Source organism: Phyllobates terribilis, unplaced genomic scaffold (genome assembly GCF_046119375.1).
Source record: "Phyllobates terribilis strain yellow unplaced genomic scaffold, ASM4611937v1 Scaffold_3__8_contigs__length_932513732, whole genome shotgun sequence".
Lineage (NCBI taxonomy): Eukaryota > Metazoa > Chordata > Amphibia > Anura > Dendrobatidae > Phyllobates > Phyllobates terribilis.
The window spans coordinates 842,334,771-842,478,949 of record NW_027362763.1 but is presented as its reverse complement, the minus strand read 5'-3'; the positions used below and the strand labels follow the sequence as shown (position 1 = coordinate 842,478,949).

Genomic DNA, 144,179 nt, shown 5'->3' with positions numbered 1-144,179 from the left:
ATTTTTGTTTCATTCTCTTTTGTGTTTTTTCCTTGCAAGCAAATTAAATGAAGATAATAATACCAAAGAATTTGTGATTGCAATCATTTTCAGGAAGAAACTGAGTATTATCTGACAGAATTGCAGGGGTGCCAATACTTTTGGCCACCACTGTAAGGGAAGTTAATGTGAAGGCACCATATCTTGTGGGTAGTATGTAGAAGAGGAAAAGTGTGGTTCTAGTTTTGCATTTATCTACCAACGGTGGTTCTGGCACTGTACTCATTAACAAATAGTGGTTCTGGGGCTGCATTCATGTACTGATGGTGGTTCTGTGTATATGGGAGCTGTGGGCCCACCATACTGTGTATTGGGAAGCTGTATGGCATTATATTGTATATAGGAGAGCTATGGGCCCATCATACTGTATGCAGGGGAGCTGTGGGGACAACATACTCTGTATTAGGGAGCTATGGGTCCACTATACTGTATATAAAGGAGCTGTATATTTGGGAACCCAGTAGACATTATTAAATGTCAAGTGGGCACTTAACAAGCATTATTGTTATAGGGACATTCAGAGTATTGTAACCATCATAGCAAAATGTGGAACTTCCACTTCCCTAGTGGTTAATTTAATACAATGTTAAAAGTAATTGATATTGCTATATCTGTAATGACCTAATACAAAAATATCATGGTGAAAAAAAAATTGAATAAAACAGTGCCAGAACTCTGTTTTCTGTTCATCCACCATAATAGTAAAAGAAGCAATTTAAAAAAATGTGTACGCCAAAATCATGCGAATGAGAATGTCAGCTCATCCAACTAAAAAAAAGCTCCCACACAGTTCCAGCGATAGAATAATGAATACTTTATGGGTCTAAGAAAATGGCGACTAAAAAAGCAACTTTTTTTATTTTTAAATACATTTTATTGTGCAAACAAAGTAAAACGGAACAAAATATACATTTGGTAATTATTAAGACCCAAAGAAAAAAGTTAACATGACACTTCTAGCCAGGGCTGATTAAGGTTAGGTAAGGCCCCAGGCAGTTTGTATTCACCATCCTTGGCATTTTTCATGTTTTGTTACCACAGAACCTGGAATTTCACTTGTTTTTTTGAAGGTTTTCATCAGTTCTTGTAAAGAACATTCCTACAACCGTGAACATTTGGTTTTCTTTTTATTGTGAAGCAAATAACAAATAGGACAAAATAACTGAAAACTTTAGTCTGCATAACTAAAGTTAGTACTTTGTAGAGCCTCCTTATGCGGTAATTACAGCTGCAAGTCGCTTTTGATGAGTTTCTATGAGCTTTCCACATCTTGCCACTGGGAGTTTTGGCCAATCCTCAAGGCAAAACTGCTCCAGTTCCTTCAAGCTAGATGGTTTCCACTGGTGAACAACAATCTTCAAGTTTAACCACAGATTCTTAATTGGATTAAGGTCTGGGCTTTGACTAGGCCAACTCAAAACATTTACACTTTCCTCCTTAAACCACTCGAGTGTTGCTTTAGCAGTATGCTTTGGGTCCCAGTCTCAAATCACTGACAGACAAACAGGTTTTGCTCAAGAAAATCCCTGTATTTTGCACCATCCATCTTCCCCTTGATTTGGACCATTATCCCCTGTCCCTGCTGCCAAAAAACATCCCTACAGTATGATGCTGCCCACCACCATGTTTCACTGTGAGGATGGTGTTCTTGGGGTGTTGGCCTGTGTTGGTTGGGCTCCAGACATAGTGTTTACCTTGGTGACCAAAAAGTTCAATTTTGGTCTCATCTGACCACTGCACTTTGTCTTTCTTTTTTGGAGATCTCCTTGATCTTCATGGTGTTGTTTAGTTGGTGGTATTTCTTGCTTAATGGTGTTGCAGCCTCTGTGGCCTTTTAGAAAATATGTGAATATACTGACAGACCGTGTGACACTTAGATTGCACATGGGTGGACTTCCTTTCACTAAGAATGTGACTTATGAAGGTAATGTCAGATTCAGACATTAAACGCTCAGCATAAAAAACACATTGGCAGAGCGAAAAGCAAGGTTGGCATATCATATCATAACATATATTATTATTACGTCCAACATTGATAATCTTCTGCTGATAAAACACTGATTATATTAAAATTACAGCAAGCTCAGCAGGAAGGAATTTACTACAAATCATATTTGTACCTTGTGAAATATTGTGTTTGCATTGCCCAGGTATATTTTTTGTGTTAACCGCTAAAAAAAAAAAGCCCTGTCCAAATATCTATTAGTCATAAAAGTGGCTCAAGGATCCATCCAGAAGAGGGAGGTAATTTTCTAAAATATATTCTTTTTTTTATACAGGTGGCTCTGGATAATGTATTTATTAAGAGATAGGATGAATGTTTCCAATCCATAGAAAGCACTGAATGGATAAACATAAATTGTATGTACAGTATGAACACTTGCCTTGTATTGCCCCTAACACATGTGGACCATTTTCAGTAGGCTTTCCTGCAATTGCATGGCATAACTTGTGACCTCATAGTACATTTAGTCTAATCACATATTCAGCCCTGCTACATCTACATGTGAGAAAACTGAGACTGTGACTCGGGATGATGTTGTGTACTGTAGTGTAGTGCTCATCTGTAGTGAGCTACTCTAAATTATTGCTTTCTCCCCATACGTCAGCCGTACAGCCCCGAGAGCTGGCTAATCTATCCGCTGCCAGCTTCTAATATTACACCTGTTGCTGGTGTTACGCTTCGGCTTCCAACTGTTTCACAACTGAATTATTCATACACATTGAAACCACTTGTTCATTTAATTGCACAGAACTGTAGAATACAAGCTTCATCGCTAGACATCCAGACAGTTTTTGCTTAGTTTTCTTTTATTAATATTGTGGCAATATTTAATATAATTAAATATTTTCACAGTCAAATCAATGTTCTTTTGTAAACACTGTCTAGTCTGGTTATCAATAAAGAAAGTAACAGTGATGTTCTCAATTCACGACTAACAAATGTGTGTAAAGTGGTCATACACATTAGATTATGGACAGCTATAGCTGCTGACCCCCAACTTCCCAATATACATGAACCACTACTGAGCGTGTACATAAAGTGCAGCACAGAATCATCTCAACTAAAAGCCGAGATCCTTAGATCAGGAACAGAACAGACATTATAGGACATTTCATAACTTTCCCAAATTCTTATGAAAACATTTACAGCACATACTGTATTGTATATTTTAGGAGTCGATCCAATTAATACCGACTCCACCACTCCCACTCCAGAGCACTGCCGTTAACTTAGCTTGGCATGCATACTGTATGTTCTCAATAGGGACACGTTTGGCAGCTTATCTTCCTTGGAAAGAAAGGATAGGGCATGCTAAAATCAGCCATGCCCAATCCTTCTTTCTCAGATAAAAGTTGGCACTCTTGATGTTTATCTGAGTGTATGGCCACCTTCTGAGTTTATATTACAGATTCATACTAAAGCAACTAAGCTTTGCGTGGACATAAAAAGTGCACCCTTAGGCTATGTGCCCACGATGCAGAAATGAAGCAGAAAATTTCTGCAGCATTTCTGCATCTCCCTGGCAGAAAAAACGCATGCAGATTGTACATGCAGATTGTGCATGCGTTTTTCCTGCAGAATACATGCGGAATACATGCGGATTCACATGCGTTAACGCATGTGTTTCCGCATGCGGACTGACAAGCACTTTCCAGGCGATAGCATCACTTGGAAAGTGCTTGACAACTAGGTCACACTATATAAATCCATGCAAAAGGCATGGATTTATATAGTGTGACCGTAAAAATAAAAAAATAAAGCTATACTTACCCCCAATCCCCCGCCGCGTGTGCTGTCGCGCTCGTCCTGGCTTCTTCCTGGTTGCCGGCATCTCGCGAGAGAGCCTGCGGTCACATGACCGCGACGTCATCTCAGGTCCTGGAAGGAGAAGCACTGCAGGGGCCGCCGGACAGGTGAATATAACTTTATTATTTTATTCTTTTTTTTACAGGTACAATGGTACCCAGGTCTGGATGAGAGTCTTCTCTCCTCCAGAACTGGGTACCATCCGCACATACAGACGCATAAAATCCGCTTGTACAAATGTACAGACACGGATTCTATGCGTCTCAATGCAAGTCAATGGCGGCGCTTCCGCAAAATTAATGAACATGCTGCGGATTTATTTGCGCTGCATAAACGCTGCGGAAAAATCCGCAGCATGTGCATTGACATTGTGGAATGCCATTGGGGACCATGGGGTGCGGATTACCATGCATTTTTGATGCGTTTCCGCTGCAGAAATTCCGCAGCATAAACGCATGAAAAACGCATCATGTGCACGCAGCCTTAGGCTATTTTCACACTGTGTGTTTTTTCACCGTTCTACAGCAAAACCTGACCTATTGGCAGTAAAGTTTCTGCCTCCAAAAAGCAGGTTTTGCTTGTTTTTTTTGCTGCATTTTTTTCACTGTCCATTTGTCTCAATGCATGCTGATAAAGTTCAGTGACAAAAAAAAATGACCTATTCAACTTCATCAGGTTTTGGCACAAAAAAAAACTGAGAAAAACCTGATACCTGCATTTTTGCAACGTTTTTCCAGGGTTTTGGTCACTGCCCATTACTTTTAATGGGTGAAAAACGCTGAAAGAAGTGACATACTCTATTGTGCAAAAAAACATGCAAAGCACAAAATACTGATGACACAAAAACCAATGTGTGTGCATGAGATTTCTGAAATCTCATAGACTTTGCTGGTACTGTACAACGCAGCAGAAAGTTTGCAGAAAAAAACTGAAAAACACCTTGTGTGAACATAGCCTTACAACCAGGGCCACACTAGGACTGAAATTCATCCCTGGCATTTGAAAGTACACAGGCTCCATGCAACCCCCCGCCCCCTCAATCAAATCCCCATATGGGGCCATATGTAATACCACCATATAGTGACAATTAATTCCATCGTCCTGATCATTAAAAGGGTGGTCCTCACCATAATTTTTCAGTAGCTTGCTAAATCTTAACAGTGTGTGATATACACTTCATTAGTAGTGATGGGCAAGCACTAAAATACTCGGGTGCTCGATGTTCGGGTCAAGCAAATTGGAATACTCGGGGGCTCGACCCGAGCAACGAGTCCAATGTAAGTCTATGCCCAAATCGATGGGAACAGTGCTCAAATGACATGGGAACAGCATGGGGAAGACCTTTAGAAGCATTTCTGACTCCCAGGTCACTGCTGTCAACAACGTTGTCAGAAGTATTACGCCACTTTTAGGGACTCACAATAAAACATACAAACACTAAACCAAAATGGATTTTCCTGGGAAATATGTTAAGGAACATCCTTTCCAGGGTAATGACTTGAATATAAGGCAAAATAAATAAACAAAAACAAAAATGCTTCTCCACATCTCGGGCTATGTTCACACGTAGCTTTTTTGATGCATTTTTGCACTTTTGCATTACTTTCAACCAAGACAAAATGCATTCACTGGTAAATGTCATTTTAACATTTTACAACCTTATCTGGCCATGTGGTGTGTGACACATCATCTGACACATCCTGTTTCATTTATGATGGAGGGACTCTGAAAGTCACAAAGACTATTTTTATAGGGCCATCAGACAGCCCTTACTATTCTTAAAGGGCCAGCAGTCGGCCCTCGCTATTGTTAGAGAGCCATCAGCCAGCTATGCTTTGTTGTTCCCATTATTAACGAGTGGGTCTCCTATACTGTTATTGCGTATGTAGTGACTGCAAGGGCTGCCAAAAATTTGTAGGCTCTCCAATGCCCCTTGGAAGAGACGTAGAGGTCGGAGAGCCTCCTAAAAACAATGTTCCCATTGTTAGGAAGTGGGTCTTCCATAGTGTTTGCCTATGCAGTGAATACAAAAGCTGCCAAAAATTTGGAGGCACTCCAATGCCCCTTGCAAGACACGTAGAGGAGGTGATATGGTAGATATGGTGGTGAATGATATGGTGATGGAGGATGAGTAGAAGGACAGGGGCAAATAGACAAAATCAGGAAGCATATACCCATGTGTAGGTGTGAAGAGGTGCATGGGAATAAACCTCCCAAAAATAGACAATGCATTTGAGTTTGTTACGCTGCTATCATTCGGTGGTGTTGAGAAGTCTGGCCCAATCCAGCCCTAGTTAATTTTTATAAGAGTCAGCCTGTCAGCATTTTCAGTTGACAAGCGGATGCGCCTTTCGGTTATAATTCCACCGGCGGCACTAAAAACCAGCTTTGATAAAATGCTAGCGGCAGGGCAGGCCAGGACCTCCAAGGCATAGAGAGCCAGTTCATTCCACGTGTCCAGCTTGGATACCCAGTAATTATAAGGCACAGAGGAATCACGGAGGATGTTGGTACGGTCAGCAAGGTACTCCCTCACCATCTTCCCAAACTTTGCACTCCTTGTGAGAGTACTCCGCGCCTCAGGGCCTGTAAGATGGGACGGTCTGTGAAAACTGTCCCACAACTTTGACAGTGTTCTCTAGCCTCTGCTGGATTGGAGTTATGTCTCTCTCGCCTGTACTCTTTGGTTGTCCAACGGACTGTGACCTCTGCCGCCAGCGTTTTCAGATGGGAATTTTTTTAATAATTCCGCAACAAGGGCCTTCTGGTACTACCCCATTTTAGTAGACCTGTCCGCCTCGAGAATAAGAGATAGAAAGTTCTCCTTGTAACGTGGGTCTAGAAGTGTCACCAACCAGTAATGACTGTCACCCAAAATTTTGAGAACGCGAGGGTCATGGGGAAGGCAGCATAACAAACTCAGCTATGCGTGCCAGACTGCTAACAGGCAAGACTTCCGTGTTCTCACCAAGAGGACGACTGACCATGCTCTCCTCCTCCTCCTCTCTGTCCTCAGGCCATCCACGCTGAACAGACGGTATCACAGTTGTGCAGGTAGTACCGTCTATATGGCATGAAACTAGCTCCTCCTCCTCTTCCACATTGTCACCCAATCCATGTTGGGATGAGATGAGGCTGGGCTGTGTGTAATCACCCTGTATAGTTACTTGCTCCATCTCATCGTGCTCCGCCTGCAATGCATCCTCTTTGATTGTGAGCAGAGAGCGTTTCAGAAGACAGAGAAGCGGGATGGTGACGCTAATTGTGGCGTCATCGCTGCTCACCATCTTGGTGGAGTCCTCAAAGTTTTGGAGGATGGTACATACAGTACAGACCAAAAGTTTGGACACACCTTCTCATTTAAAGATTTTTCTGTATTTTCATGACTATGAAAATTGTACATTCACACTGAAGGCATCAAAACTATGAATCAACACATGTAGAATTATATACTTAACAAAAAAGTGTGAAACAACTGAAAATATGTCTTATATTCTAGGTTCTTCAAAGTAGCCAAAGTAGTATATAATTCCACATGTGTTAATTGATAGTTTTGATGCCTTCAGTGTGAATGTACAATTTTCATAGTCATGAAAATACAGAAAAATCTTTAAATGAGAAGGTGTGTCCAAACTTTTGGTCTGTACTGTATGTCTGACATCCATGTCCACTCCTGAGGTCTTATGTGTGGAGTCTGAACTGAATACCGACGGCCTTGTTGATGCTGGTAGTCAACAACTGCCCTCTTCTGCTCGCAAATGCTTCCCAACATTTGCAATGTAGAGATCCAACACATGGGGACATTACACACCAGTCAGTGAGCCGGAAGCTGCAAATGCTGCTGAAACACGGCTAGGTTGGTGGAAGCTGTATGCCACTTTCTAAAATGGGCACTCAGGCGGTGTACTTTGACAAGCAGATCCAGCAGATCCGGGTAGGTTTTGAGAAACCGCTGAACCACGAGGTTAAGCACATGGGCCAGGCATGGTATGTGTGTGAGCTCACCTCTCCTCAGAGCCGCCACCAGGTTCCGGCCATTGTCACACATGACCATGCCTGGCTGTTGGTTCAGCGGTATCAGCCACAGATCTGCCTGCTCTTTTAGAGCTGTCCACAACTATTCAGCGTTGTGTGGTTTTGTCACCTAAGCATATTAGCTTCAGCGCAGCCTGTTGCTGCTTGCCCGAGGCAGTGCTGCAGTGCTTCCAGCTTGCGACTGATGTAGTCATTTCGGAGATGGATGCTGAAGAGGAGGAGGTGCTGGAGCTGTAGAATGTGAGGGCAACCCTGATTGACCCAGGGCCCGCAGTCCTCAGCATCGGGAGGACGTGTTCTGTCCCAAAGTCCGACTGGGTCCCGGCTTCCACTATATTAACCCAGTGTGCCGTCGCGAGATGTATCGTCCCTGCCCACAAGCACTTGTCCACGTGTCCGTGATTAGGTGAACTTTCCCAGTAACTGCGCTGTTGAGGGCACGGCTAATATTGTGGGACACGTGCTCGTGTAATGCGGGGATGGCACACCAGGAGAAATAGTGGCAGCTGGGGACTGAGTACTGAGGGACGGTTGCTGCCATAAGGATGCGGAAAGCTTCCATCTCCTCGAGCCTAAAAGGCAATATTTCAAGTGCAGGCAGTTACGACACGTGTGAATTTAGTAGTGAGGCCTGTGGGGTGTTGGCTGCGTATTTGTGCTTGCGTTCCAAGGACTGAGGTAGGGACAACTGAACGCTGCGCTGGGACAAGGATATGGACATGCTTGCTGATGGTGCTAGTTGAGAGTGTGCAATAAAACGTGCAGGGCAGGAGGCATCTTCGCATGCGCCATGGACAGGGGATTGGCTTGCACACACACAACAGCGGAAGAAGCAGTGGTGCGACCCGCAGACACTGTTCCTGGACCCTTGGTTTCGGCCCACTTAGTCGGGTGCTTTACTGCCATGTACCTGATCATGCTAATGGTGGTCAGGCAGGTAGTTTTGCTACCCCTGCTGATGCTGGCATGGCAGGTGGTGCAAATGGCCTTTTGCGGGTTATCGACAGAGTCTTTAAAAACAACCAGACTCGGGAAGACCTAACAGTTGTACTGGCAACTTCCGTCATGTTGATGTTACGGGGAACAGTTGCCCGCTTTCTGTCTGCGGCCACCACACTGCTTCTTCCTGCCTGTTGTGGTGCTACGCCTCCCTCCCCCTGTGTGCTGCTGTCCTTGCTCTGTATGTCCCCCTGCAAGGTTGGGTCAGTTACTATATCATCCACCACCTCCTCTTCCACTTCCGCATCCTGGTCCTCCTCCTGACTTTCTGGCAATTGTGTCTCATCATCGTCCACCTCTTGTGACACTTTCTCACCATTGCCTTCGTGTGACCGTAGCTGCTCAAATATTTGGGCATCGCTACATGTGATCTCCTCTTGCCCCGCTTCAAGTGGACCGGGCGAGAAGCCCAAATCTATAAATGGAAAAGTGAACAGCTCTTCGGAGTGTCCAAGTGTGGGATCAGTTGTCTCCAGGCACTCGGCATGGTGGGAGGAAGGAGGATCAGGGTGAGGAATATGCGATCCAGACTCACAGCTACTGAGACTTGACCGTGTGGAAGACAAGGTGGTGGTTGTGGCGGCTAAGTGACTGGAAGCATTATCTGCTATCCAACCAATAACCTTTTCACACTGCTCTGTGTTCAATAGTGGTGTTCTGCGGTCCCCTTTAAATTGGGACAGGAAGGTCGAGCGAGAAGATGTGGGTGTTTGTTGTGGCACAATTTCAGCTAGCCCACGGCCTCGGCCTCTGCATACACCATCATCACCATCACGTCCACTTCCCCATCCCTTGCCACACGCCTTGCCCATTTTAAATGGAGGACAATATTTTCCACGTTCAGTACAAATGGCTGGATTTGAACAGCAGTGATATGTGATCCGTGTGACGGAAAAACCACAGTTTTAAATATCTGGCCTGTAGGTAACTATTTTTAACAGCGACCTCGTGTCAATAACTTCGCTGACACACTGCAACAAAATTTCAATAGAGACCAGAAATAGTAGAATTATATGTGATTCGTGTGACAGACAAACCACAGTTTTAAATAGATGGATTTTTAGCACTGTAATATGGAAAGGATCTGGCTGTATTCTGCAGTGCCAACATGCAAATGGAGCAGAAAAACGGTGTTCTCTGGATTGCTTTTTAAGCAAATAATCAGGATTAAGATCCAAAAAAAATTATTCCTGGCCCCTGATACCTGGGGCTATTTCTAGAAATATCTGTAAAAGCACCAGCAGACAGAACTGGAATGGACCCTCTTGCTATATGTACTGCAGTCTGCCACATACACTGCTTGCCTGCCTAGCACTGATATCTATGCAGCTGGATTAGTCCTCAGAAGGACTGTTAGTTGAGATGGATATGTGAATAATTTATGCTGGTATACCTACACTAACTAAGAAACAAGCAAATCTCTCCCTAGCTCAGCAGCACCTCTCCCTACACTGCCTGATTCTGGAGTAGTCTGTGACGAGCACGGCGGCGCCAGATCTGATATAGACTTGATGACGCTGTGTGGCCAGCCAATCACTGTAATGCCACAACCAACATGGCTGCGGCATTACAGTGTGTGGCAGACAATCCCTGCATGTTCATTGGCGCCAAACATGCAGGGAGGGGACCCGAGCTCCCACCGAGCAACCCCGGAAATACTCGGCTGAGTGAGATGCTTGGGCGAGCACCGAGCAGTAGCGAGCATGCTCACTCATCACTAATCATTAGGTTTAGTTTCTGCTTGTTGGTTCCAGCAGGCCTCATGTGACTGGACTTTTTCGATATGCAGACTTGCAGTCACGCGCCTACTAGATAAACACTAAACCTACATAGAAGGAAATATCAAAATATCAACAAAGGTTGTAAAGCCTATGAATATACCAAATATAAACCATATTCAAAAATTAGGCAAAAAAATGCAATTTAATAAAAAAATATATATTGCTGTATTGTACAGTACAAACAATACAGCACACAATGCATATACAGGAGATGATTTGATATTCCAAGATGGAAAATAATGTACTGGTCAGTGTAAAAATATGTAAATATTGTGAAAAGAAGTGCTTAGTGTGGAGAATGTGCTCTTTTTCCCCCTTTGGGATATCTATACGAAGCACTTGCTGAATTTATTTGTTTATATAATCATGCAAAAACTGAATGCATTCTCCACACTAAGGTTAAGTGCATACTGTGCGTTTTTGCAGCGTTTTTTCGCAGCGGAAATGTATCAAAAATGCTATGTAATCCATCTGCCAGCTAATGCAATGACAATCCCGATGTGCTGTGCACATGATGCAGAATTTTCCGCTCAGAATTGTCATTGCGTTTAAATACGCAGCAGGTCCATTTTATGTAGCGTTTCCCGCCCATTGACTTTAATTGAACCGCAGCAAACCCGCAGGTATAAATATATTTGCGGATTTGCTGCGGTTGTTTGCTGCATATTTGACTAGTCAATGGGTCAAATACGCTGCAAAAACGCACGTAGAGTGGTACTCGGGACGGCTGGGGAGACTACTTCTCCCATCATCCGACCGCCGCTCCCGCTGATAACATCGAGAGTGGCGCGGCTGATGGGAGCAGTAGTAAAAAATTAAAAAAACACCTATGCACACCTGTCTGGCGTCCTCCCGATGTCCTCGTGATGTCCCAAGACGTCCTGATCCATTGGCGGCCGGCGGTACACTGACGCTCGCTCCCGGCAGTGTACATCGCTGTGGTCACACGAGTTTACAGCTGGAGATCAGCTGAGAGCTCCGGGACCTCACTTACGGCACCGGTGCTGCGTGGGAACATTTGTGAGAATGTTCCCACGTACCACTGATGCGGAGGTCACCGGGGCTGATCAGCTGATCTTCAGCTGATGAACCCAAGTGACCTCACTCCTGCAGCACAGCCATATACACTGACAGGAGTGATTACACTATTGTCAGAGTACAGTGCTGTCTTCTAGAGCAGTCACATCAGTGATTGATGTGACTGCTGTAGAAGTGACCCGGATCGCCAAGGGACAATCTAGATTATGTTATGACTACGGACAGGTGAGGGATATGGTCGTTTGTTTTTTTTAACAGAAGATCGAGGGCTTCGGGAATTGGCAGTATAATAAATAATTAAAACTGTGTGTCATTTTATTTCAATAAAATACTTTATTCTGGCAGTGTCTTTTATTGAAAAAGCGTTGCAAACCTTACTACAGGGCTAATAATGGGGGCGTCTTATAGACGCCTCTCCATTACTAACCCGGGCTTCATGTCAGCTGCCAATACAAGGCTGACATGAACCCGAACTCCATTACCCCACTTGCCACCGCTACAGGGCAGTTGGAAAAGCGGAGGCTAATCGCCAGATTTGGCGCATCTTATGGATGTGCCATTTCTGGGACTACTGAGGGGTGATATTAGCCGCGGAGGGGGCTAGTATCCATGGCCCCTACCCTGGCTATTAATATCAGCCTGCAGCTGTCTGTTTAGCCTTTGCTGGTTAGATTTTATAGGGGGGGACCTACGTCAATTTTTTCTGGGGTCTCCCTGTAATCTAGCCAGTAAAGGCTAAGCAAACAGCTGTGGGCTGTTAATACCCAGGGAACATTTTTGGCTAATGGACCCCTCCCCGGCTACTAATATCAGCTCCCAGCAGTCGGCTTTCCATCTGCTGGTTATGAAAATGACGCGGGAGTCCACGCCATTTTTATTTATTTATTTTTTTTAATTTTAGGCTCTGTGCCCACGATTCAGACTTAGCAGCGCTTTGGATGCACTATATTTTTGCTGCGTCCAAAATGTTGCATTGTATTGAATGCAGGTTCACTGAACCATCCAGATTTAACGCATTCAATACATTCTAGTGGACAAATTTCTGTTGCGGAGACTAACGACTCCACAAGAGAATTTGACATGCTGCAGTCCTGAAAGACGTGCCGCATTTCAGTGTCTGCGGGTGATCCGCATCCTTAGATGCACGTATAGTGGACAAGGGATTTCTAGAAATACCATCCACTTTGCTAACGTCTGGACTCTGCGGGTTCAACGCTGTATAAACATGCAGCATTTCCTGATCATGGCCACTTACCCAAACTCACCCGCAGCATGTCAATTTCTGTAGCGGACACGCTAGTCTCCGCTGCAGATTTTGACCGATTGAAATGTTATTACATGCTGTAGATTCACATTTACCGACAACAAAAGTGCGGCATTAGAACACAGCGTTTTGGACCCAGCAATACACTGCATCTAAAGCACTGCTTGTGGCTGATCAGGGAGGGGGTACGTAGCAGCTAATGAAACTGCTGTGAGCTGTTATTAGCCAGTGAACATGTTTGCCTAATGGCACCTTCCTAGGCTAAAAATAGCAGCTCTCAGCTGCCCCAGAAATGACTTGAATGGAAATCCTAATGAGAGTGGGATTAGCTGACACCTAGCCATTTTCTGTGGTGATGACAAGGTGTCAATCAGACCCTTTCATTACAAATCCTAATTAAACTAAAGTAAAGAGTTAAATAAACACACAGAGCAAACACTTTATTTGAAATACAACAAACACATTATTTAATCATTTAAATTAACCAATATACTCACCCCAGTTCTGACGGTAATCCAAGGGTTAAAGCAATGTCCCACGTTTCTTTTTTCAAATAACTTTACTTTATTTAGCTCCAAAAATGCACTAAAAAAATGCATTAAAAAACGTTTCAAATTGCGGAAAAACGCACTTTTTTTTCTGCAGCCTTTTTCCTGCCGAGAGATGCAGAAATGCTGGAGAAATTTTTGCAATCAAATCCTGAATGTGCGTACATAGCACTTTTTTTTCACAATATTTACATGATCTAGCTGGTATGTGATTTTTACTGGGAGTAAATATATGATTTTTTTTCTAATTCTTAGAACTTTGAAGAAATAAACAATATGATGAAAAAATAGGAATTATTCCTACCGTTAATTACGTTTCCAGGAGTCCATCATAACGGCACGACAGGAGTTAAGTCCTCTGTTCCTCTAGGGACAGGAAACACATGAGAGGTTAAAAGTCCCCCCCCCCATCACACCCTCAGTGTTTGTACTAATCACCAAACCAGGATGGATGCAACTCTATTTTATTATATACATATACCAATGTTACATTCACATTAGTGTCAAGAGCAAACGTAATTAACGGTAGGAATAATTCCTATTTTACCAGTACGTCCATCATAACGGCACGACAGGAGACATACCAAATCAAAAGAAGTGGAACATTTAGGGCGGGACTACTGCCTGAAGGACTTTACGGCCATAGGCTAATTGTTGACTGGACAATACATCCAATTTATAATGTTTACTAAATGTGGATATATTGGACCAGGTTGCCGTCTGGCAAATTTGGCCCACTGATGCTCCAGCTTTCTCCGCCCAAGAAGCGGAGATTGCCCGAGTAGAATGAGCTTTAAGGGAAATTGGTGGATCCTTCCCCTCAGATTCATACGCGAGGGCGATAGTCCTTGTCAACCACCTTGCTAGAGTCGGCTTAGAAGCTTTTTTGCCCTTATTCACACCCGAGAATTGCAGAAAAAGGTTTGAGTCTCTCCTCCAGGGGGCTGTGATTTCTATATACTGAATAATTGCCCTCCTGACGTCCAAGGTATGGAAGGATTTTTCCTTTTCATTTTTGGGAGACTGGCAGAAAGACGGCAGTATTATCTCTTGATTCAGGTTCGAACTGGACACCACCTTAGGGTGAAAGGAGGGATCCAGTTTAAGAACCAATCTGTCCTCCAGAATCTTAAGGTATGGGTCCAGAACTGAGAGAGCCTGGATCTCACCTACCCGCTTCGCTGTAGTAACTGCCACAAGAAAGGCTGATTTCATAGAGAGCAGGTCTACTGATGTTTCTTCTAGGGGTTCAAAGGGAGACTTACATAAAGCCCTCAACACCAGGTTCAGATCCCACGGCGGTACTAGACTCCTTATCGTGGGTTTTAAACGAGAAGTTGCTTTTATGAACCTTGATATCCATGGGTGGTCTATTAAGGAGAAGTCCAAAAAAGCACTTAGGACCGAGATATGAACTTTTAACGTATTTGGCCTCAGACCCTTATCAAACCCCTCTTGGAGGAAATCCAGTATCGTTGGAATATTGGGGCGAGACAAATTTCCCACAGACTAACCTGCAAAGCTACAGTACTGTTTCCAAATCCTAGAATAGATGGCTGACGTTACTGGTTTCCTACAGGCTTGTAGATTTGTAATTACTCGATGGGAAAGGCCCTTAGAGGCTAGGATCCGCCTCTTAGGTTCCATGCTGTCAATTGGAGGAATTGGATGTTCGGATGTAACAAGGGACCCTGCAATAGAAGATCTCTCCTGGCTGGGAGTCTGAATGGGAGATCCACCAACATCCGGTGTAGCAGAGGGAACCAGCTCTTTTTGGGCCAGTAGGGCACTATCAGAATAAGAGCTCCCCTCTCCTGTTGGATTTTCCTTAGTACTCTTGAGATGAGAGGGACTGGAGGAAAGGCGTACACCAGTTTTGTTCCCCATGATTGAGAAAGGGCATCTATTCCTTCTGGGCTGTCGGCTGGGTCCAAGGAAAAAAAGCGCTGCAGCTTCCTGTTTTTTCTTGTTGCGAACAGGTCTATGAACGGGGTGCCCCATCGTTGAATGATTTGATGAAACACATCCGGATTCAGCTCCCAATCTGAGGGACCAACTCTTGCTCTGCTGAGAAAGTCTGCTACCACATTTTCGGACCCCCTTAGATGAATAGCCGATATTGAAAGAACATTTCTCTCCGCCCAGTAGAAAATTCTTGCCGCCAAGGATTGTAACCATTTCCCTCTAGGACCTCCTTGCCGACGAAGAAAAGCGATGGTGGTGCTGTTGTCTGATAAAATTTTTACGTGATTTCCTCTGAGCAAATGCTGACATCTTTGAAGAGTTTCCCAGACCGCCTTTAGCTCCCTGAAATTTGACGACCTGTGTTGTATCTCTTTGGGCCACATCCCTTGTAGATATCTGTTTCCTATGCTTGCTCCCCAGCCTTTTTGGCTGGCATCCGTATGGATCTGAATTGAAGGAAGAAGGATCCAGTCTACTGCATTTTCTAAGTTTGAAGGGTCTGTCCACCAGGAAAGGGAGTTTTTTATCTCTCTTGACAGTCTCATTTTCTTGTCGAATCCCGATGGTCGTCTGTTCCAAACTGACAGGATCGATTTCTGTAACGGCCTTGAACGGGCCTGTGCCCATTTCACGCTCGGAATGCATGAGGTCATCAGTCCTAAGATCCGCATGGCGTATCTGATTGAGGTGGTCTTCCGTTTCTCGAAGTTGTAAATTTCCAGTTTTATTTTTTCTCTTTTCTCCTGGGGCAAGGAGGACTTTTGAAGACTGGAATCTAAGAGTACCCCTAGAAATACTTTTGTAGTACTTGGATGGAGGCTTGATTTTTCCCAATTGATGTTCCACCCCAAATATTCCAGGGTTTTGATCGTATGATCTTGTTGACTGAGAAGAAGAGACTCCGACTCTGCCACCAACAATATATCGTCCAGGTAAGGGATGATTATAATCCCCTGTGTTCTTAAGAAGGCCGCTACTTCTGTCATAACCTATGTGAATATTCGGGGGGCCGAGGACAGACCGAAGGGTAGGCAAGTGTATTGAAAGTGGTGTACTGTGTCCTCCTGCTCTAGAGCGAACCTTAGGTATTGCTGGTGACTTGGGTGAATTGGAACATGGTAATATGCATCCTTGAGGTCTAGGGTGCATATTACCGATCCCTTTTCTATCAATGGAATGCTGGTTTTTATAGTTTCCATTTTGAACCTTTTGTATTCCACCCACTGGTTTAGGGGCTTGAGGTTTATAACTGTACGGCGTTTGCCTGAGGGTTTTAACACCGAGAAGAGGGAGGAATAATGGCCTAAACCCTGCTCTGAAGGGGGGACCTGTTTTACCATGTGTAGGGATTCAAGGACTAATATATCCTGCCATAGACTTTTGAGATCTAAGGGGGAGCGAGGACGAGTGATTTGGAAACGACGAGGGGGATCATGGGAGAAGTCTATTTTGTAACCTTCCCCTAAGGAACGTAGGATCCATTGATTTTTTGTAATGGACGCCCACTTGTCCTGAAAGAAAAGAAGCCTGCCCCCTACTCCAACGGCGTCATAGTCTAGCTGGAGCTCCAGAGGCGACCTGATCTGCTCTGTCCTTTCCTCCCTTCCTGTAAGACCATCTCCCTGTCTTACCCTTACCCCTGTAATCACGTTTAGGGGATCGACGGAGTCCACGAAAGGGCCGGTATCTTTTAACCCTATCCTCGGGAAATCCTTTTTTCTTGTCGGATGCTCTTTCTAGGATCTCGTCCAACACTGGACCAAAGACCCGAGTACCCGAAAAGGGAATTGAACACAGTTTATTCTTTGAGTGGCTATCCCCCGACCACGTTTTTAGCCATATTGCCCGTCTAGCGGTATTAGATAATACACTACATCTAGCTGCGAATCTGACTGATTCGGCCGAGGCATCAGCCATGAATTGTGTTGCCAGCTTTAACATGGGAAGAGAGTCTGATAGCATTTCTACAGGGGAGTCCGACCTAATTTGATCTGACAGCTCGTCCAACCAAAGGCACATGGATCTTGCCACTGAAGTGGCAGCGATATTTGATTTAATTATGGCTGCTGAGGCTTCCCAACTCCTCTTGAGCATGCTCTCTGCCTTCCTATCCATTACGTCCTTGAGGCAAGACGAATCCTCAAAGGGGATGGATGTTTTCTTAGCCACTTTCGCTATTGGGACATCTACTTTAGGGATTTCCTCCCAAAGTTTGATGTCCTCCGGATTGAAAGGAAGACGGGATTTAAAGTCTCTTGGCACAATGAGTCTTTTCTCCACTTCTTCCCATTCCTCCATAATCATTGATTTTAAATGCTCATTTACAGGGAACACTCTATTTCTCTGAGTTCTTAGACCTGCGAACATTTCATCTTGTCTGGAATGGGAGACCTGAGTGTCCTCCAAGTTCATAGTATGCCTAACGGACTTTAATAGTTCATCCGTATGTTCTGTAGAGAAGATATATTTCTTTCTCTCTTGTGAGGGTAACTGAGAGAAGCAATCCTCATCCTCTTCTAGACTGTGCTCTGATGCGGAGTCTGAATATTCTCCTTCCTCAGACACCTCTTCCATCTCCCACCTAGGTCTTTTCTGGCGAGGAGAGGGTTGAACTATTTGGGGTGACGGCTGTGTGCGGGAAGGCATGAGGCTTGAGACTGTACTCTGGACCTCCTCACGGATCATAGATCTTATATCCGTCAAAAAGGAAGTTTTTTCTTCCTTTAAGGCCTCGGCTATACATTTTTTACACAGCCGCTTTCTATATGAGTCCTGAAGCTTCGTGCTACAGTCTACACATCGTTTTGATTTTTTGGAAGAAGATCCAGACCTCTGGGTTCCCCTCTCACTGCCCAGGGACTCTGAAGGGGCTTCTGACCGTGAAGGATTAGCTTCCATGGTGTCAGTGTGTGTGTGGCTGAGGTGTACCCTTTTATAGGGTCTTACCTGATCCAGGTGGTAGCCACGCCCCCAACGATAACCGCCATTCTTAATGCCCTGGAGGCTCACCACCGCCTCCGGGCACCTGTGCGTTCTGGGCGCCGGAAGTCCCTCTTCCCAGTGCCGGAAGGAGAAGCCCATGTGGCGTGCGCTCCACTCTGGAACACACGCCGGCCAAAGCGGATGTCCGTTCTCCTGACTCCGCCTCCCGGCCGGAAGTCTCGCACAGCGCTCGGCGTGCGCTCCACCCTGGAACGCACGCCGGCCCCAAAGTGGATGTTCGCACTGATGACTCTGCCTCCCGACCGGAAGCCATACACAGCGCTCCTCCGTGGAGCGCACGCCGGCCTTTCAGAGCAACGCCGGTGGGACAGTGCAGCGCTCAGGGCCCCCTGTCCGGGGGATACAGCGGCAAGCGGCGGTTTTCTGGCTGAGGGACCCCGCAGAGGGGCATCAGCATGGAGCCTCTGGACCAAAGGAAGGGGAGAGTTCTCAGACCCCCCCAATCCCCCTGGCTCTCAGGTAACTTCTGTTCTTCAGAGAACCTCTCCATAACGTCCTGTCCTGCTAGGGACAGGAAAAAACACTGAGGGTGTAATGGGGGAGGGCTTTTAACCTCTCATGTGTTTCCTGTCCCTAGAGGAACAGAGGACTTAACTCCTGTCATGCCGTTATGATGGACGTACTGGTAATTACATTTATTCATGTACATGAAATATATACCTTTACACTGATGAGTACATTATTTTCCATCTTGGCATATCAAATCATCTCCTGTATATACATTGTTTTGGTGCACGTTCATCCCCCTTCCAGTCCTTTTTAATGAATTTTAATTCATTCCATTCCCCTCTCTAGTCTAAACTCTAGTCTGCATGTCACCTCAAGTCTTAAAATCATATACTTGCAGTCACATGGGGATCACTGGAACTGGCAAGCAAAGCCAAATCCTAACTGCATGAATATTACAAAAACCTAAAGAGATGAAATGGAATATACGTTGGTATGCATGCAACGTGTAGGCGCATATTCACACTGGCCACTAAACGGACGAAACCCAAAATAAATACAAAATGAGCAAACACCCTGCAGTAAATAAATAGCAATAGTGCATGAAAATAATATAGGGTGCTTAGTTAACATAATTTTGATCATAAAAAACCTAAAAGCCATCCCACCACGTCAAGGTGACCCTAACCTCTAGTATTAAGACTACCATATGTCAAATGACTTAAATGTGAATAAGGGCTGAGAAGATCTGAGACCTTGACTAATTGCCACCCAGCTTGGGGAGCTATATAAATGTAATGTCCAGCTTAAAGAAAAGGCAGCCACACCCTTATTTGCACAGAGTACATAAAACTGAAACAAAAATCTAAAGAGATGAACTGGAATCTAAACTGGTGTGCATGCAACGTGTAGGCGCATGTTCCCACTGGCCACTAAACAAACAATTTCAAATTACAAACTATATATCATGTAGAACTACACATTACATATTATGCCACATGCTCCTGGAATTTGATATATGTAGGTCTCATCTCACAGGAATTACATGTACGTAGAAGGGAGCATGTTAGGGATATATTGGCAGCATGCAAAATTTATGAATTTTCAATACTAAAAACGATCCATATACATTTTGTTACGCTAGTCACTAAATTACGGAGCGACTGTGAGGTAGATAGTCAGACGTTTCAGGGTCAATACCAAGAGAGCACGTAGATACCAAGGGAAAAGGCAGAGGCGTTAGTCAGGTCACAGTCCAGAGTCAATATCAAGAGTGCCCGTAGATACCAAGGGAAAAGACATAGGCATAAGTCAGGTCACAGTCCAGGGTCAATACCAAGAGAAAGCGGAACAGAGCCAAAGGACAAGACAAGGGGGTAGTCAGAACACGGTCCAAAGGGTCAGGCAGCAGTAGATCAGAACACAACCCTCAAACCAGCTGAATATACGTCTGGCAGAGGTCTGGGAGATCAGCTCAGTTAAGTAGCCTGGCAATCACCTGGAACCATGAACACCTGGAAATAGCCAGCGCCTCCCAATTGGACAGCCGAGCTGTCAATCAACACGCTGACAGCTTCAGCACGCCCCTGTACCAGATTGGACGGCTGAGCTGTCAGTAACTGCATCCCAGACACAGTGAGGGGTGGAACTGTGATACATTTTAAGTCCTTTCATGGCAGCGATTCTTCTACTGTCAAAGTGCGGGCATTGACAGACTTCGATGTGGCATCCGAGGGGATGACTTTAAACATCTTTTGGCCCAATTAGAATGCCGTTGGATAGTGACCATGGGCACAATGACACTACATGGGCTCCAAGAAAAACTTAGTTTCGCTTCATTTATTTAAGCTCCTCTTATTCATTGTTCTCCATTTTTAGTTCTTTTAATCGCTTTAGTGTTGTCTTTCCCTTTTTGCAGTTTTAATTGTTTTCTTGTTGATATTGGATCCTCATCCCCGCCAGTCAAGACTTCCATGTCATTCAAGATACCAGCAGCATCACAGTTCTTTGTCCACTGGATTGCTTTGTTTTTTTTTTGCTTCCTTGTTTTTTTGTTCTCTTTTATTTTTCATTCTAGTGTATTGTCAACACAGTTAGGTGTATGTATGTGTGTATGTATGCATATATACAGTATATACAAGTGCTTCTCACTAAATTAGAATATCATCAAAAAGTTAATTTATTTCAGTTCTTCAATACAAAAAGTGAAACATTATATAGAGTCATTACAGCGTGATCTATTTCAAGTGTTTATTTCTGTTCATGTTGATGATTCTGGCTTACAGCCAATGAAAACACAAAAGTCATTATCTCAGTAAATTAGAGTAATTAACAAAAAACACCTTCAAAGGATTCCTACATGTTTAAAAAGGTCCCTTAGTCTGTTTCAGTAGGCTCCACAGTCATGGGGAAGACTGCTGACTTGACAGATGTCCAGAAAGCAGTCATTGACACACTCCACAAGGAGGGTAAGCCACACAAGGTCATTGCTAAAGAAGCTGGCTGCTCACAGAGTGCTGTATCCAAGCATATTAGTGGAAAGTTGAGTGGAAGGAAAAAATGTGGTAGAAAAAGGTGCACAAGCAACCGGGATAACCGCAGCCTTGAAAGGATTGTCAAGAAAAGGCCATTCAAAAATTTGGGGGAGATTCACAAGGAGTGGACTGCTGCTGGAGTCATTGCTTCAAGAGCCACCACACACAGACGTATCCAGGACATGGGCTACAAGTGTCGCATTCCTTGTGTCAAGCCACTCATGACCAATAAACAACGCCAGAAGTGTCTTACCTGGGCCAAGGAGAAAAAGATTTGGACTGTTGCTCAGTGGTCCAAAGGTGTTGTTTTCAGATGAAAGTAAATTTTGCATTTCATTTGGAAATCAAGGTCCCAGAGTCTGGAGGAAGAGTGGAGAGGCCACAATCCAAGCTGCTGGAGGTATAGTGTAAAGTTTCCACAATCAGTGATGGTTTGGAGAGCTATGTCATCTGCTGGTGTAGGTCCACTGTGTTTTATCAAGACCAAAGTCAGAGCAGCCGTCTACCAGGAAATGTTAGAGCACTTCATGCTTCCCTCTGCCGACAAGCTTTTTGGAGATGGAAATTTCATTCTCCAGCAGGAATTGGCACCTGTCCACACTGCCAAAAGTACCAATACCTGGTTTAAAACCAACAATATCACTGTGCTTGATTGGCAGCAAACTCGCCTGACCTTAACCCCATAGAGAATCAAGAGGAAGATGAGAGACACCAGACCCAACAATGCAGATGAGCTGAAGGCTGCTATCAAAGCAACCTGGGCTTCCATAACACCTCAGCAGTGCCACAGGCTGATCGCCTCCATGCCACGCCACATTGATGCAGTAATTGATGCAAAAGGAGCCCCGACCAAGTATTGAGTGCATTTACTGAACATACATTTCAGTAGGCCAACATTTCGGATTTTAAAAACCTTTTTCAAGCTGTTGTCATAAAGTATTCTAATTTACTGAGATAATGACTTTTGTGTTTTCATTGGCTGTAAGCCATAATCATCAACATTAACAGAAATAAACGCTTGAAATAGATCACTCTGTTTGTAATGACTCTATATAATGAGTTTCACTTTTTGTATTGAAGAACTGAAATAAATTACATTTTTGAGGATATTCTAATTTTGTAAGAAGCACTTGTATATACTAGCAGCCCAAGTTCTGAAACAAATACGTTTCGGAAGCTAGAAAAGTGTTCTCTACATAATAAAAACTAACTCAAAATTACCCATGTCTATTTACTTTCAGCCTTTTTACACGATAAACAACAAAGTTGTCATAATTAATGAATTAGTAAATGGCATTACGGAAAACTAAAATAAAATTTATAAGATTACAGAGACATTCGCCAATTCAAAAAGTGAATTGCCCAGGGCAGATCGTGTGGAAATCTCTCTGTATGAAAAAAAATTGTATGTGTGTTTTATGCTAAAGAATTAATTCGGCCGTAGGGATTTCTAGCACATGCATTGTTGTACGATGGAAATCCCTTAATAAAACTTCATATTTCTGGAACCACTTGCAATTTAAAAAAAAAAACGAATTACATTTCTGGACTCCCCGTATATAAATACGTATTTCATAAGCAGGTTGATTCTGTGTTGTAGCATTAAGTTTCTAGTTAATCAGAAAAGAACAGATCAGTAGAAGCTGTGTTGGTAATGGCAGAGCCAGAGTAAATCAGACTTACCTCAACATTAAGCTCTTCATGCATTAAGATACTTTTTCACCTTTTATATCCATGTACCCCATTTGTCTCCCCTTCATTTGAGCTCTACCTGTGAACCTCATCTATTATTAACAATTGTGTGGACTTTTTCCTGTATTCATTATGCCATTTGCCAGCTAGCATGGCATTTTTATAGTGTTTCGTTGGTGTCATGTTGGGAGCAGTTGCAAATAAAAAGTTAACGTTGAAGTCATAGGGCAAGTGTCTACCACGCTCTTGACAACCATCAATAAATTTCTGGACAGTCCGTAACATAAGGAACTCTTTTACTTTTTTTTTTTTTTTTATAAAAACATTTTTGGGAGGAATTTGAATTTTTTGAAGCTGAAGAAACTTATACAGATTATTTTGACTATAATCATCATTAGGATTCCTTCATATAGGAATCATGGGCTGTAGATATGGATCACTTATAATTAATGATTTACTATGGTTTTCCAATGTTTTGGTAAAAAAATATTGCTTTTGTTGTTCTGTCCAGAAAAAAAATAAAAATAAAAAGTAAAGCTGGCAACTCTGCTATAGACCTCTATGCCAGGTAATGGTGAAGACCATCGTCAAGCCCCTCATGTCCGACTACTGACTATAATTTTATTTTCTAACAGTAAATATAAATGCAGTGTGCAGTTATGTAAGGTTTAACAATTTTTTAATTTTTCGCTTTCCTGGCAAGCTTAAGAATAGGGGGATAAGCTACTTTTTGAAGCTTCTCTGGAGTTCTTGAAGGACAGCTGAGGAACAAAGCAAAACAGAGATTCCCAAGCTTATATGAAAGCCTGGTCCGAAGAGTTTTCTGCACCAACTGTGAACAATCTAATGGCATAAATGGCATAGAGGGTAATTAGTACAATAAATTTACCACTGGATTTATAAAAAAAAACAAAAAAGGCTAAAGGTTTTTTTTGATCTTCCAGTTATTGATAGGATAAGTCATCAATATTAGATCAGACGTTCAGCAGCCTAAGTTTGAAAAGGTTGTGCTGCTTGTTCAAGTGCTGCAGTCTCTTATATTTATCATGTGTCATCAACCTACTTGTCGTCTACATTTTATTAATTCCGACTTATACAGCACCATTAATTCCACAGCTCTATATAGACATCAGCATTGCTCACAATCTAAATTCTTTGGAGAGCGGGAGGAAACACGCAAACACCTTGCAGATATTTTCCTAGGTGGAATATGAACCCAGGACCCCAGTGCTGCAAAGCAACATTGCTAAGCACTGAGCCTCCATGCTGCCCATCGTTTTTAGGGAGAGGTGCAGTATAATTTGTAGTGCAGTGTTTTCTTCTGGAAACGAATGAGACCATGCTGCAATAATCTGTGCTGCAGCTGCAAAGGCAGATCCCACTGGTCTAACATTGACGGTATATGCCAACGACAGGTTACCAATATTCTGAATCTGGAAACTGGTTTAACATATTTAAAAGGCAGTCCTTTTTTTCTACCCAAGAAACGTTTAAACTTCAAACAAAGCAGATGAAGGTCCAGTCAAAAATGTTGTGTGTCAAGCATGAAGAAAGAGGACCCGTCGTGAAGATTCTGAGTTACATATGCCAGGAACGTGGCTTATTTTTATTGGAGAATAAAACAGCTGCAGGAAAGGGCGAAACAGACTGCAGATAATGCAGTGTGAATTACTGTTAATTATAAACTGTATGACCCCTGTGATATGTTTGGTTTGGATTACTTCTCTCACTGTAAGGCCACGACCCCACTATCAGTATTTTTTCTCAGAAGTGGGATCCAAAACCATCAGTGGGTGATACATGTGCACCAATTCTGCATTTTTCCATTATACCTTTTCTCTGATTGTTCCTCACCTGGTTCACCCTGAGAAAAAATATTGATCAAATACTGACCAAATACTGATAGTGGGGCTGTGGCCTAATTCTCCTTACTGTGATTATAAAGATAATGGTTGTTGTATGTATCAAGTAAACAGTTTTTTTAGCCATGATATCAATGCTGATTATTCATGCTGCAATAACTTTGTGCCAATAAACTATTTCATGTGCACGCTAAATCTGTCACCCTCTACTTACCCCTCATTTCTACAACGCGGTCTGGCCCTCTCCACCTGCCCTCCATGTGTAGTGCGGGGCCTGGCCCTCTCCACCTGCCCTCCATGTGTAGTGCGGTGCCTGGCCCGCTCCAGCTGCCCTCCATGTGTAGTGCGGTGCCTGGCCCGCTCCAGCTGCCCTCCATGTGTAGTACGGGGCCTGGCCCTCTCCACCTGCCCTCCATGTGTAGTGCGGGGCCTGGCCCGCTCCAGCTGCCCTCCATGTGTAGTGCGGGGCCTGGCCCGCTCCAGCTGCCCTCCATGTGTAGTGCGGGGCCTGGCCCGCTCCAGCTGCCCTCCATGTGTAGTGCGGGGCCTGGCCCGCTCCAGCTGCCCTCCATGTGTAGTGCGGGGCCTGGCCCGCTCCAGCTGCCCTCCATGTGTAGTGCGGGGCCTGGCCCGCTCCAGCTGCCCTCCATGTGTAGTGCGGGGCCTGGCCCGCTCCAGCTGCCCTCCATGTGTAGTGCGGGGCCTGGCCCTCTGCACCTGCCCTCCATGTGTAGTGCGGGGCCTGGCCCTCTGCACCTGCCCTCCATGTGTAGTGCGGGGCCTGGCCCTCTCCACCTGTCCTCCATGTGTAGTGCGGGGCCTGGCCCTCTCCACCTGCCCTCCATGTGTAGTGCGGGGCCTGGCCCTCTCCACCTGCCCTCCATGTGTAGTGCGGGGCCTGGCCCTCTCCACCTGCCCTCCATGTGTAGTGCGGGGCCTGGCCCTCTCCACCTGCCCTCCATGTGTAGTGCGGGGCCTGGCCCTCTCCACCTGCCCTCCATGTGTAGTGCGGGGCCTGGCCCGCTCCAGCTGCCCTCCATGTGTAGTGCGGGGCCTGGCCCGCTCCAGCTGCTCTCCATGTGTAGTGCGGGGCCTGGCCCTCTCCTCCTGTCCTCCACGTGTAGTGTGGGGTCTGGTCCTCTCCATGTGTAGTGTGGGGTCTGGTCCTCTCCATGTGTAGTGTGGGGTCTGGTCCTCTCCATGTGTAGTGTGGGGTCTGGCCCTCCACATGTGTAGTGTGGGGTCTGGCCCTCCACATGTGTAGTGTGGGGTCTGGCCCTCCACATGTGTAGTGTGGGGTCTGGCCCTCCACATGTGTAGTGTGGGGTCTGGCCCTCCACATGTGTAGTGTGGGGTCTGGCCCTCCACATGTGTAGTGTGGGGTCTGGCCCTCCACATGTGTAGTGTGGGGTCTGGCCCTCCACATGTGTAGTGTGGAGTCTGGCCCTCTCTACCTGCCCACCATGTGTAGTGCGGGGCCTGGCACGCTCCAGCTGCCCTCCATGTGTAGTGCGGGGCCTGGCACGCTCCAGCTGCCCTCCATGTGTAGTGTGGGGTTTGGCCCTCTCTACCTGCCCACCATGTGTAGTGCGGGGCCTGGCACGCTCCAGCTGCCCACCATGTGTAGTGCGGGGCCTGGCACGCTCCAGCTGCCCTCCATGTGTAGTGCGGGGCCTGGCACGCTCCAGCTGACCTCCATGTGTAGTGCGGGGCCTGGCACGCTCCAGCTGACCTCCATGTGTAGTGCGGGGCCTGGCACTCACCACCTGTCCTCCATGTGTAGTGCGGGGCCTGGCACTCACCACCTGTCCTCCATGTGTAGTGTGGGGTCTGGCCCTCTCTACCTGCCCACCATGTGTAGTGCAGGGTCTGGCAGTCCCTACCCATCTCACATATGATCTGTACTGAGGACACAGTCATTCTTTACCTGCCCTCCATTTAGAGTGCGGGGGAAGGGGGGACATAGACTCCCGACTCCACATCCTTATATCACCAACTCCACATCCTTATATCACCAATCTGTACAAAAAAGTAGATTTAACCCTTTTGTTGCCTACCTGCAGCCGACTTCCAGAATGGTTTTAGCTAAACTGTAAAGGCACAAGATTTAACCTTTTCACCAACAGGACATTTGTAAGATGTGGGGAGGTCAGTGCTGTTCCATCTGTCATACATAGAAAATCATGGCCATGCGAATAACCCCATCCACTATTGTGAAAAACACATCACTTGTGCACAAAAAATAGACACCTGAATGAAACCTCATGAACAAGGAGTCCTAGAAGTGATGATTTGGCCCTCGCAGAGCTCTGGACTCAACATAGAGCCTGTCTAGGAATACACAAAGACAGAAGGATTTGTAGAAGCCTCCAAAATGTTTGAAACAAACCTCATTGCAGAGTTCTTTCAAAAAAAGTGTGTACGTGGACCTAGAAGAATTGGGCTAAGTTTTCCCAACTTCATAAAACTTTTGCACAGTACAAATAAAAATATATGTATATAAATTTGTTTACGTACACATATACAAAAGGTTTGCACAGCTTAACATTAGGCCTAATTTAATATTATAGGTCCATAGGAACATGGGCATCAAGATGTCAGTGTTGTACTAAGCCCCAGTCATCCAGCATGGTACCATTTTTTTGGGGGGGTATGCAGAATTATTTGGATTTCCAGATCAGGTGACAAGTTTCACAGTAACAGCATAATCTCATTAAAAGTCCCCCTAAAAAATATAAATGTATTTGTTAATATAGAGCTAAAAGGATTATTGTCCCAGGTCTCATCAAATTACCCTAGTTCCATATAGCCAAGCAGAACTGTTTGACAGAACGGAGGTTTGTGAAGTCTGGTATACGGTGGTTTTTCTATCCATAGATTAACTATTAGGGGATGTGCACACAACATCTTAAATGCCAGCATACATGCTCAGTTTTGCCAGTTTTTTCTTGAAGTGTCGTCTTTGGGGGTCTTTCTGGTTATTTTCTTGGCTGCTTTACGCCATTTCTTAGACAGGTCACTTTACAGCTTTTGAAGCCTGACCAAGTTAAAAGAAGCTCGAAATGCCTGAACATTTGAGCAGCAAGTCGTTTTGACATTACAATACATATGGTTATTCTTTTTAGCGCTTTTTCAGTCGGGTTCCTGAGAAGACCCACCTAAAAAAAAAAAAAAAAAAAAAAAAAGAAGGTGCTGCTTGCACAAACACTAAATCTGGATTTTTTGATTTGCTAGTAAATAAAATTTGATAAGGAAAAAAAAAAAAAAAAAAAAAAAGAAGAAGAGGCAGATCAAATGTTTTCATGGCCACATCAATATTTTAATGTGATTTCAGCAACCATAAAGTCACATGATTTTATACTGGAGACCAGTTACAATATGGCATTTTCATCTTATTTACTGCCCTTTTCGTCCATAAATTGTTCAATAAACAATAAAGAAATTGCACTGATTCGTATACAGAGTACACAGTCTGTCCCTTTTCATAGGCCAAAAAAAAAACTGTTTAGTCCATTTGTCTGGAAGGTAGATGTGAAGATATGGCATACTGACACAGTCAGTGGTTTCATCATGGAAGGTTTCCCCGTCAGATTAACACGACGTGGATATTATGGTAACTAAAACATTTGGAAGTATTTTGGCTCGCTAAAATATTTCAATCTCAAAAAAAAAAAATTAAAAAAAAAAAAGGAATGTTTAAGGCTTTTTTGGTAATAAAAGAAAAAAAAATTAAAATAAAAATAAAATGGGATCAAACGGATGTTCCACTAGAGATGATGGAATCTTGGTCCTAAAAGAAAGAAAAAAATAAATAACATTAAGACCCAAAAGAAAAAAAAAAAAAAAAAAAGTTACATAAGCCATTCTTCATAGAATATTTCTGGTTGAACCACATGGGTTAAATGACCAGAAAACATTGTGCTGTCCCATAATTATAGAATATCATAGTAAATGGGAATAGGGATCAATTAGCTGCAGTGTGGAGCAGAACCTCTCTGGAGGACCCAGAAACAATGCACTGATGGGCAACCTGTAATACTCTATCTCCCCTGTGGTGGTGCTGTAAGGAAACAGAACACTCCTCTAGGATCCTCCACAGATTACAGCTGATGGCTGTTGTAACTGTTCTTCATTTTAAGTGCAATTGTAATCTTCTAAAGGTTTTTATATATTACAAGGGCTACAACGTTGGTGCGACATAAATTACACAGGCTGTGGATGAAATTTGTAAAACTCATTTCCTTCCTGCTGTGGCAATTCACTGCAGATTATACCTGTGCAAATCCACAACCAATTCATCCTCTGTGGATTTACCCTCATTACCCATTTATTCTGGTGATCGATTCTTGCTCGAATTACTCTCTTTTGTATGAAGCTGCATTTTACAGGGTATGGCACCTTAGAATGGGACCTCCTGTTTTCAGGAGATTTCAGAATGTGAATTAAAAAAAGGGAATAAGTCATCGGAAAATGACCTATTGTTTAAAATCAGGTTTTTCGGCTAAATGTATTTTTTTTTTTTTTCTATATCAAAAATTTTTTAATTAAATTCTTACCAAAACAGGGATAAAAATCACGTTTATAAATTAGCTGAATTTGGCTATGTTCACACTTTGCATTTTTTCAGCAGCAAAACCTGATCTCTTGGCAGGAGGTTTGTTCAGGTTTTTTTTTTTGCTTGGTATTGTGTGAAGGTTCTTTGTTATCCACTACATTGAAACGAGTAGTGGCTAGTAAAGAACCTTCAAAGAATACCGCATTCCCCAGCCACGGGGCAGCGGAGGCTGGCTATCTAAACCTTTATAGTGGTTGTGTCTTCATCCAAGGTGAGCAAAACTATAGTTTATACTATCTCCTATATTAGGATTGTACCCCATTGTGTGCTTCTCCCTTCACAGTCTCTGTTTTCTCAAAATTAAAATCTTGCAATTTTCACACAGGCCACTCGGGCTTTTGTTTAGACCCCAACTTCATGTAGTTTTAGGAGACCTACATGTACAATAACCCCAATGAACAGTCTCTGAACCCATGTTAGGTACTGAGGCATCTAATATGTGTGTGGGCACTAAGGCCATTGTGAAGGGGAGGGGAGCAGGTCAGCTGTGACACCACCCATTGTGATATCCACAGTTATCAGCTGTGTATAGAGGTGTTACCTGTCATTGTAATCCTGCCTCTGATAAGGAAACTGCTGTAAACTCTTCCTGAAAAGACAAAGTATAAAAAAGCCCTGGTGTTCACTATGAAAACTGCAAGATTATTACTTTTGTATTTTTTTTTTTTTTTTATTAAAATTATGTAAAAAACAAAAACACACATTGCTCAAAATATTTAAAATTCATGGGACACAAAAACCTGATTTAAACAGTAAGTAATTTACTGATGACAATTCTATTGTTAAAGAGGATCTTTCATCAAACTTTTCATGTTGAACTGGACATGATATAATAGTGGCTACAAAGCGGTATAAAACTTTTTTTATCTTAATTTCTCCTCTGTTATGAAGATATTAGCAATGATATTTGACACCTAATGAGTTAACTTTAGTTAAGTCCAATTGGGTGTTTAGATCGTTTTCACTGGGGGAGTTTACTTCTGCGTCCTGTAGGATGCTGACCAATTATAAGCAGGCAGCAATGTAGAAGTGCAGAAGGACATGTGATGATGTTATCAGGGTCACCTGACCACAGTCCACAGGTCCTGCCAGCCAGAGTGTGTAGCCTAAATGAGCACTGAAGATCTATTAGCACAGAATCGTGGAACCATTAACTTCATGTTGGACTGGACGCACACAGAAGTATGACAAGATCAACTGAAGTATTTAGTAAAAAGGTCCTCTTTAGCAGTGGTGGCATTGTATTTATCTACATTTGGGGGAACAGCATTGAGCTCTATGGAGTTTCTCCAAAAGTTATCCCTGGACTAACAGTTAACACATTGATGTTACAAAGCTGTTGAAGAATGGACATATGCAGGAGAGTTACAGATAGAAGATATAGATAGATACCAATAGAAGTAGAATAAAGCGAAGGGTTTGCTCGACTGTTCAATATCGGGTGTTCTGAAGTAGCAGAAAACGTCAAAATATAGATAAAACTTCGGCACACCAAAATGTAATGCAACGTGAATTTATTTATATCCCATATGGCAAAGCAGATGAATTTAACAAACGTTTAGGTCCCAAAGGGTATTTTTCAAGGTATATTGAGACAAGGTAATCTTCCATCTGGACTGATGAAGGCTCTTATAGTGAAAAAAAAAAAATTCTGGGCATATAATTTTGCTCAATAGGAAATTCTAATGGGTGATCGGCTCGCCCTGCCCTTGTGCTGCCATGGCATTACATTTTGGTGTGCCAAAGTTTTGTAGATACTGATAGAAGTTAGTGACTTTGGTCAGTTTAAGGATTAAACAGATGAAAGGGTGATAAGAGTTAGTACCGGTGACTGTAGTCTGTTTTGCAGCAGTTTATTTTGTTCTTTCTCCTTATTTAGTTGTTCCTGAGAAGCCTTCAAGAGCTGTAACAATTTGTTAGCTGCTTGACCTAAATCCCGTGTTAGTTTTTTTTCCTTGTCAAGTCTCTCCTACAATATTTCCAGTAGAAGGACAATGTTAGTTATATCAGACACAGAGGACATCTGAGCTCTTTGCAGGGCAGTAACTTTGCAAACATCTTGTTTTATACATATTGTTCCAACGAGGAGTTTATGTCCATTTCTGAATCCATATCTCGCAACAAACCAGTGTTCTTGCATCAGCCAAGTGTGCAAATAACAGATGCCGCCATCCCCCCATGCGAATTTTGTGGTTTGTGTCCCCCAACTATTTTCTAATTAGCTTGACATGCTATACATAGTTAATATTAGGCTGGCATGTCACATGTGTTTCAGCAGAGCGGCACTATACCAGTATTCATTTTAAAAGGAAAATTAGCAGGATTAGAAAAAATATTTAGAATAACTAAAAAACAATCAGTAAAACAAAATAATTGCAAAGATGCGCACCTTTTAATTGCGGATTTAAGGTGTTAGAGCAGAATCAAACTTTAGAAAGTTTCTAAAGTTTTCATGAAAAGAGAGGAAAGAGAAATTTGAAGTCCCCATGAAGCAATTCATTCTTTTCAACGTTGGTATTGCAACTTAGCTCTATTGAATGGGTTATGTGGCAATAACAGAACCAAGTGTAGATGGGGTCATAGAATAAAAAAAAAGATTTCACAAAATTGGCAAGGGACCCAGGACTCAGAGCGGAGGAGTAGAGCTAATCCAGAAGGCAAGTATATATTATATATATAATTTTACACATCAGTCTGGATCCATTAATAGGAGAATATCCAGTAGTGGACAACCTCTGTAAAGGGCTTGGCACTGACTTGGAGGGTAGTTATTTTCTAAAAGTGGCACATCTATCTACAAGTATATTGATCTATTTTCATGAAGAAAAAAAAAATCTGAAAAGCAGGAGCCATTTTTACTACAAGGAACTCATCTGCCTTAGCATTGATACGATTTTGGTAATGCCAGTGGTTCCCAGCAAAGGGCATAACTGGGTTCCTCTGCTGTGGCTACATGACACGCTCGGTTCACTGTATATTAGTGGTATATAGGAATGTATTCACGATAGTACACATCAATAAAACCATGGAACAATATGATCCATCCTGACCTTTAGCTGCTGGGCTTCCTCTGTGCCAGTTGACGCCTCTTCCGCAGTTTTCAGTTTCTCCAACTCTTGTTGCAAACTGTACACCGATCTCTGTTCAACGGGAAATTGTTATTAGATTTTTACAGTTAAAGACAACCATGCAGCTGGTTTTTATAATCATAACCCAAACACATGTATGTTAAGTCACTGGAATTCAGATTAAATGTATACCTTCCTTTTTGTAATTCTTGCTTCTGTTCCAAAGCAATGATTGGCCCTGAACTTACAGCTCTCCGTCCTCTTTCGATTTTTCTCAAATCACCATGATTGACAGATCACTTTTCTCAGAGTGACCAGTCTCTCCTATCCAAAATCTCGCCCAGGTGCAGTCATTCCCAGCGGCGCATGAGCTTTTAAGTCCTGTTGACACGTGAGATCATAACTATGCATCTGCGCATGCACCACCCCGCAGAGAGGACATCTGGGTGGGGTTTGTCTGTCTGCACAATATTTTGGATGGGGGAGGCAAGTAACCTGTCAGTCAGGGAGATTCAGATGCCGGAGTACGGGGGAAAGATGCAAAGAGTACGGAGAGTTGAAAGTGCAACACCAAACCCCCTGCGCTTGTGCCTCACTGCATAAAAATTGGATAAGAGATTACAAACACAAAGGTATAGATTTAATCTGAATTACAGTGACCCAGCAGATGTTATAGTTTCTTTACAAAACACACACACACACACACACACACACACACACACAATGGTTAGATATATTCACCTCTTCCAGTCCTTCTGATATATTCTGCTCTTCATTCTGTTCATCACGACTTGACTGTGGAGCTTTCAGCTAGGAGACAAGTAATGAAGAACATTGTTAGAAATATTTCTGACATTGTAACACAATATTGCCAACTTCTTTTCTAAAAAAAAAAAAAAAAAAAAAAAAAAAAAAAAGCTTTCCCAGAGATCAGTCGATCCCCATGGTCGGGCTCCAGGACCCAAAAAGGATTGCCTGTTATTGCAGGGGGACATAATGCTACACATGGCGCGGCCACATCCACCAGAATGAGAGATGCTCTAACTTAGTCCTCTGACTCACAATGGCAGAGGACCTCACTATAGGATGTCAATTTACCCAACCTCTAACACTTCTGGAATATTCACAATTTATGTCAGATGTGTAATTGAAGCAGGTAACTTCTGCACCTAAATAAATCCCCAAAGGCACCATATTTTGTTACCTATGCCATACTTAAAAGATTAGCTCTAATTGATTCTGATCCATGAAATGCTGGAGGGAAGAACAATGCCAGGCAAAATGTAATGTGGAGATAAGAGCAGCTCTGTGCGTTCCTAACCATGCGGCTGCCAATGTAGAAGTAAAAAAAAATATATAGTTCTTATGGTTTACGAACCTGGTGACCATCTGAGCCATGAGAGTCTTGGACATGATTTTGCATTTCACTTAGCTGCTGCCTGAGCTGTAAGAAAAATAGAGATCCAGTGTAAGGATGCGTGTGAAACAACGGGTCATCACGCTATAATGACACACCATGCAAGATCGGAAAGCTCACAGGGTAGAAGGACCACAACAGCCATGGGAATACAGTATAGATATAGACTGTCCTTGCTGTAAATCTCATTAAATGTTGTTGTAACATTACCAGAGAAAGCTCTTTGCTCTGTTTTCTGGCTTCTGTTTTCGTAGATTCCAGCGCTTCTTGTGACTCTGACAAAAGCTGCTGCAACTATAGTGGTGGACATACAAAAAAAAAAAATGTATGAGATCCATCAAAAACATCGTATACCATAGACTAATTGTACATTAATTCTGTTTATATATTGGATATATTAGAAAAACTGAAGCAAGTTCAGAGAAGAGCTATCAGGATGGTGAGAGGACTGCAAACTATGTCCTACGAGGAATGGTTAAAGGATCTGGGAATGTTTAGCTTGTAATAAAAAAGGCTAAGAGAAGACTTAATATCTGAAGGGATGTCACATTGTAGAGGGATCATCCTTATTCTCATTTGTACATGGAAACACAAGAAGCAATAGAATGAAACTGAAAGGGAAAAGATACAGATTAGATATTAGAAAACTTTTTGACAGTGAGGGTGATCAATGAGTGGAACAGGTTGCCACGCGAGGTGGTGAGTTCTACTTCAATGGAAGTCTTGAAACAGAGGCTGGACAGACATCTGTCTGAGATGGGTTTAGTGAATCCTGCATTGAGCAGGGGGTAGGACACGATGACCCTGGAGGTCCCTTCCAACTCTACCATTCTAAGACTAGGACATAGGATATGCAATCTTGGATGGAAGTTAATGATTTAGGATAGAATAACCTTTAGAAAGAAATACAACGTAGCCATAAGTGCATTCTTTATAAGTGGGATACATACACTCTCCACCTCTTTAGAGTACGTCTGACACTCTGTGCTGGATGTATTCATCTGGGTTTCCAGCTGGGCCTCCATAAGAGCAATGCATTCCTTCAACTAAAAGACAAAAACTGTATGTTACCTGGAGCAATGTAAAAATAATCCAAAAATGTGTATATAGTGAAGTTAAGCCACAATACACATTAGATTGATTGAAGTCTGATGGTCGGGGATTTCAGGGACAGTAATGTAGTTTTTCCCATATGCGGTGGATTACAGAGATTGGATTGTGCTGACATGATGCAACTCGAGGAGATTAAAGGGGTCGAGGGCGTAATTAATAATGTGCTGCAGCTGGATGCACAGTGTGTGGATCTGTGCTAACAGAAGCTGAACTGCAGGACCCGAGAGCGGGCACTACACCGTATACGAGATGGAGCTGTGCTGTTCTGGTTCTGTAAACGGAGAACCTTAGACTGCAGTGGGAACTGCTGATCGGTGGGGGTGCTGGGTGCCCGACTCCCACGTGTCATCTATACTGAGCCTGTACAGATGGACACAGTAACAATAGGATTTCTATACACTACAACACCCAGATGACACGTGTATAGCACATATACAAGTTAAAAACAACAATATTCACATAATATGCAAAAATGTATGTTTGATGGTGTGACAACTTCAGGGCTTAGTGTCCCATATTTGCACCATTTACCAGTCATACCTGGTCTGTACTCTGCACTTCTGATTTCAATCTTTCCAAAGAGTCTTCTAAAGATTTTACTTGAATTTGTGACTGTTAAAGAAAAAAAAAGCAAGTATGGAACATATCGGTAATACCAGTGACATTTCTAAGGTTGAACAATCAATTTTGTTAAATCCATTCACTAAATAATACATCACAGCAACAATCAGAAAATAAAAACAGGAGTTAGCAGACAAGTCACTATTACTTTATTTACACATGACAGCCATTGTGTTTGAACAAGAAAAGATCAATGTGGAGGCCACATAACAGACCACAGATGAGAAGCAGTAGATATAGAAAGTAGGCAGTGTCTTTGAATAGGGTTATGGTAAAGCCAAAAGAAACAGCGGGGTTGAGGCCATTAGACGCTGCAGTTTTGTGATTGTTTAACAAGCCATCACTTGATTTTGAAGGGAAACCAGTGTTTCATTCTTAAAACTGCAAATTGTCTCTTCAGAGAGGAAGAGGATGTGAACTCTAGCGCCACCTATTGGAAGTAGCAATCCTAAAAGTCAATATCAACCCTTTAATGAGCCTTATCACATGACTTGGGATAGAAGGCAAACCAGAAACTCAGTTTGCAGACACGTGTTTCAGGGTGTTGCCCCTCGTCAGTGTAAAGCATGAGATCTGGTTTGGCTGTATGTGGGGCCTCTGACTGAGGTCTAAGGGGCAATGTTTCTCCTTGTGGACAGGCATGTCACTTGAACTTGACAGTCAATTTTGAGGGTGTAACTGATGTTCCCCAGCAAAATCAAGTAAGTGATTAATGTGCAATCTGGAAACCAGCCTTGATTTAGCCGCTCTGTTTTGCCCTTCACTTAAATGGTTACTGTTGTTTCAACAAGCTTTGCATAAACTAATATTTCAAGAGTATATGAAAAAAAAGCAAAAAAAGTTTGTAATGGATCTAATCAGAGAAATAGGTGTCTCCACTTATGAGCCACTTCTTTCCCTATTGAACTCATCATTTACTCTAACAAACAACTGAAATTCATCATAATCATTGCCAGATGTATCAGGTGCTGGCTCACAGAAGTATCAAGTGTACAGCTCCTATTAAATTCTATAGACAGGGAAGAGCAGGAATGAGGAGAATTCAGCACTATGACCAATGCATTGTGATCTGCCTGGTCTTTCAGTTTATTTATTTCACTTCAGTGCTTGATTCACACCCACACAGCTCAGCATCTCTGTATAATGTTCGCCATACTACTGCTGCTTGTGTCTATGTGCTAGAGAAAAAAAAAGAACAGGAATCCATAATGCCTGTGTGTACGGTGGAAGAGAGAAAGAAAAAAGAGAAAGAAAAAAGAGAAAGAAAAAAGAGAAAGAAAAAAGAGAAAGAAAAAAGAGAAAGAAAAAAGAGAAAGAAAAAAGAGAAAGAAAAAAGAGAAAGAAAAAAGAGAAAGAAAAAAGAGAAAGAAAAAAGAGAAAGAAAAAAGAGAAAGAAAAAAGAGAAAGAAAAAAGAGAAAGAAAAAAGAGAAAGAAAAAAGAGAAAGAAAAAAAGAGAAAGAAAAAAGAGAAAGAAAAAAGAGAAAGAAAAAAGAGAAAGAAAAAAGAGAAAGAAAAAAGAGAAAGAAAGAGAAAGAAAGAGAAAGAAAGAAAGAAAAAAGAGAAAGAAAAAAGAGAAAGAAAGAGAAAGAAAGAGAAAGAAAGAAAGAAAAAAGAGAAAAAGAAAAAAGAGAGAGAAAGAAAAAAGAGAAAGAAAGAAAAAAGAGAAAGAAAGAAAAAAGAGAAAGAAAGAAAAAAGAGAAAGAAAGAAAAAAGAGAAAGAAAGAAAAAGGAGAAAGAAAAAGAGAAAGAAAAAGAGAAAGAAAGGGAGAGAAAGAGCTTGCAGAGGGGGAAGCTGGCGAAGTATGGGGGATACAAGTCATATAATGCCCAGAAATAGTATTCTCTCTAATATTTATACAAGACAGCCTTTTCTGAAGTTACAACCAGTATGCACTTACCTTCTCGAGCTCTTCCTCAGATGCTTCTAGTTTGACTTTCCACACCTGTTCTTCCTCTTCAACGCTCTTTTGTAGATCTTTCAGCATTCCTTCCTGCCATTATTAAAGCCCAATAGTCATTATAACAATAGCATATATAGTATCCTATTAGTTACATACAGTATCTAAGGCCGGGCGCCTCAAGGTGCAAGACGCAGGTTCACATCTGTACCAGGAATTGGCAGCTCAATAAGAGCATTAAAACGAATGCATAAGGAGAGGTCCGCAAACTCTTGTGCTTCTTCATCCACAACTGCAGGGGCTGCCGAGCGTCTAAATGACAACAGCCAGATGCACATTAAAGACCTCTCACTGGGTGATAAGTGGACAGATTTTGCTCCTATTTTATTCCCGTTCCCCAGAGTAATCTGTAATAAATCCACACTGTTGCAAAGATCTGGGCCTTTTGTATTCAGTGCCAATCTTCATGGTCTTTCCCAAAGTAGCGAGGCTCACAGGGTAAAAATGAAGAGGAGCTTCAAGACACTCACCAGAGGATCCTGTGAGCCATGACCCTTGTAGAGACCAGAAAAATTAGCACCAAATAATCCCTGGAACCATATGGTGGATTTAAAAAAAAACAAAAAAAAAACTGGCCGCCTAACCTAGTGACAGGCGATCTGTCACCAGGAAACCTCGAAATCCTGAAGTGTTGGGGGCCTTGAGGACTGGAGTTTGGGAATCGCTGATCTAGATGAAGCATACTAAAGCATCTCTGTGCTAGCGGCTCAATATGAGCCAGAAAAAAAGCAGGAAAGTATGGAAATAGTAAGTAGACTGGCTGGCATTAATGGGAGCATGTTTGGCACCTCTTCTAATTAGTAGGACCCACATCGTCAGGACATGCATCGTGCCACTACATCATGGGGCCTACAAATCAGAGGCACAGAGAATGCAGCCAGGTAGAAGGAAATTTGCAGTGTTTTGGTCCGGCTGCTCGTCTGTATTGACTGCACCATTTGTACCATCATGAATACTGATTGTATAGATAAAAGCAATAAAAACGCAGCTCACCGTTTCACCAAGAATCGTCCTATATTGTTCACATTCTGCCTGCAATGAGACCTGGGCTTCTTCTGCTTCTTTTAATTTCAGTATTGAATCCTGAACAGGAAAGTAAAAAAAGTAAAAATTTGGGTTATAAAATTATTTCAATACATAATCTTTACCCATAATAAATTCTGGGCATATGGCGCCACCTGCTGTCTGAAAAGTAGATGATTTTTAAAGGCGGGAGGGAACCCTTTAAAGAGGAGAGCTAATGTGCTGATCACTGGGACCCTGAGCGATCCTGAGAACAGGATTTCATAGCCTCATCTTGAATCGAGTAGAGGCTTGTCACTCGTTGACCTTAGTCTAGGATTAAGCTCACAGGTCCTTGGGAAAAAAAATAAAAATGAAGCTGGACAGCACTAGGAATCGGTCTGGTTTTCCTCTTTGTTTGATGATAGGAGAAGCTTGAGAATCCTTTTCGTACACAAAAAATCCTGACGAAAAGGTGAGCTTTTGCATACGAGAAAAATCACTGACGTGTGAATGGGCCTTTACAAGTTTGGCAAGAAATATGAGCCGGGATAGATGGCAAAGCAACTGTAAGTCAGGCTGCACAGGGTTTGTTCATAGTCTTACTTTGGAGACACATGCTCAGGACCTTCCTATAGAACTATTGGGTATGTAACAATCTGAATTTCGATCACCCAAAACCTCTTGCAAGGGATCATATTCTGCATTGTGGCTTCCAGCAGGATCCACATCTACAGTACTTAGTAAATGACTTACTGCAGAATCGGTCTGGTCTGGCTGCAGGCTCAGCTGCTTGAGTATATCGGAGGATTTCTCTCGGAACTCCTGAAGCCATTCACTGTATAACTGGAAAGGAAGAAGTGACGTCACATGAATCAGCCATTACAGATATGCATCATTTCAGTGCTTTTCTCCTATCATGCATCTATCTATTACCAGGACATGTGCAATGCTAATAAAACAGATTTCGTTGCTCAGAATCGTTACTTTTGGTGTTAGATCTCATGTATTCTAATAGTGGTAAATTTTCGGTGTTTGGGATCTCAAACACAAGCAAAAAAAAATTATCCTAAACTTAGATTTTTTTGCCTGGTACATTTTTAAATTTATGAATGGCTTATGCCATTTCTAACATTTTAATACATGCACCAGAAGTCAAAAATGACAGGAGAAGGGGGCATGGTTAACCCTTTAGTGCAAAGCACAACAGAATTATTTACATTTCTAAAAAAAAAAAAAATAATAATTTCTAATCATTAAATGTGACATTTGATAAATAAGGGGTGGCGGAGTTTAAAGGAGTACACTAAAGATTTGAAGCATATGACATCCTTCTTGATATAATGTTGGCCACAACATCTGAACACACAGAAGAATCTTGCTGTGTACCTGGTGAGACTCTACGGACACCTGCGGGAAAAGGGTCATCAGTGCTTCTTTGGCTTCAGTCTGAATACCACTGAGCTGTTGTTCCAGATCATCCTGTAACGTAGCAAAGAATAAGACATGAAATTATAAGAAAAAAAAATTACAGAGGCCACTACTGTACGCTGCAAAGTTATTAAAGGGAATCTGTCAGCACGTTTTTGCTATGTGATCTGAGGACATCATGAGGTAGGGGTTAAAACACTGTACTCAATGTGTCACATGTCCAGCTGTGTTTACTTAGAATGAAAGTTTCATCACCTGGTGTTCATCACTGACTGAACTACAGACACTACAGCAGCGCATACATGCTAGTCCGGCTCCGCCCTTTCCTGTGATAAGCAGCTCACTGTCTATAGACTATGTACATACAGAGCCTGGTGTGGGTGGGGTTTGCTTGCTCGGCTCTGCTACATTGCTAAATCTAAAAACTCTGTCAGCATTGCTATGTGATACATCGTTGGAATCAGGGTCTCTGCCTACTTCATGCTGCTCTCAGATAAAGTAGCAAAAACCTGCAGACAGATTCCCTTTAAAAGGGACATGACAATTTTAACAAATACAATTACAGTCACTTCATTGTTTGTTTCTACCAGCTTAAAATCTGCACACACAGACGGCAGAATTGCAGTTTTTTTGGTCACCGCACTATTCCTCCAAAAATGCAAAGAGCTAAGAAAATGTCTTATGTACCCCAAAATTGGATCAACAAAAACTACTGCTCGCCAAGCAAAATCCAAGCACCTATAGAGGTCCAAAAAAAAGCCATCTCCTTTTGCCAGTTTTTCAGTAGATCCTAGAGTAAAAATGAATGGCGTAATTCAATACTAACTTGTCCTGCAATTTAAAAAAAATAATAATAATCACCTTCTCATACGGCTATGTCAACAGAAAAACGTTATGGCTCAAAAGAAGGGATGAAAAGAGTGCAAAAACAAAAATTGCCCCGTTGGGAATGGGTTAATAATAGAGTCCACCTGTTTTAGGTGTATTTTTACAAGCACATTTTAGTTCATAGTGGGGATTTACGAGATTTGTGGGCGATACCTTTGCTTTCCTTGCTGAGGTCAATTTCTCTTCACAAGTTTTTTCGGCTTTGCCCAAGGCGTCCATAGCCTGCCAGTTTTTCTCTCGAAGTTCCTGCAGGAAACAATCCACAGTGACTGATCGTTATGGTTTTAGTGCTGGATAGATTAGACTACGCGTCCTCATTTTTACTAATCCATGGAGAAATGTCACTACAGACAGTACATTTACATTAAGTTTCCTTACATGTAGGAACGATTATTACAGAAACCATGCACATGAAACTATTAAACAAGGCCTCGGGGCTGGTTTAAGAAGGATAAATCTTATATGTACACCTCCCCGACATTCCTCATAAAATAAATGTTTCCGTTCCCTCAAAATCACCCCTAGTGGAGTTCTGGTGGCAGCTCTGCTCCTGCGACTAAAGACTTCTAGTCTCTCAAAAAGACAGTGCCCTCTAATTCCAACTAGTACTGGCGAGTCCTAGACTTAAACGCCTTCATAGGGTGCTCAGCGTGGGAAACAATAAAGTCCATTTGGTACCTGCAAAGGTGTTTGATCCAGCGTCGCCTGTTACTGACCCAGGAGAATTTGACTACTTCTGTCTGCCGCCTGTCCTGACCGCTGCCCATCTACTGCTTATGACTGAACTCTGCTATATCCATATATGATTCCAGCCCGCTTGATTTGGTTCCATAACTTGGCATCTTCAGTTCATCTACGTACCAGCCATTGCTAACAGACTACTCCAGAGATAGCGACCTGGGGAGTCCAACCCCCCTCTATTAAAGGAGAATGACTCACAATCTAGAGGTCCTCAAGCACAATAGGCAGAAGTTGGCTAAAGGCTTATTTGGATGACCAATATCCCTCCCGCCTCTCTTATACAGATGCATGCTTGACTAGGATGAGTATGCATGTATTTTTAATGGGGACTGTAGTTGGCCACAGCCAGACATCTTGTTGCAACGAAAAGGATCAAGCATTACTGTCTTTCCCGCCCAACATCACCTGATGGGGAAGGCAGCCCCCATATGAATCGGATCGTTGGTCAGTCCACAACATTAAACTAATGTACATAGATGGCCTTTAGACTCCCTGTTTTAACCCTATATCAAATCCGGTAACGACCCAGTGGGTTTACATCTCCTTTTGTGCCCATACATAATCATTTATCTGCTCGGTATTTTAAGTTGTCATCTAGCAGACAATCAATATGGCTGCCACAGAACCCACAGTAGTATTCCCCAACTTATATGGCTCTTGAAGAGACAATCTGCCATTTAGTGCAATAAACCCGCTCAGTTCCTCATCACTAAGAATACCCTGAATTTCAGAACCCTAAATGGCTGAACAGAAAAAAAAATGGCTTACATTATTTTTATTTTTCTGTTGTTCAATTGCATCCTTTAACTCGACCGCCTCTTTCTCTAGTAGAGAAATCTGTCCTTCTTTTTCTTTAAGTCTGAGAAAAAAATAAATAAGTATCAAGACCTTCACATAAGTAGCCGCTCTTTATGGGACTTCTGTCTACTCTCAGTGAAATGTACTTGAATATAGAATTACGTTAATGCAATTCATCAGCCCTATTAACAAAGAACACAGAAGTGCAGCACCGGAAGCAGAGAATGGAGTCATTAAATCATGTAAAGGAAGTACTACGAAATATTTGGCAAAAAAAATTCAGGTTATTAGTTGTAAATGCTCGTTTCATAATTGCTTTCCTTAAAGGTCGTCCCCCCACTAACAAAGTTAATTTTAATCAACATTTTAAAATGAACAAATCTTGGAATAATAATATCTTCCACAATTGGATGTGTTTCAATAAAATGTTCCTGTGCTGAGATAATCTTATAAATGTGCCCCTGCTGTGTACTGTGTAATGGCTGTGTCTGACCATACAGGAACATGGTCTGATCATACCACAGCTCCTGGGCAGGGAAGGATGCTAAAGAGTATACAGACAGGACAGCGCAAGATCACAGATTATTTTTTCTTTCAGGTAAAACATTGCTTAAAGACAGACAGGGAAATGTTTTGCGTCACAACAAAGAATCAGCTGTGATCCCCTACTATCCTGTCTGTATACTCTTTTGCTTCCCCCTCTGCCCAGTAGATGTGGTATGAGCAGACCATGTTCCTGTATGGTCAGACACAGCCATTACACAGTACACAGCAGGGGCACATGTATAAGATTATCTCAGCACAGGAACATTATTTATTTACACATTTAATTGTGGAATTTATTATTATTCAAATATCTTAGTTAAAATGTACTTTGTTCATGGGAATTGGAAAACCTCTTTCAAGTTACTTACATGAGGTTTTATATTAACTATCAGAAGGGGGAGTATTTCCACATTATTGTAACTTATGCCCAGTGTACATTGACTGTTTTGGTCTTGGTATGTACAAAGCAAGTACATACACTAGGCTATATGGGGGCCGCTGATTCCATGCTGGGAAAAAAAAACAAAAAAAAAACGAAATAATGTCATGACTAAAGCACTCCAAAACACCACTCAGATATACATAGGACATGGACGAGAGAGACCGACTTAGCCATCTTTGTTTCCTTACCTGGCATGTAACTGTGTAACTTCTACTTCTTTACTTTCCTGGAAAATAAGAGAAGATTATGTCAACACTGGTTTGCCTAAATCTACTATTACTAAAGGGGTTGTTGGGGATATGGAGATTTGCTTCTTGCCCCTTGGCAAGAGAATGAAGCTGACATTTATGTCTACTAGGATCAAACTGTGCCACTGTTAGGAACAATGCATGTTAAGTAAATTATTTGTGGGACAATCCTTATCAATTAGTTCCCACAAAATGTAACACGCTTTCACCATGGAGTGATATCCGCCAGGCCCCACCACTGTCCTTATTTTCTTAGAACATCCAACCAGTTTGTTCAATGCTTGAGGGCAGCAGAAGCAGCTTCTCCTTAACCAGCGCTGGACACTTTGGGTGGACCTTCTGAGAAGGACTCAACAGAACAGCAGGGGGCACTATAACAATATGTAACAGCAATATCTACACAAAGGAGAACCTGTCGGGTTCAGCATGTTTCACCAGGCTGAACCATCTCAGCCATCATCTCACCAACCTGCTGCTGTTTCCCTTTCTCGGCATCGCTGCCCTGTCCTGCCTCCAGCAGAACTTCAATGGATTTTATCCTTTCTAACAGTTGTACGTTTTCTCCGGTGACCTCCTGTAGTTTATGGTTTAGTTTGTCCAATTCTTCAGATTTCTGTTTGCCTTCAGCTTCATAGGACATCAGTTTTGTCTGAAGATCTTGGGGAACATTAAAAAGACAAATGCTGTTAGACACATAATTGGGCAGACATTTGGTTGCTGGTTATTGTTATTTTACTTCCTATGCATCACAGTTTTTTCCATAATGTACTCCCTACATGGCAGAATAAAAGGCAGTACCTTGGATCTGGATCCAATTCTGTAACTACACTAACAAATATTTCCTTATAATGAAATCTTACCAGTGGCGTACCACTAGTAGCAGCAGACCACACAAACACTATGGGGCCTGTGAGTCGGCGGGGAAAGAGAGCAGTGCCGGAACCCTCATCCATCATGGATGCAGATACAGTTGAAAGCAATGATGGAACTGGGAGCAGTCAGCTCCCTCCTACATTATTCTCCCTGTGTGTCTGATGTCTCAGCGCAGCGGGTGCAATGACGTCATTACATTGAGCTTGTTGTGCAGAGCTTCACACCACACGCTGCAGAGATCGGAGCAGCAGGGGAGCGAGGAAGTGTGACTTTTTTTTTTAATCAAATGTATACTTTGTGGAGGCCATCATACTATTTGGAGGGCTACGTGGGGGGCCATCATACTATTGGGAGGACTATAGGGCCATTATACTGTTTGAAGGGCAGAGTGGTGGCAATTCCACCGTGTGGAGGGCTAGTAGGGGCCATTATAGTGTGTGAGCCACCATACTGTGTGGAGGATTGTGGGGGCCATTATACTGTATGGCGTGCTACTATTCTTTAGAGCAGACCTGGGCGGCCTGTGAGCCACATCTCGCACCCTTGCTGTTTCAGTCCATCGCACGGACCGAGACAGCCGAGGGCCTAAAAACAATGGCCCACGGGCCGCATGATGCCCTCCTTGCCCGCTGTCACCATCCTCAGGATGCAGATAGCATGTGAAACAGCTGACGCAATGACGTCATTTCATCAAGTCACTGTGGAGAGTCAGAGCACCAGAACAATGGGAGCGAGGAGAGTATGTGGTGGCCTTTTTTATTTTTTTTTCATGTGTATGAGATGTTTGGCTGGACATGGGGAGGCTATGGGGGTCTCATGCTGGACATGGGGAGGCTATGTGGTGGCTCATACGATATATAGAAGGGGCTGTATGCGGGCTCAATTAGTATATAGGGGATGTCAGTATACTTAATTCTGCTCAATATTAAGTGATATTAATTGTAATGTTAATATTAAATATTGAGCAGAATTAATTTCAGCAAATTGGTTTGGCCCTCCACAACAGTCACTGTCTCTCATGTGGCCCCTTGGGAAAATTAATTACCCACCCCTGTTTTACAGGGTACTGTGGGGGTATCTTACAGTGTTTGGGGGGTGCATTTGATGGCATCACACTTTCAGCGGACCATGAAAGGGGTATCTTAGTGCGTGGGAACACTAATGGGCTTTAATAGGAGCATAATTACTTTGGAAGGGCTGCAAAGTTGTGAGATATGCTCTTCTGTGACCCCACTGAATATTATTTTTTTGTGTTGGGCCCAAACAGAACTTCTGCTATGGGGCCCCGTGAGGTCTATGTACGTTTCTGAATATTTCCCACATTGTTGCTTAGTCTAAATGAATACCAAGAACCAAGGCTCTTAAATAACACACCCACATTAATGTACTATTATCTATGTAAATATTTGACTAACAACATGTAGATCAAAAGTCTGATCTATATATCAGTCATGTAATACATAGGTGTGGTTACTTAATGCAAATCCATATTTCTCCACCTCAGCTAGTGTAATATACTTAATTCAGCTTATATATAGACTAATAGTAATATATGCACACTGTGACACCGTCTGCATCATTATAGTCAAAGGCCCCATTGGCACATATGCCCAAATCCCTTTTTGGGGGGTTCAGACGTAAGCCCCGACGTAGCCACTGAATATAGGAGAAAACGCTGTGTCAACCCCGCCTAAAAGGAAAATCAGATCGAGAAATTTTGGGGGTGGAGGAATACCCAACACCTAGAGCCAAGTTTTACATTTGTCCTGGAGGAGCGTCTCCTAAATCGATGGGAACTAATGTAATTCAGAGAAAAAAAAAAAGAAGGTTAAGAAAGTCTTCATTTCAATGTATTGTCTGGATCCTTTATCCCCAGGACTTTACTGTGAACAAAAGGCAGAAATTCAATAATGTACGTAAAAAAGAAGGGAGCATATGGGAAGAACAATAAATGCAATATCCATGTAAGAGGTTTATACACCTTAGCCATTACCTGCTACGCTCAGCTGTTCTCCTTTGGCCTTTTCGGAGTCTGCGAGTAGTGTTTTGTACGTATTGTGAGATTTGCGCAGTTCTTCGCTGACTTCATCCAGTCTTTTCTGTAGTGATGCTTCACTCTCCTGCTGTAGAGTCTAAAAAAAAAAAAAGATATAATAAACATAGTACGCAACGCTATTCCATTGTTCCAAGACCAAAAATGTAAAATTAGATGAAGGAATGGACATGGCAAGTGTTAAAATCTGCACAGCATGTCAATTTCCAGGATTCATTTTCTGCAGCGTGTGGAGTAGATATGTGGAAATCTAATCCACTTGGCTTCTAACGTATTAGTCTGCAGATTTTTTTTGTACAGAAAATCCACAACAAATATGTAACGTGTGAACAACCCCAATTCAGATGTTTACCATAGCGGCTACTCCAACCTTTCTTCTCCTTCTGACTCAAGAGTATTGTACCCAGAAAGTGAGGCGAGCCAGGAATACAACCCCTGGCAAAAATTATGGAATCACCGGGCTCGGAGGATGTACTTTCAGTTGTTTAATGTTGTTGAAAAAAAGAAGATCACAGACATGGCACAAAACTAAAGTCATTTCAAATGGCAACTTTAGGGCTTTAAGAAACACTAAAAGAAATCAAGAAAAAATGTGGTACTCAGTAAGGGTAATTTTTTGCAGACCAGGCAGAGGGAAAAATTATGGAATCATCAATTCTGAGGAAAAAATTATGGAATCATGAAAAACTAACACACAAAAGAACACTCCAATACATCACTAGTATTTTGTTGCACCACCTCTGGCTTTAATAACAGCTTGCAGTCTCTGAGGCATGGACTTAATGAGTGACAAACAGTACTCTTCATCAATCTGGCTCCAACTTTCTCTGATTGCTGTTACCAGATCAGCTTTGCAGGTTGGTGCCTTGTCATGGACCATTTTCTTCAACTTCCACCAAAGATTTTCAATTGGATTGAGATCCGGACTATTTGCAGGCCATGACATTGACCTTATGTGTCTTCTTTCAAGGAATGTTTTCACAGTTTGTGCTCTATGGCAGGATGCATCATCATCTTGAAAAATTATGTCATCATCCCCAAACATCCTTTCAAATGATGGGATAAGAAAACTGTCCAAAATATCAATGTAAACTTGGGCATTTATTGAAAAGGAAATGCAGCCATCTCCCCAGTGCCTTTACCTGACATGCAGCTCCATATCATCAATGAATGTGGAAATATGCATGTTATCTTCATGCAGTCATCTTTCTAAATCTCATTGGAACGGCACCAAACAAAAGTTCCAGCATCATCACTTGCCCAATGCAGATTCGCGATTCATCACTGAATATGACTTTCATCCAGTCATCCACAGTCCACGATTGCTTTTCCTTAGCCCATTGTAACCTTGTTTTTTTCTGTTTAGGTGTTAATGATGGCTTATGTTTAGCTTTTCTGTATGTAAATCCCATTTCCTTTAGGCGGTTTCTTACAGTTCGGTCACAGACATTGACTCCAGTTTCCTCCCATTCATTCCTCATTTGTTTTGTTGTGCATTTCCTGTTTTGGAGACATATTGCTTTAAGTTTCCGGGCTTGACGCTTTGATGTCTTCCTTGGTCTACCAGTATGTTTGCCTTTAACAACCTTCCCATGTTGTTTGTATTGGTCCAGATTTTAGACACAGCTGACTAAACAACCAACATCTTTTGTAACACTGCGGGATGATTTACCTTCTTTTAAGAGTTTGATAATCCTCTCCATTGTTTCAATTGACATCTCTCCTGTTGGAGCCATGATTCATGTCAGTCCACTTGGTGCAACAGCTCTCCAAGGCGTGATCACTCCTTTTTAGATGCAGACTAACGAGCAGATCTAATTTGATGCAGGTGTTAGTTTTGGAAATGAAAATTTACAGGGTGATTCCATAATTTTTTCCTCAGAATTGAATGATTCCATAGTTTTTTCCCTCTGCTTGGACTGAAAAAAATTACCTTTACGGAGTACCACATTTTTAATCTTGATTTATTTTAGTGTTTCTTAAAGCCCTAAAGTTGCCATTTGAAATTACTTTAGTTTTGTGCCATGTCTGTGATCTGCTTTTTTTCAACAACATTAGACAACTGAATGAACATCCTCCGAGCCCGGTGATTCCATAATTTTTGCCAGGGGTTGTACACTTAATAACCAAGATCTGTGTGACCCTTGGGCTAATAATATTGCTTCTGAGAACATCACAGGCTAGCAACATAACAGCTAAGAAGAAGCCATGGTGGCTTTAAAATGCAGCTTCCTTTTAGATTTGAGGTCCATTCAATTTCTAGAATACAGCCTGTGGCTGAGCTTCATGGGAAGACAACGATGGCAGTTATGGGGGCCTTCAGCAGGTCTCTGGCTGCAGTGGTAACCCAATGGTCACACCTTGGGGGGGGGGGGGGGGGCTAATGGGAGCAATGATGTCATTTAAATGCCACTGTCAGAAATCTAAGTTGTTAAACTGCAGCGATCACAGTGTACTTTGGACGCTGCAGCTACAGGCACATGTCAGCTATGTAACACAGCCGACATCTGTCTGGTATGAAGCAGGCTCAGCTGCTGAGCCAGCTTCATACTTTCCTTTGCGACCGATGATAAATGTACGGCAAAAGTTATTAAGTGGTTAAACATAATCTTGCTTAAGATGTCATCATGCATAAAACCAAGGATGCGCAATCTGCATGGTGCTCAGTGGTTAGCACTGCAGCGATGGGGTCCTGGGCTCAAATCCCACAAAGGACAACATCTGCAAGGAGTTTGTATGTTCTCCCGATGCTTGCGTGGGTTTCCTCCCACATTCCAAAGACATCCTGATAGGGAATATACATTGTGAGCCCTAATGGGGACAGCGATGATTATGTATATAAAGCGCTGCAGAATATGTTAGCACTTTATAAAAATAAATATTATTATTAATCTGCAGCCCAAGAAAGCATCCTTTGCTGACCCCCCAACCAATTGGTCATCGATACATATTATCCATGTCAGGTCTAGTGCAGGGAGAGGGATAAATATTATTGGTGCGGTCTTTTCTACAATCCACATATATTGTCAAAAGAGGTGGGGGGTATCCTGGCCCCAGTGTGTCACTTGAAAAAGTTGTAGAATTGTCGGCCATATATGTGTGCCGGGATTTTTATTGTAGTATTATGGGAATAGCGAAACATTCATAAAAGACAAGACAATGGAGAGAGAAGCACATAGAATCTCTTTTCTCAAAGCCATGTAGAAGGGACTTCATTCTCCAGGAACACATGGCATGCACTGTACTTTAGATAAGCTACAAAATCTCAAACGATAATAGATCTTTAAAAAAAAAAAAGGAACTGTACTTTCAACAAACGTCGTATGAAATCAATAGTATAGGCGATTGTAAGAATATTTGTAATGTATCCTAACAGAGAAATCGGCTTCCTTCCCTACTTATCCGACACTTCTTCCCCTTCTTCCTGAACTCATCATCCACTGGGAAAAAGCAGCTCAGTAGATGGATAGCAGGTTTCATGTGACAGCCCATTATCCTCTATAATGAGGAGAGGGAGGAGGAGTCAGGACCAGGGAGGGAAATGAACAGAAAAACATTGTGCAGAGCTCTGTAACAAGGGTTTTACTTCACATCAGAGGTTATTTTAGATCAAGACAGCTCAACTCTGCTGTATAACGTCGCCATGTTGCTGCAGCTCATCTCTGTGAACTAAAAAGTGAATCAAGAGCAGGCATTCCCCCTCTGTGCTGTGCAGTCTATGTTAAAAATCACAGCAGCTCTTCTCCTACTCCTCCAGTAACCAGTGGATTACAAGTTACAGATAGAGAATGGAGAGGGGGAAACTGGGGAGAATGCAGGATAAGTCACCTAAAAGGTCAAAAATGGTTTCATTCCTAAGGTTATTACTCACACAGGACACCTTATTCTGAGTAGTTACTTGAAAGCAGAGGTACCCTTTAAGCTTCATTGCAACCCTCGGGATGGGTTCAATCTGCCAATGTGGCCTATAGACCAGAAAAGATTGTGTACCCCTGACATAAATCATATTAGTAATATATAGCATGATAAGTGGTGTTCAGTTGTAATGTTGTGTTTTCTTAGAGGTAAATGGACTCTCTTGTACCTCTAATTGGGACACTTGTTTTTCGTAGGCAGAGATTTTCCCATCCACACTCTTCCTCTTCTGCTCCTCCTGCTGCAGCGCCTCTGACTTTTCAGACAGTTCTTTGGACAGTTTACTGCATTCTTGACGAAGCTTAGCCAGTTCTGCATTCTGCCTAAAATAGTAATATATTAATACTATTGTAGTATTTCACAGCATGAAGCTTTTAGACAAAGATAATATGAATTTAAAAATCTAAATAAATAAAAGTGTTTGTAGGACAGATTCTAGGTGGATTGACTACGAGAACAAAAAAAGCATAAAAAAGGCAGATGTCACTGTGGCAAGCGACCAGATCTTTCAGTCTTAAAAGACCAGTCACTTTTTACTGATTTTGTGCATGTGATGGTTTATAGCCTCAAACAACATAAGTGGACAAACAAAGTTAATGTGGCTTTTTTTCCCATACACAAAGGGCTGCCTCTGCTTTTAGTAGAACTTAAAGGGAATCTGTCAGTAGCATCAACCATCCTAAGCAGTCTAAATGGGTATGTAGGCCATAGCAAATTTAATAAAATGACACCTTGATATCTGCGATCTAATGTCTTATTCCACAGAAATTCATGTTTTTCTTAATATGTAACTGATCTATGGGCCGGACACAGATCTCCCGGAGAAGGCCACTGTGAGACATGTAGATCAGGAGAGCAGACTGTTAGTCATTACATGTTTCACACGGATAATGCCCCTTTTCATTTAAAATAATCTCTGAAGGCAGAATCTCCGGGACATCTGTGAATGGCCCATAGTTCTTAACAGCTCATTTACATATTAAGAAACATGTGGATTTCCCGGAATAAGACATCGGATCGCAGACATCTAGGTATCATTATTTTCAACTTTCTATGACCCATCTTCCCATATAGACGGCTTAGGAGGGTTGATCCTACTGACAGATTCCCTGTCAGCAGAATTGTCCTCTGTAAACTACATAAACTGTCAGGTGGGCGACATTACATCGATTAAAATGATACCTGGGTTGATGAAATCCGTCCTGTGGTTCTTGTGTAATCTTTACTTCAGTTTGGAGATAATGATATGCTCGGGCTTCAGGGCGGCCTATGGGGGCGTTCTATCTGGTGCTCTGCTTACATATTCATCTGCATGCTCTTATATCAGCTCACTGTGCCATCACTGACCTGCCTCCTATTTTACATAAAGCATCTAGTAGTGCGGTGCTAGGTAAAATAGGAGACAGGTCAGTGAGGCTGAGTGACATGTCATAAGAGCATACAGATGAATATGAAAGCATAGCACCAGATAGAGTGCCCCCACAGGCCGCCCCAAAGCACGAGCATATCATTATCTCCAAACTGAAAGTAAAGATTACACAAGAACCACAGGACAGATTTCATCAACCAAGGTATCATTTTAATCAGTGTAATGTCGCTCACCTGACAGTGTATGTACGAGTTTACCGAGTCCAATCCTACTGACAGGTGCGCTTTAAATGAAAAACTTTAAAGGACATAAAAAGGATTTTAAAAATGTTTACATTTTATATTTGCTATTTCTTTAAATTTGCAAAGAGACACAAATAATGTATTAAAATGGTTTCACTATTTTGTCACAGTAATTTTGATATGGAACATTTATAATCTCAGATAAGCGGGTGGCACAATTTGGTTTGCCGGCAAAGTGTTTTTTTTCTGTGTGTCGTATTGCCAGGAGAAAACAGAACTCTGCCAGATTATTCACTGGCAGCAAAGCTGAGCTAGGTCTACAAAAGCAGCTCCGCAACGCTCGAGGCACCAAGTAACCAGCGACATGGCCACTCCCGCTCCTCACTACCTAGCGCTCATTAAGCACTTGGAAAAGAGAAGAAAGCGCCATCTAATAATGGCCTACTTTTAAGTGACTGTGCTTTGTCTGATGCTAGATGGGTCCCAAAGTGGGGGAAATTCGGGAACACCATATCATATATACTATGCCTAGCACTGACATAGTGGATTATCACCTATAATACAAAGATAGCTTCTATATATTGTATTCATAGATCGCTAAACTTACTTGCTCTCAGTTTGGCTTGTTGCTTGGTTTAGTGCGTCTCTGAGAATAGAGTTTTCCTGCTGTAAACGAGCAAGTTGTGCTTTGGGGCCATTTTCAAGTTCATCTTGCAGAGCCCGAATCTACAAGAACAGCAATAAAAAGGAATATAAAATTACAAAAAAAAAAAAAAAAAAAAAAACTAAAAAACAAAATACACAATTATATAGCAACTAGATGGTGGCCCGATTCTAACGCATCGGGTATTCTAGAATATGTATGCGGCCGACCAGGCGCGACTAATCAGCGAAGCAGTGTTTAAATGGGTTGTGCACTACTTTAAATTAACCCCCCAATGTATCCCCCCAGGGCCCCTAATGAATTTTGTAATTACATCATGTTGTCAATACTGCTTGTGACAACATCGCTGACCACGCGGCAAGTGTGAAGGGAGGACCGGTGAGCGAGGCCGCCAGTCGGGGTACTTCTGCTGCGAGCAGCCGGGAGATGACCGGCTAGCACCGGTCATCTCCCGGCTGTGTTGCCGCTGATCTCCCGACGGTGGCCTGCGTGTTTCAAATCCGGCGCCAATTCGTGGCCGGGCTGTGCCAGTCGCTGATTGGTCGCGGCTAGCCGCGACCAATCAGGACAACGGTGTTTTAAATTTCGCGCCAATATCGCTGATTGGTCGCGGCCGCCACCAATCAGCGAACTGTGTTAGTGAGGACCGGGGAGCGGCGCTGCCTATGCGGGTACTTCCGCTGCAAGCAGCCGGGAAATGACCAGCTAGCGCCAGTCATCTCCCGGCTGCATCGCCGCTGACCTCCATTGCAGCTACCGTCGGGAGATCAGCGGCTAGGGCCGCTGATCTCCCGACGGCAAGTGTGAAGGGAGGACCGGGGAGCGGCGCCGGTCATCTCCCAGCTAGCGCCGGTCATCTCCCAGCTGCATTGCCGCTGACCTCCGTGAGGCAGATGATCCGCTAACGGCCGCCATCTTGTTCTGAAATCCCGCGTCGCTTATTGGCCGCGGCCGGACCAATCAGCGACGCAGGATTTCCTGGACGGACAGACAGACGGGATAAGCCGATTATATAGTAGATAACAATTAGTTGAATTAAAACATAACCTTTAATAGGTAAAATATAAAAAAAATATATAAGAAATCCTGGCCAAAGACTCCAAATCAGAACACAAACTAGCATCGAACATACAATGAGTAATAAAAACACTCCCTGTTCTGCAGCACCCAAAAGTCATAAGGCCCCAATTGGTGCATTAATCAATGCTAACCCAAAACAGGGAAGATGTAAACTTGAAGAGGATAACAAATAAATATATTATTGAGTATAGATGAGGAACAATCTCACCAGGGAACGAAGATACAGCCCGAGTTGTTCTATGGGCTCCCTCATAGGGAAAGGGGCAAATACCCTATGGGGAGGCTTTTTCATGAGCCAACACAGTACTAGCTTGGAACCAGACAGTACCACATTTTCTTTCTCCCCTGAGGAATCTTAAATGAGGAAACGCGTCGGATGATGACAATTGAGCTGCTCACTAGGGATCCCTCATATGCACAGAGAAAGGGGCAAGTCCAAACCCCCTCCTCCCTATAGAGAAGCTTTTTCATGAGCCAGCACTGCACTAGCCTAGGACCATATTTTGTGTCTCCCCTGATGAATCTTAAACAAGGAAACGAGTCAGGAGAGGACAATGAAACCCTTGGATATTAGTGAAGTTTGGGTTTGGACTTGCCCCTTACCCTATACTCTGTTGAGATTGTTCCTCATCTATACTCCATAATATATATGATATTTATCTTCTTCCAGTTTACACCTTCCTTGTTTTGCATAAGCATTGATTAATACACCAATTGGCGCTGCAGAACGGGGTGTGTGTTTTTATTACACATTATATGTTGGATGTTCGTTTGTGTTGCAATTTGGAGTCTTTGGCCAGGATTTACTATATATTTTTTAGGTTTTACCTATTAAAAGGTTAGGTCATAATCCAACGGATTGCTACTGCTATATGGCTTTGATCAGTATGTCGCACTGCATCATCGGAATATTATATTTTCTGTTTACGAAAAAATCTTTATTAGATTCATTTAAAAAAAATAATAAAATATAAGAAATGTATATTAAAAATATATAGCTAAACCTATATTACACTTTTGCAATACTTTCAACTACGATGATGCAATTGAATTCCTGTGCTGAGATAATCTTATACATGTGCCCCTGCTGTGTAATGTGTAATGGCTGTGTCTGACCATACAGGAACATGGTCTGATCATACCACAGCTCCTGGGCGGGGAGGAAGCAAAAGACTATACATACAGGACAGCACGGGAACACAAATTATTCTTTGAGGTAAAACATTGCTTAAAAACAGGCAGTGAAATATTTTAACTCACAAAAAGAATCAGCTACGATCCCATGCTGTCCTGTCTGTATACTCTTTTGTGTCCACCCCTGCCCAGGAGTAGAGATGAGCAAACTTGAACTGTAAAACTGATGTCCAAGAATTCGGGAGTGAGAGACAGGTTTTTCCAGCTCCAAAGTTCGGTTCTCCATTGATTTCTATGGGGTTCGGGTTCAAGTTCGGGTACAGGTCTGGTACCCAAACCGAAGTTTGGACTTAAGTTCGGCCGAACCCGAACTTCAGCGGGTCTGCTTAATCCTGCCCAGGAGCTGTGGTATGATCAGACCATGTCCCTGTACGGTCAGACACAGACATTACACTGTACACAGCAGGGGCACATTTATAAGATTATCTCAGCACAGGAACATTTTATTAAACACATCCAATTGTGAAAGTTATTACTATTCCAAGATCTATTAATTAAAATGTACTTTGCTCCTGGGAAAACCCCTTTAAGCTTAGTAAGGTGACAGTTTGGATGCTGTTGCACGCTTCTTAGCACCCATACAGCAACTGGTTACACCTGTCTGCAAGTATATTGATTATTCTTCATATTTCATCACGGACCCCGGGTGTGGCTTACATGCTTTAGGATGACTCACTGCTTAAATATCCCACGTAGGTAACCTTGCGTCGGTTGCATTTCCTTGACATGCACCTGTCTTCACCTCACAGATTTGCATAAATGCCCGGACTTTCAACCCCACCCAGACTGGAAAGCTGTGCAGAGAAGAAGTGAAACTTACAGCAACGTACCTGCTGTACTACATGGAGTGCGGCCCCTGGTAACACAACTGGGTGGGCTTGGTGACAACGCATCCTCCATACTTTCCATTACAACTAATACATAGATGTATTTGGTACAATTTAATTAGACACAGATTAGAGCTGATCTTCACCATTCCTATAATTGGGTAGAACTAGCAGTCGTGTCTTTAATAGGGGGATTCTCTTTTATAATTGTGCCACAGTCCAGAACATTTGATAGTATAGTCGGAGTACAGAAGATGGTGCAGTATGGCGATGGGGCACCAAGCACAATACTTTACCTTTCCTTGTTGCTGCTGGATCTCTACCAAGTGATCTTTGTAACTGGCTTGCATTCGGGCTTGCAGAGCATTGATCTCCTGGTCCCGAGATAAGATCTGCTCTTTGAATTTGGCTTCAACACTAGTAACTTTGGTTTTCTCTGTTGCCAATTCCTGAAGAAAAATACAAAATGAAAATTATAAATAAAAGATGATAACGCATTAAGGGATATAAAATATAAAAAAAAAATTATATACTCATATTATTTCACTCTGCATTTTGCAGTGCGCGCTGTATGTCACTATATCTATATAGTTGAGAAATTGAGCTGTATAGGGAAGAGAGAGCACAGAACATGGGGTAAAACCCTAATGGAGGAGGAAAAAGACAATCGATGGTGCTCACCTGGCGGGGTTGTGCGAGATAACTACAGATGAGTATAGAGCGCCAGCCGATGCCGCCCCGTTGTTGGGGGAGGATATCCACCAGGAAAAAAAAATTGAACAAGGTGGAAGAAAAGTGTGAAAATAGGCTGCGCTGCTGGAATAAAATTCTCTTGGTTTTTATTAGCACTACGCATTTCGATGCCGAACTGGCGTCTCTTTAAAGTGAAAAAAAAAACAACATACCATATTTCACTTGCAAAAGACACAGATTCGGTGTCGAAACGCGTAGTGCTAATGAAAACCTTCTATTCGGTCACGCCAAGAGAATTTTAATCCAGCAGCTCAGCCTATTATTACATGTATCTGCTACCTTGGTCAACTAAGTATATAATAAGCATACTATACTAGGGTCTCAATGTTGCAGCAGAGCATGCTGAAGAAAAAAATTGTAACCCCTAATAGAAGTCAAAAGGATACTCTTTAGGCCTCTGGAGGGTAAATGTGAGCCTATAGGTTTATTTGACGCAAGTCAAGAGCTTTCCTCGTGCATATGATAAGCAGTCTCTGCTGTAATTCTTCAGGGGGACTGCATCCATACAACCACTAGATGTCACTGTTCTACTATTTCCAATTACAAAAAAAAAACCATCAGCTGGAAAAATTATTTCATACCAAAGCGTCTAAACACAAATCAAGAATTATTAGATGTGATATTTCCTTGTAGACAGGGAAGCGAGGGACAGGCAGTTGTTTGGCGAATCCCCACCTTCTTATGGAATCCTTGAAGTCCAGAAACCCCATTACATGTGACAAGAACTTTTCTATAGCTCAAAAATTAGGGGTGTCGATGCCGTGCATGCAGCTCACCTTATTAAGCTCACGCAGCTTATTTTTAGCAGCGGCTGCATTTTCCTGTTCTGATGATAGCAATTTATCCTTCTCCTCCAACTGCTTTTTCAGAGCTGCAACTGGATCTCCCTTTTGAGAGGCCTAAAAATCAGAGCAAAATACGTTAGTCTGCTTAGCTGCATCCTTGGCCATAAACTTTCTGAGAGTTGGAGGATATTAAACGAGCTGCGGAAAAGTTAATGGAAGCTGATGCACAAGGTGAACCATCAGGGTTCAATCTGCAGCAAAAAACAGAGGGTCAACCTTGGGATTCTAATGCATATTCCAATGCAAATGGCAAATGTAGCCTTAAAGAGTAGTGATGAGCAAGTATGTTTCATTAACACTTTTGGCGAGCACACTCGGGTGCTCGCCAAGTATTTTGGCGTGCTCGGGTTTTTTTTTTTTTTTTTTTTTAATATCACCGCGACTGCAAGTGTCACGGATGTTAAACAGCTGTGACACATGGAGAGATCGCCTGTCTAACAGCCATGACACTTGTGACGCGCCCCTGGGCCTGTGTCGCGCTGCGTTGCGCACGCGGGAGCTTACCCGGAGCCGGATCTCTTGAGGGTTGTAGTCTCGTGGCGGTGACCCGGTCCGTGCCCAGGGAGTCAAACTGAGCGGCGATGTAACAGCGGTAGATGTAGGACGACTACGCCACCCGTTGAATGCAGCTATGGAGCTGCCGCTGCAGGACAGTCCGCTGAGGCCGGTGGATGGATGGTGCAGCGTAGATGGTATAACCCCCAACGGGAGGGGTATGGCCTCAGGGCAGCAGATGTGGATGATGGGGGTAGCAGGAACCACTCAGAGACGGTGCGGTGTAATTCAGGGTCTTTACTGGTAACAACGATAGACCCTCCCGGAGTACTTGCTAGTGAACGGGGCCTGATCAGTCCTTGAGCAGATGGGATCTCCCCTGGCCAGGCGGAGTTGTAGGCCTCCCAAACTGACTGTACTCTTCTGGCTACCTTGCTAGAAGCGGATATAAGTAGCCCACGTCCCTGAGTGTACCGTGTGGTGCTCACCCGTATGGCCGGTGACTCAGGGCCTTCTAATGGCTTCCGCTCCACGATGGCGGTGCTGGTCCCACGCGTGTGACCGTGCCTTCGGGTTTCTGGGCCTGAGGACCTGAAATCCCCTGCCGGTCGGCTTCTGCTGCTGGGTAAGAGTTAGTCCCCACAGCCTCGGACGCCGGGTCCGGTAAGAAAGCTTCTCAGTCAGGGCGAGCTCTGCAGCTGCCAGCCCCTGACTCGTAGTAGTATTGCTTCTGCTGTTTCTTGTCTCTACTCTTCTTGACTGCTAACCCTGCTTCAGCCCCGGGTTTATATAGGGGAAGTTCTTCCCCTCCCAAGACTGGGCAGGAGGTGTGGCATGCACAGGATCCCTGACCAAAGGACCTCCCACCTGCTCTCAGACATAACATTACATTACTGTGGAAACCAGACCCCTGGGGTGCCACACTTGCAGCCGAAGTGACATTAAAAGAAATGCAGAGCACGCCAAAATACTCGGCGAGCACCAGCGCGTGCTCGCCGAAAGGGTTAATGAAACATGCTCGCTCATCACTATTAAAGAGGCCTTGTCACCAGATAAAAACTGGCCAGTTTTTGCCCTTATTTTATTCCTCCTGCTCCCATGAGTATTCTGCTTTTCTTCTTTTTTTAAATCTGCGAGGTTCCAGAGATATGAGGTTTTTTAATGTAGTATCAAGGAGGCGTGGCTCATAAGGAGGCGTGGCTCATAAGGAGGCGTGGCTCATAAGGAGGCGTGGCTCACAGAGCAATAATTCAAAGCAGCCTGAAGACACACCCCCAGAGAATCCTGTGAGCCACTCCCCTTTGTAAAGGCAAGAAACATTGGCAGTGAATACAAAAGGCGCATCTCTCAAACTGTATGGCAGATATTCTTTATTTTTTTAACTAGAATATTCAGGATAACAACAGGAATAAACCAAGAGAAAAAAAAATGGTGACATTTTCTTTAAAGGAATGACTTAAGACAACTTTGTATTATTTCCTCTGGGGTGAAGAGGAAGATTATAAGGGTATGTGCACAGAGTATTTGGAATGGGGCCACTTAAAAAAAAAAAAATACCCGAAGAGTGGCCTTAAAGAATGCTTGAAAGACTCATCCTATTCATTCCTCTTGCACAACCACTTCGCTGATCACACGTTTGGCGATTTTTAGTGTTTTTCTTTCACTTCAGGTTTTGAAAAACGCCTTGTGGGGAAAAAAAGTCCACGTCACGTGTCTGGAACGGCTCCTCATGGAGTCTGCTCCAAACTAGGCACGGTCCAATCAGAAGGCTGCAAGAACGCTTGCGGGAAAACAAATACCTCTCACAAAAAAGTTTCAGAAAATAAGGATTTCCTCCAAATACTAAACGTTTCCAACAAAAAAACTACTCGTTTTACCTCCCCCAGAAAGAAAAAAGACAAAAAACTCCCACCCGGCATAGTAGATTACTAGTAAATGGGGGAGGGGGCATGGACAAATTTTTACATTATGACACTAATAATGCCTCATGGGCAAATTTTGCAGAAGACAGACTTAAAAACTTTGCTGTAAGAGCACATTTACACTGGCCAATAACCAGCAGAATACTAGTTGTGTGGGTGAAATTATTTTTGAGTTTGCTTAAAAGTAATGAAATTATAATCTAGATTTTTGTTTGTAGCACATAGTCCTGTGTAAACAGGTGATGTGCTGCCGAGAACAATAATATTCTATGCGCACAGAACAATCGTCTTAACGATTGTCCCGTGCGCATGAAAGTGTGGTCTGACTGTCTAAACAGGCTAATATACGACCGGCGATCAGCTGGCATGTAGCCGATCAGCAGTCATTTATATGACAAATGCAGCCAAAGATAATGTAATATAACATTATTCAAGTTACAGATGGAGAAAAAAATTCTCCATTTAGTCTGTCCATGAAAATCGAATGACATCTGAATGCGGTCCAATGTTTTCCATGGACCCACAGGCTTGAATGGTCAAGTACCATCCGATATCAAAGGCAAATTGTGTATGGTGCGATTTTCTCTTTCCTCGGAAAGAAAATAAGTCGGCCATGTGTGCTGCTTCATTGAATAACACTTGGTCTGAGTGCGATCCAATGTACTGACAGATCGCACTCGGACCGAAACGACAGCGATCTGCACGAGCCCTTACCATGTGCCAGGTATCCTGCTTGATGCCGTTTCTCTCGGTCAGGATTTCAATGAGCTTCTGCGCTTCTCCTTCACTGAGAACCATACTGCTGACGGTGGAAACAAGGGTCTTGTACGGGAGGTAGAGAGCACCATCCAATTCATTGGAAACTGCGAGACAATGAGGAGAAGAGTCAGATCCAGGCATATCACAACACACAACTTCTATCTAGTTTAATTAAAGATGTTATCCGGTTCTTTAAAACTAATGGCCTGTCCTTCTGATGGGCCATAGATACTAGATCAGTCTGACTCTTAGAACCCCCCCCCCCACTGATGAGTTATATGATGGGCGACTACCCTAATACAGTTTAGTCCCATTCATTTCAATAGGATGTAGTTGTAATAACCAGGCAGAAAGGCTACTACACTATGGAGCTGTATCCCGCAAGCAGCTGATCAACAGGGCCGAGCGTCAGGCCTCCACCGATCGAATACAGCCTTTTGTAAAAACTACAGTACTGTAATTGTGCTCCCAACTGGAGTTCTCTAGATCCACATGTGTTGGTCCACAGCAACAGCTGTAATATAGGGGTAAAGCCACACATAAGGTTATTGGAGAAAATTTCTGCACGAAATTTGCCATGTGTGAATATACAGTGAAGATCACACACCAGTTCTATATAGACCCCTGGGCCAAAATATACAGCTGGGTGGAAAAAATAAAAACTCAGAAACTTTAAAACCTTACACCAGACTTCTAAGAGAGGAGTGGAGGTAGTGGGACCCCAGAAGAGGCAAAATGGCCAGTGGTTCCCATAGAATATAAAGCTTAGGAATCAATAGCCTTTACAGTAGGCCAACCTTAGGTTAGATGGCACCCCATGGAGGATGTGTTTAGTGCTCCTTTCTTCCCCGGCAAACAGATTTCATGTCAGTATAAATCAACCATCCTAAGTCTTAGGATGGGCATATAGGTCACAGAAAGCTGAATAAAGTGATACCTTGTTTCATTTATATATGTAAATGAGCTGTTAAGATCTATGGGCCAGATGCTGATCTCCCTGAGTATCTGCCTCCAGATTATTGTAAATAAAAGGGGGCGTTACCAGTGTGAGACATGTAATGACTGACAGTCTGCTCTCCTGATCTACATGTCTCACACTGGTAACTCCTCCTTTTATTTACAATACGCTCTGGTGGTTGATTATCAGGCAGATCACTGTCCGGCCCATAGATCTTGACAGGTCATTTACATATAAGAAATACATGGATTTCTCTGGAATAAGACATCGGATCATAGATATCAAGGTATCATTTTATTCAACTTTCTAGGACCTACATGCTCATATGGCCTAGAAGAGGTGATCCTATCGACAGATTCTCTTTAACAAGAAGGTTTAGACTCAAGGTCGCCATACTGAGGGTCACCATAAATATGAGTAATCAGTGTACATCATGATTGCGATTTACAGGACCTAATGGACACTAAACTTTCTTCACCAGTGTGCAAAAAAAAAAATAAATAAAAACGCACAAGGATGTGGTCTATCACAAACCTAGTCCACGTGGAGAAGGGCCCCCAATAAATTTTACCCCAACCCATTAGGTCAGAAGTCCACAGCTTATGCAGAATCTCCTCCCCAAAACTTGGTGAGAGCCCATCTTGCTCCCAGTTTCTATCTGGTTTGCCACTCCAGTTTCCGCTAAGAACCTTAAACCCCATAAATTTTAGATAGCAGTCAGTATAACAATGGTTTGGAGGGCAGTCATCTCACCCAACTCTCTCATACGCAAGAGCTCTTAAGGTACTGTCTCATATAACGACGCACCAGCGATCCCGACAACGATGTGACCTGGCCGATATCGCTGGTGCGTCGCTAAGTGATCGCTGGTGAGCTGTCAAACAGGCAGGCTCACCAGCGATCAGGGGAGCAGCAACATCATGGAAAGAATCTTTCCACGATGTTCTGCTCCTGGTTACCAGCCTGCTGAAGCAGGAACAGGCTGGTAACCATGATAAACAGCGGATTACTAGGGGCACACGCGCACTTAGTAACCCGCTGTTTATCATGGTTACCACTCTGCTACGGTGAGCGGGAGGTTACCGCTCACCGTAGCACAGTGGTAACCATGATAAACAGTGGGTTACTAAGTGCGCGTGTGCCCCTAGTAACCCGCTGTTTATCATGGTTACCAGCCTGATCACTGGTCCCGCTGGTCACACACAGCGATGTGTGCTGACCAGCGGGAGGGCAAGGACCAAAAAATAGTCCAGGACACTTTGCAGCGATCAGCGACCTCACAGCAGGGGCCTGATCGCTGCAAAGTGTCACACATAACGACATCGCTGGTGAGGTCGCTGTTGCATCACCAAAACCGTGACTCAGCAGCGATCTCGCTAGCGATCTCGCTATGTGAGACGGGGGCTTTACTCTTCTGACTGCTCCTCTGCTTCCTATGGGACAGATGCTGCCAGACTCCCCCTATCTCAGAGAACAAAGATCAGCAGTACAAAATTGGACATGTCTGATCCGCATCTCTCCAGTCAATCATCTGTCGGGGGCTCTCAGCAGAACCAGTTCATATTATCTGGTAAGGCCAATGTTAGTCTAATGTGTATGGAGGGCTAGAGATGAGGTCTGTCCAGTTAATCCCAACATCTGGCGAGAGGGAGAAACCAAATGGCCTAATAAAATGAATATGTTCAATGTAGGCTTTCAGTTACTCCAAGTATAATTGTCATTTTACATTTTCATTTCATAAAATCAGAAATACACATGAAAATAAGCAACAAATATATTTTATCAAACAAATTTGATTTTCAACCCCTGGACTGATCTTTCCCTCAATTCATTGGTAAAATCAGTATTCAGTGGTGCTGCGCTATTAAAGAGAGGGGGAGCTGGAGGCAGGCACACACATTCTGCTGCAAGTTCTCCTGAAATGAGAGTTGAGGTTCTCCATAGAACTTTGAGCACCAACTGCCATCTCCTATCTCAGTAATAGGAAAGTCTGTACTCCCTGTACACAGATTTTAACCATGAATTGAGAATGAAAATCTAAGTCCTGGCAAAGAAAAAAAAAAGAAAAAAAACGAAAATTTGTATGATAAGATATATGTTACAAAGATTTCACATGTACTATTGATGTATGGAGAAACAAAAAAAAATTAAAACAACAGTTAATTTTTAAAAATTTTGCAACTGGAAAATTAATTTACGTGTCTCGGAAAAGAATGCAAGACAACTTGATTTGAAAAACGTCTTGTGTGGTGAAATCTAAGACTTGCAGCAGATCTTTGCCTTCTGTCTGGTTACTCCGCGCAATGTTTTGACTACTTGGGAGTCGCTAGTTTAGCTGATCAGGTAGTAAATAAAAGGATCGCAGCGCACGCACGGTGCTGCAGGAACAGTACAACGTGACACTGAAAATAGCTGGACGCCAATTACAACGTCAGAAATATTACACTCCGCATCTTGCTTGGGCTTTTTCGGTAATGAAAGGCTTCTATGTTTTGGCAAAACCATGAATTATTGTCTAGGTAACACGTGAAATCTTATATGCTGCTCGACACAAGACATCCAGGAAACGTGGGGGTGGGTGAGCATTCTCTACAATGTAGGAACACAAAGACTCATTTTGCACTGAGATTTAGGAAAGAAATAATTTTCAGAAGTTGTCTACATGCGTTTCTTGCCCTTTACTAGATTCCACCTATAAGTTCAGGGCAATAATATATATTTAATTCCTAATTATAATATAGTATATTACTTTTAGTCTTCCTATTCCCTCCAATGTCATAAAGGTCGCTGCCTGAGCACTTTTCCTTCACAAAGTCTTATGGGACAATTGCAATGAAATCTAATTAGCACAAATGCAGAGTAAAATGAGTGTGTGGTTGTATTCTGTACCTAAATAGCTTTCATTTATGTTAGGAAAGAACATTGTGGGCCGAGGCTTTCATAAAGCTACTGTTCTGCTGACCGGTCATTACCGGCCCTGAAAGGAAGTTCCCACTAGTCCAAGACCACATTTATTCCCGATAAAATGGACAAGAGAAACTGATGAAAAATATTAAACGATTTTTGGAGGAGTGCGACAATGGGCAAAACAGTGCAAAACTTAAAAAAGGTAATCAAAGCAGACAGTATAAACTAAGCATAGCGCCCTGTCGGAGGTGTAGGCCCTTTAAAAATTGCAACGTTAGATTTCTAAATGGCTGCCTCGGTTTTGCAGAAAGGAAAGAAATATGCCAAGTAGGGTGCTCACAGCATCTAGGGCGTGGTCACTGCACAACCACACCCACTAATTTCACATGGCCCCGCCTCCAAAAATGGTGATTGGCAGAGCCAGCGTACCTGGGCTTTTTCTGTAGACAGTTTGCTACAAGCAAGCCAGTACTGTCAACTACCAGTGATGAGGTGGGGCATGCAAAAGAGTGGGCGGAGCAGTGCAGATACTCTTGGCTACACCCAGAGTACACCAAGCAGCCTAATCAGCACAATAGATTTCACTTTAGTTTCGGCAGAATGGAGGCAGCTATTAGAAAAATAAAAGGTGCGATTTTATACAGGCTATATCCCCCACATGTCTGTGTGTTTGTTTTATACTGTCAGTTTGGACTGACAGACTCCCTTAAGTATCAGAAGCCAGTTGACATCAACACTAAGGAGTAAATCATACGTCCATTCCAGACGTGTGCTGGGACCAGTAAGCTCAGGATTGGTATACATTCTTTTTTGATAAAAGGGAAGAGGTCCAGGTAAAAAGAACAGGCACTCTATAATAAATCCCCATCCAATTCTTTAAGGCACGTTCACACAGCTGATTCTTCCTGTCAAAACGGAAAGAAATTTTACGCTGAATCTTGGATTTCTGTTGCGGATTTGCGCTGGAACACAGCCATGGATCAGCATGCTGTTCAATCCTATTCAATGGGGCTAATCCAGGGAGGTCCAACTCAAACACACAGGGATCAAAATGAAAAACTTGGACAAAGTCGGGGGCCAACCAGTACAATGGGCCCCACACAGTCCTCCGTACAGGACAATGGGCCCCACACAGTCCTCCGTAGAGGACAATGGGCCCCACATAGAAGTGGTGGTAATAGTGTCGAGGCCAAATAAAACCACTCTGCGGGTCAGATTTGGCCCATGAGCTGGAGTTTGACATGTGTGGGCTAATCTGCATGTGGCTACCCATCGCAGATTCTGGAGTAGAAAAAGGTCTCAAAAATTATCAGGTCTATTCTTTTTTTTCCCCTCTATAAAGTGGATTACAAACTCACATAAAAACAACTTCATTGTATCAACTACAGAGCAATTTCCTATTAAAAATAAGGAGTCAGAATTCAAGTTTACTCAAGTAAATTTTGTAACGGAAAACAGTCATCAGTTACTAACCCTCCCCAGGTCCAGAGCCGCTCCTCTGGTGATATTGTATGGGCTGCAGCTGGTCACATCAACTGTGCTGCAGTCAATCACTGTGCTCAGTAATATACAACACAAGCTGCAGCACTATTGACGCTACCACCTACAATCCGAACATAGGGGGAGGGTGGCTGATTTTTTTTTTTTTTTTTTTTTTTTTAACTCAAGCTCGATAAATTTTAGTAAAGAAAGTTCAAAAGGAGAAAGAGAATAGTAAATAAAAAAAAAAATCAGTTTTAGGGCCTGTGAACACATTGCAGATTTGTCGCGTTTTTTCCGCACAGTTTTGTCACAAAACCTGACAAATAATCTGCAGCATGTCAATTTGCTGTGCTTTTTTGGCAAAAACGCAACTTTTTTTGAGGCTGCGTTATCCCACCAAGAGAAGCAGAAATGGTACGGAAATTTCTGTAATCAGATACTGAACGTGTGCACATACCCTTAAAATCACCAAAATTAGACCTATTCATCTGTTAATCAGCGCACTCTATTGTACTCAGACACCATAACATCCAAATTAAAATTTCAGAAAAACATTAGAACACTCTTCATTAATTAATCAGATGAACAATCTGTTGTAATGTCAGCAATACTATTGAACTCCATCTGTACTAGAAAGCAAAAAAGGTACAATTTCAAAAATGTCAATAATATTAATGTGTCTCAGACTTCGTCTGTTAGCAGCCTGAAAAGTGATATTAAGAGTACTCCGTGTATAAAAGGACTATACACACACACACACACACACACACACACACACACACACACACACACACATATATCAAATCAAAAACTTACGGCTAGACAGGGACAAAGTAAGACAAAAGAACAATAAAAAAAAACAAGCACATTTTGTTTACACCATCCTCAGCAGGGTTAAAAATCCCCCGAAATGCCTGGATAGTCTGTAAAATATAGGGCACTTTTTTTCTTTTTTAAATGGACAAGGGGAAAAAAGTTTTTTTGTTTGTTTGTTTTTTTAAACGTTAAATGTGTGTATGTGTAGTGTGTTTAGTGTGAGTGTATAAATATGTTCAACTACCGCCGCTTTCTCAGGGATCTAGAGATGTTCTGCTCCTCTTCTCAGTGACGTCACCGCTGAGTGTGACCCGGAAGTGGCTTCTCCAGGGTAAATCAATGGAGCGTCAGAACGAAGGTCCATAGACTTTCATTATAAGACTTCTGGCTCACATACAGAGAGTGCAGTGACCCCGAGAGTCTGAATTGTGATGATGTCACCGAGAAGAGGAGCAGAACAGCTCTGGAGTCCGGAGAAAGCGGTAGTAGGCAAGAGTATACCAATACATTCACACCATACACATTTAATGAAAAAAATATTCTTGGGAGTGCTTCTTTAAAGCTGGGAAAACCTGTACAGGATCATATTGTTTAAGAAGCTATCCCATAGGTCTTTACTATATCTGTGCATATGTGTATGTAGTGTACAGTAAGTGTATTAATATACTCACCTATTGCCACCTTCTCCGGGGTCCAGTGCCGTTCTGCTCCTCTTCTCAGACTCACTCTGATGTCAGATGTCTCTTTTACAATTTAAGGCTATAAAGCCTCATTCTGATGCTTCATAGACTTACATTGTAATAGCCACTTCTGGGTCACACAGAGCGCAGTTTGACCCAGAGTATCTGAAGAAAGATGACATCACTGAGAAGTGGAGCAGAACCGCACTGGACACCAGAAGAGGAGGCTGTAAGCAAGAATATTAACTCATACACAATTCACTACATATTACACAGATTTAGTGTGTGTGTGTGGGGGGGGGGGGGATCATGCATCAGCCTCTTTAATTAGTTTACAGTTACGAGTGAATGCAGGTACTCTCTTCATGTCAGAATTGCTGGCTGTAGTCAGGTATCGCCTATAATCAATGACTTGTTGGGATCTTCCAACACGTCAAAAAAAAAGTTGGCAACCCTGATCCTCAGTGTTTACCCAACACATCCAATCAAGAGGGCCCTACAGCACTTCAAGAGAGCTGTACCTGTGTACAGTGAGAAGTAGCAAATGGATAAGCAACATCCACAGAAAAATTTACCAAAAGATACAACCACTCACCGGGCTCAGATTTCTTCTTTGGCACACTCTTCTTCTTTGGAGCCACATCTTGCTTCTGATCTTCATTGCTCACAATAGATTCATCTTTTTTAGGAGGTTGATTCTGAGTATTAGTGACTGAGGCGTTTTGCTTTGTGCTAGGTTTAGCACCAGCTGTAGGAGCCTGCTTGTTGTTCGGCTTTGCTTCAACCGTAGGAGCCTGCTTGTTGTTCGGCTTTGCTTCAACCGTAGGAGCCTGCTTGTTGACTGCCTTTGCTTCAACCGTAGGAGCCTGCTTGTTGACTGCCTTTGCTTCAGCCTGGGGAGACTTATTGCCCCCCTTGGCTTCAGCCTGAGCAGCCTGCTTGTTACCCCCCTTAGCTTCAGCCTGAGGAGCCTGCTTGTTGCCCCCCTTAGCTTCAGCCTGAGGAGCCTGCTTGTTGCCCCCCTTAGCGTCAGCCTGAGGAGCCTGCTTGTTGCCCCCCTTAGCGTCAGCCTGAGGAGCCTGCTTGTTGCCTCCCTTAGCGTCAGCCTGAGGAGCCTGCTTGTTGCCTCCCTTAGCGTCAGCCTGAGGAGCCTGCTTGTTGCCTCCCTTAGCGTCAGCCTGAGGAGCCTGCTTGTTGCCTCCCTTAGCGTCAGCCTGAGGAGCCTGCTTGTTGCCTCCCTTAGCGTCAGCCTGAGGAGCCTGCTTGTTGCCTCCCTTAGCGTCAGCCTGAGGAGCCTGCTTGTTGCCTCCCTTAGCTTCAGCCTGAGGAGACTGCTTGTTTCCAGCCTTTGCTTCAGCCTGTGGAGACTGCTTGTTTCCAGCCTTTCCTTCAGCCTGAGCAGCCTGCTTATTGCTCGGCTTAGCTTCAGCCTGCGGAGACTGCTTGTTGCCCCCCTTAGCTTCAGCATGAGCAGCCTGCTTGTTGACCGGCTTAGAGTCAGCCTGCGTAGGCTGCTTATTGCCCGGCTTAGCATCAGCCTGTGGAGCCAGCTTGTTGCCCGGTTTTGCTCCCACTAAAGGAGCAAGTTTTGTGCTTTGTTTTGTTCCAACTGGAGGAACAGCAACTACTGGCAGTTCTTTGGTGGGAGCTTCCAAAACTGGAGATTTTGAAAAGGCCTTAGTCACAGCCACAACTGGAGCCTGAGATGGTTCAACTTTCTGGAGCTTTTTCTTTCTGTCTTTTGGAGAAGGCACAACCTTTTCAGGAGCTGGAGTCACAATTGGTGTTACAGCACTCACAGTTTCCCGAGGTTCCATTTCAACTTTTTTTTGCTTGTTAGTTTCCACAGTCGGTTGATACTCTGGTAAATTTCCATTGGGTTTGTCCTCCTTTTTCTTTGGCTTTGCTTTCTTTTCTGTGAGTTTATCTTTCTTCTTTTTATCCACTTTGGGTTGGCCCTTCTCCTGCTCTTTACGTTGCTTAGCCAAAGCGTCTTCATAAGAGGTTTCCTTCATGGAAAAGCTAGACACCAGAACAATGCCGATGGCTGATATAACCATGAAACCACCAAACACCATCACTCCTAACGTCTGAGGATCATATATATCCATTTTGGTTTTCTTTTAAGATACCTGAAAAAGAAAGGGTGTTCATTTAGTAAAACAAAATGAAAAGTCAGGACATACTAATATGAGATTTTAGTCTGAACTCTCATTTTTAAAACATTCCAAGACCCAGAACAAACTGTATGTCAGGAAATTAAACTGATCTATGAAAGGTCGTGTACAGGTTGGCATTTTATTAGTATTTACTAGTGTTGAGCGAGTATGTTCTATTAACCCTTTCGGCGAGTATGCTCGGGCCGAGCACCGAGTATTTACAGCTGCTCGGTGATCTGGTTGAATCGCTCCCGTGCATGATTTGCGACTGTTTGACAGTTTTATTACATGTGAGGAATGTCTATTTCTTACACATTCCTCACATGTAATAAAGCTGTCAAACAGTTGCAAATCATGCACACGGGAGCAATTCAACCACATCACCGAGCAGCTGTAACTACTCGGTGCTCGCCCGAGCATACTCGCTCAACCCTAGTATTTACCCTACCCAGGAGAAAGTATTCAGCTCAAGATTCCTCCTATTATAAATAACTCAACATCTAGTAACTATGTAAATTGGTGAGTTTTCAATGTTTAATTTGAAATAAAATGTAACCAGGATTTTTAACTGAGGTTTTTGGTGTTCTTTTTGGTTTTTAAAGTTTGAAGAGGAAATCCTAAGCCCTTGCCATACATTACTGAGAGCACTTTCCTATTTCATTGTAAGATATGTTCATATGTTAGGAGAAAAATAATTAAACTATCGTAGGAGATGAACAACAATATTCACGGAAATGCAATGCCAGATCGGTCACATAAGGACCAACATCACCCAACAGACCCGATTGACTATATTGGGGTCTATGATTCTACCTGACAAAACAGGGGAGCATGCTGTGCTATTTTGCTCACCATGTCTTACAGAATATATGACAGCTACTAATGCAGCTTCCAGAGCAGATGTGAATGAAAACGAGGTGGTTATAAAAAGGAATATTTTTAGTGCATAATGACAAAAGTAAGAGTACAATAAGTATTAAATGGGTTCTCCAGTTTCAGTGAACAATGCCTATAATAGAATGAAAAGTTCTATATTTTTCAATACACTTTCTGTATCAATGCCTTGTTGCTTTCAAGATCACTTGCTGGTATTTATTAGGGCCCCCATACAAATTAGACTAGCATAGGCCGTACCCACCAGCCGACTGTCTAATGTGTACGGAAGCCTCCCAATAGCATCTTTCGGAGAGTTGGGAGGTCTCTGTACACCTTTAGATTGTCGGGAGTTAAGCTGCCACCATAGGAGTGTGGCAGTGGGTCTCTTAAGAGAACACTGGAGCTGGTCTGAGCATGTATGGAGGAGTCAGGAGAGATAGCTATTGGATGCATTGCTTCTTAAAAGGGAAAGGGGGGGGGGGGTTCTCTCATGTTATTGAACTGCTTTAGTTTGTTAAACAGCATGGAAATAAGCAAGTTTGCAATTTAATTTTTTTTTCCTATCTGCTGTCATTCTCTTGCTGGAAGAGCTTTTATTTTACATAGTGTACAGCTTGATTCCGGGGAGCTCAGCCATCAGATCCTGGCCTAGTTACATTCCAGACTGAGGAGTTAACTCCTGATATTCCAGCTACCTAACTTCAGTATATGGATTTCTATACAACAGTTAGCTGCTTACCTCACACCCTCCTCCCTGTCAGCAGCAGATCTTTTATCAGTCCTGCAAAATCACCAGCCCCACCATTGCATTTTCAGAGCAGTTCTTCTAATCACTGCTCTCGCAGTTTGCTTGTTCAAAGGCACTGCCATCTCTAAACGTATATAATAATTAAGTACACTTCAGAATAAGCAATGACAGACCTGAGTGTTTTACAGTAGCAGGATAAGTAGAGTAGAAAGAGGACACTACTGGACCATAACTGTCACTCAAAGAGGAGTGCCCACACCATAGCACCAATGAGGTGAAAGTGTGCTGCTAAACACCAAAAGATACAAATAACCCTTTAAGGAGTAGGTAAATTTACTGTAACTTTATAGTGTGACAGTTCCCCAATAATACAGCAACCAAAGATCGTACTACAGAAGTAATATTTAAAATTTGCAAAACTTTTCAGTATAGGAAGAGATAACCTCTATTTGCCCCTTCTAATAGTGTTTGGCAATTAGACTGTAGTTAAAGTACTTGTGACAATGGTGGATGTGGATCCACTGCGCTACAGGCTGGGCTTACCCTAGAGGGGCATGACTAAGTGACTACCTGGTTTTCACTAGAGTCTCTGGCAGTGAGGATAGGCTTGGGCCACAGGTAGTCACCAGGTGCCACTCCAGGGCAATCACCGGACCTGCAGCAGCTGACCCACGGGTCAAGGCAGGAATGCGGAGCACAGAAGGGCGAAAACAGTACCATAGTCATACAGTCTAAGGTCAGGGCAAGCAGCACGGGTTCACAGTACAAAACCGGGGTCAGGAGCAGAGAAGTCAGACAGAACGGGTAAAGGAGCTGGGTCAGTAACAGGAGAGATAAGGCAAAATAACACAGGACTGATTGCCGAGACTGACAGGAGCCCAAGTTCAGGCAGGGAGCAGGAGGAGGAACCGCCAAATATATTGCCTGCTAGCAGGGGATAGGCTGGGGAAACTAAACCCTGCAGGACACAGCAGGGTTAAATTCCTGCAGGATCTGGCTGCAGCCCTCTATAGCCAAGTGGAGACAGCAGTAATATGCAACAGAGTTGGAAGTCCTGTATGGAGTACTGAGCGCGGCGGCCTGACATGGGAAGAAGCAGAGCAGCGCAAGCAGTAAGTAGCACCGCGCTGAAAACGTGTGCAAGTTACCGTCGTGACTGTACTTCTACAGAAAAATACAAACGTTTGTCTGATACTTTTAGAACAACCTGGCTGCAAACCCAATGGTTCAATGAAAGGGCCATTAATGCCGGGAAGCAAATGTTGTGGTTAGTTTTACACCTATAAATCACATCCCTACCAACATCACTTCAGCTTTAACTTTCTAGCCATAAATACGGCAGTGTGCATCGGCACACATGTTCTTCCAGCTGAAGTGGTAATGCTGCGGAAACCTCACATTTGCATGAAGATACTAATGACTCGTATTGCTGTATAAGCCGAGGTCTAGAGTATAATGACCAGACAACTGCAAAGTCATTTAAATAGGCAAACATGTAAATGTCATGTGCAAAAGTGGATGTAAAAATAACCATTTAATATCAACCCAGTATATTGGTCTAGTGCTAGATATGGGCCAATTGGTTATGTGAACGGCACGGACGCTTGACATGACGATGAAACATCAACAGACTCATCAGTAGAAGCAAAAGAAATATTGTTTTCAGGGAGTCTGAGTGTGCGAGTCAAGACGGGGGACATTTTAATATGCTATATTACTTCCCTAAACAAAAAGGAGGGTGATTTGCGAATTCAAAAAGTATGACATTTTCTTTATGTATAAATATATTTTTTTTTATTCACAGTGAATCCCTGTAATTAAGGTGTGAACATAAATTATTACCTACCCACAGAATAGATGAGAGCTTACATACCTGTGGGCAAGGGGCGTGAAGACCGCAGTCGCAGAGGTCGAGATAGCGACCGGGCCAGTGAGGGTGGGGTCTGATAGCAGCAGAAAATTCAACTGGATGTGTATCTGAGGACGCACATAGAGTTGAAGTGTATTGCGACGCACAGACCCATCGGGTCCGTGCACTGCAATACACGCTGCCGGCTAATCAGCTGACGTCGGCGTGCACGTGACTGGGACGCATTGCAGTGATGTCATGCGCTCCCAACGTTTGCATGCAAATTCAGCTGCTGGCTTGAGAAGAGGACGCCGCGTGGCGGGGGAGCGGAAGGAAGGCAAGTATAAGGGTTTATTTTTTTTCTAGACATTAAAGAACAGCGGCCCAGGAAAAGAGAATAGAGACCAGGATCGGGTCCAGGATAAAATATTATATATTTATTACACATGCATACATACCAGAATGGGGGACGATCCAAATCTTGCACTGGGGCCCATTGGACTCTCGTTAGGCCACTGCCTTTGGGGGTCAAACAATTAGAACCTGTACCAATTGGCAGAGTGCGGCACTCCAGAATAGAGCAGTGCACACGCCTGGCTACCACTATTAGTTCTCTTTGGGCCACCGGAAAAAGCAGAGTACTCAGCAGTCCACAGGAAAAGAATGGACGCAGCAGTCGGGCATGCTCCCATGCGCAAGGTCCCAGAGGTCAGACCCCCCCATCAATCTAAGATATTATCCAATGAAATGGATAGGTGATAAAAGTGGGGTTCTCCAGTGACAATAAGCTAAGAACAAAGTGTATATTAAAAATATTTATCTCGCTACACTTCTAGCTTTAGGATCAATTCATTAAGCTAGTGGACTTAAGGGAAAAATTGTCAAAAAGTAACAGAACCACCTGAGCTTCAGTAACTAATAAGTCTGATCAAGAGCAAAGACGGTGGAAATATTTGTTTTGTAAGAATATAATCTATTCGGTCCTTTTGAGCTTTATGAAATAAGGTGGGTGTCATCACGGAGATGTGCAGTGTGCGAACCCTAAATAAATATGAACTCCTTTTCACAGTCTCGTCGCCAAACTATTAAAGCAGCAATTCATAGTAAACTGCAATTAAAGCCACTAGGGCAAATATATGCACAGACCCCAGACTAAACTTTCTATGTCAGTGACCTGGAGTTGCTTGTAGACATCTGATATTTTTAGGCTGGGCGCTACATTAGTCTCTCCACTTTGAAGACTTTTTCTTTCCTGGACAGGGCAGCGTTGACCTATACGGGAAAACCCAGGACATTTTCCTGAAATTGGAAACACTAGCTGCACTGTGCCTTGTCTGGAGGCAGACACTTTCAGTAGACATTTCTGCCAACACTCGGGCTGTTTTAGCATGCAGCCAAAACGGACACGTGCTATTTTACATAGACCTCTATCCACCACTCAAATTTTTAGAGATTTCATGGCAAGAAAAGAAAAATGTATTTTGCAGACTTGGAATGAAATACGAAGTGCGGCCTCCGCATTAATTTTTATCTGTTAAGTCTTAGATTCTCATGTTAAAGAGATTATAGATATTCTACATATTTTCCTCTTTTAGCAGCGGTTACCTTCCACCTGGGTGGCCGAATAAGAACAAATACTTGGAAGAAAAGTTGTTTTTTTTAATAAGCCTGATTTATAAAGCTCACGGCGGACTGCACTGCAAGGAAGTCATAGGTTCTGACTTTACAAGGTCCTGTGAGCACTCAAGCATATCGTATAATGCTTCACTATGAAAGATAGACCTGTTAGCCACCTAGATGGGAAAGGAGAGAAGAAAAAAATATTTAAAAAAAAAAAATCCATGTTATAGGATGTTGGAACATCAGTGATCAGATTCAGAGTGTGGACCGTGACGTATGGATTGGATGCAGTTCTCCAGACCGGAACTTAACTACTACTAGGCATGTAGGACACTGTCAAGTTCGGCTCAGTAGACCTGCTGCCAGTTCATGCATCATGGTCCATACTCCGAATGTGGTCACAGATTGTGGGGGAACTTAGCAGCAAGTGTCCAATTCTCCTGAAGAATCAACACAGGAGAACTAAAACATTGCACTGTTGCCAATATATGGTTCTTAGAAGATAAGTTCAGTCCCAGCTAATTGATCATGGTCCTAGTAATTCTTGTAGGTACACCTATAGAGTTTTTTTGCAGGGAGGTTTGGTCCAGACATCTTGGAGCACTAACCACAGATCTTCTGTGGATGTAGGCTTGTGTAATAGTGATGGATCGGTCACAAATGACCCAAGACAAAGAGCTGGCTCCCTGCTATGAACAATGGGAGCCGGCACCACAGTAAGAGACTAAATTCTCTGAATGGTCTTCGCTGGGTGTAAAATGAGGGTGTTCCGTGGCAAAAAATCCACCCACCCATCTATTTTATTGGATGGCTGCAAGTACATGGAGTTTCAGCTGTGCTAATTTCATCTTAAATGTGTGTTCACCTATGGTGAAAAATGTAATAGGGATCGATTGAGGAGCCGACTCTTTCTGGTGACCAGAGTCAAGTGGTCCAGATCACCAAAAAGAGCTGGACTGTCCATCACTATTGTGTAAATCCTCCAATCTCTTCCTGTAATCCCTCCCAGACTCAATGATGCCGAGATCAAGGGCTCTGTGGGGCCGTATCATCACTTGTTCTTCTGTACATTGAAGATTGATCATTGGAAAACCCCCTTTAACAACCAAGTACATTTTAAACAATAGATCGCTAATAAGTTGCACAAATGGGAAAAAAAAAATAAGTTCCTGTGCTGGCGTCACATCAGCCCAATTATAGAGCTACCACTGACTGACTACATACTGACACGTCACATCAGAAGAGCAGAGCAGTAGAGGAAGAGCTGCTCGGTTGACGAGAGGTGAATTTCCGGCTGAGGGGGCAGAGATTGCCTCTGTACAGAACAGACAGGTAGTTTGCAACGACCGGCCTGTTAGTTCTTAGCCACATACAAGAAGAAAAAAAAAAAAATGCATAGAAAGTCCTGAATAACCCCTTCAAGGCCTCAATTCATCAAAATGTTTACGCAAAAAAACTAGCGCAACACTTTTAAAAGTTGCAAGATTTTTGAAAGTTTTGGCATTTTCACAAAGGGCATGGATAGTGCGGCATTTTTTCTGCCAGAAAGCTTACTCCAGTACCTTACTGGAGCAACATTTCTGGTGAGGATCACCGAGGCACACACCACTGCTAAGTTACGCCAAATCCATTAAGTGATGTGCGCCCATTAATGAATTTGGCACATATCCCTGTGCGCCCCTCATTAAAACACCAGTATTAGAGAAGAGAATCGGGGAATAAGTGTTTTAGACACTATTTGAGCCTGGCTCGACAAGTCGGAGAAAGGGTGTAGCTAAAGACGTGCCACTTTTGTGTCAAAATTTTCATATAAAGAGACTAGCTTAAAGTAATTAAAACAAAAGGTAGTATAAAGTAGACAATTTAGGATGGTATTAATGAATCTACCACAATATTTTACATGTTTCAACTTCAATAAAATATGTAAAACCCATCATGTATTACAGGCACATGGTACTACGATTTGCAGTCCTACACGTGGCCCCCATAATCACCAATTGTGAAGGGCTCCACAGAGTCCAGTAACAATAATGATGTGCGAGTATAAAGTACCGCTCGCTTTCCTTTTTATGATCTGGAGCGGCGATGCATGTGCACGGCTAGTAATTAAAGAGCCCCCGGTGATGTAGTCCGCTTTATATTCAATTACCCACCTAGCTTTAGAAGCATTTCAGAGCTCCTCTGATCATAGGAGAAAGCTCTAACTTCACAGAAAGGACATCCGCCCAATTATAGAGTCACCACTGACCAAATAATATTGGACAACTCTACAATGACGCAATGCAGCATACAGCAGATCAATATTAGTCATTTATGCTATAGTCACATATCCATGATACACGGACCGGCTGCCTGGATATTAAGTGATAATTTTTATGGTAGTTACTAAGGGGTGTGAATCACAGGATCCTCTGGGGTGGTGTCTTTAGGTTGCTTTGCATTATTACTCTCAGCCAACTACACCCCCTTGGTAAAGACCATAAAAAAAGAATGTAGCACTCAGGGGAGAAACTGGAATAAAATAAATTCAAGAGCTGTTGTCAGGTGGTCTTCAATTAAATATAATATAATATAATATAATATAATATAATATATATATATATATATATATATATATACACACATACACTGCTCAAAAAAATAAAGGGAGCACTCAACACATCCTAGATCTGAATGAATGAAATATTCTCATGGAATACTTTCTGTACAAAGTTGAATGTGCTGACAACAAAATCACACAAAAATCATCAATGGAAATCTAATTTATTAACCAATGGAGGCCTGGATTTGGAGTCACCCCCAAAATTAAAGTGGAAAAAAACACTACAGGCTGATCCAACTTTGATGTAATGTCCTTAAAACAAGTCAAAATGAGGCTCCGTATTGTGTGTGGCCTCCACGTGCCTGTATGACCTCCCTACAACGCCTGAGCATGCTCCTGATGAGGGTGCGGATGGTCTCCTGTGGGATCTCCTCCCAGACCTGGACTAAAGCATCCGCCAACTCCTGGGCAGTCTGTGGTGCAACGTGACGTTGGTGGATGGAGCGAGACATGATGTCCCAGATGTGCTCAATCGGATTCAGCTCTGGGGAACGGGCGGGCCAGTCCATAGCTTCAATGCCTTCATCTTGCAGGAACTGCTGACACACTCCAGCCACATGAGGTCTGGCATTGTCCTGCATTAGGAGGAACCCAGGGCCAACCGCACCAGCATATGGTCTCACAAGGTGTCTGAGGAGTTCATCTCGGTACCTAATGGCAGTCAGGCTACCTCTGGCGAGCACATGGAGGGCTGTGCGACCCTCCAAAGAAATGCCACCTCACACCATTACTGACCCACTGCCAAATTTGTCATGCTGAAGGATGTTGCAGGCAGCAGATGGCTCTCCACGGCGTCTCCAGACTCTGTCACGTCTGTCACGTGCTCAGTGTGAACCTGCTTTCATCTGTGAAGAGCACAGGGAGCTAGTGGTGACTTTGCCAATCCTGGTGTTTTGTGGCAAATGCCAAGTGTCCTGCACGGTGTGGGGCTGTGAGCACATCCCCCATCTGTGGACGTCGGGCCTTCATAACTGTGGACGTCGGTTTCTGTTTGTGCAGACACATGCACATTTGTGGCCTGCTGGAGGTCATTTTGCAGGGCTCTGGCAGTGCTCATCCTGTTCCTCCTTGCACAAAGGCGGAGGTAGCAGTCCTGCCGCTGGGTTGTTGCCCACTTACGGCCCCCTCCACGTCTCCTGGTGTACTGGCCTGTCTCTTGGTAGCACCTCCAGCCTCTGGACACTATGCTGACAAACACAGCAAACCTTCTTGCCACAGCTCGCATTGATGTGCCATCCTGGATGAGCTGCACTACCTGAGCAACTTCTGTGGGTTGTAGAGTCCGTCTCATGCTACCATGAGTGTGAAAGCACAACCAACATTCAAAAACGACCAAAACATCAGCCAGAAAGCAATGGTACTGAGATGTGGTCTGTGGTCCTCACCTGAAGAACCACTCCTTTATTGAGTGTGTCTTGATAATTGCCAATAATTTCCATCTATTGTCTATTCCATTTGCACAACAGCATGTGAAATTGATTGTCAATCAGTGTTGCTTCCTAAGTGGACAGTTTGATTTCACAGAAGTTTGATTTACTTGGAATTATATTCTGTTGTTTAAGTGTTCCCTTTATTTTTTTGAGCAGTGTATATATTTAATTTATTTTTTATTTTATTTTATTTTTTTATTCTTTACAGATCACCTTAGGCAACAAAGTAATGTGTAGTAAAAAAGTTAAATGAATGACAGTAATCTAGAAAAAAAAAAACTGTCTGGATTCAAGCACAGGAACTTTCTGATTTCCCTCTGAGACCAAAGTTCAGTTCAGGAGGTTCAAAGCAGTGGGATATCTCTGATTGTGAACGTCTTACGCCTACTGGCTCAGGTTTACTGGTGCAGATTAGCTTCAGAATGCTCCTCAAGGAACATTAGTTATGTGACAAGGGATCATTCATTCCTATGCAATAGGATCACATTTATGCAAACCAGTCTCAAGGCATTCACACCAAGGAGCTAAACTGGGATTTTAACACTGTCATATGATCACACACACACACACACACACACACACACACACACACACACACACACACACACACACACACACACACACACACACACACACACACACACACACACACTGCCCAAGTGGCATTTTCCACACAACCCAATAATGATCCTACCAGAGATCGGGGGCAGATCATGCAGACAGCGCACGGAGAATGTACGAAATGGGACATATACAGAGGTACAGTCACTAACTGAATGAAGGCCCCCAAACACACAAGATAGAAGTTTGCCAAACTCACCGATTTCAGCAGGATCTGCCAACCTTCTAATGTGTATGGGGATCTCCGACTCCCCTAAAAGATGTCAGGTAAGAGAAGAGTCGACCTGTTGAATATCAATGGCTGATCTTTTTGATTGGCAGGGAAATGAGCTACTGCCAGAGGAGTCGACACCGGCTTTCTCAGAGAGCACAGAGAACTTAGCTGATCCAGAGAGATTGGCCGCCAGCCACACTATTGATGCACGGCTGTCTAATGTGTATGGCCAGCTAAGGCCACGGCCCCACTATTAGTATTTGGTCAGTATTTTCTCTCAGGAGTGGGAGCCAAAACCAGGTGAGGAACAATCAGAGGAAACGTATAATAGAAACAAGTCACCAATTCTGCATTTATCACCCACTCCTGGTTTTGGCTCCCACTCCTGAGAAAAATACTGACCAAATACTGATAGTGGGGCCGTGGCCTAAAGCTTCAGCTCTCAACAGAAGCGGTCAGAGACACCCCTGCTAATCAGAATTCCCAAGCAGCCGTGTACTCCTTTTGCTTCAGTCTATTAGCAGACGACAATTCTAAACATTATATAGGGTTACTGGGAACCGGCCGTTTACGTACCTTACTGCAAACAAAGAGCTCACCGCAGAAATTACCAGAAACGGCTACATGGAGGAAAGCAGAATAATATGTATGAAGAACTGCAGCTCTGCAAATAATTCCCAGGTTTTCATCATGACCCTTCCTCTGCACTAGACACTTTTCTTATTATAGGTTATAGACGTCATGCGTGAGATGTGGTGACAGATTCCCTTTAATGATCATTTTGGTTCAATCTCTGGGACCACCATCGATCTTGAAAACGGAGGGGATCCAGTTCCGATGCAGCACCTTAACCCCATGACAGTTCATCGTTGCAAAGAATGTTCCCAACCAATCTCTGGGCCAAACTTTTACATTGGCTCATTTTCCTTTTTGTAATTTTTAAAAAGGAAACAAAATGGCAATATATGTATTTTTTTTCCTAAAATACAAAGTAAGTGTGTCATCTTTAACATTAGGTTTTTTTAGAGATCATTTCATCAACTGGCTATACTGTTCACAATAACAGCAATTTTGACCAGGGCTGCCCAAACTTTTACATGCCACTGTACACCCTATCTCACTGGAATCTGCAAGTTCAGACGATCTATCAATATGTGTAGGAACTTTTAGTCTGACCACTCACGATCCCCAGAGTTCATCAGAATAAGGGCACAGTCAGTAGGCCATATAAAACGGAACGAGATCTGACAGCTCTCCTGACCTGAGCATGACAGAGGCATAGAAATATCTGAAGATATCACGATCTGATCAGGAGAGCTGCCAGACAGTCCGTGCACTGCATTCCGGAAGCTTTCCGATTTATACGGCAGTCAGACTGTGCCCTAAAGTTATAAAGAAACTGTGCAGAGTGATTTACAGGAGAGTAAACAGTTTCCATATTCCTGGAGTCAGAGGTGTATCTGGTGGTGCAGGGGGGTGCAGCCAGGGCACAGTCGAGCCGCCTAATGCAGCGGTCCGAAGTCTCTCCCTCGGTGTTCTGAGCGGGCTGTCAACTTGACAGCCGGTTCCCAGAAGCTGCAGCATGCCGGTTCCCGGAGTCCAGTGATCAATTGTACTCTTGTCTTTCAGATACGAGTACAATTGAAGCTCTGACCGCGACGTCAGCAGTGTGATCAGGTCACGTGATCATGCTGCTGACGTCACTCGCCGGCGCCAGAGGTGCACGAAGAACATTGGTGGAAAGTGCTCTGTGCTCCAGAACTTAAGTCACCGAAGATTAAATGTAACGTGGGGCTGAGGGATAAATACACTGAGGGGAAATATTTACAGAGTGTGGGAGATTTAGTGCAATGGGGGGGGGTCGGGATGATTTGAGGACAAAAGTTTGGGGAGCAAGGAAGGGACTGGTGCATACACAATATGGAGTGCAAGTGAAATTTGAAGACACAATATAGGAGCAAGGGGTGAGATGGGGGGGATGGGTGCGTGAGGAGGAAGTACGGAAAGTGGGAGGGGGAAACGTGTCAGGAGACTATTGAGGAGTATAGTGCGAGGAGACCGTATGGGGAGAGAAAAGTGTGAGTGGGCATAGAATAGAGACTGAGTAGTGTGGGGGAAGGAAGCATGGGGGAGACCGTTTAAGGGCACAGCCAGGAAAGGACAGTAAGCCAAGAAGGGGAGGATGGAGCACAGTATAGAAACTGGGCCCCATAGATGGGGGACACAGTGTGAGAGGACAGTGTGAAGAGGAAGCCCAGTATTGAGGGCATGTACCATAAGAGGGACAGTGTGGGGGGCATATTTTGTACAGGAATATAGTGATGGGCAATTATTTATTCAGGAGCATTATAATAACAGTGCTATCTTTAAGGACACCGTGTGGGGATGTGCTGCAGAAAACCGGAGAAGATGAATGTCTGCAGAGATGAGCTGTGGATAAGAAAACTGATCATGGTGTCTGGACAAGATTAAGAAGAAAAGAAAGAGAACGACTCCTGAGACAGTGTCATCTATAAAAGGTACCTGGATGTAAATGTTTTTTGTAATACTGACTAATTCTCATATTTTTATTTAAGTTAGGAGCATTAAAAGGGGTTGTCCAAGTTTGTGATGAGTCTGCAGTCATTCTATGTGACTGAATTCTCACAGTGCGAACTGCACACTTTCAGGATTCTCTCGTTCCAATGATTTGAATACATGCGGTCACATGCCGACTAGACACATTTGGCTCCACTCAATGAAAATTAATCGAGCAAGGCCAGACACGTCTAGTCAGAATGTGGCCAGAAGTATACAAAATCTCATACTTGGGCAAGAGAGAATCCTAGAAGTGTGCAATGCATGCCCTGTGAGAATATAGACACCTGCAGTCACAGAGTGACTGTAGACTTTAATTTCAAACCTGGACAAGCCCTTTAATTATAAAATGAAGCCCTGCAGCATGCCGATCCTAACATCGTGTAATATGCTCACTGTCAGGATTCTGCTCTGCTTGCAGGTTCCATCAGTCATCACATGGCCACTTCACTCATATGCGATTTTCATACTTACGGTCACATGACAACGAGCTTCTCTTCCTGCTTCTCTCAGTTTTTCACTGAACATTGAGAGAAATAAGCTCGTTGGCACGTGACTAAGTATGGAAATCGTATATGTGCTAGACGGGGGGGGGGGGGCACCAAACTGAATTCTTGTCCTGGGTGCCAGAAAACCTAGATACACCTCTACCTGGAGTACTCGTTTAAGGCATGTAACATGGTTGATTGTCATTTTAGATGTCAACTTTTCATAGTATGGCAGGAGTAGCACATCATTACTACAAAGTCTGAACCTACAAGACGACCCAATCTGTGTATGGGTCCAGATAGAGAGAAAACCTGGAATATCACACTGTACCTAGGACTGGCTCCACCCAGACTTGTGCCAAATATTTCATACTGTCACACACTTAAGGGGTTTCGGTAACATCAGCGATGACATCACATTGACAGTGTGAGCTAATCGGCGTTCAATTAATTGCCAGTTTGGACAGGTCGACCACACTTATGCATGTAGTTAGATCGTTAATAAGAACATTCTACATCACTGGTCTTGGCAGCACATTTACTGTATACACAAGACAATATGCTGCCGAGAACATTGTTTTTTTTTTGTTGTTGTTTTTTTAAATCAAGCTTAAAAATCATTGCACCTAATGAACGAAAGTTTTGCTCGTCCATCAGGTAAGTAGCAGCCTGTTAAACAGTCCAATACTCGGGAACGCTCGTTTATCGACCAATGTGAATGCGCCCAAACGTTGGGTTGTTAACAGTCTCTCACAAGGTTATTGTGGAAGTTTAAATTGTACCCTCATCCCAAAAAAGTCAAAAGCAAAAAAACGTCTGGTAGAATGTCATATTCATGAAACCCCTGATATAACGCATCTGCAACTCATTTTTTAACATGGTGTAGCAGAAAGACTGGTGAAAGTTTCAATAGTGTCTGACAGATTGAATTGTGCATTAAAGGGTTTGTCCGACTGTATAAAAAAAAAAAAAAACTAAAAATAATTGTTTTAGATTGATTGCAATTAATAAATGGAGGCATACTCTGCTTCAAGTGTCCCCACAGATCGGGGTACACCAGGGGTCTGTGCGGGTTCCAGAAGTGGTGTCTGCCCCATTCAGAAGTCACTGCGATGGGAACACGTTTCTCTGACTATGCGCTCTTCTAGTTGCCTGACCACTGCGGTCAACTAAAGGCTGCATCCGTGCGGGGACTTCCAGATGGGGCAGGCACAGTTTCTGGACCTGGTACAGACCTCCAGAGCGGCCTGTGCCTTATCTGCGGGGGAGCATGCCGCCATTATTTTTAATCAATGCATTAAAAAAATATTTTTCTGTCAGACAACCCATTTAAAGGGATTTCTTATTTCAGTAGTGCCCAACTCTACTAACCTCCTATACCTCAAATTGCCATTTCCACATGAATATATTACTCCTAAGCAGCAGGCTCACTGTCTGGGGTAATATTGACTCAGACCTTTCCTTCACTCCCCATGTCCGATCATTCGCTCGTTTAGGTTACCTGAACCTCAAAGACGTCAGATTACTATATTTTTCAGACTATAAGAGGCACTTTTCCCCGCAAAAGTCCGTTGCCCGCACAGTCTTGCACTGCCGAACACCCCCTGTCTCCCACTCCTACCGCAGCCAGCTTCCTGCACTTGTGACCCTGCCTCCTGGGACCCCGCTCCAGCGCAGCCGCCCCTGTCCGGTAAGCTACCGTAGAAGCGGACTATAAGACGCATATTCAGGTTATTAAAAAAAAAAAGTGGGGCTGTGGCCTTAAAGTGCAAGTCAGTCCCAGTATGTTAATCCATACGATATGATAATCCCCTTATAGGAAGGTAAAGATACTGTAGATACTAGTCAGATTAGTGATCTACTAATATGGATATCACAATATAGTTCTAAAGATTAGAATACACTAAGATGTGGTTGAGAGGGAACACATACCTGAACCTGTTGCCTGAGACTGTGTGAACAGCAGAATCCATGATATGTTCCCACCCCGACGCGCGTTTCGGCATACCTTCGTCAGAGGGTGAATAAGTTGACATTGCATGTGCAATCCCTGACAAAGGAGAGCGAGCTTCTCATAAACGCGGATTATTTTGTGTATGCTACGTACTGTAGTTGTGAAGTCACACAGGAACCTACAGCTCCATTTTTGAAAGGATGATATTTGTAGAAAGCGCCTTCGGCCGGGGCACCATCTACGTATATTCCGTGGACTTCTAGAGCGGATTACAAACTTTGGACACTGACTAAACAGGTTGGCTAATCTGTGGTTTTATGGGTTTATTAACTTTATGCGCATAACATTCTATTAGTCTGTATTGCCATTTGGTGAACAGTCTTTGAACTATATTATATAAAAAAAAAATAAAAAAAAAAAAACGTTTTTAGTATCGCCACATCCAAAAATGTCCGGTCAGAAAAATAAGAGAAATACAAAACATTTTTTTTTTTCTTTTTTCGCTTCAAAAAAACTTTCAAGTTTTTTTTGGGGGGGGTAGGGGTCATTATACTGACCTAGAGAATATCCTTTACAACAGGCACCATTTCAATTTTCACCAGTTTGCAGGAAGACCAGAATTGGCCATGCCAGCGGGCCTTGGTGACACTGTTCGCATGTCATTATCACATAGTCACCAACAAAATGATGATCCTAAACTTTATCCTCCTTTTGCCAATACCCAGAAGGAGAGGAGTGACATCACACACATTGAAGCAGATCCCGCCCACATTTACTGCAGTCGCCATGCGAGCTAGCAGTATACTAGGTTTTCGTGACAAATGTCAGCAGCTGCTCCCCCTAGTGTTTAAAAAGTTGAAAATAAAAGTTTAAATAATTCTTTATATTTCAGAATATTAAAAAAATAATTACATTTAACAACTTTGCATGTTTTCAGTTGTTGAATTATTTTTTTATGATGACACATTAAATTTAGGTCACACAATCATATAAAAATTGTTCAGAGTTTCAGCCGCAAAAGCAGGACAATTTCTCACCTGTCATCCGTGTGCAATCTGTTTTTTTCAGCAGCAGCTATTAATAATTTACAGGACCATTTATAGTTTCCTATGTTACAGAACTGCAATGTGTTCATAAAAATCTGATGCCATACCGCGTCTCCATTTGACATCAGATTTTTTTCACGCACTCATATAGACTCGAATGGGCGAGTCTTAGAGTCAGCACTAAGGCCGAAAATACAGTCGTGTGAACAAGCCCTTAGGACACGTTTAGTATTTGGTCAGTATTTTACCTCAGTATTTGTAAGTCAAAACCAGGAGTCGGTGATAAATGCAGAAGTGGTGACGCGTTTCTATTAGGGTACGCACACATCCGCGTATAAAAAGTAGCGGAGATTCTCAGCCAGAAAAGTTGGAGAGTGTTATGCGTTTTTTCCTCACCTAGCATGACATGTGTATGTAATGCATTTTTAACATGAGCTTTTACATGCGGTAATTCTCTGTCATTTCAAGCTAGTTTTTTAACTAATAAAGCAATCTTATATACTGATATAGATAGCTAGATGACAGTAGGAAAGGTCAGTGAAATATATAAATTAGTGCAGTGCGTGTGCATGTATTTAGCTAATAATTAAAGAAAAAAAAAATGGTGTGTTTCCCCACATTTTTCTTAACCAGCTGAGGGAAAGCCGACAGTTGGGGGCTGATGTTTATAGTCTGGAAAGGAGGTAACAAACATGGAGCTTCCCAGGCCATTATTATCAGCGCACAACTGTATACTTAGCATTTACTGGTTATTAACAAGGGGTGACCACCCCAAACAAATTGCATGGGGTACCCCTATTTTTAATAACCAGCAAAGGCTAGGCAGATAGCAGTGGGCTGATATTAATAGCCTATGAAGGGGCCATGGATATCAGCAATCAGCCGCCCCAGAAACGGAGCATACATTAGCGGTGTGCTGTGCTATTTTTCTCTCACACCCATTGACTGCAAATTTTTCCTCACCCCAATTCCAGGTGAGGAAAAATTCGCAGATGAGCACTGACTTACATTGTAGCGAGTCCAATGTGAGGTTCTCACATTGCACTCAGCGAGTTTAAACGCAGATGTGAGCGAACCCTTAGTTTTCGGCTGCATGCCCACTATGCGTTTTTGCCACAGAATTTTCGCAGGGAATACGCTTAGAAAGCACTTAGTAATATGTGCCCCATGGTCCCCAATGATAATCCGCATGTGCTGTGCACATACTGCGGAAATTTCCGCTGCGGATTATCATTGCGGAAAAATACGCAGCATGTTCATTAATTTTGCGGACATGCAGCGTAATTGCCGTCATTGACTTGCATTGAATCGCATAATATCCGTATGAGCACATTTGCACAAGCGGATATCATACGGTTCTATGTGCGGATGGTACCCGGGTCAGGAGAAGAAGAGACTCTCCTCCGGACCCGGGTACCAAAGAACCTGTTAAAAAAAGAATTTAAAATAAAAAATAAAGATTATACTTACCTTCCGATGGCCCCCGGTCTCCTCAGCGATGCGTCCGGTCTGTTGTATGGGTCGCGGTGGTGTGAAAGGACCTGCCATGACATCATTTAGTCATGTGACAGGTCACGCGACTGCTGACGTCGGCGGTCGCGTGACCTGTCACATGACTAAATGACGTCATGGCAGGTCGTTTCACACCACCGCGAGCAGTGCAAGAGACCGGACGCAAGGGAGAAAAGAACGGGGGCCATCGGAAGGTAAGTATAATCTTTATTTTTTACCATTCTTATTCTTTTTTTTTTAACCATTACTTGGTCACACTTTATAAATCCATGCTGGTTGCATGGATTTATATAGTGTGACCAAGTTGTCAAGCACTTTTCCAAGTGATGCTAAAATCGCTTGGAAAAGTGCTTGATAACTCGCATGCGGAAATGCAAGTGAAGAACGCTTGACAAATGCTTCTACCTGGCGGGAAAAACGCATGTAAAATCTGCATGCGTTTTTCCTGCCAGGAAGAAGCGGAAAAAATATGCAGCATTTCTGCATCGTGGGCACTTAGCCTTCCTCTGATTGTAAGCCAAAATCAGGAGCGGAATAAACACTGAAGTAAAATACTGAATGTGTGAACGTGGCCTTAAAGATTTGTTTGCCACTACTGAATAAAAATATGCCCGGTTTCTTTATGCTATTCATACAGACCTAGTCTGTACAGGTTGAGAATTGGCCACGACAACTGTCGAGCGACCAAAGTTTGCTCGGTGTAGAGGCTAAATAGCATCAGAATACAAGAGAATGGCAACCCCAAGGGGATTGCAATGAACAAGTCACACAAAACAAAAAAAAAAAACAACATGACTGGTCTTCTAGTCATGTTTGCAGTACCCACGGAGGTTGCAAGGTGACCCCATTCACTTGTATTGTGCTGGGATGTAGCATATACACCTAACGAACTTTGGTCGCAAGACAAATGTCATGGCCAAAATCACTGTGTAGCCGCAAGCCTTAAAAAGGGATATTCCCATCTCCAAGATTCTATCCCCATATGTAGTAGGTTTAATAATATTATTATTATTAGCAAATACCTCTAATGAGAAGTGTAGTATAGTTTTTCTGATTCGCTAAGCCTTATGTCCAGGCATTGCAGGACCTTAGGTATCCATGATTAAGACAACTAGCACCTGACTGTCACTACAGTTACATGAAAAAGTTTGGGCACCCCTATTAATCTTAAGCTTAATGTTTCATAAAAATTGGTGTTTTTGCAACAGCTATTTCAGTTTGATATATGTAATAACTGTTGGACACAGTAATGTTTCTGCCTTGAAATGAGGTTTATTGTACTAACAGAAAATGTGCAATCTGCATTCAAACAAAATTTGACAGGTGCATAAGTATGGGCACCCTGATCATTTTCTTGTTTTAAATACTCCTACCTACTTTTTACTGACTTACTAAAGCACTTTTTTTGGTTTTGTAACCTCATTGAGCTTTGAACTTCATAGCCAGGTGTATGCAATCATGAGAAAAGCTACTTAAAGTGGCCACTTGCAAGTTGTTCTCCTGTTTGAATCTCCTCTGAAGAGTGGCATCATGGGCTCCTCAAAACAACTGTCAAATGATCTGAAAACAAAGATTATTCAACATAGTTGTTCAGGGGAAGGATACAAAAAGCAGTCTCAGAGATTTAACCTGTCAGTTTCCACTGTGAGGAACATAGTAAGGAAATGGAAGAACACAGGGACAGTTCTTGTTAAGGCCAGAAGTGGCAGGCCAAGAAAAACATCAGAAAGGCAGAGAAGAAGAATGGTGAGATCAGTCAAGGACAATCCTCAGACCACCTCCAGAGAGCTGCAGCATCAACTTGCTGCAGATGGTGTCACTGTGCATCGGTCAACTATACAACGCACTTTGCACAAGGAGAAGCTGTATGGGAGAGTGATGCGAAAGAAGCCGTTTCTGCAAGCACGCCACAACAGAGTCGGCTGAGGTATGCAAAAGCACATTTGGAGAAGCCAATTTCTTTTTGGAAGAAGGTCCTGTGGACTGATGAAACCAAGATTGAGTTGTTTGGTCATACAAAAAGGCGTTATGCATGGCGGCAAAAAAACACAGCATTCCAAGAAAAACACTTGCTACCCACAGTAAAATTTGGTGGAGGTTCCATCATGCTTTGGGGCTGTGTGGCCAATGCCAGCACAGGGAATCTTGTTAAAGTTGAGGGACGCATGGATTCCACTCAGTATCAGCAGATTCTTGACAATAATGTTCAAGAATCAGTGATAAAGTTGAAGTTACGCAGGGGATGGATCTTTCAGCAAGACAATGATCCTAAACACCGCTCCAAATCTACTCAGGCATTCATGCAGAGGAGCAATTACAATGTTCTGGAATGGCCATCCCAGTCCCCAGTCCTGAATATCATTGAACATCTGTGGGATCATTTGAAGAGGGCTGTCCATGCTCGGAGACCATCAAACTTAACTGAACCGGAATTGTTTTGTAAAGAGGAATGGTCAAAAATACCTTCATCCAGGATCCAGGAACTCATTAAAAGCTACAGGAAGCGACTAGAGGCTGTTATTTTTGCAAAAGGAAGATCTACTAACTATTAATGTCACTTTTCTGGTGAGGTGCCCATACTTATGCACCTGTCAAATTTTGTTTGAATGCAGATTGCACATTTTCTGTTAGTACAATAAACCTCATTTCAAGGCAGAAACATTACTGTGTCCAACAGTTATTACATATATCAAACTGAAATAGCTGTTGCAAAAACACCAATTTTTATAAAACATTAAGCTTAAGATTAATAGGGGTGCCCAAACTTTTTCATATAACTGTATATCAGTGGTCGTAACCATGGATACCTAAGGTCCTGCAATGTCTGCACATGAGGAAACAGACATAGCAAATCAGAAAAACTATCCTACATTTCTAATTAGAGGTATTTGCTAACATTATTATTAGGCCTACTACATATGGGGATAGGATCTTGGAGATTGGAACACCCCTTTAAGGTGCCCATATGTCTTCAATAGCTGTCAGAAAACCTCCCCTCCTACACATCTGGGCTCAACTTGGCTTCTCTGCTAGACGACTAAATACTCTGTGGGAACATTGGCCGAACATCTCGCCCTAATTAGACGAGTGAGATATCTTAGATTGGGCTTGGCCAATATTAGACTGGATACAATGGTACAGAAAGGTGACCATACACATTACACTATATAATGCCTAAACTTCAAATCTGACATATTTCAATCAAACTTCTGACATTTGTGCTTCCACTGCCGCAATTGATGCACAATGGACATACTTACCATGATGTAATCTAATAGGGTATAAGTAGGAGCAGTCTAAGACGACACGTAATAAATGTCAGTTCACGCAACTCGCTCACATTTACAGCACAGGAGTTTAAAAGGTGATACATTAAGGAGACATTTAAAAAAGAAAAAAAAATGTAACCTTCAACCAAGATCTTTTGAAATGAAAGTAAACTGCTGCAGGGAGAGGAATAAGAAGTTTCCAAGATCTTCCTTCTGACGTACAATCTTACGTGTCTCCTACTGTCCGTACCGACAGGCTCAGAGCATATAGACATAAGGCGTTTCCAGGGTCAGAACACTGACGGCTGAGCCCTAGGACAAGCCACCAACATCTGATTAGGAAGGTTCCCCATCCAACAGCTGTTTAAAGAGTCCACACCACCCAGCAAGCGCTCAGGACCCCTCTACTGGCCATAACAGAGCCTGTTGGGGATGACTACAGATGTAGTCGACCACCATGTAATTCTACATTTATACAATATCTGGCTGCCTGCAGCTTCTCTCAACAAATCCTCTCTGGAGAGAGATTGCCGCAGCGGTCAGCTGATTGCCGCAGCGGTGGCATTCTGAAAGTGGAGGTAACGAAGCACAGCACTCCTATTTTCCAGATGCACCTCAGATCTGATAGATGCAAGGAATTTGGCACTCCTTAAAGGGATTGTCCAGCATTGAGGTACAAGTCTGTAGTCAATATGCGACTGCAGACTTGTGGATCCTCACAGAACAGTGCATACACTGTGTGGATTCTCCGTTACCAGCGGTCATGTGGCCACAAGTATGCAATTTGCATACTTCCAGCCACATTCCAACTAGAGGTGTCTGGCCTCAATCAATGCACTTGCATTGATCGAGACCACACACTTCTAGTCGGTATGTGACCGCATGTATTCAAATGTATGCCTGCTGCTCCCAGAGAAGCCTTACAGTGTGCACACTGAGGATTCACAAGTCTACAGTCACAGGGAATGACTGCAGACCTGTAACCAGACACTCCCTTTAAGAAGATATAATGCAATTTAAAAAATGAAAAACGACTTTGAAAAACCATATGACGTTTCATCTTTACAGACAGACCTGCATCAGATGCCATGCGCCATCCTAGACTATTTCTTTAATTTTTTTCCTGATCTGCAATCTGTCTCTGATGAAGGTCTGTCTGTAAAGATGAAACGTCATACGATTTTTCAAAGTTGATTTTTTATTTTTTTTTTAAATAAATTACATTATTTGTACTTAAGGAGTGCATTCTGAAAACAGTCAGCTCTGATGAGACAACCCCTTTAATCCTAAAAACCGGAGCTCATGCAGAGAATTAAATAAAAAAAAAAAAAATGTAAAAGAATAAAAGAAATTACGCAACACCAGGATCTAAACCAAGGAAGAAGGAAACACTTTAGTAAGCGAAAGGTTTTTCTTTTCTAGCTCTGCTGACACCTGTTCTTGGAAAAAAAAGGGGGTGGGAATATGGACAGAAGAAGCACTTGTGTGAACGACATCTACAGGATCTCAGCACTCAACTTCAATCTTACAGGGTTTGTCTTCGGGCACAAGTGTCTCCCTGTTTTGGCTCTTAGAGGGGTCATACCGCAGCCAAGTTGCACGCGGCTTTCGTTGAAGTCTATGGTAATTGGGTCACGTGCAACTTGCAGCCAAAGACAGAAAATCCAAAACATCTGGAAACATTAGCGACTGTCGCAGCGGTGATCGGCAGCAGTGCAACACCACAGAAAATCATTAGAGGTGATGTTGAAATGCGACACTGCGACCTCTGTGTCACACAACACAATCGCAGTGTAGCCCAAGTCTTGTAAGGGGTCGTCCACCTGTGGGGATCACTTTGTTTGTTTTACTTAAATGAATATCTTTCGATCTAAAAGTCATTTTAGCCATTGGGTTTCATTAAAAATGTTGCAGGTTTTGGTTTTTACAGGCTCTTTGCTTGCTGCACATTCAACTTTAATCATTAAAGCATTACAAACTGTCAGAACAAGCTCACTGATAGATTCTCAGTTGACTCATTCTGCAGCCAACAATAAACAGTGCAATACAGAGGCTACAGAACGCAAATGGTGCTAGAAGCTAGAATTTTAATGAACCCAAAGTGCAAAAATTATTTTTTTTAGTCCAAAATACATGCATTTAAAGTTTTTAGAAAAAAAAAAAAAATGAAAGTTGTACCCAAAAGTGGACAACCCCTTTAAAGGGAATCTGTCAGGTGATTTTTGTGCGGTATACTAATAGTATCCTGAAATAGGATTTGGGCAGCCCTTTCAGAATATTTAACCGTTATGCTGTACGTTGCCCCGTTGTCTTGCTGTAAGCTCGTAAAAGTCATAGTGGTGCGTCGGCGAGTCAAGTGCATGTAAATCCAAAATGAATATTCACAACTACCCCCACCCATAGCGCCTGGTTATGGGTGGGGGTAGTTGCATTGGGTGCAGTCAAGACTGCTGTATTACTCGCGCGAGAATTTCATCGCAATCCTCGGACTGGCTGTGAGCTGCATAGAAATACACGCGACATTGTGTCAAGGGATCCCTGCAGCCAATCAGCGCTGGCTTCACTCTCCCCACCTTCGGACAAATCACATACATCCGGAGGAAGGAAGCAAGCAGCAGCAGCTCTCACTTCCTCTAGATGTATGCGATTCGTCCAAAGGTGAGGAGAGTGAAGCCAGCGCTGATCGGCTCCAGGGATTGTGTGACACAATGTCACGAGATCCTTGACAAATCCAGTACCAACACCAGAATTGAGTATAGGAGTTATTATTTTACTGGGGGGAAACATACGTATTGAGAAGGGGGTGTTCAGGTAATAGACAAACCCCCTTTAATATACTTCTATTATCACAATGGCCTGGATCTTCTGTTATCTCCACTTCCGACCCCGTGTTCAATACAGGACATATCCTTTATCATCAGAACTATGCAAGAAAGGGGGATGACCGACTGCTCATTTCAACAACTAAGGCGGCCCTTTTGTTTGTGACCGCCAATGCAAAGAAGGGGGCTGGCTTAGTTACAGAAATAAGCAGTTTGCCAGTCACCTTCAGAAGAAGAAATGTGGTCCTGTATGAAGCACAAGGCTGGACATGGTGGTGCCTGTGGATGAGAACTGAAGATGGGGGTATCTATGATAATAGCAGTATATTTAAAAGGATAAGATGAACAATTTATTAAGGGAATCGGTCAGTAGGATCAGCCCTCCCGAGCCATCTATCTGGGCATGGAGGTCATAGGAAGCTGAATAACATGATACCTTGATAGCTGCGATCTGATAGAAATCCACGTTTTTCCTAATATGTAAATGAGCTGTTAAGATCTATGGGCCGGACATAGATCTCACCACGAATCTGCCTCCAGAGATTATTGAAATGAAAGGAGGCATTACCAGTGTGAGACATGTAATGACTGAAAGTCTGCTCTCTTCATTTATGTGGACGGTTCTGGAATTAGACATCGGATCGCAGATATCAAGGTATTTTCTCCAGCTTCCTATGACCTATGTACGTATATAGATGTTGGCTCCTACTGACAGATTCCATTTAAATTGTTTTAAATTAAACAACCATATTAAATATATAAATATATATATATATATATATATATATATATATATATATATATATATATATATATATATATATATATATAATCTCACAGGTAAAAAAAAAGTAGCGCAACATAAAAAAAAAAAGTCACAAAAAGAAAGAAAATGAAATTGGATTGTTTTTTTTGGAAGAAAGTAGCTGTGGGGTTTTGTAAATGATGAACATTAAGAAAGTCAGTCACCTGAAATAGTGAGGAAGGAAAGCAGCGAAAGGCAGGAAAGGCTCCACAGCACAGGGAAGAGCGATCAGCTCCGGGGAATCAGAGCGGCTGCAGCCGGCAGAGCGCGCCCGAGGCCCCGCCCACACTGCTCAGGCCCCGCCCACACACGCTCAGGCCCCGCCCACACACGCTCAGGCCCCGCCCCGGCTGTGGAGGATGCGGATTACAGGCTCTCGCAGACCGCTAGCTGTAAGCAGACGTGTCCCTCCAGGAGATGTGGACACGTAGCCTCTTCTGGAGACCTCGCAGATGCAGGGTCACAGGTCAGGACCTCCCTCTGCCCTGTGCGGGGGTCCCTCTTCCTAATGTGCAGACCCCACAAATCACCACTATGGGACTTCCAGAGAAGTTTTGGGAAAGTTGTCCCCAATCAATCAATGCTGTGCAGTTTTTGCTGGGATCTCCCCAGACTGACACGTAGAGGGAGCAGACACCACCCCCTCCCCATCCAGATGCCATCCATGATCCTAGAAAGCCTCAGCCAGAACTAATGTCCCCCAATCTGTCACCCACCCCCTACACTGACATAGCCAGCAACAGCAGGGGAACTACAACTCCCAGCATGCCGGTGCTTGTAGCCCCACGTGTCTAAATTACTTTGTAACGACCAGATCGCCCGACATAGAAGACCGAGGACAATCGGATTGTACAGATGGAGACCGCTGTGATCGGAGCATGGTAGAGCTTTCTGCATTATAGGATCCAAATGGCCAAACCATTAAAGATCGGTACGATCGTTTCCAATAAGATCAGTGCGCTAGTTCTCTAGGAAACCTCCCCAATCACTGTGGCTGTGTGTGGGCAGCGTGACATCTCCCACCAGTGCCGGCTTCTCTCCTGCCCCAGCCCTGCTCCCTTACCTGTCCTGTACTCGGTGCTCCTCCCGGCAGCAGAGTGTCTCCTCTCCCTGAGCCGGCTCAGCCTCTACACTGACTCGCTGGAGTCGTGGCACTTTTCTCCTCACTCCTTTTTTTTTTTTTTTTTTTTCAATGAAACTTTATTGCACAAGGCAACAGACAAAAGTTCAATGCGGTCACTTTTCCCGGTCCCCGGCTCTGACAGACAGTGTGGGGGGCTGCACTCCCACGTCACCTCTCCGGGGGCTTCTGGTCGTGTACTAATCCTTATTATCACGATACAGGAGACGTCTGCAGTATTTTACTTGTAACAAGAATTGCCACATGGACCCAGACATTTTGACATTAACCTCTTCATCACCGAGCAAATTTTAATTTTTTGCTCTTTTTTTTTTTTCCTTCATTATTCTTACAAGAGGTATCTTTTTTTATTATTCTTCCCGTGACATTGCTTTTTTTTTTTTTGTGGGACGGGCTGTCGTTTTTAAGGACACGATTCGGTTTACCATATAATGTACTGGAAAATGGGGGGAAAAAATGGGATAAAATGCAGAAAAAAAATAAAATAAAATTCCGCCATTTTTTATTTTGGTTTTGTTTTTATGAACTGTGAAAAACGAGCTGACACCGATTCTTCAGGTCAGTCCGATTACGGCGATGCCAAACCTGTATAGAATTTTTTTTATAATATTGGCTTTAAAAAAAAAAAAAAAGTCACCATTTTCGGAGACACAATTTTTTCATTTTTCCATGAATTAGCGTTGTGCGAAGGGTTTATTTTTTTCGTGTTTGTGAGCTGCTGTTTTCATTGGTAACAGTTCGCAGTATCTACAATGTTTTCATCCATTTTTTTTGGGGGGTGGGGTGGAAAATGACTGAAAACAAAAAAAAAACCTAAAACCTTCTAATTAATGTATTTTGAATTTTTTAATTACAGAGTGGGTTAATTAATTTCTTAATTTCATAGATCGGACGTTTAAGTCACAGTGATACTAAATATGCTTATTTTTGGATTTGGAAATAGGGGGCGAGTCAAAAATATATTTTTAAAAACTTTTTTGACTTTCACTGATTTTTCTTTTAGTCCCTTAGGGAACTTGTTTCATCTCTTGCACTATATACTGCAATACTTAAAGGGGTTGTCCAAAGGCAAAGTAAATTTCATTCTAAATCCCAATCTATTTAGTGCCATAATCAAAACTATCTTCCAATATACTTGCATTAACCCCTTAAGCCCCGCGGGTGGTTTGCACGTTAATGACCGGGCCAATTTTTACAATTCTGACCACTGTCACTTTATGAGGTAATTACTCTGGAACGCTTCAACGGATCCCCCTGATTCTGAGATTGTTTTTTCGTGACATATTGTACTTCATGATTGTGGAAAAATTTCTTCGATATGACTTGTGTTTATTTGTGAAAAAAACGGAAATTTGGCGAAAATTTAGCAATTTTCAAAATTTGAATTTTTAAGCTCTGAAATCAGAGCGATATGTCACACAAAAGAGTTAATAAATAACATTTCCCACATGTCTACTTTACATCAGCACAATTTTGGAACCAAAATTTTTTTTTGTTAGGGAGCTATAAGGGTTAAAAGTTGACCAGCGATTTCTAATTTTTCCAACAAAATTTACAAAACCATTTTTTTAGGGACCACATCACATTTGAAGTCACTTTGAGAGGTCTTTATGACAGAAAATACCCAAAAGTGACACCATTCTAAAAACTGCACGCCTCAAGGTGCTCAAAACCACATTCAAGAACTTTATTAACCCTTCAGGTGCTTCATAGGAATTTTTTGAATGTGGAAGAAAAAAATGAACATTTAACTTTTTTCACAAAAATGTTACTTTAGACCCAATTTTTTTTATTTTCACAGGGGTAACAAGAAAAAATGGACCGCAAAATTTGTTGTGCAATTTCCCCTGGGCACGCAGATACCCAATATTTGGGGAAAAAACACTGTTTGGGCGCACTGTAGGGCTCGGAAGGGAAGGAGCGCCATTTGACTTTTTGATTGTAAAATTTGCTTGAATAATTAGCGGACACCATGTTGCGTTTAGAGAGCCCCTGTGTGCCCAAACATTGGAGCTCCCCCACAAGTGACCCCATTTTGGAAACTAGACCCCCCAAGGCACCTATCTAGATGCATAGTGAGCAGTTGCAACCCCCAGGTGCTTCACAAATTGATTCGTAAAAATGAAAAAGTGAAAAAAAAAACACTTTTTCATTGTTACGAATCAATTTGTGAAGCACCTGGGGGTTCCAACTGCTCACTATGCATCTAGATAGGTGCATTGGGGGGTCTAGTTTCCAAAATGGGGTCACTTGTGGGGGAGCTCCAATGTTTGGGCACACAGGGACTCTCTAAATGCAACATGGTATCCGCTAACAAATTGAATGGAAAATCGGCTCAAATTGTTAGCGGACACCACATTGCGTTTGGAGAGCCCCTCTGTGCCCAAACTTTGGAGCTCCCCCACAAGTGACCCCATTTTGGAAACTAGACCCCCCAAGGCACCTTTCTAGATGCATAGTGAGCACTTGGAACCCCCAGGTGCTTCACAAATTGATTCGTAATAATGAAAAAGTGAAAAAAAAAAAAACCTTTTTCATTTTTATGAATCAATTTGTGAAGCACCTAGGGGTTCCAAGTGCTCACTATGAATCTAGATAGGTGCCTTGGGGGGTCTAGTTTCCAAAATGGGGTCACTTGTGGGGGAGCTCCAATGTTTGGGCACACAGGGACTCTCTAAATGCAACATGGTATCCGCTAACAAATTGAATGGAAAATCGGCTCAAATTGTTAGCGGACACCACATTGCGTTTGGAGAGCCCCTCTGTGCCCAAACTTTGGAGCTCCCCCACAAGTGACCCCATTTTGGAAACTAGACCCCCCAAGGCACCTTTCTAGATGCATAGTGAGCACTTGGAACCCCCAGGTGCTTCACAAATTGATTCGTAATAATGAAAAAGTGAAAAAAAAAACACTTTTTCATTTTTATGAATCAATTTGTGAAGCACCTAGGGGTTCCAAGTGCTCACTATGCATCTAGGTAGGTGCCTTGGGGGGTCTAGTTTCCAAAATGGGGTCACTTGTGGGGGAGCTCCAATGTTTGGTCACACAGGGACTCTCCAAATGCAACATGATATCCGCTAACAATTTGAGCCGACAATTTGTTAGCGGATATCATGTTGCATTTGGAGAGTCCCTGTGTGCCCAAACATTGGAGCTCCCCCACAAGTGACCCCATTTTGGAAACTAAACCCCCCAAGGCACCTATCTAGATTCATAGTGAGCACTTGGAACCCCAGGTGCTTCACAAATTGATTCATAAAAATGAAAAAGTGTTTTTTTTTTCACTTTTTCATTTTTACGAATCAATTTGTGAAGCACCTGGGGATTCCAAGTGCTCACTATGCATCTAGATAGGTGCCTTGGGGGGTCTAGTTTCCAAAATGGGGTCACTTGTGGGGGAGCTCCAATGTTTGGGCACACAGGGGCTCTCCAAACGCAACATGGCGTCCGCTAACAATTTGAGCCGATTTTCCATTCAATTTGTTAGCGGACACCATGTCGCGTTTGGAGAGCCCGTGATGTGCCTAAACAGTGGAGCTCCCCCACAAGTGTCCAAACTATACCCCTCAAGGATTTTATTAAGGTGTATAGTGAACATTTTGAACCCAGAGGTACGGCACAGAATTTGTTTACATTAGGTCATCATATTGAATAAGTTGTCATTATTCTTGAGCGCAAGTGCTCGCTACTTGAGTTTGCATCGGGTACTCAGGTATGCACCATGTACAGCGTGTGCTCGAGTCCCTGCTCCGCATGTTTCACGGTTATTAGACACCCAAAAAAAAACATGCGGGGATCGCTCGTGCATGGCAGGCAATCCCCGTAAAGTTTTTTGGCCGCGAAGCATATGGGGCAGAGACTCGAGCATGTCACTCAAATACCCACGATACTCAATGCATACCAGAGCACCCGATGCAAACTCAAGTAGCGAGCACTTGCTCTCAACACTAGTCACCATATCGTCATCTTTTTTTCTTACTTTTGAAAAAAATCACAACCCCAGCCCTAACCCTAGCACAACCCTAGCCCTAGCACAACCCTAGCCCCAGCACAACCCTAGCCCCAAACCCAGCCCTAACCCTAGCCCAATCCTAACCCAAGAGTTTATTTTTGACGCCGTTCCTTGTGCGGTATAAGTGATTAGACGACTTTATTCTTCGGGTCGGTGCGATTACAGCAATGCCAGAATCATATGGGGTTTTTATGACTGACAGCTGTCACACACTAAAAGACGCATTTTTTGTAAAATCTAGTTTTTGCATCGCCATATTTTGAGAGCTATAATTTTTCCAGATTTTGGCAGACAGTCATGTGATGGCTCGTTTTTTGCGGGATGACTTGACGTTGTTATTGGTGCCATTTTCAGGCACGTGACATTTTTTGATCGCTTTCTATTCCGATTTTTGGGAGGCAGAATAAACAAAAACCAACAATTCAGGAATTGTTTTTTTTTTGTTTTTTTTTTATTCTGTTCCGCGTGTGGTAAAATTGATGAGGTAGCTTTATTCTTCGGGTCAGTACGTTTACAGCGGTACCACATTTGTATCATTTTTCTATGTTTTGGCGCTTATACACAATAAAAGCTATTTTATAGAAAAAATATTTTTTAGTATCGCTTTATTCTGAGAGCTATAACTTTTTTATTTTTCGGCTGATGGAGCTGTATGGTGGCTTGTTTTTTGCGGGACGAGATGACGTTTTCAGCGGTATCATTTTTATTTATATGCGTCTTTTTGATCGCGTGTTATTCCACTTTTTGTTTGGCGGTATGGTGATAAAGCATTGTTTTTTGCTTCGTTTTTTTTTTTTTTTTTTTTTTTACCGTGTTCACTGAAGGGGTTAACTAGTGGGACAGTTTTATAGGTCAGGTTGTTCCGGACGCGGCGATACCAAATATGTGTACTTTTATTGTTTTTTTTTTATAATAATATTTATTGATGGGTACAGTATATTTTTATTTTTGGTGTATTATTTTTTTTTTTTTTTTATAATATTTTTGCACATTTTTTTTTTTTTTTCCACTTTCACACAGTTTATACACTTTATTACTTTGTCCCACTCTGGGACTTTCACTTTTTTTTCTCTGATCGCCTGCATGGCACAGGAATGGAGCACCATCCCTATGCCATGAAGGCTGTCAGAAGTGCACAGTGTGAAGATTGCTTGGAGATGCACTGCGCATGTCCAAGCAATCTTCCTGCTCTCTGGTGACCCGGATGTTGTCATAACGACATCGGGTCGTCATGGCAACACCCGGGAAGCCTTTGCAGACTGCGCTGGAAGCCGGAAGAGGAGGTGAGTATCGGCGATCACCTCCCCTTGCCCCCGCAATGCCGCGATCGACTTCGATCGCAGCATCGCGGGGGTTAATGTGCTGGGAACGGTGCAGGACCGCTCCCTGCACATAGTACCGGGTGTCAGCTGTGACAATCAGCTGACACCCGGCGGCGATCGCGCCCGCACAGCCTGTGTGCGCGCGCGATCGCGATGACATACTAATACGGGTCTGGCTCTTAAGTCCCAGGGCACAGACGCGTGTTAGTACGTCAGATGTTATTAAGGGGTTAAATATTCCCTATCCTTCCCTAACTGCACTATCCAATTGCTTTTCCATTTTTCCCCTTCTTCCTGTCTGATGAGGCTTCTTTTGAGTATCCTGATGCATGCTGGGATTATTCATATGATGCACTAGGAGCAGTTTACAAAAGAAGAATGGCCCAAAATTCCAGTTGAGAAGAGTAAGAAGCTTGTTGATGGTTATAGGAAGCGATTGATTGCAGTTATTTATTCCAAAGGGCGTGTAACCAAATATTAAGTTGAGGGTGTCAACAATTTTGTCCGGCTCATTTTGCCTCTTTTTTTTTCTCTTTTTGGTGTTGTTCCAATAAACACAGGAAATAAACATGTAACAAAACTTGTAAATGCAATTATTTTCTAGAAATACTTCATTTTCTGGAACAATTTCAAGGGTGCCAACACTTTTGGCCATGACTGTATGTATATATGACAGTACATATCACACACGCATCTGTCAGGGTATACATAAGTTATGCCAGACTCGGACTCAATGTGGGGTCTATTCTAGGTCCAGTCCTCTCACAATTTCCCTTTCGATCACATGGACAAGGCAAAGGGAGACCCCTGAGAAAGGGTGAAACTCCAGTCTAATAATCTCAGAGCCATAAATGCCCGAGGCCAAAGAAGGAGTCACCTGCATGATTTATATTGGATTTTCTAATACGAAATCTTGGATCCATGAAACAGATGCATGTACCCACTGAGAGACTAATTTAACCAGTTACATGATTCCATGAAATTTCTTTTACCCATTAGTATTAAAAAGCCAACTCTTATGTACCAGATTCTGTCAATGTCCTATTTGTACACCATTTATTGTATCATCCCAAAGGAATAAAAAGCTGGGGAACTATAAATCCCAGCATATCTACTGTGATCCCACAAAGAGATAATATAATTGTGTTGTCTCACAGCAGATCTCAGGCATTAGAGACAATATCATTTGTATACAGAATTAATGGTATTTTTCCCCTATTCAGTTGCCCTGACCATTATTGTGGAAGGGAACATTATTCATTTTTATAATTAATGTTATTTTTTAAATTTATTTCTCAGCATCGTTGGTCAAAACAAACAAGCCAGACAACGATCATTCTTTATTGTTGAAATCAGCTATTTAATGTGAGGGTTATCTAAAATGTGTGGGCTCCCTAAAGTAAGCCATAGCCACATTTCCTGCTGACATCACATCCATACTTCATGGGACTTTTGCAGCTAATCACTGACCTTCAACAGTCCGGTGCTGTACATGTAATCATCATCATTGAGGCCGGAGATTGGGGCAGCAATGAAGTGAATAACATATGACATCCATGTGACCACTGTAAGACCAGAGCGGTTAACTCAATTGGTATTATGTGTTTCTTTATTCTATAACAGTCCTACTCCTGGCCAAAATGCATAAAATCACAGGAGAACAGATCAACTCATTAAAGGGAATTTGTCAACAGGATTTTACACACACACACACACACACACACACATTTTTGCATTTTGTCACGTAACACACAATTTTATTGTGATTTTATGTGATATACCAACAGAAAGTTGCAAGTACTGTATTTGTGAAGTGTAAAGGAAACGACACATAGTTTTCTAAGTATTTTAAAAGATTAAATCTGAAAATTGTGACGTGCAATTTGCATTCAGCCCCCCTGAGTCTATACTTTGTAGGACCACCTTTTGCTAAAATTGCTGCTGCAGTCTTTTGGGGTCTGTCTCTACCTGCTTTGCACATTTAAAAGCTGACATTTTTGAATGGAAGAGTCTGTGAACAGCAATTTACAAGTCTTGCCACAGATTATCAATGATACTTAGGGCTGGACTTTGGGACATTTACACAAAGGAATAGGTTTTCATCTAAACCAGGGGTCTCAAACTCGGCTGGGTATATGGGCCGCACATGGAAAAAATTTGAATTTGGGGGGCCGCATTCTTTGTTCAATGTGACATTTTTAGTGATACCATTTTTTTTGTATACACCTTTTGAACATTTTTGCCGTGTTTATTTTGGCTTGGGTCTTTATGGATGTGGCGATAATAAACGTGCACTTTTTTGTGTTTACTTTAGTTTACATATAAAACAGCATTTTTAGTGCCCAATATTTTTTCATGCTTTATTTTATTTTATTTTTTTTTTTACAATTTTATTTCCCCCAATTGGCCACATACAGTAATATTGTCTTACAATTAGCATCATATAGTAATAATGGAAAACATCTTGTAGTAATGTTCCCCATCCAAGTCCCCATCTTGTACTAATGTGCCCCATCCAGGTCCCCATCCTGTGGCTATATGCCCCATCCAGGTCCCCATCCTGTGGCAACGTTCCCCATCCTGGCGCCCATCTTGTACTAATGTGCCTCATCCAGGTCCCCATCTTGGGGCTATGTGCCCCATCCAGGTCCCCATCCTGTGGCAATGTTCCCCATCCAGGTCCCCATCTTGTGGCTCTGGTCCCCATCTTGTGGCTCTGTGCCCCATCCAGGTCCACATCTTGAGGCTATGTGCCCCATCCAGGTCCACATCTTGAGGCTATGTGCCCCATCCAGGTCCACATCTTGAGGCTATGTGCCCCATCCAGGTCCACATCTTGAGGCTATGTGCCCCATCCAGGTCCACATCTTGTGGCTCTGTGCCCCATCCAGGTCCACATCTTGAGGCTATGTGCCCCATCCAGGTCCACATCTTGAAGCTATGTGCCCCATCCAGGTCCACATCTTGAGGCTCTGTGCCCCATCCAGGTCCCCATCTTGAAGCTATGTGCCCCATCCAGGTCCACATCTTGAGGCTATGTGCCCCATCCAGGTCCACATCTTGAGGCTATGTGCCCCATCCAGGTCCACATCTAGTGGCTCTGTGCCCCATCCAGGTCCACATCTTGAGGCTCTGTGCCCCATCCAGGTCCCCATCTTGAAGCTATGTGCCCCATCCAGGTCCACATCTTGAGGCTATGTGCCCCATCCAGGTCCACATCTTGTGGCTCTGTGCCCCATCCAGGTCCACATCTTGAGGCTATGTGCCCCATCCAGGTCCACATCTTGAAGCTATGTGCCCCATCCAGGTCCACATCTTGAGGCTCTGTGCCCCATCCAGGTCCACATCTTGAAGCTATGTGCCCCATCCAGGTCCACATCTTGAGGCTATGTGCCCCATCCAGGTCCCCATCTTGAAGCTATGTGCCCCATCCAGGTCCACATCTTGAGGCTATGTGCCCCATCCAGGTCTCCATCTTGAAGCTATGTGCCCCATCCAGGTCTCCATCTTGAAGCTATGTGCCCCATCCAGGTCCCCATCTTGTGGCTATGTGCCCCATCCAGGTCCACATCTTGAGGCTATGTGCCCCATCCAGGTCCCCTCTTGTGGCTATGTGCCCCATCCAGGTCCCCTCTTGTGGCTCTGTGCCCCATCCCGGTCCCCATGTTGTGGCTATGAGCCCCCTGTGCTGTTCTTCACACACATAAAATAGAAAAAAAAAAAGATGATTCTCACCTGTCCTCCGTTCCCTCGGCGGCCTTCCTGCAGATGTGGCCCGCAGGCACCACAGAGTCCAACCCCTTGACGATCCCGACCTGGTCCAGGAGGAGCCGCCGACAGCAGCGCTGCATTGCCGCACAGAGACTGTCTCCCAGCACAGCATTTTCAATGTCAGCCGCCGGCCAATCAGAGGCCAGTAGCTGACATCTGCATATGGCAATGACGTCATACTCGCTGCGCCGACACGCAGATATCAGCTGCTGGCCTCTGATTGGCCAGCGGCTGGCATTGGAAATGCAGTGCTGGGAAACAGTCTCTGTGTGGCAATTCAGCGCTGCTGTTGGCGGCTCCTCCTGGACCAGGTCGGGATTGTCAAGGGGTCTGTGCCTGCGGGCCGCATAAAGCAGCCTCAGGGGCCGCATGCGGCCCGCGGGCCGCGTGTTTGAGACCCCTGATCTAAACCATTCCATTTTAGCTCTGGTATTATCTTTAGGGTTGTTGTACTGCTGAAAGATGAACCTGCACCCCAGTATCAAGTCTTTTGCAGCCTCCAGGATTGCCCTGTATTAAAATCCATTCATCTTCCCATCAACTCTGATCAGCTTCCCTGTACCTGCTGAAAAAAACATCCCTACAGCATGATGCTTTCCACCACCGTGTTTGACGGTGGGGATGATGTTTCGAGGGTAATGTGCAGTGTTAGTTGTCTACCACACATAGTGTTTTGCGTTTAGCTCAAAAAGCTCTACTTTGGTCTCATCTGACCAGAGCACCATCCCACATGCTAGCTATCTCCCTTACATGGCTTTTGCAAACTGCAAACAGGACTTCTTAAAGGTTACTTTCAAAAATGGCTTTCTTTTTGACACTCTTCCATAAAGACCAGATTTGTGGAGTATACAACTAATAGTTGTCCTTTGGATAGATTTTTCCACCTGAGCTGTGGATCTCTGCCGCTCCTCCTAAGTGACCATGGGCCTCTTGGCTGCTTCTCTAATTAGTGCTCTGCTGCTTGCTTGCAGTTTAGGTGGACGGCCATGTCTTGGTAGGTTTGTAGTTGTGCCATACTCCTTCCATTTTTGGATGATGGATTGAACAGTGCATCGTGAGATGTTCAGAGCTTGGGCTATTTTTTTTAACCTAACCCTGCCTCACGAATAATGTACAATAAGTTTAACCCCTTCATGACCGGGCCATTTTCATTTTTGCGTTTTTGTTTTTTGCTCTCCTTCTTTCTAGAAGCATAACTTTTTTTTTTTTTTTTCAATATGGCCATGTGAGGGCTTATTTTTTGCGGAACAAGTTGTACATTTGAATGACACCATTGGTTTTACTATATCGTGTCCTGGAAAACGGGAAAAAATTCCAAGTGCGGTGAAATTGCAAAAAAAGTGAAATTCCACAGTTTTTTTTTTTTTACTAAATGCTAAAACTGACCTGCCATTAGGTTGCTCCAGGTCATTACGAGTTCGTAGATACCATAGATACCCAATATGTATAGGTTCTTTTGTACTTAAGTGGTGACAAAAAAATCCAAATTGTGTTAAAAAAAAAAATAAAATAATGGCTCCATTTTCTGAGACCCATAGCGTCTCCATTTTGCAGGATCTGGGGCTATATTAGGGCTCATTTTTTGCGCGCTGAGGTGACGTTTTTATTAATACCATTTTGGAATAGATCCAATATTTTGATCGCCCATTATTACATTTTATTGCAATATAGCGGAAACAAAAAAAAACGTAATTCTGGTGTTTTGAATTTTTTTTTCATTACGCCGTTTACCGATGATGATTAATTATTTTTTATATTGATAGATCAGGCGATTCTGAATGCGGTGATACCAAATATGTGTATATTTGATTTTTTTATTATTTTATTTTGAATGGGGCGAAAGGGGGGTGATTTAAACTTTTATATATTTTTTATTTTTTTAATATTTTTTAAAACAGTTTTTTTTTACTTTTCTCTGTGTTCAATAGTCTACATGGGAGACTAGAAGCTGCAATTGTCTGATCGCCTGTGTGTAGCTGAAATACTCACTTGCTATGAGTGCCAACTGCTGGGCAGTGCTCATAGCAATCTGACAATTACAACTGCAGGGGTCTCCTGTCATGACAACTCATTGGCGACCTGCTATTGTGTGACGGGGTCGTCGATGGGCGGAGCCAGTGACGCACATCCGGTCAGAGATTGACAGCGGCATTTAAGCAGCGGGCGGATTGCGATTCCACCAGCGGCTGTTAGGGGCACATGACTCATGAAAAGATGCGGGGAGCCCACATGAAAGGGAGGGCTCTAACATGTGTCGTAATAGTACATGTCAGAAAGGGGTTAAAGGGTTCCTGTCACTTGACTCATGCTGCATACACCTTAGGGCAGCATGAATCAGATCCTGGCTGCATGGCTACAATCAGGTACATTTTACTCTGAAATGCTGTGGTCTTTCAGAAAAAATATAGTCATATGATCGAGCCAGGGAACATAGTCTCAGACTAAACCCTGACTAGCACTTCCCAGCTTTGCTGTAGGTGACTGGCAGGTTTCTCTTTATATAAACACACGAGGGATCGACCTGTCAATCACCTGTAGCGGCGCTGGGAAGAGACGGCCGGGGGCGGTGCCAGTCTAGTTTGATTTCCTGCTATGGTTCCTGGCTGAATCTTCTGACTATATTTTTGCTATCATGCAGCTAAGATCCGATTAATACTGCCCACAGTTTGGGCAGCATGAATCACCTGACATTTTCCGTTTAGCAGATGAGCATCCTGTTCACCCAGAGGGATGTCATATGGCTCAGTACAGTACATTGTGTAACATTTGAGATAGTTATCAGCCACTCTCCTAAACCTTTTACCATAACAAGTTATTATTATTATTAGCTTCTAAAGCACTATTAATGTCAGGGTGTTGCACATGTGAAGATGGTTACATACATATAATACATATATAATATACAAGTACAGTAAAGTTCCATGTGCAGATTGATTCACGTGGTGGAAAGACCCTGCCCTCACAGGCTTACAATCTACAGGATGACATCACGTATTTATCATATCATCACATAATTATATTTTGCATTACTCAAGTCCACAAATTCAGTCAAAGCTATCAAAGCACAATTTCAGAGAATATTATAATCACAATAGGAAATACAGCACTGAATGACTAATCCACAGTTTATGGAGAAAGACTCAGCATGCTCATCATCTAATTATTATTATTTTCCAAATTGTCATGTTATCACGATCAGACCAAAATGTATTAGTAAAACCTGCTCAGTAAATTCATTACTTTTTAAGTTTTTAACTAGTGATTTACCACCTTGCATTATACTTTTTGATAAATGAACACTCCCTACTTTGTGCTTCCACATATGCATATTAGAGCAATAGCTAAGAGTTCAGCTCATGAGGGGGGATATCTGGGTGGGCCCTAAACCAGCTAACCGTGCTTACAATCACAGTGGGAAACCCTAATCGTTGGTATACGGGAACCTCAGCAGATGATCAGGCTGCTACTGGAAATTAATCTGTATATAAAGACCGACACCGATATTACCACCATATTGTAGCCACATGATGGTAGATACCAGTTCTTCAGAACGAGTAAGAGATTACAGTGAATTTATATATAGTGACTTACAGTTGAGATTCTGATGGAGTTGTTCCTTTTTTCCTTTCCTTTTCATCTGGCCCAGACCACCATGACAATTTCTTCTGGCCATGACTCATCTGCAGAGTTTACAACGAAGATGTGGCACCCCAGGGGTCTGGTTTTCCACAGTAACAGCAATGTTATGTCTGAGAGCAGGTGGGAGGTCTCTTGGTCAGGGATCCTATGCATGCCACACCTCCTGCCCAGTCCTGGGAGGGGAAGAACTTCCCCTATATATACCTAGGGCTGAGGCAGGGTGAGTGAGTAGAGAAGAAGTAGAGACAGAGAAAAGAAGCAAATATAGGAACAGAACATCAGGAGCTCTGTGGGAGCAGTGTTACAAGGAGTCAGGGGCTGGCAGCTGCAGAGCTCGCCCTGACTGAGAAGATTTCTTACCGGACCCGGAGTCCGAGGCTGTGGGGACTAACTCCTACCCAGCAGCAGAATCCGTCAGGCAGGGGATTCCAGGTCCTCTGGCCAAGAAACCCGAAGGCACGGTCACACGCATGGGACCAGCACCGCCGTCGTGGAGCGGAAGCTACTAGAAGGCCCCGAGTCACCGGCCATACGGGTGAGCACCACACGGTACACTCAGGGACGTGGGCTACTTATACCCGCCTCTAGCAAGGTAGCCAGAAGAGTACAGTTAGTTTGGGAGGCCTACAACTCCGCCTGGCCAGGGGAGATCCCATCTGCTCAAGGACTGACCAGGCCCCAATCGCTAGCCAGTACTCCGGGAGGGTCTATCTTTGTCACCAGTAAAGACCCTGAACTACACCGTACCATCTCCGAGTGGTTCCTGCTACCCCCATCATCCACGTCGGCTGCCCTGAGGCCATACCCCTCCCGTTGGGGGTTATACTATCACGCTGCACAATCCTACCACCGGCCTCAGCGGTCTGCCCTGCAGCAGCAGCTCCTTAGCTGTACTCAACGGGTGGCGTAGTCGTCCAACATCTACCGCTGATACGTCGCCGCTCAGTTTGACTCCCTGGGCACGGACCGGGTCACCGCCACGAGACTACAACCCTCAACAGATCCGGCTCCGGGTAAGCTCCCGCGTGCGCAACGCAGCGCGACACAGGCCCAGGGGTGCGTCAACTTTTGGCGTAGTCGGCAGCATTTCGTGCCCGCAACCACCGGGTACTGCGTGCCTGAAAGAGACTGTTCAAACTTACCTGTGGTGAAGATTCCCGCCATCCGGCGCCATCTTCAGCCTTCTTCCCGCCATCGGTGAAGATTCCCGCCATCCGGCGCCATTTTCAGCCTTCTTCCCGCCTTCCGTGGAGTTTTCCCGCCGTTGGACGCCATCTTGAAGACGTCGCGCGGGAAGAAGAGGGGCGTGGACTCCGAAAGCGCGCGAGAACTGAAGCCCCGCCTCACGTCCGGACGTCGCGTAAGGTCCTGGAAGGAGCCCAGCAGACGCCGACGTCACAGGAGCGCGACGGAAGGTCCTCAACCCTGACGATCTACTGCGGAGCCGCGGCCTACGGAAGAGGATCATCGCAAGGTAGGCCACGGTCCACTAGGGGGGAGGAGGATGTCGGATACGGAGGAGAGCTTCACTGCCTCAACCCCCGCCAGCGCCACCGCTGTTGCGGTCATGCCTTTCACCATGCCCTATATCCCGGGGGCAGCCTGGCTACCCCAGTACTCAGGGGAGTCACATACCCTGCAGGACTTTAGAGAAAAACTGGATAGCCTCTTCCAGGTGTACCCCCTCACAGAAGAGCAAAAAGTAAGCATCCTGGTGGCCCAATTAACCGGGGCAGCCCAAAGGGAGGTAAATAATATCTACTAAGGTTCTGGCACTCGAATAATGATGGAGAGTCAAACAGGTGCCTGTTTGAGCTACCTCTAACTTGGAGAATCTAATAAAGCATCCACCTGTTTGAAACACATCAATTGACTCTCCATCATTATTCGAGTGCCAGAACCTTAGTAGATATTATTCAGTCTTGTTGAGTTCCTGGCACCTTCACTCCATTGGTTGAGCCTGGACTTTATATATTGTGCAAAGGGAGGTAAAGTCCTGGCCACCTGGGGGGAGGACTGTCGCAGGGATACTAACCCGGCTGAGGGACACCTTTGATACCCGCACCTCAGCCGAGATCAAGCTTAGATTCTACGGGTGCAAACAGCGGGCACATGAGAGTATAAGGGACTATGCCCTGAACCTACAAGAGGCTCTGAGAGCCATTAAGCAGACCGACCCTGACGGCGTGGGAGACGAGGACAGGCTGTTAACTGAACAATTTATAGAGGGTTTATATTGCAATGCCCACCGAACCCAGTTGCGGGCAATGGCCTTACAGGACCCTCATCTGGGATTTGCACAGTTCAAGGACAGAGCCATCCGGGTGCTCCGAGAACCGGCACCAGGTGGCGTTGTGACCCACAGACGCCCCACTACCACCTACCACCAGGAGGCGGCGCCCTTGTCGGCAGGGCCTGTGGGAGCTGATGCGCAGGCTTTGAACAATGACTCGGCTCCAGACCTGCACCATCAGGTCCAAGAGCTAGCTAAAAGCGTTGCTGCGCTAACCCGAACTGTGCAGTCTTTACAGGTTTCCACTCCAGGGAAGATCCAGCTGGCATCCGGACCGGAGGACATCCCGTGGCGTCGACCAAGGAGGACCCCACCGGCCAGAGGAAGACCCAGCGACCGATACAACGAGGACGGACGACCCATCTGCCGCCGCTGTAATCAACCCGGACATATGGCAAGGTACTGTCCTTTAAACTGGCACAACCTAGGGTAGAGGGCCAACCCCTAGGAAAAAGATCATCAGGCCCATCAAACTGGCGCGACAAATATGTGGGAGGACGTCCAGTCTTGCCTGTGGTACTGGATGGCATTCCTATGAGTGCCCTACTGGACACCGGGTCACAGGTCACCACCATCCCGTACGTGCTCTTCAAGCAGTACTGGAATGACTCGGATATTACCCGCTACCCTGACGACGACTTGAGTATCATCGCCAGCAATGGTCAGCCCGTGCCACAGATCGGATTTAAAGAGGTGACCATTAAAATTGGTAGAGTTGAACTGGCAGCACAGGGACTGATCATTGTAGACATTGACAAACACGAGAGTCACCCAAAGATAACTCTAGGAACTAATGTAATTGAAAATTGTCTTGCAGAGGTGATTTTCCTTTTACAGCAGGTTGCCAAGAACGCCAGCTCCGGCGAGCAGCGAGTGCTCCAAAAAGAGATCCGGGCACTGATGCGACGGCAACAGGTGGAACTCTCCGGCGGTGAGATTGGTAGCGTGAGAATGTGTGACCCTTTCCCTATTGCCATGCCCCCAAAAAGTGAAATGATGATTTGGTGCCGGGCAGCTATTGGTCTGAGAGGTAGAGATTACCAGGCAATGGTAGAACCAGTTTACTCAGACAGTAGGCCCACCATCTTGACAGCACGGGGGGTGGTTAATGTACGCCATGGGAGGGTGCCCGTTCGCATAATCAATATCGGGAAGAGGGAAGTGTACCTGCCCCGGTATGCCACGCTAGCCAAATTATATACCATTAACCAAAATGCTATACAATCTGTGGAACCCTTGCCTCCATCTCACCCGGAGGAAGGTAACGGCTCTAAGAAAACAATGGAGGACTGGTGTCAGCAACTACATTTGGGTACTGACTCCACTCCCTCACATCAGAAACAGGGAGTCTATCGGGTGGTTCAAGAGTACGAGAGAGTGTTTAGTAAACACCCGTTAGACTTCGGGCGAGTCAAGGGGGTAGAACACCACATCCCCACGGGAGACCATCCTCCCATAAAAGAGAGGTATCGACCCGTACCCCCTGCACACTACCAACACGCCAAGGGGATGCTTAGAGACATGAAGGAGGCTGGGGTGATCAGGGATAGCTGTAGCCCCTGGGCAGCTCCACTAGTCTTAGTCAAAAAGAAAGACAACACCATGAGGATGTGTGTAGATTACCGGAAAATCAACCGTATCACACACAAGGATGCGTACCCCTTACCAAGGATAGAGGAGTCTTTGGCTGCTTTAAGATCTGCTAACTTCTTCTCTACCTTGGATCTCACTAGTGGGTACTGGCAGGTTCCTGTAGCAGAGGCGGACCGGGAGAAGACCGCATTCACCACCCCGATGGGACTTAGCGAGTTTACCTGCATGCCGTTCGGACTCTGCAACGCACCAGGAACCTTCCAACGATTAATGGAGTGCTGTCTGGGCCATAGAAACTTCGAGACGGTCCTGTTGTACCTGGACGATGTCATCGTATATTCTAAGACTTATGAGGACCACCTGAAACACCTGGCGGAAGTGTTCGAAGCTCTGGCAAGCTACGGCCTAAAGGTGAAACCCTCCAAGTGTCACCTCCTGAAACCAAAGGTGCAGTACCTGGGACACGTGGTGAGCGCTGACGGAGTGGCTCCCGACCCTGATAAGATCACCGCAATTAAGGAATGGCCAAGTCCCTCCAGTGTAAAGGAAGTGCGGCAGTTCCTCGGGTTGGTAGGCTACTACCGCAGGTTCATCCCCGGTTTCACCAAAAAGGCAGCTCCTATGCAGGACCTCCTGATAGGCCAGTCCCGGAAGGCCAAGAACCAGAAGCCACCCTTCAGATGGGAGAAGCTGGAAGAGGAGTCCTTCCGCCAGCTGAAGATGGCCCTCACGGGGGATGAAATCCTGGCGTACCCGGATTACAGCCAGCCCTTTATCCTCTACACCGACGCAAGTAACATCGGGCTAGGAGCCGTGCTGTCCCAGATCCAGCAGGGGAAAGAACGAGTAATCGCTTACGCCAGCCGAAAACTGCGACCCACCGAGAGAAACCCTGAGAATTACAGCTCATTTAAGCTAGAGTTCCTGGCAGTGGTGTGGGCAGTCACCGAATGCTTTAAGCACTACCTCGCTTCTTCCCGGTTCGTCGTGTACACGGATAACAACCCGTTGACACACCTGGACACAGCAAGACTCGGTGCCCTAGAGCAGAGATGGATGGCCCGTCTGTCCAACTACGAGTTCACAATCAAATACCGGGCAGGACGCTCCAATACCAACGCGGACGCCCTGTCCAGGATGCCAAACCTACCGGACGTAGGAGAAGATCCAGAGGGACTGGAAGAAGTCGAACTCCCTGCGTTCCACCGGCATGGGACTATCCAGTATTCCCACCGGGTAAGGAGTAAGCAAGCCGCTACGTTTAACCCCTTGCCTCACTACAACTGGGAGGAAACGCAAGACAGTGACCCTGCCGTCCGACTGGTGAAGGAGATGCTGACTCGGCCAGAGGCTCGCCTTGACCCAGACGCTCCGGAGGAAGCCAAGCAACTGTGGGCTGAGAAGAGTCGACTGTTCCTTTATAAGGGGAAGTTGTGCCGCAGAATGGTTAACTCCCGGACGCATGAACTAATCTGGCAAGTAGTGGTGCCACGAAGAGACGCAGCCATGGTGATGGAGGCATACCACGACGGGGCTGGACACTTCGGATGGAAGAAGCTGGAGTTCCTGCTGCGCGAGCGGTTCCACTGGGTAGGCATGAGGGGAACCATCGAGAGGTGGTGCAGAGACTGTGGCCCGTGCAACCTAAGAAGGAAGGACCGTGCCAGCCAGAAGACTCCCCTGCAGTCCATCGTCACCCGGCAGCCGTTGGAACTGGTAGCCTTGGATCATGTAAAACTGACCCCAAGCAGAAGTGGCTACGTCTACGCACTAACCATCGTGGATCACTACTCCCGGTTCTTGGTTGTCGTCCCCGTCAAGGACTTAACAGCTCGAACAGCAGCGAGAGCCTTCCAGCAGCATTTCTGCCATCCACACGGGTACCCGGACCAAGTGTTGACAGACCAGGGACCTGCCTTTGAAGCGGAGGTCTTCCAAGAATTCTGCACTCTGTATGGCTGCCGGAAGATAAGGACGACACCCTATCATCCGCAAACTAATGGACTTTGTGAGAAAATGAACCAGGTGGTAATGGATCTTCTGAAAACGTTGCCCCTGGAAGAACGCAGTCTGTGGCCTGAGAAGCTGCCCGATCTGGTGGACCTATACAACCACATCCCGGTAGGTTCCACCAACTGTACCCCGGCTTACCTAATGAGGGCGAGACCTGGTAAGTTACCTGTTGACCTGGAAATGGGAGTCCTGACACCTGAGGACACTTCACCAGAAGCAGACTGGGACACAGAGAGGCAGCAGCAGTACTGGAGAGTACAAGAGAGCGTGGAGCGAAGTCTCTGTCAGGCTAGGGAAAGACAAGAGAAAACTTACAACCAGTATGCTCCCGCTGTTCCCCTGGTACCCGGAGAGCAGGTCTTGAAGAGAAAAAGACGGCTCCACAAGTTGGACGACCAGTGGGAGAAGGACCCGTACACCGTACTGCCCTCAAGCCACGACAACCCAAAGGTCTGTACCATCAGTAAAGACGGAGGGGAAACCACAACCATTGTATCCCGGGATCACCTGAAGAAGTATCCCGAACAGCTACGGAACCCTGAAGAGGAACAAGAAGACCCTCGACCCGTAGAGGAAAGGGAAGACATGGTTAATACTGTGCTCGGAGACTTCCCTCGGTCTTGGACTCAAGTCAATGGTGCAGTTGTGGTACCCGTACTCACCTTCTTCCAACCAGCATCCCAAGCACCTACGGAGCAACAGGTAGAGCTGGAAGAACAGCCGGTCCAGGAGGCAGAAGACCCCACACCAGCAGACCAGGAGGATCAACCCTCTGCTTGCAGTGAGCCTGCCATATCCCTAGTGAGCCAAAGGGCCCGTAGACCGCTGCCCAGTTTACCCTTAACAGCTCCTACACCCTGTAGTTCAGGGCCAGACAGTCAGCTCCGTAGGTCCACTAGGGCCACTAGGGGCCAGTTACCCGCACGTTGGAGGATTTGAAGTGTATAAATTGTTTTATTTGTGGTTACATGTTTATTGTTGCTTGTGTATAATTATGTGTTTCTAGTTATTTTTAGGAGTCCTTGGTGGATTTACCGGGAATCCTTTGTACATAGTTGGAGCGTAACCCAGGACGGACTAAAGACTGTTAAGGACTCGGAGCAGGACAGACCCCTACCTGGTTACGTCTCCCTGTTTTGGTGAAATGGACACCTTGCTTTCTTCAAAGACTGCACCCGGTTACGGACATGCCGTGACCACCTTTATGTGTTTCTTTATTGTTATTGTTATATCTTGTTATGTTTTTCTAAAATATGTTTAGTCCCGGAGTACTAAATTTCACTAGGGGGGAATGTGGCACCCCAGGGGTCTGGTTTTCCACAGTAACAGCAATGTTATGTCTGAGAGCAGGTGGGAGGTCTCTTGGTCAGGGATCCTATGCATGCCACACCTCCTGCCCAGTCCTGGGAGGGGAAGAACTTCCCCTATATAAACCTAGGGCTGAGGCAGGGTGAGTGAGTAGAGAAGAAGTAGAGACAGAGAAAAGAAGCAAATATAGGAACAGAACATCAGGAGCTCTGTGGGAGCAGTGTTACAAGGAGTCAGGGGCTGGCAGCTGCAGAGCTCGCCCTGACTGAGAAGATTTCTTACCGGACCCGGAGTCCGAGGCTGTGGGGACTAACTCCTACCCAGCAGCAGAATCCGTCAGGCAGGGGATTCCAGGTCTTCTGGCCAAGAAACCCGAAGGCACGGTCACACGCATGGGACCAGCACCGCCGTCGTGGAGCGGAAGCTACTAGAAGGCCCCGAGTCACCGGCCATACGGGTGAGCACCACACGGTACACTCAGGGACGTGGGCTACTTATACCCGCCTCTAGCAAGGTAGCCAGAAGAGTACAGTTAGTTTGGGAGGCCTACAACTCCGCCTGGCCAGGGGAGATCCCATCTGCTCAAGGACTGACCAGGCCCCAATCGCTAGCCAGTACTCCGGGAGGGTCTATCTTTGTCACCAGTAAAGACCCTGAACTACACCGTACCGTCTCCGAGTGGTTCCTGCTACCCCCATCATCCACGTCGGCTGCCCTGAGGCCATACCCCTCCCGTTGGGGGTTATACTATCACGCTGCACAATCCTACCACCGGCCTCAGCAGTCTGCCCTGCAGCAGCAGCTCCTTAGCTGTACTCAACGGGTGGCGTAGTCGTCCAACATCTACCGCTGATACGTCGCCGCTCAGTTTGACTCCCTGGGCACGGACCGGGTCACCGCCACGAGACTACAACCCTCAACAGATCCGGGTAAGCTCCCGCGTGCGCAACGCAGCGCGACACAGGCCCAGGGGTGCGTCAAAGACACATTTCTCATTTCTAGCACAGTCCTCATCTATTCTCAACCTACACTCCTCAGTCTTTGTAGGCACCGTAACGATTAGTGAAGGTGCCAGGAACTGCTGAGGAGAGGAAAAGGTTAATGGGGATGATTATATTGGAATGGTGTGGTCTAGCAAGCCAGTTGACTGCCAGGGAAAAGGGAAGGTCATGAAAGGGGGGGGTATATAGGGCATGGGCAGAAAGTGTTACCTCTCTTCCTACCTCTGTCCTGAAGGAAAACACCCACCCTCCCTCCCATTTTTTGGTTATGTTCATGTTTCACGTGAATTGTCTTGGTAAATTGTCACAGCTGGCGCTTAATTTTGACCCTTGAGTATACATGCTCTCTGTTTCTACATGTTGGGTTTCGGATAAAAGGGAAATACGGGTCAAAAAATGTTTGGTTGTTCACAATAATAATTAATAAAGCTGTGACCATTTTCTTCACCCAACACCAAGTTGTCTTGTTATTTTTTTGGAATTAAGTAATCATCCAGGTTTTGCTTATAGCGCAGTCTCTGTCACCCCAATGCTTAGCTACTGCTGCCGTATGTTTTTTTGTATTACTGCATGTATTACTGCACTTCCTGTGTGGCATAAAAATAGTGCTCCTCTTAGAGCCCCACGTAGTAATGCCCTCAGCTGTGCCCCTTACAAAGTAAAATGCCTCCTTTGTGACCTGTAGAAAATATTAATGCCCTGTGCAAGTGCCCTAGAAAACAATATCCACATTTTTCCTCTAGAAAGTAATAATCCCCCTTGCGCATCTTATTATGCTTTACTTATATAGCATCTTTAATAGTCACAATACCGAATGCCCCTATAACAATAATGCTTCTTAAATGTCCACTTAACATTTAATAATGTCCCCTGAGTTCCCCCATGTACAATAGTAATGACTACTAAGTTCGCCCATTTACAGCTCCCTTATACACAGTATGATATCCCTATAGCTTCCTATACACAGCATGTTACCCCCACAGCTTCCCTATACACAGTATGATGGTCCGCAAGCTCCTCTCTACACAGGATGATGCCCCAAAGATCCTCTATACACAGTATGATGGACCCACATCTCCCCTATACACAGCATGATGGGCTTACAGTTCCCCTATACACAGTATGATTACCCCCACAGCTCTGTATGCACAGTATAATGCCCCACACACTGAATAATGGCACCCACAGTAGCCCAACATTGTATGATGTAGCCCCACAAAATTAGTGCCCATACTAGATGATGCCCTACACTGTATGTTGGCCCTCACAGTAGTGACCACACTATATGATGCCCCCCAGTAGTCTACACACTGTATTATGGCTCCCATGTAAGTCCCAACACTGTATAACACCACCACATAGTCCACACACTGTAAAATACCCATACAGTAGCCTCCACACTGTAAGATGCCACCACAGTAGTCCCTAAACTATACAATAACTCCACAGTAGTCACCACACTGTGAAATAGCCCCTACTCTGTATGATATCCCTACACTGTATGATAGCTCCCACAGTATTTACCACACTGTATAATGCCCCCACAGTAGTCGCCACAATGTATGATGCCCCTACAGTAGTCTCCATACTGTATGATGGCCCCACACTGTATGATGGCTTCCACAGTAGTCACCACACAGAGTGATGCCCTAACAGTAGTCCCCACAATGTATGATGCTTCCCAGTAGTCCCCATACTGTATGATGGCCCCCTCAGTAGCCCCCACACTGATGGCTCCCACAGTAGCCTCCACACTGTATGATGACCACACAATAGTTCCCATATCGCGCAATGACCCCCACAATCACTGTATGATGGCACCCACACTGTATGATGCCCCAACAGTAGACCCAACACTGTACAATGTCCCCCACAATAGTCCCCACACTGTATGATGGCTCCAACTGTAGCCCCCACACTGTATGATTGTAACACTAATGGCGGCACCCCTGCATGATCCCTGCTTCTCTTCCATGCAGGGACACCAACATACTCACCACCCCAGCCGTGCTGTGAGCTCCGGATCTCTTGCTTCCTGTCCTGCTCTTGTGTGACGCGCCCCCAGGGCCGTGGGGTACTCGGCAGCCGGGCCTCTATGGATGCCGGTGGGGGGAATATCACGGTGGCTGGCCCGGTCCGTGACCCAGGGCGGTCAATAAAAATGGGGGGATTATTATAGGGGATTTGTGAAGTTTTCGTGACGCCACCTGTGGAATGCGGCTAAAGGGTGCCGCCGCTGCGGAGCAGTCCTCTGGAGCTGGTGTTACGGCAGCAGGGATGGGGTGGCTCTCCACAGGTAGAGCTAGCTCCAGAGCAGTGTAGGATGTGTAAGTTGCGCTGGGCGTTGTAGTGCCGGGAGGCAAGAGGGCGCATATGAAAGAATGGACGGATGCAGTACGGTGCAGTTATCCGAGTTTTTACTCACAGTTCCTATGACAGTTCCACTGGTGCACTGTACGGGTGCCAGCCTCCCACGTCGCGCTGCGTTCACCAGGCAGGGGTTCAGCTCTTCCTCAGGCAGGTTAGGAGCACCTGGCAGAACCCCACTTTCTTGTGTTCCTAGCTAGACCGTCTTCACGCTGGGTCTTTCTCCCTCCTGCCCTGCGCTTCCCACTCTCAATCCCGCTCGGGTTCTCTGAAGTCCCTCCTGTCTTACTGGAGTTCCCAGACCTGCTTGACCCTCACGGAGATTAGAATGAGGCTTCGGCAACTGACTATATAAGCCAGAAGCCTCCGGTTTTCCCAGCCGAGACTTGGAGTAACACGGCTGGTCCAGGGGCCGGTCCCTTTCTTGCGGCCTACGATCCCTCTGTCTTCTGATAGATTCGGGGCGTACGGTTGCCGTCCTGCACTCACCGTACCCCCTGGGATCCCTTCTTTAGATCGGAGCCTACTCCTCTGCTCCCCTCCTGGGCCTCTAGGACTGGGCCCTGCTTGTGGAGCAGAGCTCCTAAAGAGACTCTGCTCCCTGACTGACTGTCCTACTATCTGATCTGACTGATCTGCCACCCTAAAATGGCTTTCCGTTATATACCTCCTATGATGGTGCTCCCCTACTCTACTTCCTCCACCCACACCCACTACTGGTTCCCCCTACCTTTGGGTTCCCCCCACTCCAGCCAGGGACAGGGCTCAGCAGCTGCGCACATGCATGTTGCCCCTCCAGCCGGCCTGGAGCAGTGTAGTGTTGGATGCAGGTGTTGGGGTTCCAGGCAGCACTCCCTCCTTACCTCAGAGAAGGAGACACCACACCTTTGGGTGAGGTGCAGTACCTCTGTGGCGACTGAACCCTGAACCCTCAGGGGCGCCACATGTGCATGCCGTGCAGGCTTACCAGCGGCACGGCTAGTGCACATGCGCACTCCCCTGTTGGTAAAGGGGCAGTGCACATACTTTGAAAATGCCCCCAGCCAATAGCTGGGAGGCATCTTATATAAAAGGTACCCTCTGCAGTAGGGAGGTGCCTGAGCAACCACTTTAGTTCCCTACATTGTGTGTGTGCAACTGCATGTTGCCAGGTTCCCCGTCCTAGTATCCCGTGTAGTTAGTACATGAACCTGAACCCCTGGTCCTTGTGTGGCTAGGGCCTGAACCTGAACCCCTGATCCTTTTGCGGCCAGGGCCAGAACCCGAAACCGCACCTGCCAGTCCCTGTAGCCTGACACTACTTTCGACAGTACCTGTGCCTGAAGCCCCACCGGAAGTGCCTGAAGCCGCACCGGAAGTACCTGAAGCCACATCGGCGGTACTCGAACCTCAGACTGTTTCAGCGGTACTTGAACCTGTACCAGTGTCTGTCCTGGTTAGTGTTCCAGAGTCTGTACTGTTGGAGCCTGTTCCAGTATCCGAATCCAGCCCTGTGTGTGACCCCGTGTCAGTATCCATTCTGCCCGAGGATCTAGAACGTGCATAGTCTGAAGTGAGTCTGTATCCTGTGCTGCCAGTTACTCCGAGTCCAGTCTGTGTCTGCGAACCTGACCACTGGGGTCAGCAGCTGCAGTTTGGGGACTGCCTAGGAGCGGTACCTGGCGGCACAAGTTTAGCTGTGTAGTCATTTTTTTCTGTTTGTGGTAAACTCCTCCGGACCTGAGCACTCCTACACACATCAGCCTAAGGTGGTTTTAATTAGCTGGATTCTTCCTGCAGTGTAAATTGTAGGCTTACAGCCCAGAGAGGTATCATATCAGGTTATATTTCCAACAATAAGCAACAGTCTTGTCAGTGGCTGTTGGGCTCTCATGACTTGGCCAAAGTATCTTCGTTTGTTTTTTTTTTTCATTTTGTCTGTAGCAATATTGCAGTTTCATTTTTTTTCTATTTCATATTTGCATATTATAGTATTAACATATTTTCTATAGCAGTAATGCTGTTCCAGTTTACTAAGTTAATTCTTTTAGCATTTCAGAGTGCAGCTATTTTTTCTTAGCATTAACTCTGCTAAAGCATACCCACATTGTCATAATATATTATGATATGTAAGCCAACATGAAGCTTTACAAAGTAGGATATCTAGCATTTAGTGCATTCTTATTGATATATTAAAGATAACCAAGTACGAAAGTGCTTCCAAACCTTGACCATTGATTCCGCTCTGGTGGCAGTTGGTTGCAGCTGCATCAGCCATGGTAAATGGATAAATATTCTCCCTCCTTACGCAACATATCTCCCATTGCTCCCTTTCTTGAGAATAATATCCACAGTTCCACTCTACTGAAGAACATTAACATTAGGATCCTATGATAATAAAGTGAGCCATATAATGGAGTTGTAAATATTTTCATAAATGCATAAAAGTGTGAGGCTTTTGGCTGTGTCAATAACAAAAATAGATGCAACTGTGACTATCCTGAAGCTATAGAAGCTTGTGCAGATTATTGTGAGTGTAATTTTCCTTTTACAGGTCAGATGGTGGCTAATTATTATTATTATTATGGGCTATAAACATACATAATACACTGCTCAAAAAAATAAAGGGAACACTTAAACAACAGAATATAACTCCAAGTAAATCAAACTTCTGTGAAATCAAACTGTCCACTTAGGAAGCAACACTGATTGACAATCAATTTCACATGCTCTTGTGCAAATGGAATAGACAATAGATGGAAATTATTGGCAATTATCAAGACACCCTCAATAAAGGAGTGGTACCTCTAGGTGGGGACCACAGACCACATCTCAGTACCAATGCTTTCTAGCTGATGTTTTGGTCAATTTTGAATGTTGGTTCTGCTTTCACACTTGTGGTAGCATGAGACGGACTCTACAACCAATAGAAGTTGCTCAGGTAGTGCAGCTCATCCAGGATGGCACATCAATGCGAGCTGTGGCAAGAAGGATTGCTGTGTCTGTCAGCGTAGTGTCCAGAGGCTGGAGGCGCTACCAGGAGACAGGCCAGTACACCAGGAGACTTGGAGGGGACCATAGGAGGGCAACAACGCAGCAACAGGACCGCTACCTCCAACTTTATGCAAGGAGGAATCAGGAGGAGACCTGCCAGAGCCCTGCAAAATGACCTCCAGCAGGCCACAAATGTGCATGTGTCTGCACAAACGGTTAGAAACCGACTCCATGTGGGTGGTATGAGGGCCCGATGTCCACAGATGGTGGTTGTGCTCACAGCCCCACACCGTGCAGGACACTTGGCATTTGCAACAGAACACCAGGATTGGCAAAGTCGCCACTGGCGCCCTGTGCTCTTCACAGATCAAAGCAGGTTCACACTGAGCACATGTGACAGACGTGACAGAGTCTGGAGACGCCGTGGAGAGCGATCTGCTGCCTACAACATCCTTCAGCATGACCAGTTTGGCAGTGGGTCAGTAATGGTGTGGGGTGGCATTTCTTTGGAGGGCCGCACAGCCCTCCATGTGCTCGCCAGAGGTAACCTGACTGCCATTAGGTACAGAGATGAGATCCTCAGACCCCTTATGAGACTATATGCTGGTGTGGTTGGCCCTGGGTTCCTCCTAATGCAGGACAATGCCAGACCTCATGTGGCTGGAGTGTGTCAGCAGTTCCTGCAAGATGAAGGCATTGAAGCTATGGACTGGCCCTCCCGTTCCCCAGACCTGAATCTGATTGAGCACATCTGGGACATCATGTCTCGCTCCATCCACCAACGTCACATTGCACCACAGACTGTCCAGGAGTTGGCGGATGCTTTAGTCCAGGTCTGGGAGGAGATCCCACAGGAGACCATCCACAACCTCATCAGGAGCATGCCCAGGCATTGTAGGGAGGTCATACAGGCACGTGGAGGCCACACACAATACTGAGCCTCATTTTGACTTGTTTTAAGGACATTACATCAAAGTTGGATCAGCCTGTAGTGTGTTTTACCACTTTAATTTTGGGGGTGACTCCAAATCCAGGCCTCCATTGGTTAATAAATTAGATTTCCATTGATGATTTTTGTGTGATTTTGTTTTCAGCACATTCAACTTTGTACAGAACAAAGTATTCAATGAGAATATTTCATTCATTCAGATCTAGGATGTGTTATTTGAGTGCTGTGTATATCGGCCAATATGGTTTCATTCTCTTTCTTTTCTTCTCCATCTTTCCAGATGCAACGTTGAATTTTCACATTCACAACTCATCTCTGTAGACTTCCATCTTCTATGGTTTTCTGCAGCACATTCCGACATGGTGCCCTTAAATATAATAGTGTCATTAGCATACTCCTGAATAAAAATATCTTCCCTACACTGTGCCCCTGAATAAATAATTGCCCCTCACTCGGCTCCCTGCATAAAATATGTCCTCTACAATTTCCCTGTTATGGTACATGGCCTCCACGCTTTCCTCTCCTAGAAAAGTTGCCGGGACATCATTCCTCTTTTATGATATAACAGCCACACTTTCTCCCTTGTGAACTATAACAGCCACTGTTAGACTTTCTGAGATATAACTGCCACACAGTCTGCGTTTATTAGCTCTAACCATTATACCATACCTCCCAAATTTTGAAGAACAGAAATCATGTGGCAACTTTTGGCCACGCCCCTGGCCACACCCCAATCCACGCCCATTTACCATTATCTTTCTCCCCGGCAGGAAGAGTTGTCAGAGGGGCGCTGGCAGACGCCCGAGACTGCAAGTTGTAGACCCAAATCCAGGACTCTCCACTGTATCTGGGACAGTTAGGACTAGAGATGAGCGGACTGATTCCTGGCTCTCCAGTCCAGCGTCCGGGTCAGTGCTACCTGGCGGCTGAACGGGAGGCCGTGAATCTCTTATCTTCCAGGGCAGCGCAACGTCATCTGTGCATCCTGCTCATCTCTTGTTGGGACCTGTGGATTATTTTTTTGCTTCCTCATTCGCAGTTGGAGCCGCCAGAACTTTCTCACCCTTATGTAGCTTCACTATACGACATCCGGCTTTTTTGTATCTGTAAGTCCGTGTTCACACGTTGCAGAAATACAGTGTTGTTTTTTGTTTTCAGCAGATGTCCGCACCAAACTACACAATAACAATCTTCCCCAACCTTATTTGATGCGTTTCTGGTGCAGAAGTGAAGTCGCGTTTTTAATGTGCTTTTTATAGTACAGAAAAGCTTTGATTCTGCACTTAATAAAGTATCTGCGTTTTTTTTAGGCTCTACATAGAAGCATCTAGAGAGAAAAAAGCACCAAAACCGCACCGTTCAGCCGCGTCCCTGGGCGTACAGCAGGTGCCTTTTTTGTTAAAGTAGTTTTTATTAAGGATTTTTACATAAATGGGGTAAAGAAAAAGGGGGGAAACCTATTATAAATACACAGTAATATAGAAAAAGGGAGGAGACATATTATAGATACACAGTAATATAGAAAAAGGGGGTAGACATATTATAAATACACAGTAATATAGACGCAAACAAGAACAAAGAAAAAGCAAGAAGAAAATAAAAGCAAAAAAGCTAACTTTAAAGGAATGAAAGATGTAGGCAAAATAATGGGTGGAAAGAGTTAAAGATGAGAACGGGGAGGAAAAATATGGTTTATTAAGGAAAATGGAAAAAAAGGAAAAATAAAACATTTAAAGGGATCGAAGGAAAAGGGGTTATGATTAGATGTTATCTGCGTGACAGCGTGGCAAATCAGGGATGTTCGTGGGCAGAGACAATTTTTTGGCGCAAACAAGCCGGAACCCAAAACACGAACCCGAATTTGAAATGCCAAACAAATTCGCTCAACACTAGTTATGATACACATAAAAGATACCTTATACAGTGGGGAAAAAAAGTATTAAGTCAGTCACCAATTGTGCAAGTTCACCCACTTAAAAAGATGAGAGAGCCCTGTAATTGACATCATAGGTAGACCTCAACTATGAGAGACAAAATGAGAAAACAAATCCTGAAAATCACATTGTCTGATTTGGAAAGAAATTTTTTTCAAATTTTGGTGAAAAATAAGTATTTGGTCACCTACAAACAAGCAAGATTTCTGGCTCTCACAGACCTGTAACTTCTTCTTTAAGAGGCTCTTCTGTCTTCCACTCATTACCTGTAGTACTGGCACCTGTTTAAACTTGTTATCAGTATAAAAGACACCTGTCCGCAACCTCAAACAGTCACACTCCAAACTCCACTATGGTGAAGACCAAAGAGCTGTCGAAGGACAACAGAAACAAAATGGTAGCCCTGCACCAGGCTGGGAAGACTGAATCTGCAATAGGCAAGCAGCTTGTTGTGAGGAAATCAACTATGGGAGCAATAATTAGAAAATGGAAGACATACAAGACCACTGATAATCTCCCTCGATCTGGGGCTCCCCACCCTGTGGGGTCAAAATGATGAAGAACTGTGAGCAACAATCCCAGAACCACATGGCGGGACCTAGTGAATGACCTGTAGAGAGCTGGGACCAACGTTACACAGGCTACCATCAGTAACACACTACGCTGCCAGGGACTTAGATCCTGCAGTGCCAAAAGTGTCCCCCTGCTTAAGCCATTACATGTTCAGGCCTGTCTGAAGTTTGCTAGAGAGCATTTGGATGATACAGAAGAGTATTGGGTGCATGTCATATGGCCTGATGAAACCAAAGTAGAACTGTTTGACAGAAACTAAACTCGTCGTGTTTGGAGGAGAAAGAATGCTGAGTTGCATCCAAACAACACCATACCTACTGTGAAGCATGGGGGTGGCAACATCATGCTTTGGGGCTGTTTTTCTGCCAAGGGACCAGGACGACTGATCCGTGTACCTGAAAGAATGAATGGGGCCATGTATCGTGAGATTTTGAGTGCAAACCTCCTTCCATCAGCTAGGGCATTGAAGATGAAACGTGGCTGGGTCTTGCAGCAAGACAATGATCCCAAGCACACCGCCAGGGCAACGGAGTGGCTTCGTCAGAAGCATTTCAAGGTCCTGGAGTGGCCTAGCCAGTCTCCAGATCTAAACCCTGTAGAAAACCTTTGGAGGGAGTTGAAAGTCCGTGTTTCCCAGCGACATCACTGCTCTAGACGAGATCTGCATGGAGGAATGGGCCTACATACCAGCAACAGTGTGTGCCAACCTTGTGAAGAATTAAAGAAAATGTTTGACCTCTGTCATTGCCAACAAAGGATAGTATACAGGCACCATAAAAATACATTGTTATACACAATGTATTTCTATGGACTTGTATGAGCTGCTTCTGGATTCATTGAGATAATTAGCGTATGTGGTTACCCAATTAGTTAACACGGAAGTAGCAAAGGGGTTAAAATAAACTTTATTATTTACTCAAAAATAGAAACAACACCCAAAGTGCAATGTGCATACCAGCATAACATATATATAAATACATTGGTTTGTGTATTGTATATGGGAGGATACGATGCGACTAACTAGTACACAAGGTACAGTAAATCACCCAGACAGATTACTCTATTAGGTTTAGTAAGCCTTTTGAGAAAAATGTATATATTCAAGGCATATTCTCACCCATATAGCACAACACAGTCCTCCTTTATAAATTATGGTGCCCAACCTTCCATTGTATTTAGGGTCTTATTCAAAAAGGGGAAATGCAGGTCATATGTGTGGAATAAATCATTTCACACACATCAACTGTGAGTTATACCAATAATTGCATTCTCATTGCTAAAAAATGCCCTGACACTAGAATATCTCAAGAATTGTACATAATATTGCATGAGAGCTTGTCACAGGCACCTTATCTCCATATACAGCATTATGAGCGCTGGAGAAACAATACCTTATAGTCAAAATAACCATCTCAGGTCACATTCATGTGAAGAAACCATATGTTATCATGAGTAATAAGCATAACTAGATCAACTATTCAAACATAACCTTAAGATTTTTTATATATGTTGTGCTGTTATGCACATTTCACTTTGGGTGTTTTTTCTATTTTTTTAGAGTAAATAATTCTAGATTCATTGACTGCATTGTAGAGTCACGACAACCAAATTCTCCTATGTTCATCATTTAGAGCTGTAGCTCAGTGGTTTGAGCTACAGCCTCTTGACACTGAGATCCCAGTTAGCTGTAAGTTTGAGTCCCGATGAGATGTGGTCACAGGAGAAAGAAGAGGTGAGTAATTTAATTTATTCACTGACCAGCGAGCAACCCCACCCCCTGAGGAGGAAGAGCTACATGGAGAGGTGAGTATAAATAGAACCCAGGAGAACAGCTGAGGCTGGATTGAGCCCTCAAATTGGGACAGTCCCACCAAATATGGGACGGTTGGGAGCTATGGTTACACTATACCCCCCCTCACACTGCATCCGATCCTTACTGTCCAGTCTCTATACTGTGCCCAGGGCTGGCATTAGGGAGTGGGGGTAGAACTGGGAAATTGCTGAGGGCCCCCAGCGTCTACAGCAGGAGCTTCACTAATGTAGCTTCTGATGTGTAGACTGCTTTAGGACCTTTCGTGACATCACGATCATGTGACCATGATGTCATCACAGGCCCTGTACCCTGCAAGAGTCAGAAGAACCTGGACAGGAGATGGACTGGTGGTAAGTCCTTTAATGTCTGTGTGTCTGTCTGTGTGTGTGAAGACATCAAAATGTATAGGCTCCTGGTAGGTATAGATTAGTGAGGGCATCAGAAGGCAGAGTTGGACTGGGGCACTGGTGGGCCCCCGACCAGGACGCACAGGAGGCTCGCTGGCTTCCAAGGATGCACATTCACTTGCGTCATTAACATGGCCGCCGACCTATCAGTGGCTGGCGGCTGACGCAGGGGCGGACATTCGCCGATGCAGCTGTATCGGGACCAGGAGGTGCAGGGGGGCCCTTGCAGGTCGGCTAATAATGAGGGCAATCTGGCCTGCTTCTTGGACCCCGAGGCTCCACGGGGGCCCATGGCCAGATTGACAGACAGGGACCCAACAATGAAAGATGCCTTGACGCTGGCAGTTGGACACACATATATTGGCCAATCTATGCTCTAAGTGCTTTCCTTTACTGTAATTTTTCATATTAATATTACAGAAAAAAAATTTGAAATATTTCATGTGTACATTTTGTAGCGCTTTCTTATGTTTCTATTGCAGTAATGCAGTTTCAATGTCTTAGAGCAATCACTCTTAGCAATTTAGTAGACAACTTTGATCCTTTTTTATAGTTTGAAATTTTTTAATTGGCTCCTGTTCTCATTAGTTAGGATGTGCTGGCAATTTCTGCTATTTGTTTCTAATGTCACTGGTGATACCTGTATTACCTGTACACTGACACTATATACAGTGCTCCTATGTATAATGTCACCGGTGATCCCTGTATTACCTGTACATTATACACTATATACAGAGCTTCTATGTATAATGTAACCATTTGTAGTAGCAGTGTTGTTAGTATTGTGGTTTTTATTAATGATCAGTATTGTAATATTCGGTCACTATATCATAATATGTGGTCTGGTCATGGTGTGGCGGTATTTGTCCCTTGTATGTGGAATTATTTGGTTGCTATATTCTGGTAATATTTGATCTGGTATCGGTGTGGCAGTATTTCTCCCTAGTACAGTATGTGGTATTATTCGGTCACTATGTGTCTGGTCATGGTGTGGCGGTATTTTTCCCTTGTATGTGGAATTATTTGGATGGTATATGTTGTTAATATCTGGTCTGGTCACAGTATTGTGGTATTTCTCCCTTGTACAGTATGTGGTATTATTCGGTCACTATGTGGTGGTATTATGTGGTCTGGTCATGGTGTGGTGGTATTTGTCCCTTGTATGTGGTATTATTCGATCACTATGTAGTGGTAATATGTGATCTGGTCTCGGTGTGGCGGTATTTCTCCCTTGTATGTGGTATTATTTGGTTGCTATATTCTGGAAATATGTAGTCCAGTCATGGTGTGGCGGTATTTCTTTTCCATCTGGCCCAGACCGACATGGCAACTTCTTCCAACTAGGACTCTGCTGCAGAGATTACAACAAAAACACATCTACTTCTCAGGTACCGTCTCCATTATCCCCAACCTGCACAAACTCCTTATCCTGTTGATACCCCAATACTGATCTTCTTCTGCAGTATATGTCCCTATTACTGCACCTACTGTGTGCCTTCTAATTTTCCTCCTACTGGAGCCCTAGATTCCCCTTTCATTGAATTTGTAAAGTATATGGCCCTACTGTACCCCACCCCTCATGAAAATAGTCATGAAAATACAGAAAAATCTTTAAATGAGAAGGTGTGTCCAAACTTTTGGTCTGTACTGTAGTTTAAAGGCCCCTGCATAGTCCTCCATACAGTATAATTCACCCCATAGTCCATACAGTATAATATAGCCCATACAGTATAATGTACCCCCATAGCCCATACGGTATAATGCACCCCATAGCACATACAGTATAATGCATCCCCATATATTATAATGCACCCTAGAGCCCATTCAGTATAATGCACCTCCATAGCCCATTCAGTATAATGCACCCCCATATATTATAATGCATCCCATAACCCATACAGTATAATGCACCCCCATATATTATAATGCACCCGTCAGCCCATTCAGTGTAAAGCAACCCCATAGTCCATAGAGTATAATGCACCCCCATAGCCCATACAGTATAAGGCACCCCATAGCCCATACAGTATAATGCACCCCCATATAGTATAATGCACCCCCATTGTCCATAGAGTATAATGCACCCCCATAGCCCATATAGCATAATGTATCCCATAGTCCAGAGGTCCCCAACCGCCGGTCCGCGGACCAGGACCGGGCCGTTGGGGTTTTTCAGCCGGTCCGCGGCACCGCCACAGACAATCACTAAACATTGACAGTGTGCTCTGGTCTGCGGTGGCTCAGAGCACACTGTGTGGGGTGGATGCTGCCCGCTGTTCTAGACTCCCGCAGGGTAGACCTGTAGAGGACCTGTGATGACATCAAGGTACATAACTGTGATGTCATCACAGGTCCTGAAGCAGGATGAAGCAGGGGCGGAACTACCGCCCGTGCAGCCGGTTCATTGAACGGGGGCCCCGAGGGAGAGGGGGCCCCTCCAGCCTCCAGCAGGGCCGCCATCAGGGCATGACTGCCCTGACTCCAGTATGGGGCCCGGCCGGTAGGAGCCCCCTCGGAGCCCCCCTCTTGTGCGTCTCTCTCCTCATGGGGCCTCCGGCCCCATGCAAAGCGCCGGGTCCAGGACATCTCATAATTCCTCTGACTTCCGGTCATGTGACGGCGCCGTCACATGACCGGAAGGCAGGAGAACCTGGTGTCAGCGATTTGGACGAGCGCCAGGATTCTGCAGGGATCGTATGGGGGTAAGTATAACAAGTTTTATTTTTTTTTAAATACAATTAACTAGGAGTGGGGGGAATGGGAGATGCACATGGGGGGAGGGGAGAGATGAGAGATGCACATGGGGGAGGGGAGAGACGAGAGATCCACATGGGGGGAGGGGAGAGATGAGAGATGCACATGGGGGGAGGGGAGAGATGAGAGATGCACATGGGGGGAAGGGAGAGATGAGAGATGCACATGGGGGGCAGGGGAGAGATGCACATGGGGGGGAGGGGAGATATGAGAGATGCACATGGGGGGAGGGGAGAGATGAGAGATGCACATGGGGGGAGGGGAGAGATGAGAGATGCACATGGGGGGAGGGGAGAGATGAGAGATGCACGGGGGGGTGAGAGATGCACGGGGGGATGAGAGATGCACGGGGGGGATGAGAGATGCACGGGGGGGATGAGAGATGCACGGGGGGGATGAGAGATGCACGGGGGGGTGAGAGATGCACGGGGGTGGATGAGAGATGCACGGGGGGGTGAGAGATGCACGGAGAGGGATGAGAGATGCACGGAGGGGGATGAGAGATGCACGGGGGGTGGATGAGAGATGCACAGGGGGGGTGAGAGATGCACGGAGGGGGATGAGAGATGCACGGAGGGGGATGAGAGATGCACGGGGGGTGAGCTGCACATGGGGGGGTGAGAGATGCACATGGGGGGGTTATGTTTACATAACTTTGTTGCCTTATGAAGGGCGGGGGGGGGCCCCAAAAATTTCTTGCACAGGGGCCCACTACAGTCTGTGTCCGCCCCTGGGATGAAGTAAATGCAGCTGAACAGCAGCTGTCAGGACAGCTGCCCTGTCCTGCTGCAGGGCGTGATGGGGCCTCAGTGATGCGGCTCCTGGCACAGCACATTATGTGGGGCTCCTGGCATAGCTCCTGGCGGGGACCTGGTCTACACTATATGATAAGTATGCACTAAACTCCAAATCCCTCCATTACCCCGCCCCCATATGACCAAAGCCCCGCCCACCCCACCCCACCCCCTCCTTGCTGGGCCATGGAAAAATGATCTTGCTTCAAGCCGGTCCCTGGTGCAAAAAAGGTTGGGGACCACTGCCATAGTCCATACAGTATAATGCATCCCCATATAGTATAATGCACCCCATATAGCCCATACAGTATAATGCACCCCCATATAGTATAATGCACCCCATAGCCCATAAAGTATAATGCACCCCATAGCCCACACAGTATAATGCATCCCATAGTCCATACAGTATAATGCATCTCCATATAGTATAATGCAGCTCCATAGCCCATTCGGTATAATGCACCCCCATATAGTATAATGCACCCTATAGCCCATTCAGTATAATACACCCCATAGCCGATACAGTATAAAACATCCTCATAGCCAGTTCAATATAATGCAGCCCCATATACTATAATGAACCCCATAGCCCATTCAGTATAATGCACCCCCATAGCCCATACAGTATAATGCACCTCCATATAGTATAATGCATCCTATAGCTCATTCCGTATAATGCACCCCCATAGCCCATTCCGTATAATGCACCCCCATAGCCCATACAGCATAATGCACTCCCATATAGTATAATGCACCCTATAGCCTATTCAGTATAATGCACCCCCATAGCTTATTCAGTATAATGCACCCCATATATTATAATGCACCCTATAGCCCAGTCAGTATAATGCACCCCATAGTGCGTACAGTATAATGCACCCTATAGCCCATTCAGTATAATGCACCCCCACAGCCCATTCAGTATAACTCACACACCATAGCCCATTCAGTATAATGCACCCCATAGCCCTCAATACAGTTTAATGGCCACCACAATGTTCAAAAAAGTAATAAAGTACAATACTCACCTCTCCTCCTCGTTCCCCGCAGCTTGTGTTCTGAATCTGAAGCGTCCCACATCTCAGCGTAGAGGACGCCACTTAGTGATGTCATCACGCTGAGATGTCAGTCGCTGAGGAAAAATAATGGGGGAGGAAGTGTCAGATGACGCTCCCTCCTCCTTTGCTTTCATCTGTAATGACAGATGCCGATACAGTTGAACTTGTGGAGGGCACCCCAGCTAACGGACCCCTATGGCGGCAGGGCAGGGAGATCGTGTCTCCCTGCTCTGCCACAGAGTTTAACTGTATCAGCACGCGCTGATGCAGTTAAATGTAGCATAGCTCCAGGTGAGCCCCTCAGACTGCGGGGCCCGGGGTGGCCGCACCCCCTGCCCCCCCCCCTGGTAGCTACGCTACTGGGCCCCATATAATGCTCCATTCAGAATAATGGGCCTCATGTAATGCTCCTTACAGAATAATGGGTCCCATATAATGCTCCATACAGAATAATGGACCTCATATAATGCTCCTTACAGAATAATGGGCCCCATATAATGCTCCATACCTAAACCTAAAGTTTTTATAAAGAAAAAACTCTGTTGGCTGCCAGGAGGTTGGCGAGCAGTTAATGTCTGCACTTCGTTTTATCCTAATGAAGTAGGGGTGGGGAATATGCAGCATTTCCTTTATTTCAGCAGCGTGCCCTGGAAAGTGCACATCTCCATGACAAGAAGCTGTGTAATCTCATCCAACAAATGATCTCACTTTGACCTTCAGACTAAGCTTGCGAGAAAAGAAATCAAATACTCACCTCTCCTTGTTCCTTGCTGACTGCAGCTCCGGACTCCTCAGCGTCTTATGGCTCTGGTCTCTGCACTGCTCAGAGCAGAGGGCGCGCTGTAGTGACCTCATCGCGTCCTCTGCCCTGAGACGTCACAAAGTCAGAAGACACTAAAGAGACCAGACAGCGGGGAACGGGGAGAGGTAAGTATTTCAAACAGTTTAAAGCACGGGGGGCCCGGTGCTAGCATCCGCCCCCCGATTCTCGGGCCCCATGGCGCATCGGTGTCCCCAAAGCCGAGTGGGCCCCGCCACTTGCTCAGGGCCCCGGCACTTGCCTGGGTGCGCCGGGTGGTGACGCTAGCCCTGCCTGCTGATATATATTAGTGACAACATTAGAATATACAGCATAGGCTTCTGATGATATATATTGGTGAAGACATTAGAATGTATGCGCTCCTTGTGGTGTATATTAGTGAAGACATCAGAATGTATGGGCTCCTGGTAGGTATATATTAGTGAGGATTTCAGAAAGTATGGGTTCCTGGTAGGTATATATTAATGAAGTCATTAGAAAGTATGGGCTCCTTGTAGGTATTTGTCAGTAAAGACATCAGAATCAGTGATGGACATTGATGGAAGAGGGCCCTTGTGCAAGAACAGTTTATGGGCTACTCTTTTTGTCTGTAACAGGACCTGCTTGCTAATTTTCAGGTGAAAATAGTCCTCCTTAGTTCTCGGGCCCCTGTGGACACTTTGAACCAATTATATGACCGCCCATAAGCAGAATGTATGGTCTTCTGGTGGTGTATATTAGTGACAACATCAGAATGTACAGTCATGGCCAAAAGTTTTGAGAATGACACCAAAATTATATTTTCACATGATCTGCTGGCCTCTGGTTTTTATTAGTGTTTGTCTGATGTTTATATCACATACAGAAATATAATTGCAATCATATTATGAGTACCAATAGGTTATATTGACAGTTAGAATGAGTTAATGCAGCAAGTCAATATTTGCAGTGTTGCCCCTTCTTCTTCAAGACCTCTGTAATTCTCCCTGGCATGCTCTCAATCAACTTTTGGACCAAATCCTGACTGATAGCAGTCCATTCTTGCATAATCAATGCTTGCATTTTGCCAGAATTTGTTGGTTTTTGTTTGTCCACCCGTCTCTTGATGATTGACCACAAGTTCTCAATGGGATTAAGATCTGGGGAGTTTCCAGGCCATGGACCCAAAATTTCTATGTTTTGTTCTATGAGCCATTTAGTTATCACCTTTGCTTTATGGCAAGGTGCTCCATCATGCTGGAAAAGGCATTGTTGGGCGCCAAACTGCTCTTGGACGGTTGGGAGAAGTTGCTCTTGGAGGACATTCTGGTACCATTCTTTATTCATGGCTGTGTTTTTAGGCAAGACTGTGAGTGAGCCGATTCCCTTGGCTGAGAATCAACCCCACACATGAATGGTTTCAGGATGCTTTACAGTTGGCATGAGACAAGACTGGTGGTAGCGCTCACCTCTTCTTCTCCGAATAAGCTGTTTTCCAGATGTCCCAAACAATCGAAAAGGGGATTCATCAGAGAAAATGACTTTGCCCCAGTCCTCAGCAGTCCACTCCCTGTACCTTTTGCAGAATATCAGTCGGTCCCTGATGTTTTTTCTGGAGCAAAGTGGCTTCTTTGCTGCCCTCCTTGAAACCAGCCCTTGCTCAAAGAGTCTCCACCTCACAGTGCGTGCAGAAGCACTCACACCAGCCTGCTGCCATTCCTGAGCAAGCTCGGCACTGCTGGTAGTCCGATCCCGCAGCTGAAACAGTTTTAAGATACGGTCCTGGCGCTTGCTGGTCTTTCTTGGGCGCCCTGGAGCCTTTTTGACAACAATGGAAGCTCTCTCCTTGAAGTTCTTGATGATGCGATAGATTTTTGACTGAGGTGCAATCTTTGTAGCTGCGATACTCTTCCCTGTTAGGCCATTTTTGTGCAGTGCAATGATGGCTGCACGTGTTTCTTTAGAGATAACCATGGTTAGCTGAAGAGAAACAATGATACCAAGAACCAGCCTCCTTTTAAAGTGTCCAGTGATGTCATTCTTACTTAATCATGACTGATTGATCGCCAGCCCTGTCCTCATCAACACCCACACCTGTGTTAATGGATCAATCACTAAAACGATGTTAGCTGCTCCTTTTAAGGCAGGACTGAAATGATGTTGAAATGTGTTTTGGGGGTTAAATTAAATTTTCTGGGCAAATATTGAATTTTCAAGTACAGTAATTGCTGTTAAGCTGATCACTCTTTGACATTCAGGAGTATATGCAAATTGCCATTACAAAAAATGAAGCAGTAAACTTTGGAAAAATTACTATTTGTCTCATTCTCAATACTTTTGGCCATGACTGTATGGGCTCTTGGTAGGCAGGTATTTATTAGTAAGAACATCAGAATGCATGGGCTCCTGGAAGTATATATTTTACTGAAGACATCAGATTGTATGGAATCCTGGTGGTATATACAGGTGCTTCTCACAAAATTAGGATATCATCAAAAAGTTAATTTATTTCAGTTCTTCAATTCAAAAAGTGAAACTCATATATTATACAGAGTCATTACAAAGAGAGTGATCTATTTCAAATGTTTATTTCTGTTAATGTGGATGATTATGGCTTACAGCCAATGAAAATACAAAAGTCATTATCTCAGTAAATTAGAATAATTAACAAAAAAACAACTACAAAGGCTTACAAAGCCTTAAAAAGGTTCCTTAGTCTGTTTCAGTAGGCTCCACAATCATGGGGAAGACTGCTGACTTGACAGATGTTGAGTGGAAGAAAAAGTGTGGTAGAAAAAGGTGCACAAGCAACCGGGATAACCGCAGCCTTGAAAGGATTGTTAAGAAAAGGGCATTAAAAAATTTGGGCGAGATTCACAAGGAGTGGATTGCTGCTGGAGTCATTGCTTCAAGAGTCACCACAAACAGATGGGCTACAAGTGTCACACTCCTTGTGTCAAGTCACTCATGACCAATAGACAACGCCAGAAGGAGCCGAGGAGAAAAAGACCTGGACTGTTGCTCAGTGGTCCAAGGTGTTGCTTTCAGATGAAAGCAAATTTTGCATTTCATTTGGAAATCAAGGTCCCAGAGTCTGGAGGAAGAGTGGAGAGGCCACAATCTAAGCTGCTTGAGGTCTAGTGTGAAGTTTCCACAATCGGTGATGGTTTGGGGAGCCATGTCATCTGCTGGTGTAGGTCCACTGTGTTTTATCAAGACCAAAGTCAGCGCAGCCATTTACTAGGAGATTTTAGAGCACTTCATGCTTCCCTCAGCTGACAAGCTTTTTGGAGATGGAAATTTCATTCTCCAGTAGGACTTGTCACCTGTCCATACTGCCAAAAGTATCAATACCTGGTTTAAAAACAACAGTATCACTGTGCTTGATTGGCCAGCAAACTCACCTGACCTTAACCCCATAGAGAATCTATGGAGTTTTGTCAAGAGGAAGATTAGAGACACCAGGCCCAACAATGCAGACGAGCTGAAGGCTGCTATCAAAGCAACCTGGGCTTCCATAACACCTCAGCAGTGTGACAGGCTGATCGCCTCCATGCCACGTCACATTGATGCAGTAATTGATGCAAAAGGAGCCCTGACCAAGTATTGAGTGCATTTACTGAACATACATTTCATTAGGCCAACATTTCAGATTTTAAAAACATTTTTCGAGCTGGTGTTATAAAGTATTCTAATTTACTGAGATAATGACTTTTGTGTTTTCATTGGCTGTAAGCCATAATCATCAACATTAACAGAAATAAACACTTGAAATAGATCACTCTGTTTGTAATGACTCTATATAATATATGAGTTTCACTTTTTGAGTTGAAGAACTGAAATAAATTAACTTTTTGATGATATTCAAATTTTGTGAGAAGCACCTGTATTAGTGAGGACAACAGAATGAATAGGCTCCTGGTGGTATATATTAGTGAGGACATCAGAATGTATGGGTTCCTGTTGATGTATATTAGTGAAAACATCAGAATGTATGAGTTCCTGGTGGTATATATTAGTAGGATATCAAAATGTATGGGCTCCTTGTAGGTATATATTAGTGAAGACATCAGTATGTATGGACTCCTAGTAGATATTTATCAGTGAAGACATCAGAATCAGTGATGGACACAGATGGAAGAGGGCCCCTGTGCAAACCAGTTTACAGACCCCTCTTTTTTTTTCTGTAACAGGACCTGTTTGCTGATTTGAAGGTGAAAGTGGTCTCCCTTACTTCTCGGGCCCCTGTGCGGCTGCACACTTTGCACCCATGAGCAGAATGTATGGACTCCTGATGGTATATATTAGTGAAGACATGAGAATATATGGGCTCCCGGTGGTATATATTAGTGATGAAATCAGAATGTATGGGCTCCTGGTAGGTATACCGTTGAAACCAGTTTACATACCCTATGCAAAAAAACACATATGCATGTTTTTCTCAATATCTGACATGAAATCAGAATAAACCTTTCCCGTTTTAGGTCAATTAGGATTACCATAATTTTTAATATTTGCCAAATGCCAGAATAATGAGAGAGAAAAAATGTTTTAAGGCATTTTTATTACTTCCTGCAAAGTCAAAAGTTTACATGCACTAAGATTACTATGCCTATAATTCTGGACTGCCCATATGATGATGTCATGTACTGGGAAGCTTCTGATAGGTTTTTTGGCAACTTCTGAGTTAATTAGAGACACACTTGTGAATGTATTTTAGTACACACCTGAAACACACTTCTTCTTTGTGTAACATCATGGGAAAGTCTAAAGAAATCAGCCAAGATATCAGGAAGAGAATTGTGAACTTGCACAAGTCTGGCTCATCCTTTGGTACAATTTCAAGATACCTGAATGTACCTCGTTCATCTGTACATTTATACGCAAGTACAAACAAGATGGGAATGTCCAGCCATCATACCGCTCATGAAGGAGACGGATTCTTTGTCCCAGAGATGAACGTGCTTTGGTCTGACATGTGCATATCAGCCCATGGACAAAAGCAAAAGATCTTGTGAAGATGATGGCGGAAGCTGGTAAGATTGTGTCAATATCCACAGTGAAACGAGTAATGTATCAGCATGAGCTGAAAGGCCAATCTGCCAGGAAGAAGCCATTATTCCAAAAGAAACATAAAAAAGCCAGATTAATGTCTGCAAATGCACACAGGAACAAAGACCCTAATTTTTGGAGACATGTTCTGTGGTCTGATGAAACTAAAATTGAACTTTTTGGGCATAATGACCATCGTTACGTTTAGAAGAAACGGAGAAGCTTGGAAGTCTAAGAACACCATCATAACTGTGAAACACGGGGGTGGTAGCATCATGTTGTGAGGTTGTTTTGCTGCTGGAGGGACTGGTGCACTTCACAAAATAGATGGCATCATGAGAAAAGAAGATTATGTGGTAATACTGAATGAACATCTCAAGACATCAGCCAGGAAGTTAAAGCTTGGGTGGAAATGGGTCTTCCAAATGGACAATGACCCGAAGCATACTGCCAAAATGGTAACAAAGTGGCTTAAGGATAACAAAGTCAATTTTTTGGAGTGGCCACCACAAAGCACTGATCTCAATCCTATTGAAAATTTATGGCAAAGCTGAAAAGGCAGGTGCGAGCAAGGCGACCTACAAACCTGGATCAGTTACACCAGTTCTGTCAGGAGGAATGGGCCCAAATGCCGACCAAATATTGTGAGAAGCTTGTGGACGGATTTCCCAAACATTTGACTCAAGTCATTCAGTTTAAGGGCAATGGTATCAAATACTAATGAAATGTATGTAAACTTTTGTAGTAATTAGTAAAAATGCCTTAAAACATCCTCTCTCTCTCTCATTATTCTGACATTTGGCAAATATTAAAAATTGTGGTAATCCTAATTGCCCTAAAACGGGAAAAGTTTATTCTGATTTCATGTCAGATATTGAGAAAAACATGCATTTGTGTCTTTTTATATAGCGTATGTAAACATCTGGTTTCAACTGTATATAGTAATGAGGACATCAGAGATATATTAGTGAAGACATAGAATGTATGGGCTCCTGGTAGGTATATTTTAGTGAAGACATTAGAATGTATTGACCCCTGGTAGGTATATATCTGTCTGTATGTATGTGCACTTTGTATGCATGTTGTGACGGAGTCACTGGTATGGTATATGAGGGGAGGTATGTGTCACGCAGGTTGCTAGCCTGTGTGAACTAGAACCAATAAACTTTCTGCCAGCATGTTGTATGCTGAGGGGTTAACTCTTTTAAAGGGCATGGTTTTATGGGAATGACATAGAGATGGGAGGGACGTCATTCCCCATACCACCACTTCAGGGTGTGGCTGAGCAACATTTAAATGTTCAGACCTGTTTATTTTTCTCTGTTGTGAGTTTATAGTGGCAAAGACTCCAGACTGGAAGGTCACAGCTCAGAGAGGAGCTGAACACTGCCACTACAACCTGTGTGGCTAATCCCACACTTCTATGGACTGTGCTATCATTTATCTTTTGTTTTGTTGTTTTGCCCGTAAGTCTACTGAGTCTACTTCCGGAAGCTGCCGAGTGAGGCATCTTACCACAGTTGGTGCAAGAGTGCGTGCAACACGTGTATCTGCTACAGAGACCAGTGGTTGTCTTGGATGAAGGCTGCCAGCCAGCAGAAGATGTCTGGCAGCATGGAAGAGCTAATTAAGCACCTGGTGCAGAGCCAGCAGACCAAGCAGCAGCAGCACTTGCAGAGCCAGCAGAGCATGCAGCAGAGCCAGCAGAGCCAGCAGAGCATGCAGCAGCACCATGAACAGCTACAGCAGCAACAAGAGACCACTAAGCTGTTGATACAATAGGTTCAGCTCCAGAAACAGCAGCAACAGGATCAGCATTGTCAACAGCAGATCGAGTTACTTGCAGAGGTAATCCATGACAAGGCGACGGCTCCATCAAGTACAGGTGTTCACGCATACGTCAGGAAGACGGTAAGAAGAACGTTACAGAAGATGACACCGGGGGATGATGTTGAGGCTTTCCTGACTGTTTTTGAGAGGGTGGCGGAATGGGAGAAATTGCCGGTGGAGCAGTGGGCAAAGGTTCTGGCGTCATATTTGACTGGGGAGCCGCAGAAGGGTTATTACGATCTGACTTTACAGGACGCAAAGGAATACGCCAAATTAAAAAAACAAAATATTGGCACATTCAGGAGTGACTATGTCTGTCAGAGCACAAAGGGTCCACCACTGGTGACAGACCTCCATGCTCACAAATGTTTGACTTGTTACATCTTGTCCAGAAATGGCTGCAGTCAGAGTCTTATTCTTCTGCCCAGATGGTTGAGCGTGATGGACAGGTTCATCCATTTCCTGCCCAGGGCGACCCTCAGAATGCAGATGACCTTGTAGGTCTGGTCAAGATATACCAAGTGCTCGAAAAATCCCTGGGGAAACCTGACATAGCCACCTCCCCTTACTGGAGTGCGCAAAAGGAGGTGGGTTCACCACGGAAGGGGTTCAGAGCCAAAACTGGGGGGCGTTCCACTTCTACTGAAGGGGTTGCAAAGTCTGTTGTGAAGGATGTGATCTGTTGGCTATGTCACAATCCGGGACATGTAGCTGCCCAGTGTCATACGTCTGCTGAGCCAATGGACTGCAGTCTAGGCAGACGATGTTCATACTATGCTTACCCAGCCTGCAGTGTGGACTGTCAACCCGGCGAGAGGCCACAGGTGTGTGCCGTGTCCGTTAATGGATTGATGGTCCTGGGGCTGTTGGACTCCGGGAGTCTGGTGACCTTGATCAGTGCCACCCTTCCCCACCAGCTGATCCCCACCATATCTGTGGGCGTCCACTGCATACATGGGGGCGCCAAGAACTACCCGGTGGCCAGAGCGACAGTCGGAACAGACTTTGGCGCCCAATCCCACGAGGTCGGGGTGGTCAAGGACCTGATACATCCCGTCATATTGGGGTGCGATTTTCCCTTGTTCTGGGACAAAAGCAAGGACCCTACAGAAATGCCCTGGTCAACATCGGAAGTGGATGGGTTTCCACTGTGTGTCCTTGTCGGTGATGAGGACAAGACTGTGACTGAGGAGGCCAACCTCCCTGAGTTAGAGGTGTCCGGAGAGAACTTTGGGGCAGCTCAAGTTCGGGACTTGACCTTGAAAAGGGTGTGGGACAATGTTACTGTTTGTAATGGTATTGCCCAAGAGCCAGGGGCGGACGACAGGTACCCACACTTTGCAATTCATGGGGAGCTGTTATACCGGGTAACCAAACTGAAAGGTGAAGAGGTAGTGGAACAGCTGTTAGTTCCAGGGCCATACCATCGGAGGATATTAGACATTGCCCACTCACATATTCTGGGGGGACACATAGGGGTTGAAAAAACTCAGGAGCGAATAGTGAGGTTTTATTGGCCAGGATGTTACCGGGAGATCTTAAACTATTGTAGGTCCTGCCCCAACTGCCAGATAACCGCACCCACCTCCCACTTCCATAGTCCCTTAGTTCCACTACCTGTGATACAAGTTCCCTTTGAGAGGATTGCCATGGACCTGGTGGGTCCCTTAGTTAATTCGGCCCAGGACCATCAATACATCTTGGTCGTCATGGACTATGCAACCCGGTACCCCGAAGCGGTACCCTTAAGGAACTCGTCCAGTAGGAGAATAGCTCGGGAACTTGTCCGCATCTTTTCCAGGACCGGCCTGCAGAAGGAAATCCAGACAGAGCAAGGAACCCCATTCATGAGCAAGGTGATGAAGGAGCTGTGTAAAGTGCTTCAGATTACCCAGCTGCGAACCTCTGTTTACCATCCGCAGATCGATGGCCTGGTGGAGCGCTTCAATAAGACCCTCAAAGCGATGCTCAAAATGGTGGTCGAGAAGGATGGTCGAGACTGGGACTACCTGCTTCCTTCTCTACTTTTCTCAGTCAGAGAAGTTCCCCAAGCCTCATCTGGCTACTCTCCATTCGAGCTTCTATATGGCCGGCATCCAAGGGGTCTCCTAGACATCGCCAAGGAAACCTGGGAGGCCGAGGTCATGCCCCACCGGAGGATCATTGAACATGTCGCCAGTTACAGGAGAGAATGGCAAAAGTGATGCCCATCGTGAAGGAACATCTCCTCCAGGCGCAGGAAGCCCAGGCGAGGGTGTATTACCGGTCGGCAAGGCTGAGACAGTTCCAACCTGGGGATCGCGTTTTGGTTCTCATTCCCACTGTCGAAAGTAAGTTCCTGGCCAAGTGGCAAGGCCCGTATGAGATGGTGGAGAAACTCAGTGAAGTGAACTACCGAGTCCACCAGCCTGGCCTAAGAAAGCCGCACCAAATATACCATGTGAACTTGCTCAAGTTGTGGTGGGACCGGGAGCCTGTGGAAACACCTTGCCTGGGAGCCGCTCCCGAAGGCAAGGTGGAAGAGGTCACTATAGTAGAGACTCTATCGCCAGCCCAGAAGCAACAGAGTCGAGAACTACTACAGCGGAATCGGGAGCTGTTCTCAGAGTTGCCGGGGCATACTCAGGTGGTAGAGCATAACGTGCTCACAGAACCACATGTAAGAGTGAATCGGAAGCCGTATCGGATTCCGGAAGTGTGGCTCCCCTGCGGGTTCAGTCGCCACAGAGGTACTGCATCTCATCCAGAGGTGTGGTGCCCCACTCTCAGGTAAGGATGGAGTACTGCCCGGGACCCACCCACCTGTATCCAACACTAAACCATTCCAGACCAGCAGGTGGGGCAAGATGCATGCGTACAGTGCTGAGCCCTGTCCCTGGTTGGAAGGGGGGGAACTAAGAGAGGGGGAACCATGTAGTGGGTGTGGGTGGAGGAAGTAGCTCAGGGGAGCACCTTCAGAAGGAGTATAAGAAGGTAACCATCTTGAAGGAGTCAGATCAGTCTGAGAGGCCCAGGAGAGAGAGTGAGAGAGGACGGGAGCAGAGGGAAGGCTCCAGAGACAGAGGGAATCCCAGGGGCACGATGAGTGCAGGAAGCCACCCGTGCGCCAGAATCTGCCAGGACATGGAGGGATCAGGCCGCAGAGGGGACCGGCCCCTAACTAGTGGAGAACTACAAGGCTCAGCTAGCTAACCGGAGGCTACTGTACTTTCAAGGTGCAGCTGCTCACAACAGCAACTAAATCGCTAAAAAGGTAGCCGCATATGATTCAAGGGACTGCACTTTGCCCGCCAAAATCTGAGGTTACCGGCTTGGGACACTGGTTGCGAGGTGCAGGGCAGGAGGGTGAGAGCCAACGCAGGAAGACAACCGAGGAAGGCACACAGAATGGGGTTCCGTTATGTATTCCTGAAACACCTGGGAGATTGCTGAGCCCCTGCCTTGGTAAACACAGAACGGTGTGGGAGGTTACCCTGGCGCTGGGAACCTGGAGTCTGACAACTGTGAGTAAACCTGAAAACTGCACCCCCACTGTGTCCTAGAATTATTGCTGTGCCATCACCAGCCCTGCACTACACAGCACCAGCAACATCTACCTCATAACACCACTATATCCTGCCCTGGAGCTAAGCTCTGCCTGTGGAGAGCTGAACCAACTCTGCTGCGTCACCATCAGCTCCAGGGGATCTGCACCGCAGAGGCAGCCCCATATAGCCACATACCACAGGTGGCGTCACGAACATTAAATATAAAAACTTTATTCCTTTTACTTTATTCCCCTTTAATTAACCGCCCTGGGTCACGGACCCGGTCACTGCCACCGTGACATCCCCCAGCATCAACTGGCCTGGCTACCGAGTACCCCACAGCCCTGGGGAGCATCAGAAGCACGCCGGAAGGTGATCTCGACCGAGGTGAAGAGGATGATAGACCTCGATGTCAAATAGGAATCAAAGATTGGGTGGTCGAGCCCAATCGTCCTCGTGCCAAAACCCAACGGAGAGTGGATATTTTGTAATGACTACCGCCGGCTGAATGAGGTGTCCAAGTGTGACGCGTACTCGATGCCCGGCATCGACGAACTCATCGGGGTGCTTGGACCGGCGAGATACATCACCACTCTCGACCTGACGAAGGGCTATTGGCAGATCCCCATGTCCTGGACGGCCAAGGAGAAGATGGCTTTCTTGACACTGGATGGGTGCTTTCAATACACTCGGATGCTGTTCAGGCTACAGGGTGCCCCAGCCACCTTCCAGAGGGCTATGGATCGGATCCTAGCCCCACATAAGAAGTATGCCGCAGCCTACCTTGAAGACATTGTAGTTTTTAGCCCAGACTGGGCCAGTCATCTACCTAAACTACAGGCTGTTCTGGATGCTCTAAGGAAGGCAGGATTTACAAGTACTTGGGCTATGTCATCGGGAGAGGCGAAATAAAGCCGCAAGTTAATAAAGTGGAGGCAATCCA

The 144,179-nt window shown here is 44.3% G+C and overlaps 1 protein-coding gene across 5 annotated transcripts; it reads right to left on the bottom strand.

The window, feature by feature from the left end:
• Positions 1-28,313: 28,313 nt before the first annotated feature.
• Positions 28,314-95,516, bottom strand: RRBP1 (ribosome binding protein 1). 5 transcript variants are annotated; one of them, XM_073672490.1, is made up of 25 exons: positions 95,397-95,516; positions 68,337-69,873; positions 60,854-61,002; positions 57,654-57,776; positions 56,421-56,573; positions 52,967-53,085; positions 50,918-51,071; positions 46,774-46,912; positions 44,377-44,564; positions 43,848-43,885; positions 42,642-42,732; positions 41,286-41,378; positions 40,203-40,295; positions 39,570-39,659; positions 38,805-38,894; positions 37,752-37,844; positions 35,772-35,843; positions 35,069-35,164; positions 34,329-34,412; positions 34,080-34,145; positions 33,443-33,511; positions 32,684-32,773; positions 31,459-31,602; positions 30,175-30,222; positions 28,314-28,808 (listed from the first exon to the last, which is right to left on the bottom strand). In XM_073672490.1, the coding sequence occupies exons 2-24, from the start codon at positions 69,850-69,852 to the stop codon at positions 30,178-30,180; spliced, it is 3,795 nt and encodes a 1,264-aa protein (XP_073528591.1). In that variant the 5' UTR covers positions 69,853-69,873; positions 95,397-95,516; the 3' UTR covers positions 28,314-28,808; positions 30,175-30,177. The 5 variants fall into 5 exon arrangements, with proteins under 5 accessions (XP_073528591.1, XP_073528592.1, XP_073528593.1 ...); XM_073672491.1 differs by lacking the exon at positions 95,397-95,516 and adding an exon at positions 94,498-94,623; XM_073672492.1 differs by lacking the exon at positions 30,175-30,222.
• Positions 95,517-144,179: the final 48,663 nt, after the last annotated feature.

Excerpts from the sequence above, each read along its gene's own strand:
- RRBP1 (XM_073672490.1), bottom strand. The coding sequence starts at position 69,852 with ATGGATATATATGATCCTCAGACGTTAGGAGTGATGGTGTTTGGTGGT. Across the intron at positions 46,913-50,917 it reads AACAAGTGTCCCAATTAGAG|ACTCTACAGCAGGAGAGTGA; the intron begins GTACAAGAGAGT and ends TTTTTTTTTTAG. Across the intron at positions 35,844-37,751 it reads CTGAGGAAGAGCTCGAGAAG|TCACAAATTCAAGTAAAATC; the intron begins GTAAGTGCATAC and ends TTTCTTTAACAG.